We start from the raw sequence: 144,179 nt of genomic DNA, 5'->3' as shown, positions 1-144,179 counted from the left end.
TCGCTGTAACTTTCGATCTATTTCACGGATCTCTATAAAAATTTGGTAAAATATTCTAAAGAGGTAGTATTTTCAGATAAAGTAATAAATTTTTTTTCGATATTTTGAAAAATAATAAAAGATGTAATCCCTTAAAAGGCATAGCCACCATGCAAGTTTGAAAAAATCAAATTCATTTATCGGCTTAAAACTTTGCTTAAAGCCTCGAAAATAAGACCAAAAATAGAAAAAATAGAGGGATGAACTAAGTGCTTTCAGGGCAGCCTGACTGTCAGAGCAAAAATAGATTCTTTTACCGCAAATTCCCTGTTGAAGTGCGGATTGTACGCCACACAGAATCGCAAAGATTTCTGCTTGGAATACGGTACAGTATCTACCAAGCGAATGAGATTGGTTTAATCTCATTTCATGACAATAGACACCAGCATCGGCTCGGCTCTCCAACAAAGAACCGTCCGTATAACAAACTACGCATTCTTCAAGTTGTCGCTCCAGCCAGACAGCCATTCCTCACGAAGAGGAATTCTCACATTGAAAGTTTTAGAAGGAAAACTGCATGTGAGTGTAAGGTCACTGGGAGCAAGTGTATATTCATCCCAAGTAACCATTTGGGGCCACAGTCTTGTGTGGCTAGTTACACAATCTATTGGGTTACTGTTCCAGAACCCAGTAACCTTAAGAGGGTATGCACAAGAAAGTGCTTCTTGTTTCAGAAACACATGTAGTGGTTTTATGTTCAAGAGTGCCTCGAGAGCAGCAGTAGGTGTTGTCGAGAACGCACCAGTCATCGCCATCAAGACCATCCTCTGAAGATGGTTTAACTTTGATTGGATTGTCATGACTTCTCCCTTCTGCCACCAAACAAGGCACCCGTATGCCAGTATTGGTCTAACAATTGTTGTGTAGATCCACTGAATGTACTTGGGTTTGAGTCCCCAAGATTTGCCGAAAGCCCGTCTACATTGGCCAAAGGCCATGCAAGCTTTCTTGATCCTGAAATCGATGTGAGCTGTCCAATTAAGTTTTGAGTCGAGAATTACCCCAACGTACTTAACTTGATCTTCGACAATAATTTCAGAGTCAAAAAACTGCAATGGACGAGCTCCGGTTGTAATCCTTCGTTGCGTGAAAAGCACCATTGAGGTTTTATTTGGATTAACTGATAGTCCAACATGAAGACACCACCGCTCAACAACACATAAGGCTTGTTGCATAAAATCAAAAAGTGTGTTAATGCAAATACCGGTGATCATTATATGATAATCATCGGCGAAACCATACGTCGGAAACCCAAGCTCATTTAGTTTTCTCAACAAGCTATCGGCGACAAGGTTCCGTAGAAGTGGTGACAGCACACCACCTTGAGGACATCCGCAGACACTCAGTTTCCTCATCTCTACTTGTCTTAACGATGAGCACAGATGTCGGTTGCTAAGCATTGCGTGTATCCAGTTCGTGATATATGAAGGTACTCCATGATCTCGTGCTGCTTCCAAAATGGATTCGAAAGACACGTTGTCAAAAGCACCTTCAATATCGAGAAAAACTCCTAAACTTGATTGCTTTTGTGAAAAAGCTTTTTCAATGTTGTAGACAACATTGTGTAACAGGGTGGTAGTAGACTACCCCCGCTGATATGCATGTTGCATTGCATGCAGCGGGTGCTCGCCCAAGCTACCATCCCGAATGTAGTGGTCGATTAAACGTTCCACTGATTTGAGAAGGAAGGAGGTCAGACTGATCGGTCTAAAGCTCTTTGCCTCCTCATAAGTGACGCGGCCACCTTTGGGAATAAATTTGAGTTATTTCCCGCCACGCTAATGGAATGTATCCTGTTGCAAGACTGCAAGTAAGAACCTTTTTCAAAATATGCTTGAAGTGTTCATATCCTTTTTGTAGTAGAACTGGAATAATTCCGTCCTTTCCCGGAGACTTATACGGAGCAAAACTTTCAATCGCCCATTTGATCGATTCGGTTGTCATAATTCTACGAGCAAATGCCCAAGAATCAGAACTGCCTGAAAAGTCGTCAGTGATGGCTCCGTACAACCTGGAAAGTGTGTGTCAAAAAGACATTTGAGTACTACATCTTCGTCAGATGAGTATTCACCATTAGCAGTTCTAATGGAACTGACATGAAAGTCTTTCGATTTCGAAAATAACTTATTTAATCTACTAGTCTCGTTGAGACTTGAGACATTTGTGCAGAGGCTTTTCCAACCACTTCGCTCAGAGGATCGAAGGGCATTTCTGTATGCTTTGCGAGCCAACTTAAATGCCTCCGACCCGTCCCTGCGTCTGCGATTCCAAGCTCTCCTACATAACTTTTTGAGTCGAACAAGTTCGGTATTCCACCAAGGTGTTCCTCTAGAAGCACGCATAACTCGAAGCGGACAAGCCTCTTGGTATGCTGCTACTATGAGTGAGCTTGTTTTATCCACGACCTCATCCAAATCACTTGGAGATTCAATCGTCGGAAGATACCCATGAAACCTAGTCGCCAAGCCCAGTTCATAGATTTGGGATTACGATAGGTGACGATATCTAGCGAGACGTTTAAATGATCAAAGACGATGTACTTATGATCAAATAACGACGATTCGAGCTCGTTTGGAACAAGCCAGTTTGTCAACTCATGCGTAATACTGTCAGAGCAGAGAGTTACATCTAACACCTCTTCTCTGCCATCTCGTGCAAAATTTGGGCGGTTTCCTGCATTAAGAATGTGCAGATTTGTACTACTTAAGTATTCCATCATTTCGGTGCCTCTCAAATTGATATCAGAGCTGCCTCAAATTATGTGGTGGGAATTTGCATCACTGCCGATTATGAGAGGAAACCCATTTCTGCCACAGTATGATACAACCCTTTTGAAATCATCAGAAGGTGATGGTTCATTATGCGGCAAATATGCCGAACAATAGACGTATTTCTTGTTTATGTTGCCAACAATCATATTTACCATGACAGTACAAATATCACGAGTTGTGAGGTCCGATATAAGATAAGCGTCAATTGCACTATTCGCAAGTATACATGCACGAGGCATTTCACGTGGATTTGTCATGCCATTTTTGTTGAAAGCTACGAAGACGGGGTTAAGTAGCTTTCCAACATAGAAGTTTCCTTTATGGAAATACGGTTCTTGAACCAAAGCTATGAAAGCTTTCCCTTCCTGCACAAGGCGAGATAGATTCATAGTTGCTGTACGTTTATGCTGAAGATTAATTTGTGCTACTCTAACCATATTCGATTACAGCACTACACATTTCATCATCAGCACTTGTTGTACAGCAACTAGAAGATACCAAACACGTTGGCTTATAATTGCATATAGCGAACCCCGAAATGGGTATTAGGGACATGAACATCATTTGAATCCCACGATTTGCGAAGAAACGAACGTCCACTGTGTCAGAGATTCGCATAACACAGCAAGGGTAAACCCACGACACTCCGTGCGCGACTGGCATATTTTAGTCCTGCCAGCCATTCAGTCCTCGGCACGGAGTAACACCTTGACTTGAGGACTCCTGTTTACAGTCGCCTCCTACGACATGGGAACAGGAACCCAGTGGATCAATTCTTGGTTGACATACTTCAACCCGTCGGATGTCACACGGCCTCTTTGCTGGTTTTGTCCGGAGAAAGGTAATAGAGTTATCAAGCTCCTAGTGGACCACAGCCAGTTACTGGGGAGTTCGCCCGGCTCTTCCCAGGCTCCGTTCGCCATTGAGAATATTTTAAACCCCCTTAACAATTTTACCCATAGTACGGGTCGCATGAAACTATGGAATTGGGGTTCCCTGTTTGGTGTTACCACCGGAACAGGTGGTCCGGAGTGTAATTCTAAGCCGGTTGAAACAACCACTACCGTCACAACACGGCTTATCTAGGCTGTTCGGAGAAAGAAGCTGACATTGATGGACAGCTCCCATAGATGGCCGAACAGCCGAACCGGAAGTCGCCACATTAATACCACCATCTTGGTTTGACATCAATATTTGGCATCTACTCTTCAAACCGGTTCCAAAAATACATATAGTAAATGGGGCTTAGAGAATTCCGCTAAACCGGAGGTCGTCATATTAGTTTTCAAAATGGTCTCAAACCTAGTGTTAAGGGATATTCCTGCTAAACATTATTCTGCCAAAGTTTGCGACAAATTTATTGTAAATTAAATAAAGAAAATAGTATAAGTACAGCACATTCGTACTTTGAATACGCAACATGTTTTAAATAGTACTAATTTGTATTTTAAAACTTTAAGTACGTGCACAACGACACTAATATCCTTAAGTATCAAGTAATTTTACATACATTCAATTATCACTAGCAATCAAAATATTTATTTTCAATACGACCCTTGTAGTACGGTCCAATAATTAGGTTAAAAATTGGACGAACTTCGCTAACGCTGAAGGGAGATGATTCGTTACTTTTCGAATAAAATGGTCGCATTTACAAATTATCATAAATGAAATATCAATACCGCGAAACATCGGCCTAGTGAATATGGTTTATTGAACTCGATATTTTGCATCCGAGGTACGCCAAGAAGAATGAAGCATATTTGATTTAATTTGCATTTTTCCTGATACGAACACAACAAAGAAAATTATTGGAAAGTTTCGTTGCATTGAAAAAAATATCGAAAACAGTGCAGAGAATACTTAGCAATCTTGTATAAAGGCTAGATAATTTAGAAATGAAACACTTTCAAAAGCGTACATGTTTTAACCCTTTCTTTCAATCGAAAAGCTTTTTAAGAAAGAAACAAGTTGTGTTTCATGAAAGTTACTGGAACAAATCATTCATCGTAATTTCTTAAGAAATTCTCGCACTTTTCTGTCTGCCACTCATAACTCGGGGCACACTTGCTTCAGCCATGGACTTTGCTAGCGGTTTCCATAAATTTTTCAATCGATCGCTAATACAAACTAGAATATGGTAAGAACTTTGCCGAGAGCGATTGAATTGTAGAAGGCCCATAATTTGTTTGAAATACTTCTTTCGTCTAGCTTAGCATCAACACATCCATTGAGTTTCATCAGCAGTCGTACAACTTAAGGTATTACTTATCCGACCAGTGATGGGGCAACTATCGCTACTAATATAAATAATGATCTAGATTTGAAGTTACATGCAGCTTAGAGAATTCCTACAACATATCAAAAACTACCGCCAATAATTTACATGAAACTTTTGGTTTGTGCCTATTTGAGGCCTATGATTTTGATTGGGCCTGCGTTAAGCCAAGCCGGACTTTTTTTCTGGTATTTTTCATGTTGCATTTTTAGATAACTTACCATAAACACAGAAAGTTAATGTACACTTTTTTGTTTTCATTTACTATTTGTGTATCCCAAAAAAGATGTGGGCGTCGCTTGTGCTATGTTGGATGCGAAAGCGCTTTTAGAGCTTAACACAGACCATTTAAACTTACATTGATTCCATCTTACTTTTTAAATTTAACAGAAGCCGAGTATTGCACAAAACCCTTTAATTTGTGTTCAATCCTGATAGAAGAAATGTTCAGTGGACTAAACCTCTTTGAACAATAGAATTTTGGATTCCCGTCCATTTATTTTGAATGATGGTTGGAATTTGGCATATCTGCTTTCATACAAAACTTGAAATCATTCAACTCCAAACCTATTCCATGGAACATAGCACAAAGCTGGCACATTCAAAGATAAATTGTCGTCGATGCTTGTTAATTCACCACCGATAAGACTGTGCAAATTTCCACGATTGCCTTTTCCTAATATAATTTGCAGATTTTCCATTACAATGCCATCGTTGCCGCAAGAACGTACCCCCAATGAGCAGAACACCGTATTATCATAATTTCCAAGTTTCTCATGCTAAGTTAGAGCTCGGATTTGAATTTCACCGCTTCTGGCAGGATCCAGTTAAACTTCCTATACCCAACTTCATGGAACCCACAGCTGACGTTATAATAGAATTCATTGAACAGAATATATAAATTTTCCAATTTACAATGCAATTTACCCAGCTACTTCTATCAGCCAAACGAGTCCCTTTCCAGCGGGTTACAAATCCATAACTCACCCGAAGACTTCGTCGTCGACGAAGCGATAAACTATTCACGGATTTCTTCCCGTTTTGTGGAATCTTTAACCTGCTCCTGTCTAGCGCCTCCCGCCATCTATGCCACCCATGACATCTCAGCAAGTTTCGTCCTCTTGCACACGCATGCACTGCACATACATTATTCGATTTCACATTTTCCACAAATGTATTTGCAGGAAGAAAGGCATTATTCCGATCGAGATAACGGCGAAGGCGACGTCGACGATGGCTCTCTATAGAATAGGAGCGAAAATCTCACATCCTCTTCCCACACTCGCACAATAGAACCACAAATGGAAACGACAATAGGCCCCGGAGCGCGTGTGAAGCGGGAAGCACGGAAAAGCACCGTACACACCTCATTAAACTTTACGAAATTCGTTATAACTTCTGCACTTTGCAATAATGAATATTTTTAAATTTCCATTCCACTGCACTCTTGGCGACCGAAAACCGCCCAACGAAACTGCGGTCCAAAGTCGATGGTTCGAAGCAAGTTTGGCAGATGTGGGGCATGCTTGAACCAAGCGCTTCACTTGTTCACTGATTCTGCTGCTGATGAAATATGTAGCTCCGAGGGACACAGTTTATATCGGAATGACTGAATCAATTTTAGCCCGAGCACTCGAATTAAATATGATTTTTACGCTATTTAAGGCTCTATTCGTGCGATAATTTACTCTTTGTGACAACTCTTCTGTATTTTTTGTTTGTTGGTCATTTGGTGCATTTGAGTAATTTACTCTTGTATCGTTATTTCGGTAGCATTGTCTGAGGGCTCGAAAAATGGTAAAATTTTGAATGAAAAATTGGTTGGAAAAGATCTCCTAGAAAAAATCTCTTTTTAGAAAATATTCTACTAGGGGAGGCTTTCAGCGTAAAAAAAAACATTTCAGGGATTTTTTCAAAAATTTGGGTAAAGCGAATTGATCAAAACTTTTGAAGATTATGATGTATCATTTCAATAACATTCTGCAATTTTTCTATGCAAAAATATCGACAAGCAACTCGATGACGAAGCTTTTCGTAGAACGTCTCTGGAAAAAACGCGATTTGCGGTGTTAACTGCTATTCAAAAACTACTTTACCATTTATTTCAAACTTTGCATACACATTCAATGTATAAAAACCTGACCCCTACGTTGAGTTTTCGACATAAATTTGCAATTAAGAGTGTTTTAGCATTTCTTATAAAAGAAATGTATTGAATTTGCTCAAACTCTCAAGCTTTCAAGATATTTTCCAAGGCCTAGAGTCTCATATACCAATCGACTCTGCTCGACGATTTGAGAAAATGTCTGTGTGTATGTAACGGACATACTCTCATTTGTATTTCTCAGCGGCTGAACCGATCTTATCCAAACCAATCGCAAATGAAAGGCCTAACACCCACACAGAACGCTATTAATTTGTTTTTGATTCTGATGTATAGTTTCCAAGATATGGATGTTTAAATGTGTGAAAAAGCTGTTTTTGACGTAGTTTGAAATTATCTGTAGAAATTTATTGGCTGTAATATATTCTTTGTTTTGATATTGTGTGTTCACAGATTAATTCCACTATAAGTGGAATATTTTATTAATTTTCTTGCAAGAGATTATATTGAGATGTCTTCAGAAATTTAATTGCTCTTATTTTTGCGAACAACTTTGCTGAAGACACTAAGTATCTATCTTGTATGCTATAAAAGTTATATGTTATTTATTGTTCAATATAGTAATGATTCGTTTCAATATACCAGCCGAATTTTATTTCGATAAAATTGAAAAAGATGATATCAGGACATATTTTGTACTTCATTTTGTCTCTACCACCACTAGAAATAACTACCAAACAATTTCTAGTTGTCTGGATATACCAGATTCACATATCAGTGTGCAAATATTCATTTGCAAGTACCTTCTGGCAGCTAATTTTCTAACTAATGATCCTTTGAGCGATCTGGATTATGTTTTGGAAAACGAGAAGCGAAAAAAATGACTCCAATTACATAAGTGGAAACAAAATAAACTAGTCTACAAGTGCCTAACTGGGAAGAGTGTGTATCTCAATTAAGACAATCATCCATCAATAGTGATATGTCATAGTTGATAGTACACTTAGATTAAGGAAGGGGCATAACACAATAAAGCTAAATGTTGGTCACAGTGATCCGTCTCCAACAAAAAAAGTTCACAAAAAATTTTATCGAATACTATCTACTTCAGGATTATTTTTGAGTATATCTATTTTCTAATTCATCCAATTTTTGGTAGTTTATTAAAAAAATTAATTTAACGGTTTCTTGCAATATTTGGTGAACCTTCTCCCATTCGTTTGTTTGTTTGAGTAGTGTAGATTAACCAAGTATCCTAAATTAATAGGGACACTTAAGGGGGTGGACTGCTTTAGTAGACAAATACGAAGCTTGTTTTCGTTATTTTTGGATAGGGAATGAAAATTCTTCGCTATTTGAAAATGTATACATATTTGCACACACATTTGAAAGGCTAAATTGAAAATGTTCCAAAAATGGCCAAAACGCTTTATTCGTGTAGAATTTTCTCCATGCACAATTACGACACGTCATACAAATTTTGTCATCAATACACACATCAATACAATGTTAAGAGTGATTGCGACTTTTTTACACTTTCAGCAATAAACTCTCAATATTATCAACCAATCTTCGTAATATTTGAGAGATAAATACAAAATAAATAGAAGCAAATATTGTCTTCTCTGAATTGCTTCTACCATTTATAAGTTTCAAGACATTCAACCTCAAACTTTAAACTTCATTTTTCTCGAAATGTGCTAAATGGCGCTTTTCATAGCACAACAGTGACGATTTCTTAATTTGGATATTCGCAAGTAATCCTTCCGCACATCATTGCAACCTTCTGTGTCATTTTGTATCGTAAGAGGAGAGTTTCTAGCTTTCTATATCCTGTTAATTGGATTCATTAACTTATAAGTGACACACACTTCGCAGTAAAGCTAGTTTAGATTTTGATTTTTCAGGGCTCTGATCATCAACGATCTACCGGGGAAAACAAAAGATCATTGTTTCACTGTGAAAAAGTTAATCTAGGACAAACCAGAAAAAAATAGCAAAAACTTTGGTAGAATCTGATAAGCAAAGTTCTAATATCGTTATGATCATGTAATTTTCATATCGTACGTAACATCTCGTTTGATCTCAATTTGACGGATGCCTTTTATTACAGAACGGCGTTGATCACTTTGCATCTAGCTTAGGACAAACAAGTAAATTTCAAAGCTGTAAAAGTGGTATAAAGTTGTGAAGCTTCTGCCAAATATTATGGCTCGACAGAAGGGCACATAACTCGATTCGCCAGTTTCGGAAGGCCTTCAACTTGCAGCGTGAGAAAAAAATCCACCGAAACGTGCCCTGATGACAAGTTGACACTCGTGAGCAGCCAGCTGGCATGAAAAATATATCACAAACATGCAGGCAAGCGAACATTCATCATACTCCCACAATAAATTTTATCAAATACTTCCTGTGCATATAGAGCACTTACTAGTACCCATCCTGTGAAGCTGTCGGATTGTCCTAGAGGGTGAAAAACCAACGGATTGTGGCTGGTGATCGTCGTCGTTACTCTTTAGCCAAACATATGTGACGTTTGTGTTCATATGTATATACAGCATAGTATAGGGGAAAATCTATACATCGAAGCATGTGTCAGTGCAAGATGAGATTGCTGCATTAAAATTTCAAAACATGAAAAATGATGCAAATGTTTACAGTAGGTAGCCAACACTTTTCGCTAACACGATGGGAATGGCACACTGTGAATGTGATAGATATAGCATACTACCATTACACTTGTCTGAATATCAGCACTCGTTTTCTTGTGACCATCAATATTACTGCGAAATGTAGTCGTAGTTCATAAAAATATTCGAAAAATATTCAACAAAATTTGAAATAAACTCACGGTCATATGTTTAACTGATGCACTTAATGGTGCCATCGTATCTTTCTCATTTATCCAAACTAGTATTGAGCCACGAGGCTTGTTATTTTCAATGTAAATTATAAATGTCTACACTCAAATAATATTAAGTAAACAAGAATTGTCCGGAGTAATGAATCGATACATTTTGTATCAATGCCTCAATACTCCATATTATATTTTTGCCTCTTCTCATCTTCTCGTATTGCCATACAAAGAAAATTGTACATAATATTTTGATAATTAATATAGTCTAGTAACACTAGTCTCTCTTTATCTCGCTTTTTGTTAGAAGAAAAAATGAGGCATTTCCCATGGAAAAAGAACTTGTTGGCAGTAATGTTGATTGATTTTTATATGTAGATCTGATACACTCACTCTTGGTGTGTTTAATAAACAATATGGTCTTCATATTACTCTTTAGGTTTTTGAGTAGGGTTACTGTGCCCTGATTCATCTCAGCACCTCTATCCATCCCTTCCCAAATGAACATATTAGTTAAAGCAGTCTCTGCTATCTCTATTCAACGCATTAGCTCAAATGGTAGCATGAATAAGGGTTCGTTGTACTCCAATCCAATCAGTGTAAACCGAGTTGTCAGCGAAATAGTGTGACATCGTGACTAATGAGATGAATAAGGGCACGTCTACCCTATTAAATAAAGTCGGGTATCTGTATCACCGAATATTATAATTATAATTAGATATACCACAAATATTGCTCTGGTGAATATCGACTAAAATTTTAAATATGTCGATGAAAATAAAGAAATGTATCGAATCAAACGCTACATTCTCTTGGGAAAACCATGTTCTTTCCAGAACATGCAAATAATGTGGTGATCTTACGAGGCTTTTCTTTTGTCGGTTCTCGCGGTAGGGAGGGACAAGTCTGTCTTTACCAGGAGGCATGTAGGAGGACTTGAGTGATTCGTAGTTTTGCTGCCTAAGCTAGACCCAAATCAACAGAAGACAAAAATTAAACCCATAAGGTATTAAGCCTGCTCTAATGACCTTGCCACTTCTAGTTTTCCGATCTGTATACTTCATATCCTTGCTCTCACTTGAGTACTATGGCTCTAAATTTTGATAACCTTTCCTACCCAATCATGTCTAGCTAAATGAATGTCGTTAAAATGTAAAAAAAATCAGTATGAATTAATTCACTTTTTTCCTAATATCATATATTCAACGGGACTTATGGAAATTTGCATTGCGTTATTTGTATCTAAGACATTGTTTTAAATATAAAGACAAGCGGAGAGAAAAACATTGAATTTGACTGCGCGGTTCACTACGATATTTTGTTTGCTACCTTGGGCAACCAGTAGTTTTGTGTTAACATCAATTGACTTGTATTTTAAATGAATGCATGACAAATAACTTAGGTTTAGCTAAAATTTGGTTTAGTTGTGTTTAGTGTAAGTATAAATGTACAATTATTTCTCAGGTGCTAGTCTTGTACGCCTTTTCTGGACTAGTCTCATGGTGGAGATCAAAAGAATCAACAGGCAGCAAAATCAACTTGCCCTCACCCAAGCAAGTTGATCATTCCAATTGTAACACAATTCTACCAACCAATGAGCATGGATCATGACATCTTGAAAGCCACTGGCTCATCACCAACGCGTACTATCAACTGAACTACCTGGAATTATATAAGTATTTATAAAATAAGTAATTAACTGTCTCATTAGACCTTTTAAAACTCACGATCTGAGTCGGCATCTTCCTTACGCCAACTCCACCTTGATACAGCTCAGTTCCCCCAGCGGTGTATAACAGAGGGCCGATCGCCTCATAGAATCGGAATAGACGCCATCAAACTCAGCATTCACTTCCAAACTGACATTTGAGACGCTAACCGAGTTTTACTGGTGCGTATACTATCTGAAGCGAAAATATTGTATTAGTCCAGCAACAATTTTGACTTTTTTCGGAACACTGTTAAATCAATCGGGAATTGGCTTCACATACCATATGTCAAATATGAGCTTTTTCTGAAAACTCTAGTTCACTCACAACAGTTTTCGAGTTTGTATGGTGAAATATATGAAGAAACAATAAATTCATTAAAAAATGCCAGTGTCATCTTGTGTATCCCATAATCTGCAGATATATAGGGGTCATTCTACGTCAGATTTACATCCAAAATTTTGATTCTTTTCAAATTTTTTTCATGCACTCTTTAGCTAAAAATAATTGACACGTATTTTTTGTTTTGGCTGAATATAATATTTTTTTCAAGTTATTAGTTTTTTAACTTTTGAAGTTTAATAAATTGAACATTTTTCAATCACTGATAACTCGGAAACTGTATATTAAAATATATTAAATAAATAAAGATGCGTTTTCAAATAAGCTTACCGAAAAAAAATTATGAAAAATTATTTTTTCTTGTTATATAACTTATGAAATTTGCAATTCTTTGAAACAAATTGAATTTTTTTAAAGTTGGACCAAATTTTTTTACTTATTATGTTTTTAAATATTAAGAATCATGTTAAAAAGATTGTGTAAAAATTTGGGAGTGGATATCAAAATACTTTGCGAGATATTTCAATTATAAACTTAAAACAAGGCATGGGGTGGGCGTAGCGTATTGGTAAATCGATTGCCTTGTACGCAGCGCACCTGAGTTCGAGTCCCGACCCCGCACATAGGGTTAGAAATTTTTCATAAGAGATTTTTCTAACCCGAAGAGGCGAATGACCTTAAGGTTAAAACCTCTATAATCAAAATAAAAAAAAAATTAAAACAAGGCAATTTTACACTAAACACCCAGTAATAGGCCTGTTATAATTGAAATATCTCGTAATACTTTGAATTCCATTATGAAACCAGCTGTAACCCGGTGCGCTTCGCTACACCCATCAGGACTAAACGAAATATTTTAAAAATACTAAAAATAACAAATATTTTTGCTCGCGGATAGACAATGTTCTTAGTTTGACCACCTGGAGCACAATTAAATTAATTGCTCTGTTTTCTTACACACAATCGTTTGAAATCCCTTGATATCATTCGAATTCGAGGTAGCAGTACATCTGCTCCTTTATATTTTCTAGTTACAATTGTCGCTTAAATGAAATTTTTCAACCAAAGCACAGTTGTGGTGGGTCGATGTTGCGCAATAACTAATATAATAGGCACACAAAGTTTCAATTGCAACACATGCGGTGCACAGTGTTGCAAAACGACGTTTTCACGATTAAAATTCAATAACTCCTGAACCATTGGTTTTGGAGAATGGATTTTCTCGAAGAAGTTTCTGGATATAAATAGATGCATCTTTTGATATAATGAATTGAGTGATAAATCCCCTAAAAGTGAGATAGAAAATTTATTTCCCCAAATAATTTAGCTAGAAGCTTACTGTCTTCAGTAAAGTTCTAGAAAATATTATTGTGAAAATCTTTACTGAAGATTCTAAAGCTCTATATAGTAACAGTAGCGAGATATGTAGGTTGGCTTGGGATAGACCTCTTCAAAACAGTTTTTCGAATATAACTTTTTACGATTATTATTATTATTTAATTATTAATTAGTTAATTTAATTAATTTAACGATTACTTTTTATTATTAAAATTCTACGAAGTTGTTAAAAGCGATAAAATACACATTTTTTTATAACAACGATGAATCTGTTAAACAAAGTTATTGTCAATTTTCGAATATTTTTTATCAATTTACACCTTAAGCAACTTCCTAAATCGAAAAAATTCGTAGAAAGAACTTTATTCTTTCGATTAAATATAAAAATCTTCGTCTGACGGAGACTGCTGGGTAGGTATAAAACCAATACTCCTGAAAGCATGGTGGATCGACTGAATTAAATAATTCAACTCGATAATTCATAGATTTATATGCGTAACAGAATTACCATCGATTTTATTTTGGATGGAGTAGTGTATAAAATTGAAGTCAATTTAAGCAATCGATTAATTCTTCAAAAGATTGTATTATTTTACAAAATCATGTGGAAATGTGGTGCAAGTTATTGTTGCATCGATTAACATTTTCCCAACCCATATATCTAACTTTTTTGGCGAATTAACCTGCGAAGGTGACTATAAGAATCATTCAATAAAAGTATGCACATATAGTGAAAAGTTCTGTTTTCGAAATTTCCAATGATACGAAGACATAACGGAGTGTTGGTGGACGTGGGTAAAGTTAATTCATAGAAAATGGCACATTTAAAAAAAATAAATAGAGAGTGTTAGTATATTCATTCACTTTCCATATAATCACTGGACAATTGAACAATATTTCTTCAAATATCATAGCAGAATACTGAAAATTGAGACAGTGACAGAGAATCTCTGAGGGATCTCGTTAAAAACTTGCTTTGTGGTGTACATCATAAATCAAAATATATTGCACCAATCGTTTTCAAGGTTTGCACAGTCCTTCTACATATCCCCAAGTATTGATCGGAGCTTTTATTTTTTTCTTGATATTTGAATTTTTCATAGCATTCTGCAGCTAAAAATGCAATTTTCGCTAAAAAAAATTATGATGTTATAATATGAAAGAGAACTGTGCAAAATTTCAAACAATTTGGTTCAGAAGATTTAGAGTTATGCTGTACATCGCATTCATTCGAGGTGTCTCCTGAAGATTTTCAATATTTTGCGGTGAACATTAAGGAAAATATTGCTTAAATGTTGCATTATTGTCTGAATAGACTAACACTCTCGGTATCGCCATTTTTTTTAAACGCGATATTTTTTTTAAACAATAATCCTACCCCCTTAAGCAAAAACTGATTTCATCAGTAGGTGTCGACTAACGGATAAAATTTGACGACGATCGCGGACCACGCCACCAAATATTCGATTAGTTCCTTTTATGGGTCATCGTGAATTCGTCCTATATAACAGTGTTGCATTCTTTCAGCATTTTGCTTACATCCGAATTTTGATTGATATTGTAAGTAACGTTTTCCGCAAACGCAAGATTTAGTGGCTGTTTTAGGGCAGACCTGTTTTTCCATAGTCCAGCAATATTGATTGAACTTCAGATGAGGCGACCGCAAGTGCAACTTTCAATTTAATTTTTAATTTAATTTTCGACAAATTCATGCAATTCATCAGTATCATATTGTCATTCGCGTAATGGATCTCTATCAAATAAATTCTTGCCATTTCATGTATGTGCTGGTAAACATACATGCAACAAAATTTTAGAGTTTTGAAGTAATTGATAGATATAGCATCAGAAACCTTCCCTCTCCTTCAGATTCCGAAACCAACAATCATATCCACCGTCTTATGCCAAATCATATATAATATAAATATAGCTGAAAAAAATTCTTCGGTACACCCCCCTCTCCCTTTCCTCGGCTTAGGTACTTCTCACCCTCCCCATCGTGTACAAAAACCACCCCATGACCATCTCCTTAGTGGAAGGAATACTTATGCCAAAATTGAATTCATCGCCAATGATCACATTGAATGAATAGATAAGGATTACTTCAGAACCCTCTTCCACCCCTCCCCCCCTTTCTTGGTCCACTCCCATCATCCATTGGCTCAGTAGGAGAAATACATATGTCAAATACTAATAAATATTATGGAGATATAAATAATTCTTTGCCTAAAAAACAACCTCCCTCCCTAAGCTCAAACCATACCATGAATATCTTCTTGGGGGAAAGAATACGTATGCCAGATTTCATCAAGATCGGACTTGTAGTTTAGAAGTAGTTAGCGGACATACATACATACAAACATACATTGATATATATATATATATATATATATATATATATATATATATATATATATATATATATATATATATATATATATATATATATATATATATATATATATATATATATATATATATATATATATATATATATATATATATATATATATATATATATATATATATATATATATATATATATATATATATATATATATATATATATTAGAGTGACAGAAAAAAATGACCCCCATCGGCCCACCCCTGAGCCGATTCCTAGTCCCACCAGGAGTGCTTGCTCCAAATTTGAAGCAAATCGGACAAGTCTAACTACCGGACCAACGTGCTTGAAGTTTGTATGGGATTTTTCGACAATTTACATGGAGAAAACCCACTTGCTCACATTTTCGCCGCTAGGTGGCACTGTATACATCAGATTATCACCAAAAGTGAAACTTAAGAAGATAATTTTATTATCTACAACTTTGTTGAAGACTGCAAAGCGTTGAAAAGTTAGTGTTGGCGCCATCTATGCGGTCACAGATTGAACTAAAATTTTCTAACCAAAATATAACTCGTATTATGTACTGCAATTCTTCCGAACATATTATTCAGCTAAATCTAACCATTAATCCACAAAAATGTTTAGTGTGTTAGAACCTAGTACTAATACACTATCATGCACTGCTAGGCCCCATGCAAAACTGACTCAGAGATCACTTCGTTAAAAGTTTAATAACTTTTCCTATTAGAGTCGGATCGCTTTGCAGTCTTCAACAAAGTTGTAGATAATAAAATTATCTTCTTAAGTTTCACTTTTGGTGATAATCTGATGTATACAGTGCCACCTAGCGGCGAAAATGTGTGCAAGAGGGTTTTCTCCATGTAAAATGTCGAAAAATCCCATACAAACTTCAAGCACGTTGGTCCGGTAGCTAGACTTGTCCGATTTGCTTCAAATTTGGAGCAAGCACTCCTGGTGGGACTAGGAATCGACTCAGGGGTGGGCTGATTGAGTTTCCAAAAATTCGTTATATATATATATATATATATATATATATATATATATATATATATATATATATATATATATATATATATATATATATATATATATATATATATATATATATATATATATATATATATATATATATATATATATATATATAGGTTTTCACATAATCTTCTTAATATGCTTATGTTATCAAAAAAAAAAGGTTTTCAGGTCGACTTTAAAAAAAATTTGGTTCTAACACTTCCACCAAAAAATTCATATATTTGCAGACTACGAGTCATTCCACATCACATTTACAACTTCAATTTTTGTTCCCTCCAATTTCTTTTTGCTTTCTTTAGCCTAAAATTATTGACACGAATTTTGAGCTTTGGCTGAATTCAATATGATTTTCAAGTTATGAGTTTTGGAACTTTATAAAATATTTCATTAAATTTCATAAATTTAGTAAAATTGAACATTTTTCAATCCCCGATAACTTAGAAACTATGAGATTAACGAAAAAAAGCATTACATAATAAAAGTTGCGTTTTCGCATGATCTCACTGGATTTTTTTTGAAATATTTGTTTTTGTTATGTAATTACTAATTCTGCAAATTATATAAGCAAAATTTTATTTTAGGGCCGCGCTAATTTTTTTTTTTGTTTGGCTTTTTTCAAATAATTTATAATTATATCGAGAAGTTTATGTGAAAATTTCAGAATGGAACTCGAAGTATTTTACGAGATATTTCGATTATAACAGGCCTATCACTGGGCGTTTAGCGTAAAATTGTCCTTGTTTTAAGTTTATAATTGAAATATCTCGCAAAGTATTTTGATATCCACTCCCAAATTTTTACACAATCTTTTCAACATGATTCTTAATATTATAAAAAAATAAGTAAAAAAATTTGGTCCAACTTAAAAAAAATCAATTTGTTTCAAATAATTGCAAATTTCATAAGTTATATAACAAAAAATATTTTTTTGTGAAATTTTTTCGGTAAGCTCATTTAAAAACGCAACTTTTTTATTTAATATTGTTTTCTATATATCGAATCGTTTTCGAATTATCAGTGATTGAAAAATGTTCAATCTATTAAACTTGAAAAGTTCAAAAATAATAACCTGAAAAAAATATCATATTCAGCTAAAAAAAACGTGTCAATTATTTTTAGCTAAAGAATGCAAGAAATTTTTTTGGAAGGAATAAAAATTTTGGCTGTAAATCTGACGTGGAATGTCCATAGCTTAAGGTGTAAGGATCAACATTGCCGAAGACTGCAAATTGATCCGATTTTGCAGTAAAAAGATATTCTCATATAAAATTATGTGTTGCTTCTCTTTCTTGCACATGCTTAGAATAGGCAATTTCAAAAAAATCGGTTGGTCTTCAAAGTTAAATCACTTAGTCGGGAAACCTCCAATCAACCAACCTGTTCGTTATGAAATAAGCTAGGTGGCCAAAATTTTTGAGGTATGCACAGTTACTGTGGATTTTTTTATTTAATTCTAAGTTTTTTTTTCCGAGTTTCCATATATATTACTATAGAAACATAGAAACTGCAAACCACCCACAAGAGGTCTCATATGCAAAATATGAGCTATCGGAAAAAGCTCATATTTTGCATATGATTTGTGCATCCAATTACCATTCGAATTAGCAGTGTTCCGAAAAAGTCTAAATTGTTGCCGGTCTAATATTGTATGCATGTAAAAAATGCAAAAAAAATGATGAAAAAGACCTGGACAATTCCCATACCTTCATTTTTCACTCCATGAACAAGAGTAGACTTTTTCTTAGCGCCTATCCCATAAAATGTCCACGTGGTAATATGTGGCCCCACATGTTGCAAAAAAGTCAGTTAAGTTGAATTATCGAGTACGAATACAAAAAGATATGCAAAAGATTTCTTTCCGTGCAATTCCTTGCCATCCTACGCCGATGGAAAACATCACTACTGGGACCATGGCATGGTAATGATAAATTTAAGAGAGATTTTGATATCCTCACCCGAACCGTCTGTTTCAAAAATAGGCGCCTTCACATCACTGACAAACTGTCCTTCAAGCGGCTGCTTTCAGTTTGAATGTAACATAAAGAGTCACACTTCACAGAAGTGAAATTTCAAAGTGGGAAAGCCACAAGTTCCACCCTTCAGCTAGACATTTCACGTAAGGCATGCGGTTGTAGTACTGAGTCGCCTCTGCATGGTTACTGTCACTGAGAGCTTTCTTCCACTGGCACAAAAACAGCAAACAAAAATGCGAATTGTGGTACGAAAAATACGATTAAAGCCCACTGATGACGAGGGTGAAGCTTCCACTAACAAAGTTGAAAAGTGGACGACACATAAATCTCTCTCATTCAGGCATACTTTCGCTAGCTTTACCCATCAAACCGCGTTTTGGGGGTTATTTTTCAAATGGTGGGCCTTTGCAAAAGCCAAAGCAGAAATGCTTAAAAAGTAAATCCCCCAAACTAAATTTATCACATTTTCATTTTGTCCCCAGCTAGATGACAATACTTTCCAGATGATATTTTAAATTAGAGTGATTAAGAAGCGTACTTCTCTCCGCAATCAGTCTTCTTTAGATTGATTAATTACACATTTTAGTTCATTTAGAAAGGTTGATCCTGCTACCGGCTGTTTTCATAAACGTTCATAGTTCGAACTATATGTAACACACCCACATGCATAATTTGCAAAAGTTGCATCCCAGTTGTGTTGGGTACTCAATCGAAATCGAACATCACGAAAACATCCCTTTCCGCTACTAGGGTTCGCCACGGTTTCGAAAAGATCTGAAATCATATGGGATGCACCGCATCAGCACCGAAAATTTCGCGGTGCGGTAAGATGTTTTTCCCAGTTGCGATGCGGGATACAAGTCACGGTGTCTTTGTCGAACAACTTTATTAAAAAAAATCGGCATCTGTAAAACTTCGGGATATGAAAGAATGGACTTGTCCCTTTCATTTGAAAGTAAAATTAAAATGTTCTGTCGGGGGGTCTTGAACAACTTTTTATTTTTAAGTTTTTTGATTGAAAGCTTAAGATTTTTGATGAAATTAATGCGCATTTTAGCTACTAATTGGTACTATAGACGTTCAAAAAATACTAAAAATGAGAATCTGATGAACAATCTCATTGTCTACAACTTCGTAGAAAGTAAATCAGTGTAAAATGTAAGAAAAAGTTATTGAAATTTTATCAGTTTTGCCTTTCTCAATAGAAAGGTATTGCAATTGCTCTGAAAACCGACTTTTTAACGGAGGCCCGGAAGGCCGAGTGACATACCATTCGATTCAGTTCGTCGAGTTCGGCAAATGTCTGTGTGTGTATGTATGTGTGTGTGTATGTATGTGTGTGTATGTGCGTCTGTACGCGAACACAATCTCACTCACTTTTCTCAGAAATGGATGAACCGATTTTGACAAACTTAGTCCCAAATGAAAGGTGCAACGTTCCCATAGGCTGCTATTGAATTTCTAATGGATCCGACTTCCGGTTCCGGAATTACAGGGTGATGAGTACGATCACGCAGAAAATGTCGATTTTAAGAAATTCTGCAATGAATGTATAATGGTGAAAATTTTCCAAAATGTGACCACAACTGCTTCGATTTGTAGTACTAGGTCATTAACAGCCATTCAAAGTCTCTTTGGTCACATTGGCCACCATCATCGGTTCCGGAAGCCCCGGCGGAAGTATCCAAATTTAGACTAACAGTCACATCGGTTTCTTGGAGATGGCTAGACCAAATCAACCAAACTTAGTCTCAAATGAAAGATGGTGCGTTCCCGTAAATGGCTATTAAATTTTATCCCCAACCGACTTCCGGTTCCGGAGTTACGGGTTGTGGCGTGCGATCACATAGCAAATTGTGATTCAAACCGATACTCCGCTGGAAGCAAAAAAGGTAAAAATTTCGCTAAAATGTCTCTCAAATAATTTAACTTTGCAGTTCTAGGTCACCGACGGCCAAACAAACTTTCGTTGACTACATTGACCACCATAGACGGTTCCGGAAGTGCCCGGGAAAAGCAGCCATCTTTTATAACTAGCAAACTCATATCAGTTTCTCGGAAATGGTTAGGCCGATTTTCACAAACTTAGACCCAAATGATAGCTATATTATCCCCACAGATGTCTGTAAAATTTCGCACGGATCGCTTGTATGGTTCCGAAAATATAGACTGAACGGTCCGGTCACACATGAAATTCCCATATAAGCCGGAACTCAAATTTTTTTTCAAAGGACCGCATGAAATTTCAGAAATAGAATTCGTATTTTTGATGCCAAACATCTTTAAAATGCATGAAACGTCGAGATTTTATGTTATCACGATTTTTTTTTTTAATCTTTTGGGACTTTGCCGATTTTGCAGCTTTTTGCCTTTCTCAATAGAAAGGTATTGCAATTGCTCTGAAAACCGACTTTTAACGGATACCATTCGATTCAGTTCGTCGAGTTCGACAAATGTCTGTGTGTATGTATGTGTGTGTGTATGTATGTATGTGTGTATGTGCGTCTGTGTGTGTGTACGCGAACACAATCTTACTCACTTTTCTCAGAGATGGATGAACTGATTTTTACAAACTTAGTCCCAAATGAAAGGTGCAACGTTCCCATAGGCTGCTATTGAATTTCTAATGGATCCGATTTCCGGTTCCGGAATTACAGGGTGATGAGTACGATCACGCAGAAAATGTCGATTTTAAGAAATTCTGCAATGAATGTATAATGGTGAAAATTTTCCAAAATGTGACCACAACTGCTTCGATTTGTAGTACTAGGTCATTAACAGCCATTCAAAGTCTCTTTGGTCACATTGGCCACCATCATCGGTTCCGGAAGCCCCGGCGGAAGTATCCAAATTCAGACTAACAGTCACATCGGTTACTCGGAGATGGCTAGACCGAATCAACCAAACTTAGTCTCAAATGAAAGATGGTGCGTCCCCGTAAATGGCTATTAAATTTTATCCCCAACCGACTTCCGGTTCCGGAGTTACGGGTTGTGGCGTGCGATCACATAACAAATTGTGATTCAAACCGATACTCCGATGGAAGTAAAAAAGTTAAAAATGTCGCTAAAATGTCTCTAGAATAACTTAACTTTGCTGTTCTAGGTCACCGACGGCCAAACAAACTTTCGTTGACTACATTGACCACCATAGACGGTTCCGGAAGTGCCCGGGGAAAGCGGCCATCTTTCATAACTAGCAAACTCATATCAGTTTCTCGGAAATGGTTGGGCCGATTTTCATAAACTTAGTCCCAAATGATAGCTATATTATCCCCACAGATGTCGCACGGATCGCTTGTATGGTTCCGGAAATATAGACTAAACGGTCCGGTCACACATGAAATTCCCATATAAGCCGGAACTCAAATTATTTTTCGAAGGGGGGACCCTATGAAATTTCAGAAATTGAATTCGTATTTTTGATGCCAAACACCTTTAAAATGCATGAAACGTCGAGATTTTATGTTATCACGAGATTTTTTTTTAAATCGACTTTTTGGGACTTTGCCGATTTCGCACCTTTTTTCAATGTAATATCAGACTAACAAATATCTCACTATGATGAAATTCTGCAATGAATGTATAAAGATGATTTTTTTTCCAAAATGTGACCGCAACTGGTTGGAATTGTAGTACCAGGTCACTAATAGCCATTCAAAGTCTCTTTGGCCACATTGGCCACCATCATCGGTTCCGAAAGTCCCGGCGGGTGCATCCAAATTCAGAATAGCAGTCACATCGGTTTCTCGAAAATGGCTTTATTGATTCGACAAAACTTAATCTCAAATGAAAGGTGTTTTATCCCCGTAAATAGCTATTAAATTTCATCCCGATCCGATTTCCGGTTCCAAAGTTACGGGTTGTGATGTGCGGTCACAAAGCCGTTTCCGATTCAAATTGATACTCTGTTGAATCCAAAAAGGTAAAAATTTCGCTAAATGTCTGCCAAACAACTTAAATTTGTAGTTCTAAGTCGCTGACGGCTAACTAAAGTTTCGTTGACTACATTGACCACCATAGATGGTTCCGGAAGTGCCCCGGAAGTGGCCACCTATTAAAATTGACAAACTTACATCATCTTATTAGGGATTGTTGGACTGAATTTTACAAACTTAGTCCAAAACGATAGGTGTACTATCCCCATAGACGTCTGTAAAACTTTGTACGGATCGCTTATATGGTTCCGGAAATACAGAATGAACTGTCCCGTCACATACGAAATTCCAGTATAAGCCGGAATTAAACTTTTTTTTCAAAGGGGAGACCCCATAAAATTTCAGAAATCGAATTCGTAGTTTTGATGCCAAACATATTTAAAATGCATGAAACGTCGAGATTTTATGCAACCTCAAAAGAAAAAAAATTCGACTTTTGGCGCCTAACCGATTTTGTACCTTTTTTTATTTGTACCTTTTTGCCTTTCTCAATGGAAAGGTATTGCAATTGCTCTGAAAACCGACTTTTTAACGGAGGCCCGGAGGGCCGAGTGACATATACCATTCGATTCAGTTCGTCGAGCTCGGCAAATGTCTGTGTGTATGTATGTGTGTATGTATGTGTGTGTGTATGTGACCAAAAATGTCACTCATTTTTCTCAGAGATGGCTGAACCGATTTTGACAAACTTAGTCCCAAATGAAAGGTGCAACGTTCCCATAGGCTGCTATTGAATTTCTAATGGATCCGACTTCCGCTTCCGGAATTACAGGGTGATGAATACGATCACGCAGAAAATGTCGATTTTAATAAATTCTGCAATGTATAAAGGTGAAAAATTTTCCGAAATATGTCCACAACTGCTTCGATTTGTAGTATTAGGTCACTAACATCCATTCAAAGTCTATTTGGCCACATTGGCCACCATCATCGGTTCCGGAAGCCCCGGCGGAAGTATCTAAATTCAGAATAACAGTTACATCGGTTTCTCGGAGATGGCTAAACCGATTCGACTAACCTTCGACTTGGCCTCAAATGAAAGGTATTGCGTCCCCGTAAATGGCTATTTAATTTCATCCCGATCCGACTTCCGGTTCCGGAGTTACAGGTTGTGGCGTGCGATCACATAGCAAATTGTGATTCAAACCGATACTCCGATGAAAGCAAAAAAGGCAAAAATTTCGCTAAAATGTCTCTCAAACATCTTAAATTTGCTGTTCTAGGTCACCGACGGCCAACCAAACTTTCGTTGACTACATTGACCACCATAGATGGTTCCGGAAGTGCCCGGGAAAAGCGGCCATCTTTCAAAATTTACGAAGTCACATCAGTTTCCTGGAAATTGTTGGGCCGATTTTCACAAACTTAGTCCCAAATGATAGCTATAATATCCCCATAGATGTCTATAAAATTACGTTCTGATCGCTTATATGGGTCCGGATATATAGACTAAATCGTCCGGTCACATATGAAATTCCCATATAAGCCGGAACTTAAATTTTTTTTTCAGGGGGGGACCCCATGAAATTTCAGAAATCGAATTCGTATTTTTGATGCCAAACATCTTTAAAATGCATGAAACGTCGAGATTTTATGTTATCTCGAAAAAAAATTTTTTTATAAAAATCGACTTTTTGGGACTTTTTTTCAGTTCAATATTACCGTGGCTGTTTTTTCTTTTTCAAAATTTTAGAACTCGAATAATGATTTATTTTCTTGTATATAGTTGTCATGTGATGTATAATAATAAAATGTAATATATGCATTTAAAAGCTTTTAATGAATATAAACAACGCACACATTCTCGTGATTCATGATTGAGAAAGGCACAATTGCACCGCTAGGTGGATTAAAATAGGTTTTTAGATCTATGGATTAAGAAGTCGATCAACAAGGACTTATAAAAAATGTTGTGTTTAAATGAACAGTAAATTAATTTCAATGTTTACAAAGTCCCATTCTCAGCCAAAAAAATATATTTTCAGATTCCTCCGGTTCCTGGGTGACATTGACACTTTATGAACAAGGAGGTGTGGAAAAGTGTTGACCAAATTTATTCGATAATCTTATACCTGTTCAAGATGTTGATTAATGTAGTAACGGATTTTATCATGCCATTTTCATTTCTTTTCTCGCTCTATGCTGATCGATCTATGCTGAAGCTCTTTGAGTTTTGGATCCATGTTTATTTTTTGGGGTAGATTCATTTCATTAGAATTTATAGATGCAGAGTTTTGCTTGTCCTCAAACTTTATTACCAAATCGAACACACTTCACATGATCTTAGAAAAAAGAACAAAATCCAAGTTTCATAATTTCCTTTAAGAAGAAATTCCGGAGTCGTTACTCGTTGAACACGGATCACAACAGAAAACGAACAAGGAAATATCAGGCTGGACCATACATTCAGTAAATTCTCAGAGTAATATAAGTCTGTTTATTGAAGATTTCCCTCATAATATGGGATAAGAGCAAAGACCATATATCAAAAAGACAGAGTTGCCAGTTCAGTTCAGAATCTGGAGACATTAACAGCAACACGTCTTTCGGTTAAAGGTGATGCTTTCTATATCAACTTTGATATTGAGATCGCTATCTTCGTACAATAGCCAAAACCTTTATTTCTCATTTACTATTGCGATTTCCGTCAAATACACAGCGATTCCCAAAAGTTAATAAACTTGTACATAAATCTCATCGAATTATTTTTCTATCCTTCATGAAGCTGTCAATCAGGATTCGCAATCGAAATCCAATCAAATGACTGAATATCTAATGGAGTTTAATCAAATATAATGTTAAAAATTAGGCCAAATATCCTACAAGATGCTAACGAGCAAAAAGGTTGATTTAAGATTACATCAAGCATACTCCAGAATGAGTGAAGAAATAAAAAAGAAGAAACAAATATATCTGTGACAGAAAAAAACTGTTTCATTTTGCTGTATTACCCAGAATCTTTCAAAAGATTACTAATTTCGTTCAAATTTTATCTACTCTTCTCTATATCTCCTTGCTCCTAAAATATCATTGGTGCGTATAAAACGGCAAACCATTTTTTACAAATGAAAATGTTTTTGGAATAAAGCTTCTTAACCAATAGGCCCCGTTCGAATCTGGAAACTTTGATAAAAATTGAATAGCTTTCTCTAGCAATTTTAGATTTTAGCGATTTTCTACAAAGTTGTACACAATGAAACTGTGCATCAGATTCTCACTTTTGGTAATATTTGAATGTCTAAAGTACTACCTATGAGCAAAAATGTGAACCAGTTTCATTAAAAATCTTAAGTTTTCAAACAAAAAAACTTTATAATAAAAAGTTGTTCTGGAGCCCCCGACAGAATATTTTAATTTTACTTTCAAATGAAATGGAAAAGCCCATTCTATCACATACTGAAGTTATAGCGATGCTGATTTTTTTCGAATAAAATTGTTTTACCAAACACACCGTGAAGTATTTACAGAGCAGTGTTACCGCATTCATTCAATAAAATTGCAATATATACTTGATACGCACAGGATAGAAGGAAATCAAATAAGAATTGTAAAGCTAAGACTTGAAGTTACTCGATGAACCAAAAAAAATATGAAAACCAAAAAATCTCATATTTTACTATACAATTCGCTCACTTTTTTTCAAACACCAGGACGAAAAAATTTTTTATTCAGTTTTTTGTGGTTCATCGACGGGTTACACATAAGAAAAATCAAGTCAATTCGTTGATTAGTTTTTGGGTTATCGCGTTCGCCAATTTAAAAAACACGGTTTCGAGAAAAACGCTATTAAAGGGTGTCTCATATCAAATTGCATCACGGGGAAAACACTATAGAAAATAATCCATTTGATATTTTCTCTTGAAAAATTCGGTAGAAGTAGTTTAGAGTGTATTGTTTACACTGTATTTTTATCGCTGGCAGTTTTTCGAAAATTGTTGCCGATAGATTGAAATTTGCGTGTGTTATAGTAAATACGCTCGAGGAATGCATTGAAACCAAAGAATTTCAACGTGGCCACCATGATAGCAGCATACTATTCTAACGGTTCAATACTAACAATTAAGCGGAAAAAAAAGAAGTTGAATTTTTTACCCACTACACCAGACGTCCCCTTAATGTTTCGTGTTGTACTCTTTAGTACATAACAGCCGTCGTGACCGCCATGTACACGTTAAGTCCAAAAAAGCAAACATAACTTATGATTGCATGAAACAACTATAAACGGTTGCATGCAAAAGGTAGTCAAAGACAATAATCCAAAATGATAAGTGTTATCAGTTTTCGAATACATTAACTCAGATTTCAAATATTCCGTAACCCAGTTCTCTGGATTGGTGATTATTTTTGTAACTTGTCCATCATTTGACGCATCAAATGACGTCCTCTTGGCAGTCTACGAGGTATCCAGTGATAATTAGTGATATTTTAGGTTGGTTTTTGAGATTCCTCCCAGGATCAGAATTAATTCTCGAACTCTTTCATGTGCCACACAACATAATAAAAGTGATGAGGTTATATTTGTAGTTATATACGGACAACTGTGAACGTTTTACGACCAGTGTGGCCTATTTAGGAAACCGGTTCACAGACCGAACAAAATTTACAAAAAATCTTGAATCATGAATACAAGTCTACTCTAAGGATTGAAGTTTAAAAGTCATTACTTACATATCATCGTGTTGATGGTATTTATAGTGATACCTTACAAAAATATTACAAAAGTCTTTGGTCCTGGAAAACGAGTCCCAGAAAATTCGGAACAAATCCAAAATATCGGCATGTGTCCAGATGTCAACATGTATGATTATATTTCTCATAAACGTGACAAAAGCATTTAAAAATAAGCATCGTGCCAAGAATCACTTAATTTCGGAAAATCCGGAACTAGCCGCAAATTATCAAAATAATATTTGATAACAGCACTTTAAAATAATCAAATTGCTTTTATTTGATAAGGTGTAGGCAATAGGAGCATTAGAAAAGAATTTACAAGTCCAGAAAAAGTGTGAGTGGCTGAACAATTAGAAAAGAGTTCAGAATAAGAATATTTTCAATATAACACTATGTTAATTGTTTCTTTATTTCGTTTCAAAATTAAATTCATAGAAGCAAACAAACCTAATTATATAATTTATTTTTTATGGGACCACTAAAATTTGCTAATGAGAAAAGTTATTTTAAATTAGATTTTCAAAATTAGCTATGCGTTGTCAAAATTCAACAAGTACAACAAGTAAAGTATCATGAACTACAGTTCTGAGAGCATTATGCATGCTTCGATATTACGTACAATTCGCCAAAAAATGTACATTTTTAAACGGAAATGTAAGTTATATCGAAGTTTACCTGTATATTAAAATGTCATTTTTCACCGTTTACTGAAACTATCCCTGACAACACTGCTCTTGCGGAATTCAATCACATTAATTTAAAACTCCTGTTCACATCACATTATGGAAAAATGAGCAATGAAAAAATCAACTATGACTCTGAAATTTAAGTTAAAATGTATCATTCACTGCTAAATAACACATAACATTAACATGAGCGATACGAGTCAAGTACTCTTCTTACATATTGTATTAAGGATTATTTATTAACTACCTTTGAGTATAGACGCCGATAGAATCTCATATTTACATATAATTCGATCTGCACTGATGCCTAGAATTACGTTCATCCGATAACACATATCATTCTGTAATGTTGCTTGCGGACACAGCCTGCGATGGAGCTGGTAGATGGATGTGAGCAGACGATGCGACCTTGCGTAGACTAGAATTTGTGAGCCGATATATTTGCGTTTACGATACAACGGACTATAGGGCGAAGAAAGGCTGCCAATAGGCTGAAGCTAAGCACACACCGAGAGGTAAAATGCATCATACCGTCGCATCGCATCCCCCACGACTCATAAATATTTCATCCGATGCTGAAAGCGTATGCCACTGTTCTCGCCAATCTAACGCCTACTATAATGTTGAATGAGGATTGATCGAGGCAATCCTTTCACAAATAAACATTCTGCATAACAGCTTGATTAGGAACACGCATTTACACGCTCAATACATTCGAGGCGCCATCATCAGGCAATGGAAAGCAAAGCGACTGGCCCGGAGCTTTCTTGCGCTATTTCTCCGACCTAGATACATTCATCATGCGAAAGATAGAGGTTTAATATACGTAGGTACCGTGTGCGTGATACAATTGGCATCATCTTTTATTATTATTGGATATGGAGTGAAAAATGGGAGATATACACACCCGTAGCATCCACGATTATTTTTTATTACAGATCTTTTAAACTTAGGTTCATTCACTTCTATATTCGGCTTAGAAAAATCTCTTTAGAAAAACCTCTAACCCTATGTGCGGGGTTGGGAATCGCACCCAGGTGAGCTGCGTAGAAGGCAATCGATGTACCAATTACGCTATCTCCGCTCCTCATGATTGCTTTTTAATAGTGAAAACTTGCTTGCTGTACTACTGATGCGAGAAACATGTGCTGATGTGATTATTAATTATTGCACAAATATGTTTCAGCAAAATAAGTTTTAGGATAAATACTTTGTTATTACTTCCTACCAAAGGGAAATCAGATTATTTAGACTGGATAAAAAAATGTTTAACGGTTTAACAAGACTAGTCCAAATTTACTTTTTAGTATACAGGTTTCGTTTCTTGGACCAAAGTTATAGCTATAGGACCAAGAGTGCGTCATAGGTCCGAAAACAATAATGCGTCAAAAGATTCGAAATCATTCTTGTGTCACAATGTTTTAAAGAGATACTGCGTCATAATCTCCGGGATTTTATGACGCACCCTGATATTGGGATATTATGACGCAGAAAGTCGGAATTACATTACGCTCTCAAAAGGGGATGCGCCTTAACGTCTGGGACATTGTAACGCACAAGAGGTGCACCATAGAATCCGAAATGAGCTTGTGTTGTGAGTTATAAGGTTCCGGACGTTAAGACGTAGTGTTTCCTACGGATTTATGAACATCTTGGATACTGTGACGCACTAACATTGTTGGATATTATGACTCATAGGTACTGCGTCATAACGTCCCACACACTTCGAAAAAATGATACCGTAAACCGGGGTGACATTGATTACTTTTCGGAGTAATCATGACATATTTTTAGACGCAACATATTTTTTTCGAGTAAAATATTTTGAAACCATGTACTGATGTATGGAGAACAAGATTGGTTGGTTTTACCTAAAATTGTCCACTTACTGTTATTTTTCCAAAAATGATTTCAAGTTAAAGTCCGTTTTCGTATTCCGGGGTGACTTCGATAACCTACATATTCACCCACATTAAGTTATTGATGTTAATGTTTTTCATTCAAATGTTTGTTTAAACAAATTCTGGAAAGATACTGATTGTTGAATAGATGTTAATTGGTAATATATAAAGTATTTCAATGTACTGTAAAATTCGAGAAACCAAAATTCGTAAAATTTGGGTCCAACTAGAATAAAAGATTCTGAAAATCTGTAAAACTGCTCAAATTGTTTTATTTCAGTGCTTTATTAATGTACAAAAAGTTTCATCCATTTTAACACGTTGGAATATTGAAAAATAAAAAAAATATTGCGCATTTTAGCTTAAAAAAATTTGAAATAAATATTCTTAGTTTCACAAAACATTTTATTTAAAATAAACAAACTCTTAAAAGTAAATTTGGCACATCCCACTCTAAAGGAAAATAAATTGCTCAAATTGTTTTATTTCAGTGCTTTATTAATGTACAAAAAGTTTCATCCATTTTAACACGTTGGAATATTGAAAAATAAAAAAAATATTGTGCATTTTAGCTTTAAAAAATTTGAAATAAATATTCTTAGTTTCACAAAACATTTTATTTAAAATAAACAAACTCTTTAAAGTAAATTTGGCACATCCCACTCTAAAGGAAAATAAAAACTCGTTTGTAATTTATCACTCTTGCTCAAATCTGAGATTTATTTGTTTTATAAAAAATAGGCACTTTACGAATCTTCGTAAAAATAAGGTAAAGTCAAATTTCGGTTTTTTGTAGTTTTTGTACCCAAAAACCGAACAACATACTCAAAAAGTATAACAAATGAGTATTTTATAAGTTTAGAGTAAAAATCATTTCAAATTAAAATAATTCGACTATTCTGGTTTAATAAGCGATCTACGGAAAAACTTTCGAGTGATCAAAGTCACCCCGATGATCAAAGTCACCCCGATGATCAAAGTCACCCCGGTTTACGGTATTTACATGGGATGTAAACATCATTGCGACGTATTTTTATTCTGTCTAATTATAAAATTTTACATGTTTTATCAAATATTGTGTCTCTTTTAATGTAAAACTCGGCTGAAAAAGATAAAGAATTGCGAACGACGCACATTTTTACATGCGCTTGAATGTAAATTGAAATGAAGTGCGACCTTCATTCTATGTGCATCTTGCGAGATGTTAATACTTTTAAGTGTGCAGGTCTTAACATCCCAAAACAAAGAGCGTCGTAACTCCCGGGATATTAAATTGTGTTATAAGTTCCGAAAGCAAAAAAGGGTCATAACAGCCGAAGTCATTGTTGTGTAGCGGCGTCCGAAAGTAGTCCTGTGTCATAAAGACCGAGATATTGCGACGCACACTTATATTTGGATTTAATGCCACAGAGGTTTTGCGTCTATTTCTCCGACCTAGAGTCTATTCTGGGATAATATGACGCACTTATTGCACAGTGGTAAAAGTAGGGTTCGTCGCGGTGCGGATGTGGGCGGTAAATGGATTGTCCGCACCGCAACAGCAAAAAAATAAAAAAAACCGCACCGCTTATCGCAACCGCACTTTATTTACCGCACCGCACCGCGCGGTATTGCGGTAAATGCGGTAAAATTTTTATATTTTTAAAAATAGTGTTGTTCATTTGTATAACGATATATAATAAAATGTTATTCTTATTCACACGAAATTTAACTTTAAGAGACTCCTCAGAATGTAATGTTTATGAAAAAAATCATCTTTTGCATATTCCATTAATGAAATTCCAAACATTTTAAGGCAAACATTATACATTCATTATACGTTCTAAGTAATAGGAAAACTTTTATTTTAGAAACCCTTCAGCTAATTGAAAAAATGAAATAAAAATGTAATAAGAAATGAAGTTTTTTTTATTAAATTTTCATATTTTCAACGTATTTGACATATGAAAATGAAATGGATATTTTTCGCATTTACGTAGAAAAAACCAATTTTCATTCTTAAAAAAAATTAAACAAAAAAGAAATTAAGGTCGAAATACAGTACTTTTATATAGTAGCGCATATATCCCAATAGAGTGAAATAAAAACATATTGTATTTCATCAATAATAACGACGCCATATTTGACAAAAAAAAATTGCTCTATGCATTACATCCAATCAAACGTCTGGTCTCAACCGGTACAGAATTATTGAACATTAGAAAAACTGTAAAAAATGTATGATTTGTAGCATACAGCAGAAATGCTCTTAAAAGTAGGGGGTTTTATGGACAAAATATCCCAAAACTCAAACTTCCGTATTTTTCAAGAAATATATTCTCAGTATTCTCATACAAATACTACGAATATTTGAAAATGTTTCAAAATGTTTGGCATCTGAGCTAACTTTCACACTTGTCACAATATGAAGGGGGCTTTGAGAAAAATTGCAATACCCTAGACTATAAAAACACTAACTTCGAATAACTTTACCTCAAAAAAGCTACAAAATAGTCTTAACTGAAAAATATTAGGATTTAATTTGATAGAAAATTATCGTAGAAAAAAGTTATATAATATATACTTTTTGAGAAAGAGTCCAATAAAATTGACTGCAGAAACATTCACATCGAATTTACACAGCAATCGTAGAAGATAGAAATACGATGTTGATGAACGAATGATAGAATAATCAGCCTAATTTGGACCCCTCCTTATTTTGGACGCTTTTCATACATTTGTCTTTTTTACTGCCAATTACTCCAAATTCGTTTGGTTTGATGAAGATAAATATATTCTTTGGGTTGTGTTTAAGTCCCAGCATAATTAGTTCATCTCTAATTCCTTTAAATTAATCAAAATTCACAGTTGAAAAGTTGATATCGAAAACGATTCATAATTCCACGATTTCCAACAGGAATCGGGAGAAGTGATGAACTTTTAGATTGGATTTAAGATTACAAATTTATTGTTTTTAAATGATCTAATAATTTTGTTTCTATTTGGATCTTGCATATTTTATGTCCTTGAAATGGTTAGTTTGAAATAAATATAGTTGCGTTCTTCTCAAATGGTTAAAGTCCTAGTTTTAATCCACTTTTTAATGCAAACGTCAGACTTTATAAATTTTTTTTGCGGTGCGGTTGCGGTAAAACCGCGTGGTAAAAGCTCTTTCCCGCACCGCATCTGCGGCAATAAGTATCTCACCGCACCACAGATTTTGCGGTGCGGGTGGGGTAAATACCGCGCGGTTGCGGTAAGTACCGCAACCGCTAGGGTTCGAAAAACACGACTATACTCAATAGCTCGATAGAAGGCTAAATGTGGTTATCGAAAATACGTACTACTTACGTAAAAATGTCTGGGGAATCGATTGCAGGTATTTAAAAAGACTGTTAAGTACGCTATCACGCTTGTTTTGCCGCAATTCACTTCTTGTTTGTGTAAATTTTTATTACTGGCTACTCAAATTGGAAGAATGCTACCTTAGTTAATGTTTCTTATGCAACAAAGTGCAATGATTCTATAGTAGGATTGCCTGCATAAAATGTTTTAATCCGTTTTACCCCAAATATTGGGTTTTTAGTTTAACTTTACTCAACATCTCGGCGGCTGATCAAAAGTAGTGTTTTTTATGCAAAAAAGTCCAAGGAATCGATTGGAGACAATTAGAATGTACGTAGTACGAAACGTGTGCCCGTTTTACCCCAATTCTTCTTGAAACTCAAACAAACATGGCAATAGACATTTCGGTATTTTGGAAAGAGTTTGAATGCGGTTGATCAATATTACTTGTGGTAAAATGTCTAGAAAATCGATTGCAAATATACAGAATATCCGCACGAAATATGTGAATCCGTTTTATCATTATTCTTTCCATAATTCATGTTTGAAGTTAAAATAAATTTTACATTTCGGGAAGAAGCTAAATACGGCTGAACCGAAATAGTAATTTTTAAGCTAAAAAGTCCGAGGAATCAATTGAAGATAGTTAGAATGATCGTCTGAAAAGTGTTTTACCCCAATTATTCCCATAACTAAAGTTTAAAGGTAAGCATTGCTCTTCATTTCAGAAAAAGATGAGTGCGGCAGATTATAAGTAGTATTTATGTGTAAAATAATCCAGGAATTCGATTGAGGGGATTATTCTAGCTATCTACAATCTATTCTCTGAATTCTTTGATGTAAAACACACTACTTTTGATTAGCCGCGCTCAGCATGCTTCCGAAATGTAGAGTCAGATTTAACTGAAAACACGAAATATGGGAAGAATTTTGGTAAAACGTATTTACCCGTTTCTTATTCAACCACCTGCTAGCCATTTATTGGCTTTTCATTAATAACATTATACCTTATACTCGAATAACGGGAGGAATTAGTGTAAAACGGGTTCAAACGTTCCGTTCGGTCGCTCTAACTACATTCAAGCAATAGTCTTTTTATATAAGAAAATGTTTAAAGTTTGAACCGCAGCATCCTTTACGTTATAATTTGAAAAAAATGCAATAATTCTGGCTTATTGTAACATATTTCAAATCTAGTAAAAGTGGAATGTAGCTCAAAAAATTCTTTATCCAGTGATATTATTATCTCAGTTTTTAAGATTATGCGACTTAGTCCGGTCTGACTTAACACCGACCGGTTGTACGATAAATTGGGGTAACATGGGTATACACGTTTCGTGAGTTTATTAAAACTATCTTCAATCGATTTTGTGGACTTTTTCATGTAGGAATTACTAATACTTGTTTGGTGAACTTTATCAAGCCTATTCAAAATGAGTCGCGCTTTGGGTAGCACGTATCCAATGTGCATTATTTCGGATATTTTGACGCACAGATACTGCGTCAGAACCACGGTTGCCAAAAGTAAATTTGTATTGTTGTTTTAAAAAAAATTCTCATCTGTATTTACTTTCCGAAAAATCTGTATTGATATCTGAATCGAACCATCTAAAATTTCAATCTCGTTCATAAGATGTTTTCACGTTGACCTTTGTTATTGAACGCATAACTGCAATCAATCTTTTCATTTCTCGACTATTCCTCTGAAAGAAATTAGGAGCACCATCATGGAATTGATATTTTTTATAAACTAATACTTAGTTTTTCACCAAAAACTGTACGATGAAAGATTTATTAATTTAATGTAAAAACATTTCTCTAAAACACTTTTAAAAAATCGTAACTTTCCCCACTTTTCATATACAATCTGCTCTCATTTATACGTTCGCCCTACTTTTTTGGGATAACTTTTTTGTATTCAAGCAAACTGCACCAGATTTTCAGCGTTTGTTTTAAAGTTTAATATTCTATCGTCATTCTATGTTTCTCGATGTTTGGAAACCCTGGTTTAGGTGAAAGATGTGTCCCAAATTTATCCGGTCACCCTATTTTCTCAGAATAGCTTTTTTCATTCAAACATACTACACCAAATTTCCTGAGTTGATTGTATAGCCTAATCCACTATGTTTCGCAAAACTTGGGAATCCCAGAGCGGTTTGTTCGTTTGTTATGGCAGCTTAAGTGAGTGTGAGCTTAAGTATATTCGCTAAGCAAAATGTAGTTTTTTTTTTCAAAAAAATGCTTTATTTAATTATCCAGTAAAAATTAGCACTACATGTAGTAGTTAATCGACACCTCGCATCAGTTTTAAATACATTAAAAACCCGTTTTTATCAGCTCCTTTATCGACCAACCAGTATTATGAGACTATGTCTAGGGATTAAAGAAGATTATTTGTAGAGCTTCGGTTTATTAAAAAGAAATAAACAAATATGTTTCGCCATTGCCCACATTTTGTCAACCTAACATAAACAAAGGGGGCTGATAAAAACGGGTCTTCGCTGTTCAAGCTACAATCGCTCCGGCATTTGATTATTACCATTTTCTATATTGCTTGCTCTGAGCTAGTTTTAGAATGATTTGATTGCTTTCTTGAACTTTGCAACTACTTTTTATAGAGCAGAAATATTCAAAAACACCTTGAGCAGAAGAAAATTTTACAAAAACTTACAACTCAGGAAACGGATTTTGGCAGCCAACCGACGTGCTAAAACAACTACTCTTGCACGGAACCTGATTCCTCTCCGGAACTACGGAATTACTTCGAAGAGAGATTTTTTAATGTGCGCAGTATATACACCAATCCAATAACTTAGTAATTAGTTGTTCTTGGTTCACAACGTGGCAGAAATATTCAAAAGCTAGCTGTTGGTCAAGAATCAATGCTCTTCGCTTCGCTGCGCTGAAGTTTTTGCGAAACCGAACCAACCAGTCAAGTGCCGAGGTCAGTTCGTCGATTCCGGTGGAACAGGGCGTGCCGTTCGCTTGTGCCCCGACGACCCGCGACTCGTTGTGTCTTGTCGCGGTGTACTCAGTCTAGTCCCCGGTGGTGTTGACACCGACCGAGAGTTCTCCCGATACCGATTCTTCTTTGTTTTTCGCTATATTTCTCTCGGGCAAACCGATAGGGTGCTGCGGCAATTCCGGGTGGAGCATGGCGTCCGGTTCGCTGGCGCCTCGAAGACCCGCTGTCGCTGTCTAATCGACTAGTCCCCGGCGGTGGATCTAGCCTACTCTGCAGCTTGACCCCGTTTATGCAGCTTGACCCCGTTTATGCAGTTCTCGATCGCGTTTATTGTCTCTGTCACCGACACCTCCACTTCATCAAGTGTCTCACCTATCACTATTAGTGACACGTTGTCGGCGAAACCCACGATTTTCACTTTCCTTGGCATCCGCTGTATCAAGACCCCATCGTACATCCCGTTTCAAATAGTTGAACCGTGAATGGAGCCCTGATGAACAGCAGCGCTCTGCTCTGGAAGTAGCTCTGACATAGATAGTCGGGAACCCTCATTCTGTGCACCGCTGTGGCGATGGTTCCCCAACTAGCGCTGTAAAATGTATTCTTCACATCTACCGTGACCACAGCGCATTATCGATTTCCTCTTCAGTTCTGTTTAGATGCCTTCTTAGCACTCTCCACTAAAGCATCCACTGTTAATGCTTCTTTGCGGTATCCGAACTGCATCTTGGGCAGTTTGCGCTCGCCCTCCGTGCATTTCATCATCCTGTTAAGAATAATTCTTTACTAGATTTTCTGAGAGTACCCAGCAAACATATAGGCAAATATGAGGCCGGATTGCCCAGTGGCTTCACTGGCTTTGGCAGCAACACCAGCTTCTGTACCTTCATTTCGAGAAAGTTGCCTTCATCTAGACACTTCTGCAGCACCATCCTGAACATATCCGGGTATGTCATAATCGTAGTTTTTAGCACCAGGTTTGGTGTTACCTCCGGACCGGAGCCTTTCTTTGATTTCAGTAGCTTTGATGCTTCTGAGAGCTTATCGTTAGTCACTTGCTGATCATCCGTGTTTGCTCCTTCTTCTTCTTTCGCCAGTAAGCTGGACGCCATGTACTGCGTGGCTCCAGTTTTCGCGGCATTGTGGTGTCACAAACCTTGATGCCAATGATGGACTCCCTCCCATCTCTCCACAATGTGCTAACGGAGCCTTCATTACACAACCGTGCGTCTAACTTCGCTAGAGCTTCCTGTAGAACACACCCTCGTGTGTTGGTCATTCTACTACTCCACTCCACAGTCCAGTCACCACCAATGAATACCGGCTTTCGGCCGATCAACTGTTCGGTTAACTGCTCCAGCATTATGCTGTACTGTTCTACTGTCCTCCTTGGAGGTGCGTAACAACTGCACGCGATGGCACCGTTGATTTTGACGATCACGAATTCTTTTGTCGTGTTTTCTGCAGTTAACTCTGAGCCTCGCTTGATACATGAAATGGCTCGACATCTCATCCAGTTAGTTCCCAAAATTCCTCTTGCTTACCGTCATTCTCTGCGTACTTGAGTCATTTAGCCCCGAACTCTACTCGGATATTACACAGCGGTAAGTTATCGCAAGCCATTTAACGCTGGTTTCCGTAAGCCATTTACTTCACAACTTTGTTGCGATCTACTCGCGTATTTCCCGGTATTGAAACTACTCTATGTTCTTTTCGTGAGCCAATTAGCTCCCAGTTTTATCACGATACACGTGAGCCATTTACCACCCGCTTAGTCGCGACCTCCGCGGTGTAGTCCTCGGTGGTAGACCTTGCCTCAACAACGAGCCAACCGTAGGTACCAAGGTCTACCGCCAATGTTAACTACAAGGAAATATTCTCAGAAGATAACATTTACAAATGAAGCTTCGATAATTCCATTTAAAATATTAGGCACATTTTTGTCGAACATTTTCAATTTTTCAAACCTCAATAAAAATTACTACGCCATTGATGTATAAATATGTATGTCATCGCATTGAATTCAAATTTATAGGTTGAATAAAGGTTTACCACGCTTGCTTGCCGCGCTTCCACTTATTATCCTTGATTTTGCGATAAAACCTGCAACAGATATGTTAGTCCATGCGGAGTCGCCGCAATGCAATTCATTCGCCTTCAATTCATTGTTCGAAACCCGTGCGAATTGACGTTCGGCGTGGAATAATCCCGATTTTATCAGCACCCGATTTTATCAGCTTTTTGGCCCGATTTTATCAGCTTCATATGAAAATTGATAGCTAGTAGTTTGATGGGCTCTAGCAGACAAACCAAGCTGAATTCGAGTATATCCTTTCTTGAGCATACTTTTCTTATCTTAGAGATCCAAAAAATGCAAAAAAATTGGTTGATTTTGCACTGTCAGACCCCCTCAGGAAAGGTTATTAAGCTATATCTAGGGATTAAAGAAGAATATTTTAAGAGCTTCGGTTTCTTAAAAATAAAGAAAAATATATGTCCCGATTTTATCAATGTCCCCGTTTTATCAGCCTCAAATTCACCAAGGGACTGATGAAACAGGTCTTCACTGTATTTCATTTTTTATAAACAATTGTTTAAAAAGTATACAAATTTTCGGTTCGGCAAAAATAACGAACAATCTGGTCTAGCGACAATTTTATTGCTGATTAGTTCGCTAAAATTGGTTACCACGAGTAACTTTTTGAAAATTTGCGAACTAAACGCTTCAATTTTTTTCGCATAACCCATCTAGATTTGGTTTTGCAATGCCACATACTACCAAAAAATTGGATCTTCCATCGAAATTGCGTTATCACCTAATTTTGGTGGTCCCGTTTGAGAAATTTTGATTCTGCATGAGGTATTTTTCAGTAATAAAATCACAATTTTCCAACTCAATTTAATTTTTTTAGAAATATCATTTTCGCCATTTTTTCTAAACATGCCTGAAAGTATTTTCTTTGAAATGCAAGAGAAAGAAATTAATTTCGTTTGCCCCAATTTCAGACATAAATATTTTAGAAGGGCCTATTTTTTATTTGCTCATAACTTCGGTTCTAAAAGTGACATCTGAATTCTTTTATTATCGAAAAAATTGTCTCAACGAGCTTTAAACGTTTACAAGAAAAAAAATAAAATAAAAACCTTGAGAGATACAACTATGACGTCTTCAACAAAGTTACTCCTCTGCAATGTTGCTGAAGACTGCAATATTTTATCTCCTCACGATCAGAAAATAATTTTTGAATACCCTAACAATAAGAGCTACCCTACTACCACCTACATCACAAGATTGCCTATTCGATACTGATTAGGGACCATTTATAAATCACATAACGCATTTAGGGGGTACGACAAGTTGTGACATGTCGTGACATATGTGAGAGGGGGAGTAAGATCGTTACGTAACATGTTTTCACGAAACAAACAAAAAAATTCGAAGAATTTGTTACGTAATGGAGGAGGGGGGTAGAGAAATTTGTAAAAATTTGTTGCATGGGGGGGAGGGGGGAGTCAATTTTGGGCAATTTTCGCGTTACGTAATTCATGAATGGTCCCTTATTTGTCCTGAAGACATCGTAGCTCCAAATCATAAGGTTTAGCTATACACATTTTCCGAAATTGTGAATGCGGACCACTGTGCTCTGTAGGGCACTACTTTTTTCATTTAAACTGCCATAATAAACGAACAAACCCACTACGATTTCAGATTTCGAGAAACATCGTTGATTAAGCTTTCAATTATAGTCCGAAAATATGGTGCTATTTGTTCGAATAGAGAAAAAGTAATCCTGAAAAATAGGATCAACGTTCAAATGTGGCGCACACTGTACTAGGCTCCAACTCTGTGAAATTTGAAGTCGATTAGGCAAATACAGAAAAAATAAGGGGGTCTGAACAATGCGTAATATGTTACCCTTGCTTAATTACGCTCATTTTAAAGGCTATCAATAACATTATACGAAGAGGGCGGCATTGCACATGATATTGATTTTTCTAACTCGAAAAAGAGGCGAGAGATCCTATGGTTTAAATATTATTATTTTTAACTTTGCTAAATTGTGCCTATCGTCTATTCTGCATAACGTACATTATGTCAATAGTCTATTATGTCTAATGTATATTATACTTAACCTCATGCATCAAGTGACACAAGTATAAGATTGCTGCAGTGGAACACCCTCAAAAATAGATACTTATGATCGGAGTGTAAAACTACTACTTGCGGAATATTTAGGCACCGTACAGAGGTGGTTTGGTCGCTACTATTAATTAAATCTATGATGAGTAGTCGATATGAACAAAAATGAAAACAGCTACAACACCGAGAATAAGATTTCCAAACATTTAGAACTCAGAGTATCAAACTACATCGCGCATACGGCTCATGCTACATATAGCATGACACGATTCACTAACGAGCCACCATTGATCCCACATCGAAATAGCTATAATATAGTAGTTAGAGTCTATCATAGTCTGCATCCGAAGTGCATTACTTGGAATCAAAATCTGAAGGCGCAATGCGCAACCATGATTTTCTACCGGTATCTATTTATTTATAGCACCCCCTGATAATCCGTGTTCATCGGGTCGGCAAGGTCATCGATCAGTTTATTGAAATGTGATAACTAATTCAGGCGTTCTCGATTTGCCATGATTACCTGTCAACAAATATGTTTGCAGCATTATATCTAAGGTTGTGTACCAGTAGTACCGGTAGCAGAAATTTCGGGAACACGGACCGATTTTTGGAAACGAAATACTGGTACAAAATAGATATAAATACCTGTATTTCCGGTACAATACAACGCTTGCTATGAGGAAGGTATCTAACCCAACCTTTTGGCTTCAAGATAGCTGAAAAATCGTTCCCATTAGTTGTAATATAAAAATAATTTTGAATTTAAATCTCCTAGTTTTAAGAAATTTAAAATGTAAAACAAAAAAATGGGCACCGTCAAGTTATCGCAAACGTGCTTTATCAAATGAATGCTTCTAATAAAATAACAACCAAATATTTCAGCACAGGGCCTGTTTCAAAACATCGACCAACAAGGTGGCATTAGAAGATTAACGAACATAACTACTGTTGTCCCTAACTAAACATTTTAACTATTCGTTCAATAATAATGACAGCGAACTTTTCTTAAATCAGTATATTTAGAACTAGAATGAATAAAATAACAATTGATTTTTTTGCCACAAACGACCTTCGCAATGGTTCCCATTATTTGCAGTATGCCGACATAATTAGTTTGTGCTATTAAATATTAACCAATGAACGAACGAATACCGGCTTAATACCTTACCTCATTCCGAATAGGGCACGTAGGGATCTGACCTGAGCTTGTAATCAGTGTTGTTTATATGTGATTTGCATTGAAAAGTGTTTCGTCATCTGGATTCTCATAACACCAATTGTTGGAAACACCTAGGCAAACGGTAGCTGTCGAATAGTGGTGTCGACAAGTTAAATTATCAGTTAACCCAAGCAAAACTTCAATGGTTCTTTTCACGAAGAAGCGAATAACAACCGGGGTTCGTCCCTTGCAGTTCTTTGATTCTGAGCTACTGTGTGCAGATCAAGTCAAATACGTTGGAGTCATATTGGAGAGAATTCCTAATTTGGAAAAAGAAATAAATAACTCCGGCACTTTTGTCGATTTAGATAATTGAAACATCATAGGACACGAAATTTAACGATCTTTCGAATTGAAATTGTTGCAGAAAAATTTTGAACCATGAAAAAGTAGGAAATGTTTGTTTTTACTTCACTGGTTTGTCGGATTCGTTTCGCAATAGATCACCGTTGTGTCGTTTTTGGCTTAATATAACTTGGCATACGCTAAAGGTAAAAGCAAATACAAATTAAATACGCCAAGGTTCCATACAAAAAGGTATGTAATTTTTGGCTCACAAAACAATCAAATTACGCTACCCTATTCATCTGTTCCGTTTTGACAACGCTGACATGACACAAAAAAATTAAACTGGCAATGCTATCAGATCAAAGCATGCTGTAGATTGCCACAACACTAATGTTGTTTTGTTTTTGTCAAGAACCAGAACTTAACATTATAGATTTTCTCGGAAGACGATGAAAAGTGATTCGAATAAACTAGAAAAACTCTAGAAAAAGAACTCCATTTTGGATCGATTAGATTCGCGATTAGCTGTCAAAAAACGAATCCAATCGAACATTGCCTATCCTTATAACATTGAACGTGTTTCCATACAATGCCGGGCATAAGTTGCCAAAAATGCTGTTTTTCTCTCCGCAGTTCTCTTTCTAGAGTTTTTCTAGAATCACTGAACCCCGGGAAACGGTCCAGGATTCTGATTAGTTACTATATCAGTAACAGCTCAAAATCAAGAGCCAATTTCGAAACACAATCGCAATCGATTGTTATTCTTGTAGTCGAATCCATAGGAAAATAATACAGAATTCCGTATCGATTGCCGGATGGTTTTTTTCGGGTTTTTAGGTACGCTACAAATTCACCTGCTACTATACCGGAAATATCCGGTTAGTATCCTCTTGGATTAATTGGTATTTATTACAAATTAATCTTTCTAACAATTTAATCAGTGAACACTGCATGGTCGTTCAAGGCGAGGATTTGTGAAGTTTCTTTTGCCGGCGTCGGCGGTAAAACATGATGATGAATTATGTTCTATCAAAGACCATGCAGTAGACTTGGGTGCAACGCCCAACTCCTACATAGCAGAAGGCAAAAGACTCATATTTCCTTTCGATCATGCCCATATGAGCCTGCCTAGTCCTAGTTTTCCGTTCTAAGTTTATAACTGACTCGCTCTAGAATACCTATCCATCTTTCAATTTCGTTTTCTCTTAGTCTTAAATTTGCCGAAAGTAGCCAACAAAATCAATACAGTAAAACCTTGCGGCAATTGAAACATAGTAACATAACCTAACTTTTTTGTGTGATTGTTCTCGAAAATATGCATTGGGGTAGGTTGGCCGAATTTTGTGCGGAGCTGGTTGTCCGAGTTGTAAATTTAGCGTAGAGCAATGTGCACTTCGATATTCGTGAAATGCTAACCTTTTTCTGAGTGAAATTGGATATTATGCTAATATTTATGATTATAACCAAAAATATGTAACAGAAATAAGTAATAATAATAAATTAAGGGTGGGGGGTGCAAGAGTTTCAGCGTGAAAAAACACTGCATTTGCGATTTTTTAGAAATTTGGGTGAACCAAATTGATCAAAACTTTTGTACAATTTAATATGTCATTTCAATAACATTCTGTATTTTTTCTATGCAAAAATATCGACAAGCGACTCGGTGACGGAGCTTTTTGTAGAACGTCTCTGGAAAAAATACGATTTGCAGTGCTAACTGCTATTCAAAAACTACTGAAACGATATATTTCAAACTTTGCATACACATTATATGTAAAAGATACCTATCCTCTACGTTTAGTTTTCGAGACAATTTTTCAATGAAGGGAGGTTTTCACTCATAAAATGGCGGAATCATTCGTGAAAAATAGAAATTCCACCACTTTAAGAGTAAAAAGTAAATGTTTAAAAATATACATGAGAATTGAGTAATAAAAATATATTCAAATTACTGACAAATAGAAATAAGAGATAAAAATCATTAAAGGATGGCTATTTTTTATAAAAAAAACAAGTAATTCCAATATTGCCCCTTCAATCCTGAAATTTTTCCTCCTGAGGAGTTCCTGGCAGGATTTATAACAGATCAACCCTACCGCGAACAAAACTTGTCCATCAGCGTAGTTGTAAGCCTGCATGAAGATATCAAACATCTCCCCTAGGCAAGTGCACAAACTGATTTGAAGAAGCGTCAATATCGAAAACGCCGATCATCACAAATTTTGACCGATTCCCCATTAAAAGCAGCATTGGCGGAGGAGAAAAATAAAAGCAAACGTAAGCGTACGCTGGCGGAAGACAAAAAAGTAGCGGGAGCAATTAAAGCTGCCAAAACTAAGTCAAAAAAGTCAAAAAGAAAAAAAGTGGAGTTTTTTCATACCTCCATATTGCAAAATGATAATTCTTCACTAATAAGAGTTTTCCACTGGTACATTTAGCGTGTTTTACTTATTTTACCGAACTCGGCCAACCTACACCAGCCCTGGGTTGGTTGGTCGATTTCCCGATTCTTTGATTGTTAATAACATTTTTCCTGATTTTTTTTTACAAAAGAAAAATTCACCAATGTGAGCGAGGGTTGTATCTTCATGACAACACAAATCGTTTATCAAAAAGTCTAACCAGAATGCGTGCGGACATTCCGAAAGCAAAACTTGGCCAACTAGCTTCGGTCTCCCATAGGGGAACTGGGGGGAAGCCCGACACCCTGGGTAAGCCCGACACCCCACGACTTTTCCCAGATATCAAATTTTAAATCATACAATAATGACAGGATATTATTAGAACGATTATTTTTGGCATTTCGATACATATCGATGCCATATGGGTTCATAAAAGTCAACAAAATACACAAAACAAACGAAAGCAAAGTTGATGCGCTTTTGGATGTTATTTTTAGTTGATACATTTTAAGGTTTTAATAACACAAAAGCTTTGAAAATGACCAGTTTTTTTGTCACTCATTCTATTCTTCTCTCTATATCGTTATTTGTATGTATTGAAGATAAGTTTGAGTATTTCAATACTGTTAATTGAGCATTTAACAAAAATGGGCGCTGTTGGGGTAAGACCGACAGTTTTTGGGTGGGGTAAGACCGACACGGTGTTTAGACAATTGGGTTCGTTTTTGATTCGATACAAACGAATGGGTATATTTGTTGTGTTCAATTATACTATAATTACGTCATGTTGATAATTGAAATACACGGAAACTATGTTTTTTGCATTTATTTATCAGTATTGTCTCAAGCCGACCAAAAAAATTAAAAATTAATTGAACGTGATTCATAATAGTATTACAAAAAGAAACGAAAAGTATAATCTAATATGAGATTTTCACAACACGAACCGGATAGCTTACTACGAAGTGTGCGTCACTTCTAAGTGAATGAGTCCTAGTAACCGCGTATACAATCTGCTTGCAGCACAGCTCTTCCTCGTTAGAATGGCTATACAAGTGGCAATACAGCTCGAAAGAATTACTTGAGAAAACCCGTACCATAATATAAATCATGCGTTAAACATTATTTATTCATAACACCACGCATTCGAATGCTCTTCCTCTTGCTACGCGATGAAACTACAGAAAGTATGCGTTTGCATCACACATACTCATATACACATAATTGCACTTTATCACACATACACAATACATTTTTAATGGAAAAAATTGGACAAAAAGAAAGTTCAAAAGGGGGTCGCTCTTGCCCCTTTGGGGTGTCGGTCTTACCCGCAGCGTTTTTAAAATGACATTTTTCTCCATTTTTTGGCAACCAATAATTTTTAATGAATTCAATTTTTTGAAACGCTGAAAAAATTATATTTTGTTAAGAACCACCTGAACAAGGATTATGCACAGAATATACAATTTTAGGAAGTTTGTGGAATTTTAGAAAAATTATTGCGCTTAAGGTGTCGGACTTGCCCCGCGTTCCCCTACTACGCCGCCGATCATATTTAAACCCGCGCCGATTCCATATTCGACCCAACTTTGTATTGAGTGAATGAATTTTTGAATACTCTTTGTAAAACGATAATTTTATTGGATATAACACTTTTGTGTGATTCTTTCCATTACCGATCTTCAGGCGGGATATTTTAGTCCATATGGAAACAAAGGTGCTTTCGAACCGCACGGCAACTCCGTAAGCAGTTCAACTGTTGCCATGTACAAATTGAGCCAATTTATTCTGATTGTCACGGTGCCCACGGTGTATTTATTAGAACAATTTTATGCAAAAAAATTCAGCATCTCTGAAACTTCAGGATATGAAAGAATGGGCTTTCCCCTTTCATTTGAAACCAAAATCAAAATAATCCGTCGGGGGGCCCAGAGCAATTTTTTTTTTGAAGTTTTTTTTCGTAACAATATAGGTTTTACTACTGGAGCTAGTTCATATTTCTGTCCCCAGATGGTGCTTTATACATTCGAACAACACTAAAAGTGGGAATTTGATAGAAAATTTAATTGTCTACAAGTTTGTTGACCACTAAAAATTGATCTGAAATTATCCGGAAAAGTTGCTTAAGATTTTAACAAAGTTATATCTATGATAGTTTCACACGAGGCCTAGTGGTTTGGAAATATGTTTTCTCGCACTTATTACTTTACCATTAAAAGAATTGGGTTTAGTGACATGAAAATATTAGACGGGATTCGTTTCGTTGACAATTCTAATTGACCTTCTGAAAATTAGGGTGTTTGACAGAGTCAGAACACTATTTGTGCTTTTGGTTTGTAATCGTTCTGCTTTTGGTTTGTAATCTTTCCCGATAGTTTCGAAGGAAGGTATTGCTTGGTTACAAAGGTTTGTTTACATTTATGTTTTGGAAAGGACCATACGTCGTATAATTTAGGTTATGATCGCTTAAGTCAGCTATTATAATTCCGTTCAAGACGAAATGTTGGGACACACCGTTTCTAATTTAACGCAAACCACAGCAGTAACTGTCCAAATTAGTGGTTAGCGTGAAACGATGTATTCAAATTTCTCCGCAAAGCATACTGTGGCAGTTGGATTTTACGGTCATTTTCTATCAATTATGCGAGATATCGTTACTAAATTGATCCTAGATTATGCGAAATGTATTACTTTTGAAAATGAAATATGATTTGAGTACAACAAAAACCTTATATACATAGAAGTCCTCGAATATATCCCCAAAAAATTATCTTGATCCAAAGACTCAAAGTTTTTTGTTCACTGTTTTTCACATTGAGTTAATTTTGAAAACGGATAATCAGCGTTTTTAACCAAGCGTTGCAATGAAATCCGCGAAATATTGCGATGGTGCGTTAAAAGTTTCATTGAGATTGTTCGAATATAAAGGTTGAAATTCAGGACAAGTGAATTTTATAAGAAGATGCCAACAGAGTAGGATATTCATGTAAGAATAGTTATCAGTCATCCCTGAGAACAATCGAGAAAATGAAAAAAGAAGACATACATCATTGCAAAAGCTGTTTCTGCGAGAGGAATCACTTACCATCATGAACAAGAATATTAATATCATACTAGTTTTGTCAACACTTATCTAAGACTTTTCATCTTAAAAATATTAATGGTGCCCTGTATCAGGGAATTATAATTTTCTGCTAAAAGATGAGACTTTCCAAACTCTCAAATTCCGCTGAATTCAGTGTTGAACTAAACACAACTATTTGGCGAATAAAAAAAGTGCTTGTGAATTGACAAACCACTAGGTCTTCTGTGAAACTAACTTAGATTTAGAATTCGTTAAAATATTAAACAACTTTTCCGAATAATTTCAAATCGGTTTTTAGTTGGTAACAAAGTTGTAGACAATTAAATAATCTATCAGATTCTCTCTTTTAGTGTTGTTCGAATGTCTAAAGCACCATCTAGGGGCAGAACTATGAACTAGTTCCATTGTAAAATCTATGTTTCACGAAAACAAATTTCAAAAAAAAAAGTTGCTCTAGACCCCCCGATGGATTATTTTGATTTTGGTTTCAAATGAAAGGGGAAAACCCAATCTTTCATATCCTGAAGTTTCAGAGATGCTGAATTTTTTTGCATAAAGTTGTTAAAAAAAGACACCGTGTGCCTGTTTCGACGTTCAATCCTACAAAAAGTTAAATCCTTACAAAGTTTCTTTATTTTTCTACAAGTAGTGCAAATATGCGGGAAATGTATATCTTGAATAGGTTTCTTGAGCGCGACCCGCATTCGTCTAAAACGTCTATTCACTTTACTGTAGAAATAAACCGCTTCTCCCATTTCTAAAATGCGATCAAAGTTAAGACAGGATCCAACGGGCTCTGAAAGTCATCACACAAAATTAGGCAATGATAGCAGGTAAAATAAGAACAACGAACTAAATTACTTGATGGTTTCACGCATTTTATGAAGACGATTTCCAAACATAGCAACATCCGATATTCGGTGGCACAAGTGCCACGCAAAACAAATCATTTATCATACTCATCGATTGGAATATGCATGTGCTAGGATGTGGACAGTTTTCCAACCCCCAGCACACCCGACTGAACTCGGAAAATGCAGAACGTTCAGCGACTGTTGTGCGGAATGACCTCAAATCAAATTCGCTCATCAAAGTTTCACCCGCAAATAAAAACCATTACGTGCATGCATGAACTACCACGTAAAATTAATTAGCACCATTTGTTCAACTGAAAAATGCAAATGCAATGTTTTCCTTTCAGCCTGGCAACTTTTCCCACATCCCGATACACGAGACGAATCCTTGCGGCATGCAACTGTTGTGAGGATACGGCAGAATATACCTTAAATGTGCACACATACTTTACATGCACACATTCAGATGCTACTGGACGGACATGGCATGGACTCGTCAATGCCAAACCCTTCAGCGATGGACGGTCATCAGCGTAGTTCAACCAAAACTCGCACGAATGCGTCTGACAGCTTGCATCGACGTCCGTGGAAAACATTCGATAAATAAATATGTTCAACGGAACAGAGAGTAAAGCTATATTTGATTACGAAATTTATAACAAATCATGAAATTATAATATTCCTGCGGTTGTATCTCTCGTCAGTCGCATGTGTTACAGTAGAGCGTGAGCAAACTGCATATATGCGTGTGGGATGTGTATTCGAGATGCTGTGTTTATGTATATCTGCAGGATTGCTTGTGCCACATTGAAGCATAAAAAATGAGACATGTTAAAATTTCATTTTCATTTTCCTCCTACAGTTGTATGGAATGGGTATTCGGCGAACGTGCATGCTGAGTCTAATTAGCAACTTGCCATAAGTAGTTAACTTTGCACAGCTCTTGATAAAATGTATCCAAATGTATTGCAATGATGGTTTATCAACGTATAATTATAACCTAAATAATTACCATTTGAAGTTTCACGGAGTACTTACCCACGCATTTGAAGCTGCAGTTGCTCTTGCTGTGTTTTGTAAAACATGAAATGTTACTTGGGAAGCTATCCTAATGTGCTTAATTGGTGTTGTTATAACATTCGCACATAGAGCTAAAAAAATTTCTAACTCACAAAAAAGAGGTAAATGACCCCAAGGTTAAAACCTTCTATAGTCAAAAAAACTAGAAAGGGCAGCCCTATGGGGTTGCACGAGCTGTAGACGTAGGACTATACTACTTAATGTAAAATATTTATTTTCTTAGTACATTTATAGTAATAATAAATCAAATATATTTCTTTCGTATGGTTTAATCACAACTAATCAACATCGAATATAACTTATTGAACCAAACCTTCTTGGTTATCAGGTCATTTCATTTGTAGTAGGTGATCGAATCCGATTAAACTTATTTAAGAAGATCTGAAGAAAGAAGACAGAAAACTGTGACCGAACTAATATCTGGAACTAAATCTTTATAGCGTAAGATTGGCTTGTAAAAACTTTTCGATTGTGTGTGGCAAAAAACCCGGACCAGTGAAGAAAAATCAAATTTTAGACAATATAATCACATTTCATGTATAGACCAAGTATTCTAGTTATATTTTGCCATTATTGTAACTTTCCTAAAGTACGCATACAAATCTCACTGCATTCGCTATCATATATCGAAACTATAAATATACAAGAATCGAAAACAATTTTATATACGGACAAGATGCGTTTTTGCAACGGTTTTTCAACTGGCAGTGTATTCATTCATAAATAGGCTTTGTAGTATGTACCTATTGGTAGAATCAAAATACTATAGGCTGAGTGAAAATGAATCACGTGAAGGGGAAATTAATCAATGAATTGATCGAACGTAAATATTAAACTTTCGGAGCACAACACAAAAGATAGCATAGTGTTTGAACGGCAAGCACAGTCGCATTCACTGGGTAGCGTACCTCCACAGGCAGTGTAACGGACTTCTAACTCAGCTGCACTGGCTGTGAAAACACACAACACAGTGATCTGCTTCGTCTGACGCTCAACAGGCAACTGAGCTGCTCTGGCGAAATCCGTCCGTTTAAATAGTCGATGATGACGTCATTCATAGAAGCGCAGCGCGCTAGGTACACAAATGTGTCGTGCTGGACTAGGGAAGCGCTATCCTATGTGTGTAAATGCGCGATATTTTGACTAGGTTGCTCATTATTTAAATTTTTAATGCCATGATATCAAAAATCTTTGGGTTTATCTATCGGAATCTATTCTTAGAAGTATTTCGGGGCGACATGCGCAAAAAATTTGAAAATTTATCGTGAGATGGCTGAATAATATGCATTTAAAATTGGACCACTTTTCGTTACATACCATTTTTGTAGAATTTGCAACGTGCACCCCTATATCGAAAACAAAGACGTAGTCCTACGTCAAAATTGTTATGAAATTTGCGTTTCGACTTCGTCTCATCAGAATCCAACACTAACATAGTGACAGGACTAAGTTGGCGCTGGATTGACGATAGCTCCAAAAACGAGAACACTATTTGTATTTCTGAGCAAATCCCTAGCCATGCGTAATGTCCCGCAAGAAAAGGAGTTCTGATTAAGCTGATGAGAATTAATGAAATCGAAAATTGGTTTGGCTTAGCAAACCAATTCAATATGCTATATTTCTCCTTAGTGGACAACAATTGTGGGAAAAACCTTTTTTTTCATTCCGGATAAAATTGTTTTAAACCATTTTTGCGCCTGAACAGCACAAAATGGAATATAACGCATGACTAGGGGTTTGTTCAGAGATACAAATAATGTTTTCGTTTTTTGGAACTAGCGTCAATCCGGCGCTAACTTAGTTCTGTCACTAAGTTAGTGCCGTACTCTGATGAGACGAAGTCGAAACGCAAATTTCACAACTAATTTAGTTATTGGTTTTGTGCTCTTTACGCGCAAAGATGGTGTTAAACAACCATTTTTACCAAAAATTTTCTCTACTAAGGAGAAATATAGCATAGTAAAAAAACCTTTCTAATATCTATCCGGATAATCGAATCGAATAAATCCTTTCTAGCAAATTCATTTATTATATATTTGAACAGTAGAAGATGCATCGAGAGGATCTTCTTTTGGTTAGGAATCAAAATATGTTGGCTCCAATGACACGTTCCCCGTGTATACCCGGGGATTTGTGCATTGCCATCTCTTTTCATCATTTCCCCGATTGGAAGGAATGGAGAAGGAGGAGGAAGGAAGTAGAATTGAAGGGGTGGGAAAAATTACAGCACAAAAACAAAGAGTTGGTAAGTTGATCTTACAAGTAATTCAAATCGCCTGCGTGAAAGCCTGAAGCTCTTTACCACATTGGATAAGTAACTTTAGCATGTCTCTAAGTTTCAGCAGAACAAACACGGTGTCGTCTATGTAAGGACTGCCGAAAACATGAAATCACAATTGTGATACTGCTGAGCAGTTGCATATCAGATGATATGACATTTCGCAGTTGGACCACATGAAAATGACCCAGCACGTTGAATAGTTGCTATGTGATAATTAAGTTTGCAATTGCTTCTTAAAGCCCTGGTCAGCATGCCGCAGTGGAGTTTCGAAAAACGTAAGAGATTTTTAGAAATCACACCGGGCCTTTGTTACGCATCGCTTCACTTCGTAGTAGTGGGGTCACATTGTACTCACCAGAGGGTCGTTTCACGGTTATCTCCTGGAGAAATTCACACTGGGAGGACTTAATTTTTTTCGACGGAAACAAATAACTAAGGAAATCACTTCAAACAAAATGGATGACACAGCTTACATACATATTGATCATACACCAATTTATTTAAATTAACTTTCTCCTTCTTGGTACACCGAAAAGTTCAGCGTTGCGGCCGTGATGTTCGTTGTTCGACTTACTGCAGGTTGCATGCCTGGCGGGTTTTGATGGTGGTGTAGGAACAGACAGACGATGGCGACAGGGGACCCCAGATGAAGCAGCCTATTTGTAGCGCAGCCCTGCGTTTTACACTGGTGCCGGGGAGTGATACCAAGGGCACTTTTTTCAAACACAAGGGTCTAAGCCAAGTCGAGTGAGATGTTTAGCTTCTGCGGTCACTACCACCAAAACCCTAGCGGTATTTAGTGAATAGCGTCTTCAATAGCGTGTTCTTAAACTTCGCCAAACAGACCTTTTGTTGCTCTCGCGACGAATGTATATATATATATATATATATATATATATATATATATATATATATATATATATATATATATATATATATATATATATATATATATATATATATATATATATATATATATATATATATATATATATATATATATATATATATATATATATATATATATATATATATATATATATATATATATATATATATATATATATATATATATATATATATATATATATATATATAATATTTTTAGTAACATGCATGCTATCAAAAATATTTAAAGTGCGGTACATGTTTCCTTGACTTTTTTTTAAATATTGGAGAATGATAACACACAATACAATTATAAAATAAATAAACAAGGAAAATTTAAAAAAACAAATATGAGAAAACAAATAAATACATACATTTATAAATAAACAAAAAATCAATAGATAAATAAATATGTTATGTTATGAAAATCTAGAGCCATAGTACTCAAGTGAGAGCAAGGATACAGTATATAGATCGGAAAACTAGAAGCGGCAGAGTCATTAGAACAGGCTTAATACCTTACGGGATTAACTTTTGTCTTCTGTTGATGGAGGTCGAGCTTAGGCAGCATAACTACGAATCACTAAAGTCCACCAACATGTCTCTCGGTAAAGACAGACTTGTCCCTCTTTACCGTGAGAACCGACAAAACAAAAGCCACGTAAGATCACCACTGAAAACCTGTCGACGATTAACATCAATCAATGTTGGTGGACTTGAGTGATTCGTAGTTATGCTGCCTAAGCTCGACACCCCAACAGAAGACAAAAGTTAAGCCCGTAAGGTATTAAGCCTGTTCTAATGACCCGGCCACTTCTAGTTTTCCGATCTGTATACATCACATACTTGCTCTCACTTTAGTACTATGGCTCTAAATTTTCATAACTTTCCCTACCCACTAATCTCTAGCTAATTGAATACTCAAGCAACACTTGCAACATGTAATGGCCGCAGTTTGTTGCATAACCATTCACTTTTGCTGGTGCGCTTTTTGGGTTGCTGAATCAGTTAAATAATGCTTCTTTTCAACAAATTATGTTGCAGAAACTGTTAGTCAACCAACGGTGTTGCTCGGGTATTGTTAAAATCTAAAAAAAGAAAAATGTGACTACATAGTCGAAATAACAATGGAAATATATATATATATATATATATATATATATATATATATATATATATATATATATATATATATATATATATATATATATATATATATATATATATATATATATATATATATATAAGAGATAAATGAATAAATAAATAACAAACAAATAAAGAATGTCGACATGAAATAAGCGGTGGGCAAACGTATCCCCGCTGTAACCCAACGCAGCCTATAGTTACTATATTCATAGTTAGGCGGAGACACTGAGAGGAGCCAATTGAGCATGTCAAATGTCGGAGGCAATCGAGCATGACGCCACAAAACGTTTTCTTTTTTGATCTTTATGGAGAAGATATTGTGATTATGGTGAAAAATATTTCACGCTTTCCCTGTGTTATAGAGCATATGTAAACGAAAATAACTAATACTTTTTTTATGTGACACCGAGAAATATTCGAACAAGCATAAAACCACATCACTTAATCGAATTCGTTTTTCTAGACGTATGTCGTACATGTCTTTTACGGTGTTAACTTTTCTGCTAGAACTTGAACATTTGCATGGGGTGCCAGCATATTCTTTCTGAAATAAGAGTTGCCAGTTTTCCGACCTTTGTGTCCGCCTAGCTATGAATATAGTAACCCTGTCGTCAGGATGTTTACTATCCGATCTGCCGTAGCTGATTATTTATATAGTGATGGAAATTAGGATAATTCAGGATGTTGGTAAATATTTTTGATGTTAATATTGTTTTTTTTGTTTTATTCTTACCGTTTACCGTTGGATTTCGCACGGTTTTTAAAGATCTGAGAGTAGGCTGATACCATAGCTGCGTGTTTTTCGCGTTTTTATTTCGTTTTTGTACGAAATGTGATTAAAGTATTGTTGATGGTCTTAATTTTTTTCTGGCCAAACATGCCGTTGCAGAGCGGAGACCTGGATAACCGGGTTTCAACTGCACAGCTGGCTAAACACCTATAGTTTTGCCCTTCAAATCCTCCAACTCATAGGACGACGCCCCGATTTTTACCTTGAAACTGCATGGGAGAAATTGACGACCGTACTTGGCATTGTAATTCTGGGCCGCACTTGACAATTTCATATTTTTCCGATACACGGCCGTCTACAAATAATTTTGAAAACCTTCGGTGGCGAAAATTATAGCGATGTTGAGAAGCATTGTGAGCTCTCATCAAATTTTTGCGAACAAGGCCGTAGATTCGCTCGAATATTTATGATCGTCATTCTTCCACCTCTTCTGAACATAGCATTACATCGAGACGGGTGAGTGGATGATCGGTGCCAGTTTCATACCCGTGGTAATAAAGTATGGTGTGAATCCAGTCGATGAGTGAACAGTGGTATTTAAAACCATTTCTATCTCCGAAATCCGAGTATCCCAAAGGTGTATGTCCGAATAGCAGCATTGATAGCTATGGGTTGACTCTTTCGACCGGGTTTGCCGGTGGGCAACTTTGAAACAGATCCAACCATCCTTAAATTCTTTGGAAACGAAACTGCTTCCGTTGTCAGTGGTAATATTTTGAAGGAATTTAAAAAAACGTAACATGTTCAACAAAAATATGCCTAATATTTTAAATGGAATTTTCAAAGTTTCACTTGCAAAAGTTATCTTGCGAGAATATTTCCTTGTAGTGAAAATTAGCGACAGAACTCGATGCCTATCGGTTGGCTCATTGTGAAAGCTAGGTTTACAGCCGAGTAGATCGCATCGAAGCGGGGAGCTTAATGGCTCCTGGTATCGTGACAAAATTGGGAGCTTATTGGTTCACGAAACTGACGTCGGTACCAAGAGAAATTCTGCCACATTCTGTAGTCCTTGACTGACGGCGACCATGAACTGGAGAGTGTGTGAGACGTATCCCCATAGCGACCATCAGGCGATTCGCTACCGCATCGGTCAATGGAACCTTGCTGCAACACGGAAAAGGACGACCGGCAAGCTAAAGTAGAAGACGATATTCTTTAACAAAAACCTCTTTGTTGAACCACTTCGGCGAACAGCGGAATCAAGTACCTTGATGCGGCTGATCTAACAAGAAGGATTGTGACGGCTTGTGACGTTACAATGCCACGAAAACTGGAGCAATGTAGTAGACGGCGTGCAGCTTACTGGTTAAATGAGTAGCTCAGTACGCTACACGCTGCTTGTCTTAGATCCAGAAGGCGGGTTCAGAGAGCAAAATCGGAGAGTGAGAGAGAAGCGCAAGCGACGCTTCGAGAAGCTAGGAACGCTTTGAAATGGGAGATCAAGCTTAGCAAGCCAGTTTGCCATAAGTAGCTGTGCTGAGAAGTACACGCCAATTCCTAGGGGACGCGTACTGAGTCTTCATGACGAAGATGAGGGCCCGTCGACACCAGCTGAAATATGCCCGAGTAAGCTAAAGACAACTCGCTTCCAGCTACATTAGATTCGGGTAATTTGTAACATGTAGAGCAAACAGGATCGGCCACAAAAGATAACCTGAATAGTGGTAGAAACTTTGCTACCCTAACAAAAAAAGCTAAAGATAATCGTTGAGGGTCTCTTCCCGAAGCACGATCCAACTATCTGATCACCGACACCGTACGGCGAAAAAGAAGGAGCAAACGCAGCCGAATTGCAAGCGACTAACGACGAGCTCAAAAAAGCGTGCACGCGACTAAAATCAAAGGAAGCCTCCGGTTCGGATAGAATACCAAACGTAACGCTGAAAGCTGCGATCCTGGCATATCCGGACATGTTCAGGATGCTACTACAGAAGTGTTTAGATAATGGCAATTTCCCCGAAATGTTGAAGGTACAGAAGCCTCGTATAGGCCAATGCCGCACCGCTGCACAGAAGAATTTCGCCTGACCCTGAAGAGCTACTTCCACAGTAGAGTTCTGCTGTACGAGACGAACGAAGGGCAGAAGTCAATGTGAGTTGCAACGAGCATTCCTCAGAGCTCCATTCTCGTCCCAATGCTTTGGAACGGGATGTACGATTGCGTCTTAACACTTCGGCTGCCCGGGAAAGTGAAAATCGTGCGTTTCGCGGACGACGTGTCACTAACGGTGATGAGTGAGACACTTGGAAAGTGGAGCTGTCGGTGACGGAGACAATAGACGCGATCGAGAGCTGGATGGACGGGGTCAAGCTACAAATAGCTCACTACAAGACGGATGTGTTGTTGGTCAGCAACTGCAGAGCGATTCAAACAGCATTCGATGCATTTTTTTAGGTTTAAAAATGAGGATATTTTGGCATCAATAGTTCTAGACGAGGTTCTACTGTCATAAAGGCCCGTAACTATAGCTTTCAAATGTCCATCAAATAAGCATTAGAGCGTCAAAGTTGTCTCAATCAGTTTGATTGAATGCGGAAATTATTATGGAGCTCGTACCACACTTCTAAATGGATAAGAATGCAGGATAGTGTAGCACACTCAGATTGAAAAATGATCATGCGGAATGAATTAATGGAAGGAATGCAAACAAGCGAACTTGGTTACGCTTTTCATCGATTCAGATTTCTTTGCAAGTCGCAAATAGGTTACTATGGAAAATGTTCGTCTGTACACACGTTCCTGCATCGAAACCATAGATTACTATCAGGTTTGATTTGGTGATAATTGATATTTTTGATGAAAAATGGCTTCACTGGTCAACAGAGTTATGATGTAGATCATGACCGTCTTACAGCGGAAACGGCGTTATGAACATCGAGCAACGGTTTCGGGAGAGCAATCACCGCCAGGGAACTCTTCGCAGAAATAAACTAGATCCACCGCCGAGAACTAGTCGAGTAGAATGCAACAGAGCACTGAGTATGGGTCATCGAAACGCTAGCGAACCGGATGCCATGGCCCTCCAGAATCGCCAGACTGATCACGGCACCCCACCGGTTATTCCGATAGAAATATAGCAAAAACCAATAAGAATCGGTATTGGGAAAACTTTTTTCGCCAAGGAACTCTCCGTGTGCGTAAGCTTGATTCAGCGATGGGGAATTTACTGAATAGAACGTGGCGAGACGCCACCAGTCGAGCCGGGGCTACAACAAACCGGACGCCCTACTCCACCGGAATTTCCGAACTGACCTACTGCACCTGGCTGGTTAGCTCGCTTTCCAACTTCTCTCGCCGGGGAACTCTTCGTCGGAGTAGGGTAGATCCATCGTCGGAGACTAGACCGAGTAGTTCGCGAACAAGTCGGAATCTCAACGAGGAAGTGGTACTAAATGGCACAAGAGAACCGAAGGGCTCAGTAAATTAGACAGTCTGAAGTTTGTCGCCCAGATTTTGTTTGTAGGGAAAGAACACTAATTCTCGTCCCACAGCTAGCTTTCATACTACCATACAGAAACTGCCACGTTGTGTGGATGGTCGAAAACTGTTAGTGTGCCGAGGATGGGTGCTGTAACTCTACTGAAAAAACTAACGACTAAGTAGTTGGATAGGAACCTCTTCCCGAAGAAATGCCGTAAGGTAATGCCGGGGATGAATCAGGTTCCGTGCAAGAGTAGTTGTATTAGCGGGTCGGGTGGCTACCACCAGCCCTAAACTGCGCTTTTTACGGCGCGCAGGAAGTTAGATGTCAGTCGCAACAGCACCATGTTGTTGTCAACCGGTTATGAAATAGTTATTGAAACAAAAATTGGTTATTGGGTAAGCGACAATTTGTTGTAATATAGGGTAGACGAGCCCTTATCGATCTCACGAGCCAAGATATCACCCTATTTCGTTGATAGCCCGACTTACAGTGATTAGATTGCGGTTAAATAGGTATGAACATTTTAGCTTTTTAAAAACTCTGCCCTGGAAAATGTTAAATATTCACGTTTGGGCGCTGAGAAAAGTCGAGTGCAATGCGCCTTATTTCATCCTACCATTTGAACTAATGTGCTGAATAGCGATTGCAGAGACTTACCTAACTAATGTGTTCAAAAGGGTGAGAGGAATAGAAGTGCTGAATGTGAATGAATTAGGGTACAGTAAACCTACAAGTGTATCCCACGGATAAAATGTTCGGGAAAATCGTCGTTTTTGTATTGTACTGTAACCTAAGGCATCAAGAACCAAAATGACGGATATAATTTGCAATATGGTGTGTTTTTTGTTAAATAACAGGATGACAAATTGTGAAAATGCATTGAAACAAATCTATGATTCTCATTTATGCGGTTCGTGCAACGATACAATTATTGCAAGTGTAATAACAATAAAACATTTATAATGGATGTAGCAAATTGGAATCCTTATATTAATATATGAGAAAGGCAAAATTACTCCACTAGGTGGATTAAAGGAGATGTTTGCCGCAATTCTTGCTTATTGTAACATGTTCCAAATCTGACAAAAGTCGAATGTACATGCAGAGTTTCATTTATGTATCGATAGCATACTTTTCTATCTGCCTCTCGTTTCTTCTGCTTTAAATTTTATGCTCTGGACATAGGGGAACTGGGAGTAAAATGAACAGGGGGTGGGGTAAAATGAATAGGTAGCCAAATCAAGTCAGAACAAAATGGTTCAATCGGAATGGCTGTTTGAAAATAAAATGTATTGGGGGTAAAATGAACAGGTTGTAATAGGGGCAATATGAACTATCTTACAACTCTAAGTACCAAGCCTCAAAATTAGTCGGAACGCTACCCTTTAAGTTGCTAAATCTTCACTGTTTTATCAGATCCTAAAAGTTTAATCGCCCATGGATAACCCTAAGTTTGTAAATGTTTTTCGATGCCACAGGATTGTAAATTGGGTAATATTATGGAATGGAAATTGAATTTTTCCGAAACAAGTTTTGTTGGGCCTACAAAATGCCCTGTGTGTATTCAATGCTCATGATCCACTGGGAAATCAGCATTGCTCGGAAACGCTAAGCATTGCATACATACATGATATTCACTAGAAGGTGCTCATGTTACCACCACAGCGGTTCATTTTACCCAAACGCTATAAAGTTCTCACATTTTTGGACATGTTTAGAAATCAAGAATAATGTTAAAAAAATGTGTAGTATTTTCACCAAATATGCCTAACAAGAAACATATAAGGTGTTTGTACTATCTCAATCACTTATTAGTTAGAAAATAATGACTTTGCTTAACGTGCTCATTTTACCACCAGTTCTAAAAGTATATGCTAGAAAATTCATAGAAATCACAGCAGAAGAAAAGAGACGGGAATAGAAAGTATGCTAACAATGCATATTTTTATATCTCAGTGTAGCTAAAACAATTTTTTATCCGGTACAATCATTATCAAACAGCAGAGATGCCAGATTTGCAGACAAGTCTGCAAATGGGCAGACTTTTAATTTAAGCTGCAGATTTTTTCGATGACGCAGATATTTGCAGATTTTTTAGTTTGGTTGCAGATATTTGTAGATCTCTTAGTTTGGTTGCAGATATTTTCAGATTTTTGAATATAAAGGCTTTTGGGTACAATGTCAGGAAAGCATGTTTTGTTTTTCCCAGTCTTTTAAAATTATTATTGCAGACATTTGAAGAAAGTACCTGGCATCTCTGCTGATATTTGGCGACTACGCCGATCTGACTTAACTTACTTATAAATCTCGAGCTAATGGTCCACATTGGATATGAGCTCATCTAACCTATAAAAAAAATGTTTCGAGGTTGGAACAACGTGAATACCGACACTGTACGAACGTATCATTAGGCAAAGATAGAATAATGCTTAGCAATATATTTCGTTTCAAACTAAATCACATGATTTTTTTTTCAATTTGTGAATATTTTTATTGTTTCCACTTTTAAACTAATACAAAAAGATCATAATTTATTATTTTGGTTAGGAAAAATAAGTATCCTATATGTATGTTTTATGTATACTGTTCGTAACCGATTACAGAAAAGCCAATGAATTCAGATTGTTCACTTATTCTACAATGACAAAGTTACTCGACTAAGAAAAGACTTACTTTCTAAAGTGCAGAATTCATTTCTTTTCCAAACATCTCAACTTTTCCTTTCTTATTGTTGGTATATAATTACAAGATCCTGTGAGCAGAGGCGCTTAAAATGCGAAAGCTTTCGATTGAAATTGTTAAACATATTTCTAACAGATGGCGCATCGATCAGTAGAGAGTTATTCGAAACGAACTATTGATTTGCTGGTTTTTCATGTGGGATCCATAGGTAAAAGATTATTTTTGCAAGGAGTGCAAGTAGAAAACGGTTGATATGACTTATATTATTTTATTTTGTAAAATATATCATATAACAATGGAATAGCTGATAACCGAATAAAATGATAAATACATAAATTATATGCTAACGTCTGTTTTAATCATTGTAAAGGACTTGGCTCTCTGTTTGAAAACGAATCTTAAATCTTTTCTTAGAATCTTCATCAATTGTTTTTTAAGATTGGCATTTGAATCGTTAAAACTGAAATCGGCAAGCATGCATATTTGCATGTGCATATATAGTATTGGTGTCCGTAGTAGCAAAGCAGGTCAAGAGTCAGGGTTTTCTATGTGAACAAAAGTATTCATTGTTCGTATCTACCCTTCACAAAACATGGACACCTATTCTACACATATATCCATGAATATGACGTGCCGTACAACGTTAAATAAAATAACATGGTTAATCACAAGATACAATTTTTACAACAGCAACAATATGCAGTAAATTGGAAATAGTTTTAAACATATTTTCTGCTAAAAATGTACATTACCTAACCAATCAAACCCTTTGATTTTGCTTCCTACGAATCATCACATCTGCACTTTTCACTTTAATGTTCTGGTCAATCATTTTCCTGAGTTACCGTAAATTTTTCCTAGCAGTCAAAAATGCCAACACGTTTACAATAAGAAAATATGTAGTTCCGTGATGTTATGCACACGTTATAATGTTGCTTGGTTTTGGAAAATGTGATGTCAGTGACAATCGCTTTTACATCGCCTAATGCGGGAGGATAACTGTGGTCTGTGAGTGCTTTTCGGACGTGGATATTTCTGTAACTCAGATCGTTGCAATCTGAGGTTATCCAACAATGCTAGCAGATTATTCGATTGAAATCCTAGTGAACAGCAGTCCTCGTTTGTGTAACCAGGCGCTGAAAATAAATGAAGTCAGTCAATAATGTAAGCATAGACATGGACAAATACATACCCGATCCCGGCTCCCAGCAGCAGTGATAATACATTGGTTAGAACAAGTGAATAGAGAACTTCGCGTGAAAACAGTGAGTTTTTGCCTACTCGAGCCAGTCTCATTGAATAACCTTGCTGTCCTCTGCGATTTCCTTGTTTCGAATGTTCAAATTTCCAGGTGCTGTGGAATCGAAAATCGATTAGTTTAGAAAATGCAATGTTTCTAATGGCTACAGTCACTTACGTTGGAGGCAATTGGTCCGGCCGACTGCTCCATTCCCAAATCCAGTCATTATCCTTCTGAGCAGTAGTTTTGCCCTCCTGAAACAACGGAAACAGGAGAGAGTTATTATTATTGGTCAATTACTCTAGCAAAATATAGTATCGAACATAAAAAATACACCTATGTTTTGCGTTGATACTGTTTTATCTTTTTTTTTAAACACAGTATAATAAAGTTTCGCTCATAGTGGCTACCATGAGTATTTTTAACGGGTGAAATAATTTATCTGTTTTTAACATATGTTTGAGTTGTGGTTAAAGAAGAAATAGCAGAATTGACTTAAAACCTTAATAATCGAATGATATTTATTGATTATTTGCAGTGTTTCAAATAAACCACACATTTCACACCAAGGAGTCTGTTTCCAAAGGAGCGGTGGAAACCAATCATTGTTATGCACGTTTCTGGGAGTGAGTAAAAAAATCAAAGCAATCCAAGTGGGTTTTGACTCTTAGGTTTTCACTCCTGGTTTTGGCTCCTCCTGTCCACTCCGGTTTGTGATTCTTGTTCTGTCGCCGCTTATAGACCGAATTTAATTTCAAACTTTGCTAACAGGTCTTCAAGATTTGTATGTAATTTCTCAATTATCCCAGCAGTAGGTACAGGGTGCGCCAGCTGGATGTATCCTTTTACCACATTGAACAACTTCGCAATTTTTAGCCGTTTTCACAAGTAAACAAGTTTTTTTTAGGATATTTTATGCCATTTAAACCAGGTTTATTATACAACGTAGATTATATAACCACCCCCATTTGATGCACAAAAAGCAGCTCTTTTGCGGGCATTTTGCATGACATTGGACAGCATATCGGGCTTAATCGCAGCAACTTCATCTCGTATAATCGCTTTGTGTTCGTTTGCTAGAATACACTTTACTTTTCAAGTAACCCCACAGAAAAATATCTGGCACCGTTAAATCCGGAGAATGAGGAGGCCATTCCAAATCATCATTTTTTGAGACAACGCGTCCTGGGAATTTTCTCTGCAAGAACTTGATTGCGGTGTGGCATTGTGCCCCGTCATCTTGAAAATATAAGTTTTTCAGACCTTTTTTCTGCATTTGTGGACAGACAAAGTGCGCCAAAATCCAACGGTAGCGCCCGTTGTCGATGGTCTCTCTTTGAAAAAATAAGGACCGACGCTTGTTTTGGAGCACACTCCGGCCAAAACAGTTACTTTCTGGTCGTGCGGTTTGATGTATAACGTGTGGGTTCTGTGTCCCCCAAATTCGAAAATTTTGTTTATTTAATCCGCCGGAAAGGGTGAAGTGAGCCTGCCATATTTTTTTACGATAAACACGCATAGTTTTCACTATTGAACGATCGTTTTCAATGTAAAGCGCTACTATTTCAGCGCGTTCTTTTGATATAAATCGACTTATAGCTAAAATGGCACTCCTTCGAGGTCTATCGAAAAGAAGCTTTCGCCATGAACTGTACCAAGGATCTGTTTTGCTTTTGTGCTTGATAAAATGAAAATTGAAAATCGTAATTGTGCTCGGGCTTTTAAACTGTATGCTGCAATTATAATCTAGTAACCTGTTTTCACTCATTGGCGGTTTTCACTCCTCAGGAGCCAAAAAACCATGAGTGATGAAATCATGGATTTTATTGATTTGTCAAACTATGGTTTTTTCAACGCATGCTGATTGGAGTGATTTTTGAAACACTGATTATTTGTGATTAGTATGTACTTAGTTGCGTCGACATTTAGTTTGATTACTACTGTACAACGGGCTGGCATAGAATCAACCAGAGTGACAACTCGATCAATTAGTATTTTAGCCCATTCTTGCCCGTTCCCTTCCATGAGATCATTCGGATTCTTGGCCGTAGTACTTGATTGGATTAGGGTCTGGTGATTGTGACGGCCACTCTAAAACTGACACTTTTTGGTTCGAAAACCATGACTTGACGAGCACTTTTTTAAGTTTTTGGGTCCCCCTTCCCTGTCAGCATACGAAGATCCTAGCAGATCTTCACTACTGCCACTCCCGCTCAAAACTAAACAGAGACAGGCTCCAATCCGTCACCTGTCGAAGTGAACGAACTGACAGCGGTTGGGGATAGAACCCGACTCAGTCCCGAGTTCAAGCAAAAACGGCATAAACTTTTTTCAATCAGCAGTAGCAAAATCCCGAAATGTGTCTAATTTTGTGCTTAAGGGACCACTTCAATGAAAAAAAATATACTGACAGCGAAAGTATACTAGGAACACTGTTGGTTTTGACAAGACACGCGGAGCAAAAAATCTAGGGTTACATTAGAAAATGTCCTTTTGTATTCACCCATATGCATAACCTGTCCAGTGAAAATTAAAATAGTGTTCTTACTATGATGCAAACTTCATATTTGACATTTGCTATTATCCAACGTCACATGGAGGTGCCACACATATATTATGTAGTATTTGCTGGAGACTAAAACTGATTCAGTTGCGAACCTAACTAGTTTCAAAGCAATCGTCTTCAAAATTGAACCAAAAATCGGATTACTAGATTATTAGGATTACTAGTAATCTGATGTAAACCAGGGATAATTTATATCATTCAACCAGTTTATTAAAATGTTTGTTATAATAGAAAATCGACGTGTTCCAATGTATAGCCCAATGGCGATGCATTCCAATGTACATAGTCCAATGAACGGCGATTGATACGATTCGGATGCAATATTATTTCAATCATGCTTTCATCATCATGTTGTAGCCAAGAACATATTTCATCTGTTTTACATTCTTTGTCTTGCAATACAAAATGATTTTGACGGTATATTCTAGATCTCATGTTCTATTCGATTTTATTCCGATATTTATGTATTATTTTACTAAGCACGCAATGTTAGGTTGTATACCTATATTCGGTACAACAACTAAAGACTGACCAATTTTTGATTTTACACAGTGTGTAAAGCGCTATGTGTAACAAAGACGGCTATATTTTTGCTCATGCACTGAAGTTCACCATAAACGGTTCGCAACATCTTCCGCTCGAACATGTTGGTCCTTTTCTCAGCTTAGAGATTTGTTTATGCTGTCAGTTGCGCCCTAAAAATCCGTTTTACTTACAGAGTTGTCTCTAGTTTTCTCAATTATCAATTGATTTCTACCAAACCACCTGCAAGCGATAATTGATTACTGATTTATACAAATATTTGACCCAATTCGAGGGTCATTTCAACCATATTCATGTAAATTCAATAATATCGCATCAACATATCGTGTATATAATCCCTCTAGATTCATGTGGCTAGTTGCATCAAAAATCGTGTATAGAAACCCAAATGAATTTCACTTGGAACCGTTTTTGGCAGTTTCGTGAGAATTCGAGATTATGTGGCCAACTCTGAAGAACCTTGCAGAGGACTTTCATTCATTCGATCGAAATCTATGAAAACAGAAACTTCTTTTCGCATGGAACATTGGAACCAATATTGATTTCATTTACGTTCATTGAGCCCTGCCTAACGACTAATGATTTCAATAGAATGGCTTTCTTCCTCATCCCCCAGCAGTCGCACGATTATCTTTACGTAGGTGACCACCTGAGTTTTTATAACGATTTTACCTGAATTTCAGAACACTCTGCACTCAGTGCACTACGCGACATCCGGAGGGTTGTCTGCACACAAATATTTTTTTTTTTCAGTATATGCACTATACATACCTAAGTGATACATTCTGACGTTTCTTTCGCAAACCATACGACCTAGGAGCGTAATCGTAATCGTAATCGTATGCCACATTCACCATGTTTATAGAATGTTTTCACTGATTTTTTTCGATGTTCATCGCGACGACCCACGCCAAAAATGTAAAATGTATACATTGTCCTCCATACTAAACATTTTCTGAGTTTTTCATAAGTGTACTTCATCTAGTTTCTTACGATCCGCTATCCCGAAAAGATATAAAAGATACCTATTACTCATGACTGTTGTTTTGGTAACATTTATAACTGTTACGGCCAATTTCTTCACTTGGATGAAAACCGGTTTTCGGCTAATTGGTCACCAGGAACCCGAAAACTGGTTTGCAGCGAAAACCGGTTTTCATACAGTGAAGAAATTAGTCGTTAGTGCTCGTGTTGTCTACTCAACATTGCGCTTTGATTGGATTTGAAAAATCAACTAAAGCATTTCTTTATTTTTCACCACATCGATTTCCTAAAATTGATATAAACCCTTTTCAATTTGCTTGCTAGATATAGGTCTTGACGTCAATGGAAGTCATGTCATTTTTATCAACAAACAAGCGAATCTACAGCTAGCTGGCCATGGGATTTGATTTTATGCAAGCTGTTTTCACACTGTAAGAAACGATCGAAAGCGAATGGTCAATTATGCTGGCATGTATACATTAATTTATTTCATAAAAATGAGGTAAATGCTTGCCTACATTGTTTCTTCCGGAATAAAATCCACTCTCGATGATTTATCTCACATACACACTTGACTATATTGTCATATATGTCATTCGAAAGATTGAATATTCAATTGTGACCACATTTAGCTTATTATCACATAGTGACTAAAAATCTTCGCGTATGCCATAGTGTTGCCGAAGTGCATGTAAACAAACATGCGTTTACCAAAAACTTCCGGACAGGTAATTCCGGTTTCCGTGCTATTTTTCAAGGAACGGTAGATTTTAAAAGTTCCCTCTACTTACTACGAAGGGATCAAGGTATGTTGAGTGTTTTAGATTATGCGGTTATGTAGATAAATTGCCCAGAAAGCTGCAGTGTCAGAGAGCGCCATAGTCAATCGATCTGAACTGCACTTACAATTTTTCGGACAGGAAATCTTCATAACGAATAAGTATTTTTATTCAACGACTATTTTTAAATGTTTGTTACACTTTGTTTTAGGTATTGAGGAAATTTGGACGCAATTTAGATTGTCACAAACGAGTAAAACATAAAATAATTCAGGTACAGAATCACCACAGTTTATATTGAAGTGGTCCGTTAAAGCCGAATTTACACCTATCCGATCCGTTTCAGTGCCGGTTCAGTTCCGTGCACGAACGCCAATATTCTTTCATACACTTAAAATGCAAGCATTCACACTTGTCCGAGACGGTGCCGTGCCGGACAAGTGTGAACGCTTGCATTTGATTTGTATGAAAGAATATTGCGTCCGTGCACGGAACTGAACCGGCACTGAAATGGATTGGATAGGTGTAAATTCGGCTTTATAGTGGTGTAACTCCTAAATTAGTGAGCGAAACGTTGTTTCTAAAACTGAAAGCATTCAATTCTGCTTGAAACTTTAGTCGGTTTGGAAATTTTATTAGCTTTTTTGATCATCACCTGAAAATTTTCCTATTGGATTTTGACATACAATATTTCTAACGTTTCAATATTGGGGTTACAGTATGTTGTATTACAGTAGTCCTTCAGTATCAATGTAGAATACCTTTTAGAGCTATTTACACCTATCCGGTCCGTTTCAGTACCATATGCGGAGTTAATATTCTTTCATACAATCCAAATACGAGCATTCAGGCTTCAGGGAAAAAAATGCTGGCGTCCGTGCACGGTACTGAACCGTCACTAAATCGGATCGGATAGGTGTAAATTTGGCTTTAATCTACTTTTGCTGGCGGTTCAGGGGGTGAAGCGTTGATTTCATAAGCCAATCGTCGTACGTTCGAGTCCCCGTAGGAAGGATTCGTAGAGATCAGTTGGATCATAGCACCAGCCCCCTGCGATTGTCGTCCTGTACATAATGAATTAAAATATCGCACCAAGCCTTTGCTTTCGATGCATTTGAACTTTCAATATAGGTGAATAAAAGATTCAGGCCGCTTGGTTAGTTTATGCAATTGATCGTTCTTCCCACATCCATTTTCTTTCTGTATTAAGTTTATCGTGTGCTTTATACCTTGGTGTGCGAGTTTATACTTTGCGTACACAAACGAGTGTGTGCTAAAGCGATGGGTTCGAGTCATGCATGTGATGTAGGGTAATGGTATATAAATTTGGGGGTAATGACTAGGTAGCCTAATCAAGTCAACATTTGTTAAATTCAGAACAAGCTTCACAGAAACCTGACCTGTCAAGTATTCAAATGATATTGAAATGATTTCCATTTGATAAAAAGCTGTCTAATATGAAAGAAATATGATAAAAACAAAAATCATTCATGTCATATGAGGTCGTTTGGGATGACATTTTAATTTGATTCTGAAAATGGCGCAGCATCCTGGTAATTGAACATATTGCAGATGTTATTTGTAGGACTAATTTGAGCATTTCGAGACACATTAATATCATATTCATTTTTAAATTTTCATTTTTTTTCAAATTATTGTGCGAAGGCCGAACTTAGAAATTTATTTATTTTTATTTCGATTATAGAGGTTTTAACCTTAAGGTCATTCGACTCTTTGGGTTAGAAAAATCTCTCATAACAAATTTATAACCCTATGTGCGGGGTCGGGACTCGAACCCAGGTGCGCTGCGTACAAGGCAATTGATTTACCAACTACGCTGCGCCCACTTTCCTTAGAAATTTAGAAATTATTTTCTATTTTATCAAAAGACAATTAAATGATATTTGCAATGCCGTATGGATTGTCAAAATAGGTTAAAAATTATCGGAGTTAAGAAAAAAGGAAATTTTGACGAATTTTAAAACTTGTATAAAAATAAACTATAATATACAGTGGAGACCCGATTTTATCAGCCCCCGATTTCATTTGCCCCCGATTTCATCTGCCCCCGAATTTATCAGCTTTTTGACCCGATTTTATCAGCTTCATATGAAAATTGATAGTTGGTAGCTTGATAGGCTCTGGCAGACAAACCAAGTTGAATTCGAGTATATCCTTTCTTGGGCATATATTTCTTATCTTAGCGATCCGAAAAAAATCAAAAATTCATTATTTTTTTGTTTTACACTGCCAGACCCCTTAAGAGGAACAAATCAGAAAACGTTGCGAGGCTATACTGCCGTGATACGCATCACAGTCCCACCTGCATAGGAAACCCATAGCAAATGGGACTGTCATGTGGATCACGGCAGTATATCTAAGGATCAAAGAAGAACACTTTAAGAGCTTCGGTTTATTAAAAGGACAGAAAAATATGTGTCCCTATTTTATCAATTTCCTTGTTTTATCAGCTTAAAATTCGTCAAGAAACTGATTAAAACGGGTCTTCACTGTATTATTATAGAGAAAACATGAATATTTTCTTAAAACAAAATTTAAAATGAAACTATGCAGTTCATTTATAAATTTGATAAACATTAGTCATTTTAGAGCAATTTTAAGTATCGTTTCCGTATAGAAAAGTCACGAAACCGTTGAAGAGTAAAAATTCAACAACAGCCTTCGAGGGCAACAACTTAGGCAAAGTGATATTAATACTATATTTCACATAACTTTGCATGATGGTTGATCCTTCCTTAATTTTCAACGAAGCATCTATAACTGGTATCACAGGCATTTTCATGAGGTAAGCCATGTTCTGTTTATTTTATGTACGTCAACAGGCATTTTAAAGACAGTGATGTTGTACCAGATTCTGAAAATAATACCAGTCAGTCAAGCCATAGACATAATCAGTAGCTATTTTAACAAAAAGAACAATTCGTCGCTGTTGTGCTATCTTATGACAAACGCCATTTTGGGGTAAACTGAGTTAGATACGCCACATTATTTGTTTGAAAAATCTCTACAAACTGGCGTTTTCAGAATTTTGAAATTTTACTTGGTTACTTAGATATAGCGAGAAACATGATGAGAAATTGTGAGTTTTTTGCTTCAAATCACTGTATCTAGGGATTTGCTCAAGTTATATTGAAGTTTTAGATGTTTTTTGTGTGAAAATTTCTGAGGAATACAATGGCATAAACAATTTCAAAAGAAAATTACGCGAGCTGTGAGAAAAACACAGTTTTAGTTTTAAACTGGAAATAAAGCATATTTGGCAACACTGTAATCAAAAATAACAATTTTATCTAGATTCCCTGACTCATTTCCTTCAAAATGCATTTCACCGATTGCTTATAGACCATATGAACGCAAAGATATGAATAAAAGTTAAAAATTGATGATTTTTTTCTATGGAAAATTTTCCATGCATGATTATGACACGTCATACAAATTTTGTCATCAATACACGCCTATGACACGTGTAAGTGCGACTTTTGTTTACATTCATAGTAAAAACTCGCAACATAGAGTAAACCGATCTTCGTAATATTTGAGAGATTAATGCAGAATAGATAGAAGCATCAATTGTCTTCTTTGGATTGTATATACCATTTATAAGTTTCAAGATATTCAATCTCAAACTTTAAAAATCGTTTTTCTCGAAATGTGCTAAATGGCGCTTGTCATAAGATAGCACAACAGCGACGAATTAAAATCAATGCACTCTACCAATGTTAGCTGATCTAAATTCTGGACAATCATCCACATCGAGACTAGCTAGCCACGCTAAAATCAATTACTGAATATACGTTTAACCGCATTCCATCATGGAACATACTATAAACAACGAATGACAACATCATACACATCATGCTGGATGTTACTGATCGACAGTGAAGTCAGTAGCGATCCGTACAGCCTGCTACAATTTTCTGATGCGGTATTTATTTAGGGTAACTGTTCCTTGATACATTTAGCACTATTAATACTACCCAATAAAACACAATAGTAGGAGGAAGCGTCTGCTATCTCTGAATACGAAATCATCTCCTCTACGAAAGTATAAATATTTGAGACATGTCTCTAGCTACAATTAAAATGAAAATTTTGCGGGTGTCTTGTCGGACTAGGATTACATCGTTGATGTGAATTGATGGGTGATATATTTATAATTCTACTTGGTCATAACAATAGAATATTAGGAAATATGTTACTTAAAATTTATAATTTCAATACTGTTGTCTCGCATAAATGTGTACCACATGCCAGCCTGGGACGAAACTCGCGAATAGATGTTTTCGTTTTCTTTTTTCTTGTTCGTTTTATTTTTTGTCTCGCGCAGCATCTAATTATGTCTTACATATACTGCCGTGATCCGCATAACAGTCCCATTTGCTATGGGTTTCCTATGCAGGTGGGACTGTTATGCATATCACAGCAGTATATTAAATGAACTGGCTTCATTTGACAGTTCCCCTTCGTTGCATTCGACATTAAGTTTCCTCGCATGCGCGCATTCCGGCCAGGATGACAACCATATTATCAAACTTTTGTCATCCTCAAAAACCATTTCCAATATGATTCAATAAATGGTAACATAGTTGTAAATGTACACTTTTTTCCTACAAAAAATGATCGTTGGTCGAAACCGAAAACAACCGCCAAGGTCAACATGCATACCACCGCAGATTCCCAAAATAACTCACCCTATTGAGATAGTTAATGTAAACTCCTTTGAGTTCCTCCTCCGTTGTGGCAAGCTCTGTGTTAGGACTGTTAGGTGGTGACTTAGGGCTGCCACGAGGTGAGTCCCGCCGTGAACTGGTCAGCGAGGTTACTCGACTCGATTCTTTCGATTCCCGTTGGGCCTCCCGCAGCAGTCTTAAGTACTCTTCCACTGAGGTGAACGGCAAAGGCGTGGTTCGGTCGGGACTTTTAGGGCATGTGTTAGTGTTTGACGATAGCTCAATCCAAGACTCTGCAAAGGAATAGTAGAGTAGAAAATTTATTAGAATTTACAATGCACACAGTTTTCTGTAATTATTCATAAAATTCTGTTTGCTTATATTCCGCATCTTAAAGGTCGTGGTGATACCAGTAGACAACGCCTAAGCTGCATACCTAACTGGCAGGGTTTCCTGACTGGCATCATCTAACATGTGTTAGGGCGATGCAACACAGCTCTACAGATAGGTGTGTTTTACTATAGTCAATAGAAGTAATTGGTTTGCTCATGAAATCAAGATATATTTCATTTCATTGGGAAAAACGTCACCTCAAACATCATCTTCAAAAAGGCGAATAAAATAAATGCTTTTGGGTCAGGGTAGGATCTTTTATCTTACGAACGTTTTTGCAGATTGCAGAAAAATCTTCTTAGAGCTGTGCTGTGGAGATATTGAATGTTAAAGCACCCTAACAGGAACAAACACTCTAATAGCAACTAATATGCCGGCGATTGCAAGTCTCGACACGATTCAGAAGACTTCAGTTATTTAATTTGCATACCGGACCACAGTGGGACGAGCCCGGACTTAAGTCCATATATGAAGGTTATACGATATTCTCACTAGTATTTTTCTCGTATCAGCTGAGCCATCAGAGACATTTTCGCAAGATTTTAGGTGACTTGAATGCAAAATGAATTTTTGACAGCTTTTTGAAGGGCATAACTCAAGTGTTTTTTTTTTCATTATTTGACCATAGGAACTACATACGGTTATTCTCGTTTTTCAAAGAAACGGTTGATTTTAGGAATTGCATTACTTCACCAAAATTATCCGCGTGATAAAATTACATCGTAAAATCGCCAAAAATAAGTCACTAATTGGTTTAGTTAGTGTTTAGATAACTGTTTGTCATGAATTTTTATTGAATTGGAACTTCTAAAGCGATAACAACAACGACGCCCGTGAATGCCCGCGATCACACTATGCTCATTCGAAAGCTTTGAATTTTCTCTTTAAAATGACCCTATGCTAGTTTTGCGAAAACTTGCGATAAGCAGTCAAAATTTGAAAAAACTGTGAATGGAGACGCATGGTTATTACTGATATTCAATTTGAATATTCACTTTATGACTAGAATAATGACACTAATTTATGCACAACTTTCAAATAGCATTTAGAGCATGATCTACAAGGGTTTTACTAGTGATCAAGAGTAAGGAGCCGAATGGGAAGTATGGTTTTTAAGTGGTAAAGGAATTAAGAATGTTTAAAATTCAGTAAATATTTTCAACCATATGAAATGTGTCATAAAATGTTTCATGAACTATTTTTGCTAACTTACGCAATAACTGTCAAATTGAGTGAACACAGTTGAGTTCTAGTCATTTGGTGAAACTATTTTTTCCGAGTTTGCATAGCGCTGATATAGCTTAAGGGTATGCGATATTATCCTAATAAAATAAGACCATTTTTAAATGAACCATATACGCGAAAAAAGGATTTTGGATTTATTTTAATTTAAGGTATGAAATAAGCTATCTAAGCAACTTAAAACACACCTGCGAAAACAAAATCGTTAACCATCTTGTCGATTAGTGAATGTAAATCAATATTCCACTAAGACGCTCAAAATGTTTGTTTTGAAAATGAAAAAAATGTAGTTTTCATACCAAGTAACCCACTAATGAATTAAACGTTCCAAAATAAGTCGATCACATCTTATTTGATCCTTAAAAATAATATAGTCATTTCTAAAGCCACATAATGAGAATCAATTCGTTTCAATACGGAAAATAAATTCCAAAATTACAATTGAAAGAAATCTTTATTGAAGACAAAATATTTACTTTTGAGCCACTCTAATAAGTTGTAAAGTTAATTTCTATTTTCTATAACCAATATAGAAATTCAGCGCACAAAAATGTCTTTAAAAAATTTTTGAACCTTCACAACAAAATAATTATTTTTGAGCCACCCTAATGTATAATGAAATTTTTTTTTTGCAAATGTTAATATCAAAAACGATTTAGCACAATAAAACTAATATACACAAATTTTAAGAACGATTTAGAAAAAAAAAATTTTTTTTGAGACGCCCTAATGAATAGTAAATGTTCATTTTTGAAATGTTTTAATATCGAAAACGAATTCAGCGTACCAAAATTACATAAAAACGTCCTATATGAACCGATACGGAAAAGTTTGGACTTTAGTCCACCTTTTGTTCTAAGTCATGCCACTGTGCGGACGTGTCTCACTGTTAACCGGTCGTGAATTAGCTTATTGCGGTAAGACGATCACTATATTTTTGAGAATGACTTCCAACTTAACGGACTAGCATTTGCGTCAATTAAACATAATAAAATTACTAAATCGTATTATCGATTCCGCATTAACCCCAGTTTTCTAGATGCGGTTTTTCGGACATGGTTAATCTTATAACATTAAATGCATACATTTCCTATTTAAAAATCCCTAACTTTATTTTCAACGACTTTGGAGAATGTTCTTCATTACACATCAAATGCCCTTAATTTTAGTCTCAAACCCTGGCCTATTTGATTTTTTTTAATAAATCATCATCTGGGATCGCGATATCGTCGTATCAACATTTGGACAGGCACCAACGGCTTTACTGCCTTCCGAAAGACACGCGACCAAAGATTTTTCAGAAAATCTCAACGGGTTCAACTCAAACCCACTGGGATTAGGAATCGCCAGCATACCACTCAACCATCGGAGCTGTCATTAACTTATCGGAAGTACGTGAGGACAGAACGCGTGGTCAATATGCATGACGTTGACAACAACCTGCAGTTGAACAAAATAGTGCTTCCTTCCTCGGTTACACTATTGAACGTTGTCAGTTATATATTTTCGTATAAGATGAAACTGTACCTCGAGTTCCGCAAGTAAAAACCTCCAAATAATGTTCCAGATCGCGGACCTTAGATAAAATCAATAGCCATTTTGTTGAACAGAAGAATATTCCAATTAAGTCTCGCTGCGTGCGTGCGTGTTTGTGTGTCAAATAATGTCAAAAAAATTTCTCAGTGATGGCTTAACCGATTTGCACAAACTTTGTTTCAAACGAAAAGTATAATACTCCTAAAGGCCACAAGTCACTCTTGTCGATTGGAGTTCTGGTTCCGGAGCTACGAGTTAATAATTCTCATATAAACTGATATCAAGATGATTCAAAACTTATTAAAATGGATGCAAAATTGCTTGCATTTGCAGTTCTAGATCACCAATAACTAACTAAAGTCACTTTGATCGCATTGGCCACCTGGAACTGAAAAATGTTCAAAGGGGGAGCAAAGGAAATTTCAGAATTCGAAATTGTATTTTTGATACCAAATGTCTTTGAAATACAAAGAACGTCGAGATTTGAAGTTATATCGAATAAAAATTGTAAGACCAAAATCGACTTTTTTGGAAATATTTTGCATCTTACTTCCATTCTCATATAAAGAAAGGATATGCAATCACTCTGAAAACCGACAGCCGATTTTTTTGACTGGGATAGGTTTCCTGGAATTTGAATAGTTGTGTAGCTGTGGAAAATTTAAATTTAAACAGAGGCACAGTTTGTTAATCGATTACACCTCCCCCTTTACTCCTTCCTCTCCAACTCCACCACCCACGATCGTACTCCCCTCATATCCCTTCTCCCTTTCACGCTCAGCACCTGGATTCATCACGCATACCAAAATGGAGGGTAGATGGTGGAGTTACATTCCCTCAGTCACAAAAGAGATGGTCGGGTTCGGGTTTCTTGTATAAAATGCTGTCTCTTCAGATTCGCAAACTGACTGAATTACACTAAGGTTTTTTTGACACGGGGGATACGTGCCGTGTAAAAAAACCGTGTAAAAAAACCGCGTTAATTGCGAAATCCGTGTAAAAAAAACCGTGCTAATTCCGAAAACCGTGTAAAAAACCGTGTTAATTCCGAAAACCGTGTAAAAAAAACCGCGTTAATTCCGGAATCCGTGTAAAAAAAACCGCATTAATTGCGAAATCCGTGTAAAAAAACCGTGCTAATTCCGAAAACCGTGTAAAAAAAACCGTGTTAATTCCGAAAACCGTGTAAAAAAAACCGCGGTAATTCCGGAATCCGTGCAAAAAAACGCGTTAATTTCAAAAACCGTGTAAAAAATATACTGCGTTACATTGAATGCAAAAGACTTTGAACGATTTTTGAATTTTGTTTGCACGGATTTCGCAATTACATACCACGGTTTCTACATTCATTCTGAGTCTTTTTAAATATGTACAAAAAACTTAGAAGATTTTTGAACAATGTAGACGAATCTTGAAGATTGAAGTCGGCATTTCAAGGATATGGGTGTTTTCAGAACCCTAGACGCCAAATGTCGATGCCTGACATCATTTTGAAAACTAAGATGGTACCTTTCGGTTAAGTGAAATTCTCTAAAACCCAATCAATATGGGTATTGTCGGAACGGGCTTGATGAGTGTATAATAGAGATTAATGCCCGAAGATATTTTGTAATACATGATGACTACTTCCGGCATAGGAAAATTTTATATAGCTCAGACAATATGGAATGTTTTGGAACCGGATGACGAAGCAGTTTCCAGATGTCTACATCTGAAGCCATTTTTAGATCCTAGATTTCAACTTACAGAAAATACATATACACTAGGTTTTTTTACACGGGTGATACATACCGTATAAAATGTGCAAATCACCGCGATAATTGCGGACTCCGTGTAAAAAATAAGTGTTAATGCAACTACAAAATGTGCAATAAACACGGTTTTGGCGGAAACAATCTATATTCTTTTGAAAGTAAAAAACTTAGAAAATTACAGAATGAGGGATAACAACTGGTCTTGGAAATTCCTTTTGAAAATCAAGATGGCGACTTCAGGTTCAGCGGAATTCTCAATAATTCAGTGAATATTAGTGCTTTCGGAACGGGATTGGCACGTAGATGCCAGAGATCGAAGTCAGATGGCATTTTGAAACCAAAGATGACGATTTCCGATTTTGAAATTAATCAAATGAATCAAATAAATCAAATAAATCAAATAAATCAAATGAATCCAATGAATCAAGTGGATCGAATGAATTTAATGAATCCAGTGAATACAATGAATCAAACAAATGAAATGGATAAAATGAATATAATGATTGGAATGAATGAATTGAATAAAATTAATAAAACAAAAAATTAATTCATTGAATAAGATGAAAAGAAAGGAATCAAATAAACAAAGCGAATAGAATTGGTAAAATGTAGGACAAAATGAATTAAATAAAATTAAGCGATGTTAAAAAGTTATAAATTTATAGAAAAACATAAATTGTGTCAAATAAATAATTTCGATGAAATCAATAAAACTGAAAAATAGTCAGATTATTAAAATGAAGAAACTGAATAACATGTTTGAACTGGAATAAAAACCAATAGAATGCATAGAATGAAAACAGTGAATAAAATAAGTTAAATGAATGACATAAATAAAATGCACGAAAAAAATAAACTGATCGTTCCAAAAATACCCATGTTGATGGGGTTTTAGAGAATTCCATTGAACCGGAAGTCGCCATCTTGGTTTTCAAAATGGCCTTAAACATCGATATCTGAAGTCCACTCATCAATCCCGTTCCAAAAATACCCATGTTGGTTTTCAAAATAGCCTTAAACATCTATATCTGACGTCCACTCATCAATCCCGTTCAAAAAACACCCATGTTGATGGGGTTTTAGAGAATTCCATTGAACCGGAAGTCGCCATCTTGGTTTTCAAAATGGCCTTAAACATCGATATCTGACGTCCACTCATCAATCCCGTTCCAAAAACACCCATGTTGATGGGGTTTTAGAGAATTCCATTGAACCGGAAGTCGCCATCTTGGTTTTCAAAATGGCCTTAAACATCGATATCTGACGTCCACTCATCAATCCCGTTCCAAAAATACCCATGTTGATGGGGTTTAGAGAATTTCATTGAACCGGAAGTCACCATCTTGGTTTTCAAAATGGCCTCAGACTACTCAGTCTACTCGTTAATACTGTTCCAAAAGCAACCAAATTGTTGACGTGCTAGAAGGAACCCTTTTCCACTTTTTCAAAAATCTTTAGTCTTTGAATAAAAGCAAAATCCGCGCAAAAAAAAACTTGATTAAAAATCGTCTAAGTCATTTGCCTTCAATAGGACTGCGAATAACCGTGTTGAAATCTGTGCAAAAAAAACTTGATCAAAAATCGTCTAAGTCTTTTGCCTTTAAAAGGACTTAGAATATTTTTGCGAAAAACCGTGTTAATTGCGAAAACTGTGCAAAAAAAACCGTGCTAATTGCGAAAACCGTGTAAAAAAAGCCGTGTAAAAAAAACCGTGCAAAAAAACCGTGTAAAAAAAACCTTAGTGTATTTTATGTTTTAAAAGAATATTCATAAGAGAGCATTCAACAATACGTGTCTCACATCTAAAATCTCTGCGATTTATTTTTAATGAGAATTAGTAATAAATCAAGTCAACAGAAATTTATCGGAAAATATTGGTTCAACTTTCTGTTTTAAAATATCAATTTCGACAGGTACTTTAAAACCGATACGTAGGCCGCGGTCAGAGGAAATGCGTAAAACTCAGCTAACGCGTACAGCAAATAGTGTCTAAAGCAATGCGAGTAGACATCTACGGGAACCAATAAAAACCAATCTATTGATCCGTTCCTGATTGGTCGTTTTGACAGTCGCGAGAATTCGAACAGTGGGTGTTGCGAGTGCACTTAATGGTAGTACTTTTTACTACATATTGAATAATAATTGTCCATTAACCCTACAACGGTTTCGTGACTTTTCTCTAAGTAAACGGTTTTGTGGGATACATTCGTACCCCAGAACTAAAATAGCTCTAATATGCCTAATTTTTATTAAATTTATAATTAAATTGAATAGTTTTATTCTAAAACATACAATTTTACACAAGTTTTTCGCTTACTATGTATCGATGTTTTGCTTTTAAAAAAGATATAATAAAGTCTTCGGAATTATGTAAACATGACAAAACATTAACGTAAACGGTTTTGTGGGCTACATTTGTACCTCAAACAAACTTTAAGCGGGCACTGTTAAGTTGATCAAATGCAACAAATAGGTTGTACCTGCTTTAATGGAAATTTTATAATAATCACATTAATTTATGACAGATTGCTTGTAGTTAAAATAAACTGTAACCATTGACTAAAAAGGGCGTTGTAGCCCGGAGACGATTTCACAATTCCCATATATTGAAATCACAAATTTGGTGATACGGCTGTGGCAAATTACCATAGCTAATTTAATACACCTTGCAGGAATGGTTTTATATTTCTTAGAAAAGAAATGTATAGAAATCGCTTTTGATACAAAATTAGAAATTTTGGTTACGTACGACGGGCAAGGTTGTTTGAAACTGTCACCATTAAGTTTTTTGTTTCCCCATGAGTTAGCGACCGATTTATTCTACATTCCGGTTAATATATCGACAATTTGTAAGTTTCTCATAACATTACAAATTCGACGTGCAATAATATCAAATAAAAATGCGAATTCTACTCGCCAGTGATTCGTTTTGCCATAGGCAGATATAATTCAACGCGTATTGTGCTACTTCAGATTCGAATGATTCTACTATTCTAAGATGAGCCTAGGGTGCCTAAAATTAAAAATCTTCGAGATCATTGGTGGATTTTCCATATTAGCAAGTTGGGTTCGGATCGGGTTTATCAAATTAAAAATTTTCGGGTTCGGGTCGGGTTTTCAAATTTTAAAATTCTCGGGGTCGGGTCGGGTTCGGGTTTTACAAAATTTTCATTCTCGGGTATGGGTCGGATCCGGGTGTTCTAATTTTAAAATTTTCTGGCTCGGGTCGGATGTGGGGTTTTCAAATTTTATAATTTCGGGCTCGGGTCGGGTTCGGGTTTTTAAATTTTCAAGCTCTCGGGTTCGGGTTCGAAAAAATTGAAACCAGACCATCTCTAATTCATAACTCTCTTCCCTATCACACTTCCTTATTCGGAAGGCTTTACTGTACAGAGTAGACTATTATGGTGATGGTAAGTTGATGTTTTAGGTATTTTAGTCATTTTTCTAATAAAGTACTCGATTTTGCGGCCATGTAATGTAATTGTGATTTGTAATTTGTTATGGCTCCATGCGTTAGTTTGATTGAGCCGAGAGTCTTTTTATATTTACAATGTGTGAACAATAAAAAAGAGTGCATACCGAGCCTAATCACATTTAATCACCAAAAGACCGATGAAATGTTGAAATATTCGATGTTTGTTATTGTAGAAAATTGTAAAAATCAAAGTGTTTATATTATAATATTCTGTAAGAGAAAATTAGTTATTGGGATCATTCGTATATTTGATTAGTACGATCTCCAGTTTAGTATGTAAAAATTAATGATATATTTGTTTAAAAATTTTCTCCTGATTTAAATATAAATTATCCGACAATTCCAGGTTTGTAGAGGTCTAGGTAATCAGTTTTTTTCAGAATCACCTTGGATTTACACGGTCACCTGCCGTGAGTCAATGCAGCCGACAGCACTTCTACTCAACGTCGAATAAATTTGTTAGATAACTCAATACCAGTTTCTGAACAAAATGGGTTATCTTGTTATAATGGCATTTAATAAGCAAGGGACTGGAAGGTGAAATATATTTTTCAATATTATGAGCCGTAGTACTCAAGGGAGAGCAAGGAGTTGAAGGAAAAAAGTTTAGAAAAGCGTGGAATAGGGTCCTATGAGCAAACTTACAGTTTCCCGGCGACTTTAACCTTTTGTCTTCTACCGCAAGGGTCAGGATATTTTGGCATTTGAAATTCGAATCATCTAAGTCTGTGGCATGTCCGGACGAGCGTAAAGTAACTTTATACTTCATGCTGTCAGAACCGACTGGGTTATCTTCATTCGGCATTATATCATTCCGACTTGTCTCTGTCGAAATGAAACGTTTCCTTATTTGCTCTCAGCTAATTTAGTAATCCTGTGCATGAATTTGAATAATTTAATATGAAACGCATTGAATGTAATCAAAATATGATTAACCGCATCCTTATTATCTTCGTCTATGCTTTTGTCGCCAGTTTTTATCAAACCGATGTCGGTTGCCTACCCGATCAAAGGCACATAACAAAAAGATTTCAAAACTATATCGCGCGTTGTTACATATTATGATTTTCTGTTATTTCAACTACTAACGAGACCAGGGTTATAGCACAGGTTATTACGAAAATTGCATTCTTTTATAATTTTGTTAATGAATTATTTCTGCGTTGAAATTATAACAAACTAAGAGAAATCAGCAAAACAAAAGATTGTTTACAAATCTTATTAGCCCTATTCAAAAGTTGATATGGAATTACACTCTGGAATTATCAATATCTGCACAAGGGGGTGGGCGTAGCGTAGTTGGTAAATCGATTGCCTTGTACGCAGCGAATCTGGGTTCAAGTCCCGACCCCGCACATAGGGTTAGAAATTTTTCTAACCCGAAGAGGCGAATGACCTTAAGGTTAAAACCTCTATAATCGAAATAAAAAAAATATCTGCACAAGTTAGATTGCACCATGGATGGAGGACGTTTTCGACAATCTAGACGACGATAGGTTTCTACCAGTTTACCCACCAAATTTGCGCGTGTGAAATAAAAAGCTACAAGCTATTTGTAGGTTTCTAGCAAGATACCTAGCTTGTAAACTCTGAACCGCGTAGAAACACAGTAATTATTCAGCGTAGTGGAATTCATCAAATTTGTACAAATATTACAACTGTGCACAAGAAATTGCAAAAATGAGTGCAAGTGCACTCGTAGTAAAAAGTATTCAATGGGTCGCCTCTGCACTCACTGGATTCCCTGTAGGGGAATTATGGTTAAAACCGACACCTTAAGCTTAACAATTTTTCTAAGTTGCCACAAAACCAATAAAATTATAGTTTTTATGCAGAATTCTTCTTCAGAAAATTCTTAACAAGACTTAATTTTTGTCAGCGCTTCAAAAAATTAATTTCATTGAAAATTATTGGTTGTAAAACTTGGAAAATAAAGTGACTTTTTGTAGGCACTGCGGGTAAAACCGACACCCTATAGGGGTAAGATCGACACCCCCTTTAATTTATTTTCTCTTTACTTTATTAAAATCTTTATCTTTATTAAAAATGAGATATATGCGTGAATAATAAAGTGTGAGTATGTATGATGCAAATATGTGCTTTTTATTGCTTCATCATGTAGTGAGGGGAAGAAAGTTCGAAAGCGTAGTACTATAAATAAGAGTATTTTATGCTATAGGATTATTTATTGATGAGTATTTCCAAATAATCCTTGCGCCGCACATCGTTGCAACCTTCAGTGTCATATTATTTCGTAAGAGAAGATTTACAAGCGTTCTACGTTCTGCTAATTGGATTCATTCACTTATAAGTGACACACACTTCTTAGTAAAACTATCTTTTTCAGATTTGATTTTTCGGACTCTGATCATCAACGATCTATTGGGGTATACATACGATCATTGTCTCATTGTGATAAAATTCGTCTATGACAAACCAAGAGAACACTAGAAATTCGGTTTCATGAGCTTTTTGCAGAAATAGCAACAGCTTCGATAGAATCAGATAAGCAAAAATTCTAATTTTTGAGTTTTAAAGAGACTTACAAGAAATAAACACAATAAAAGTATTTCTGTGCATTTTTGTTGATACTATAGTGTTCTAATAGGCTAATTGAAGTGTCACAAAGATCCCCAGTATTTTGAAATGAATCGCAAGTATACACAACCATCTTAACAGCGTGTCGGTTTTACCCTAACCATAGGGTGTCGGTTTTACCCCAACAGCGCACATTTTTTTATAAAAGCGATTAAAAATATTGAATTTCTCAAACTCATCTTCAATGTACCTAGTTGATCATAGGACAGGCCGATAATAATAGGTACTGAAAAATATGGTGAATTGAAAAGCTTTTGTTCGGTTAAAACCTTAAAATCTACCAACGAAATTTAACATCCAGACGAGTATGAACGCTGCTGTCGTATGTTTTGTTTATTTTTATGACATTCGGCGTACTAACGTAAATCCAATTTTTCATCAAATGCTCTAAATAAACGTACTAATAATAATGTATCATTATGAAATGAATAAAAATTTGATTTCTAGGAAATGTTGTGGGGTGTCGGTTTTACCCACAGTGTCGGTTTTTCCCACAATTCCCCTAACTATCGCTATTCTATACTACTACGCGAAACGCGTGAAATGGAAGCGAAAATGAAAGTTCGTAATGAGCAAGAGGTTCGCCAATTCTCACAAAGAAAAAGCTTTCCCAATACTCGTGTCCATGTGCATTGTTTGTTGATTAGCTATTTTTATTTGCTATGACTATCATCATCATCGACACTGATTATCAACATCAATACGGTAGGATAGCTGTTGTTCCGAGTTGCAATCAATGTTTACAATCTTTGAACGGAATTACCTCAGCATGCGAACGAGTGCCCGATGCGAGCGTTCGCGAAAAAATAATAGATTTAACGAAATATGTGTACATAAATACATCGAGCCGGAGAATATTAAATGCAAAAGCTGGGAATTCACACCCCAACCAGCCACAGTAACGCGCAAAAAGTTAACTACGCTCTGGTGGTCGGTATAAACAAATAGGATAATAATAAAATTTCCATCACTTCTAAGGCCAAGTTCATTTGTAAACACGGAAACCTCTCGAAGGATTCTTGAATGAGTAACCGAGTAATCAAGAAAAGAATTTACGTTCTACGATTTGTCTTTCTAAATTAATGTCTCAACTTCCGCGAATATCTAGTGTGATAACTAAGAAAACAGGTAAACTATAAATATCGTAAAATCAACCATGCTCTAGTGGTGATTGTTCCGTCTGCTGCCCATCGTCAATTGGTGTGTCGGGGAATACCCCACTAATTTGTCTGCCAAACGATCATGGTGGATAAAAATAGTTGCAAAGCCGCAGTTTCACATCGATGGCATGGATGTTCAGGTCAGGTTCGGTCAATGGATGTTTCAAGTATAACTAATATCAACATTGGCAATGAAATCCACAACGTAGATACGAATGGCGCTGAAATAAAAACTGTTGGGCGACTGAGGTGGAAAATTATATAGGGATTCACTGTTTGATATGGTTCAACGACATATTTGCTTTGTGATCATTGACTTGTCTGGTTAAGTTTAGAGGATATAAATTAGTCACGGGAATGGATAGGGTTCTAAGGGTAAAATGCACAGGAGGGAGGTAGAAGTGAAATGCCCGTGCAAAGTTTGATATGAAATTGCAAATTAAACTTGAAGCTGTGATGTTGCAGGTAACGATTACGACTATTTGTGACTGTCTGGTACAACGGCGGATCCAGGGGGAGGGTCCTGTAGGTCCGGACCCCTTTCGAAAATTTTCATCTTGTTGAGTAATTTTAACCCATTCATGCCCATGTTGTTTGTGGACAACAACGTTTTTAAACACCTATAACTTTTGATTAAGGCAAGATTTGCTCACAAAAACAAGTAAGGCTAATAAATGTGACTATTGGCTTACATTTGAGTATTAACGGGTACAAGGATCAGCTCTAGAACTGAAGTTATTGCAATTAGTCTGATTGAACTCCGATGGAGCAGTGCTGCCAGGGACCGTTTACGTTGACGACGGAAAATGAATTTTTCATATAACTTGGTTATGTTGCAATATTAGTGAAAACTGATAAAACTTATCAATTTAGACTATTTTTGGCTACGTTTTCCACGCAGTTGGACTATTGTAAATATTCTAGGAGAATTGTACTGAGCATTAGAAGGTAAAAATTGAGCACCTTCTAGCACTGCAAGGAAAGCACCTACCTTTATGAAAAAAGGTTTTTGGAGTTTCTTGACCCCACCGTTTCAAAAATAGTTTTGAAACCCTACATGCACTAGAAAAAAGTTGGGCATGAAAGGGTTAAATTAGTTTTAATTTTATATTAGTTTCAAATTCAAAATCTTTTCAAACCCATTTTAACCACAAATACCGTTTTTTATTAAATGAAGTGTTTAGGTATTACGTATTGTACATTCTTCATTTTAAAATCGAAATTTCGAACCCATTCGGAATTTTTTTTTTTCCGAATGGGTTCCTGGTCTGGTAAGATTGTCGTTTTGGTCCATTCAACAGTTAAAAGATAAATTCGAGAGCAGAAAAGTTGATATTTTATATCATACTATTTCTGCTATCACAGGGAGCAAATTGAATATTCATTGAAATATTTTGTAGATAACATAATTCTACCTGAACAGCTTTCACAAAGTTGGCAACCGATTGTGGTTCATGTGTGTAGATGATAGATGTGGGTCAACCGTTCGTGATACATTCTCTTCAGCATCTTAAGCACAAGGTTTTCTATGGTGTGCCTTCTAGTTGTAGTACTTTCACGGAATCTGTCATTCGTAGGTGCATAGCGTGGTTTTTCGATGTTTATTTCGTTATACAGTGAAGACACTAGGTCTAGGAAGGACATTTTCTCTAGAATCAAGGAAATACAACAGCACTTAGGTTGCGCATATAAACACGTATGATGACATTTACCCGTTTGACTCAGTTTTCAATTTAAGACAAACAAATATAAGTACAATATAAGCCCAGTATCACATCAAAACTAGGTCAATAAAGTCGTTTCACTTTGCAAGCCGAAGTAATTGATACCCTTACCGATGCGACAGAATTGTTTTTGGAAGGTTAGCTCATTTCTTAAAAGAGAAGCGGGGGATACATTTGGTGAAGAAGGGTATTTTACCCCGTTTTTTTTTAAGAACGAAAAGCTAATTTTTTTTAAACGGTTTTGTACAGGACAAAGAAGTTTTTTATCGTTATATTATTGTTTGATGGACGTTTCTCGTTTGCCAATTCAAAAATCAAAAAGATAAAGATACCAACACCTGCAAAAACTATTACAGGTACCTTAAATGTTGAGTATAAACTAGCCGCAGCGGAGCTCTTCTACTTTCTGAACGATTTGATTTGGGATACGATTCACCTCCAATAGAGTCAGCTTCATCACTAGTTTTTTGCTTTCTAAGCTCAACGTAATCCCTTTAACTGACTGCATAGTACATACTACAGTAGTACAAATTTAATATCCTATTCGCATTCGAAAGAATGTGAACTGGGTGAATGCAACAGTACAGGTAGCTTCTTTGTACCGCTATTCATTCTCAAGGCCGATTTTTATCTTTCGTATTTTTGTTCGATCTACTTTGCAAGTTCAAACCTACGTCAGGTAGCAAGCACTTATATTCAATTTCACTAATACTTTTGCAATACCAACGACAGTTTTAAGGCGATCCAAAGAAAATCTGTTTTTGCGGGTAAAATGTTTGGTATTTGTGACGCTTGCGATATCTGTTTGTTTCCAAATCCTCAACCCAAACTCATAACGCATCCAAAACACAAAACGATAATCAAAATAGATTGTACAAATAGGGTACTCTTTCCAATTGTAGCTCTTAATATGTGGTAAAACTTTTTCAATGAGGTGTTTCTCATAATGGCAAAGGATTTGTTGCATCGAAAATCTTGATATCTTGAAATAACGAATGAACAGAAACTACTCGGTCTTGAGAAAATAGATATACACAAATATAGTTGTCATCAGTATTACTTTTATTAGAATGTATATGAATTATAGAATGGACCATATAAAGCCAGTTGTTTTGAAAATACACACCAAAGTACTCATAGGTCCGCTATTGACAAACATACCCTCGGATGCTCATTCAAGCATGTGGAAGTGGAACTACACACGATCGTTGCCATGGCAGATAAACAAGGTTGGCATACTTTTAGTTGTAAAGGCTGACGCTTTCGTTAAGCGTGTGTAAGAATAAACCACTTGGAAGTATGCATGGGAAACAAATGTGCTCAACTTTGCTACGATTTATCCATATAAAACCATTATTGAACTCTGAAGAAGAATATCAGTCGATTTATTAGATATTAACGATTCACACTAAGCAAAAAAGTTGATAGAAAAACTAACAAAGTTAGTTGAATGGCCCTGTTGAAAAAGTAGCCATAGTTATGAATTATGAATATCAGTGAATTGGATTGAAGAGTAGGACAAATTCAAACATTACCAGGAGTTTGGGGTTCTTACAAAACTGTTTCGAAGAAATATTTGAAAAAGTTGGATGAGACCTCCATATTTTTAAACCAAAGTTCATATAAAATTTAAGAAAAATCTCTCGAGGAAAATGCATATCTTTGACCATCGATTTTTCATAACGAACTGGACTGGGGAGCAGAATAAATCTAAACGCTACCAGAGGTTTGGCATTCCTATTAAACAATACTGAAGGAATTAAAAAAATAGAATGGAGATTTACAATTTAAAACCAGTTTGCATGAATTTTAAATAAAAATCTTTCAGGTGAACAAGTACATTTCTGTGATGATCGAATTTTCTTAACCAACTATAACTTGGGAATAGTTCAATGTAAAAATGTTGTGTTACGTCACACGGACAAAAGTACCACCAACTTTGCAATCAATTTGACCCTGCTATCTTAAAATCGAAAGGACTAAAGGTCGAAAGAAACAAAGGGCGAAATGGACAAAAGCTCGAAAGGAACAAAACGTCGAAAGGGATAAATTGTCCAAAGGGACAAAATGTCGAAAAGATACAATATTGAAAGTAGAGGTGTGCACCACGCCGCCGCCGTCGCGCCGCGCCGCGATTGCATGTAAAAATAGTAAGCACATCGGCGTGACGCCGGCGAGCCGCCGATTTTTACCTGAAATCGGCGGCGCGGCGCACACCTCAAATTGAAAGGCATTAAACGTAAGCGACAATAAGACTTTTTCACGCGGTTTCTTATTCCATCGCAGTTTTTCATAACATAGATTTTTGATTGGAAGCATAACTGAAGGCAAACAACCAAGACAATCAATTACAGTTTTCTACTGTCTATTGTTGTTCAATTGCAATTGATTTATAGCCATGTGTTATTTTTAGCTTAGTTCTTTATTGTCTTGTGTTTAAATGGAGTAGACTATTTACTTTTATTCTTGCTACTATTGACTGTGTGTTGTTCTGTTTTCGTAGTAATTTGGGCCCTTTGAATTAGATCTGCGATATTTGGATATTTGCTTTATTTAGAAGATGCTTACGTGCTGAGCTCACGCCTACACGCGAGTCTAAGTCTATTGATGACACGATGAGGATTGGGTACTATCAGCGATTCTAGGCGTGAAAATACTACCGTAAAAATTAACAGTCGATCGAAGATCAGTTCCAATACGACTTTAATCTGATTGTATCGATGACCACTGGTTAGGCACTAAAGATTCACCGTGTCTGCAATTTTTAATCGAATTTTACATCAATTTTTCCGGCTATTATTAGAAACGATGAATAATTTTAACTGAATTTGTTTGTTTCAAACGAGGTGTTCCTGTGTTAATATTGACTGCTCCTACAGCTATCCTTAACAGCTGGCCAGGGAGAAAAACTTGTTGGAACCTCCCCAGCGACTGTGATGACGAATAGCCGAATGTTTTACACCCACAAAAATATTCCGTAAGACACCGCAGTACCAGCTTCACTTTGATTAACCTGTTAGCTATGACAGAGAGCAGTTCGGCTTATCCTCCACAGCGAGAGTGGCCGGTGCTTTTGGATTTTTTATTGATAGCTGGGGAAGTGAAATTCCACACCAATATAAATCGACAAAACGGTACACAAACGCGAAAAATTTGTAGCTTAACTAGAAAAACTTACCAAAATAAAGCTGTAAACGATAAATGGGAGTCAATTTTGGTAATTGATACCACGACGAGTTATTAAAAGAATGAAAAAGTTTATACTTGTCATATTTAAACTTAGGTAGGTATAGTGCTTCTATGAAAGCCAATCCCAGATTAGTAAAAATCTCCGGGTGAAAACCTCACCAATCTACGTATAATTCTCTTGGAGAGGTTTACTTTAAACAAATAACTTTTGTTTTGCAAACACATTGAAGTAGTACTTCAGTAAAACTTAGGAATGCTGAACACCAGAGTTAGAAATAATCGAAGCTCTATTTTGGAGGCTAAAAATGAACCTGATGCGACTCACGGTGAATAGAAAAAAATATTCATTCAAATATCCATGTTATTCATTCAGTTGAATATCGAACAATATATTTATTTCACTAATTATCAAGGAAAATGTTTTCAAATGCCGGTAAAGCATATGAAACAACAATCACCAGCGCTTACATTGTGTCAGGGCCTACTTTGTTGTGTTTGATTCGTTGCTGCATGGTCGTTTCGTGTAATAATCGAAGACGAATGAAAATCTGCATGGATGAATGGGCGGTTTGTTCGTTTGACGTTTTCAGCTACGTCACTGAATATTGAAAATGAATGTGGATGAATATGATCAATTTTCATTCAATGAATTTGAATATTTTTAACTCTGCTGAACACATTTACATTTATTTACTCTGAGCCATTAGAAGCAAAATAACATCAAAATAGAAAAAAACAACCCGTGAATTATCAAACGATTATTGTTTAACATTCTTTTAAATATCTTAATAGATATGTAAACCAGCAAAGTAATGTAATCTATATAATTTAGTTATATAATTTACGTTTAGAATTAAACCATGTTATTTCCAAGGGGAAAGCTGGAATGTTGTGACTAACTGCAATGAGTGGAAGATCGACTGAAAACTGGAGATAAGAGATGTATGGGTGAGGTATGGGACATAATAGGAGTGTCGTGACGGTACTTGGACTGGTGATTCAAGGTTATTAATATGCAAAGTAATCACAAATCCACCAACCAGATCGTAGCTCCTAACAATTGTCTCCTTTGTGTCAATATTTGTGAGTGATATACGCAGAAATTTTCAAAATTTATCGAGAAAAACCTAACCACTTTTCGTCACAAATTTATACTTTTCCCCCAAAAATGTTGATCTTTCACAGTTGTACATTATAAGATTTCAAAAAAAGAACTCGAATGGTTCAAAAAACTAATGCATACTTAACATATGTATAAATTAGAATATATCTCAAAATGAATTTTATCGTTTAAATGTTGCTTTTTATTGGGCACTTTTTAAAAATAGTCAATATATTCAACATATTTTTATAGTAAAGAAAAGTTAACAGTCGAAATGTTTATTTAAATCAAAAACTGTAAAGCTAATTTAAATTTTCGTTATTGAGCGCGAACTCACTATAGTTACGATAGAGTATAAAAACATTCTACCAAATGTTTGTGTTTCACTGCCCAAGCCACGCGCTACCAGTGAACGGAAAGAAGAACAATGCAAAGTTTTTTTGGCTCCATTTTCCTTTCGCCGTCTTTCAAAGCAGGATAGTGAAAATGCTACAAACTAATCGAGATCTGAGAGTGGCGAATAGCACACAAATATCAAAATAATTCCGATGAGTATTCCTGAGAAAATTCCTTTCTAGCGAGCTAAGCAGTATTTTAATCCACTCTCTCACAGAATGTTGAAATGGTTCAATGTAAAATAACCCTGAACGTCTTCGCATTACTAACTTGCGTGATCCTACACAAAGCATTGGATCTTTGTTTTATCGTCTGCTTTCCCGGAAGCGAAAACATTGCCAAACCCACCCTCAAAGATGCGCTTGAAGGGAACTCGTGCTTAATGGGTCACTCGTCTTCTCATAAATCGTTTGTTTTGTTTTCTGCGGTCGATGATGAATGTGGTTTTTCTTTTCGTTAGTACAATAATTTCGATGTGATGCAGTCTTGCAACCTAGATTTCCACCGAATCTGCTAATTGAAAGTGTTCTTTTTTCATCGCTCATTTCAGACAACAGCTGCGTACGGGGTGTTGTTTCAGCTTTGTGCTTCGAATACGAACAGAATGTCAATAAGCGGCCACGGTGGCTGGCCAGTGGCCCTGCTACTCCTACCTAGACGTAGAATACGATGACTTTTGCTGCCGATTCGCAACAACAAATAATGTAAATGTTTGCACTGGTCTTCATTTCGCCGTCAAGTGTCAAGCCTATTGAAAATGTTTGCCTAAAGATTTCTTGTTTGTATCGAATGAGTTTTGAACCTGGCTTGCGGATGGGTAGAGGAACTTCTCACACCTATATACATAGATAAGCGCAACTTTACGTGCAACAGACTAGCAAATAGCCAGTATATGTGTATCAGGGTCATCTTGCTCAAAAACACATAAATGTATTGTTTACGGCAGTTGGTGCATTTTTCCGCAACTGAACAGAAAGAGGATCACTCTGGTTCGCTCAGCTTACTGAAATTATCTTCTTCGCTCCAATGAGTGGAACGGCTATGTTTTTGTAATCAGTTTGACGTTAACTGGGGTGAATGGGTTTATACGTTTATACGAGTCCATGGGTTATCATTGGCGTGATTTCACTTGGTTCTTATAGATTTACATGTTCACAGTTGAAGGCTATAATAAGACTATGAGCTATAATAACTTATGACTATACATAACGCATGCAAGAGTATTAATTTTTACTAGCGCACTGCACTGCACTGGAAGAATCCGCTATTGGCGGCTGCGATGGTTTGAAAAGTGCTTATTGAATGGGGGTGTTGAATGGTTAAAAAGCTATAATCAATTATTTTCGAAAATTTGTTTTTAATTTGTCGATATATCCGCACATATACTATATTGATTGATACATTTACTGCCCATATATGCATAAGAGTCCCATATTGAAAAACAGCAAGCCAAGAAAAACGCTGTTCAAGATTTACATTTTCGTTGAGCGTTATGGATGGGACAACCACGTTTTTGTATTTTTTTCTATATTTTCTAAACAAACCTGATAATCTTATTCGTGCACTGTGATTCCATGGTGATACAGAAAACAACCCAATAGATAACTGATTTTTGTTAAAAATCCATATGGGACTCTTGTGCTTTTATGGGCTGTTATGCATAAGCCAGTTATTCAAGGTAACTATGTTTTCACAGGGCACGGCCTCATCAATGGAGCTTATCTGTAATATATTGCATTACGAAGTATTGATTTTTCGAATGATTGGGATTAGATCGAATACAACTTCTGTTTGAAGTTACTATTGTCATTGAGAGTGGAATTCAAACATTTTAAAACACGATTCGACGTATGCAAAATAAGGGTTTTAGTTTAATTATTTAAGAACTGTATTTTTCGCCGCATCTTTTATCACAACGGATGTTTTTGCCTTTCTCGCATAAGAAAGGCTTTGAAATTTCTACAAAACCCGATTTTCTTGTCGATGCCTGGAGGGTTAAATCTCATATAGCATTCGACTCAGATCGTCGAGATCAACAAATGCGCATTTTGGAAAAATATTTGACTTTACTTTGCAATATAGATGCCTGAAGATAAAAATAATGAAAAAAGGCATGTTGGGTGCATTTTTTGAGCTGTTCATATCTTTGCTGAGTTTTGAATGAAAAATACAGTTCTAATATATCATTTAAAAGCTACGTCAGCTTTGTCGTTATATTACTGAAAGTGCATATATATTGTATTGATATGGAGTAATATGAAAATTAACCATTTAAAAAATGTCCATAAATTAGATCTGGGAAAAATTCTCCCAAAATCCCTCTAAACTCTCGATTAGGTATGCAAGCATAATGTATCTTCTAATATATACCAAAGATATCAGTAGCCTGAAGGAGATGGGCATAGCGTAGTTGGTAAATCTATTTCCTTGTACGCAGCTCACCTGTGTTCGATTCCCAAACCCGCACATAGCGTAAGAAATTCTTCCAAAAGAGATTTCTCTAACCCCCAAAAAGAGGCGAATGACCCAAAGATTGAAAGCTCTTCAATCCAAAATATGCCGATCCTGTTAATAATGCGAATGCTCAGCAAACAATACCTGCCATGATTTAGCCAATGAACAACACAAATATGATAAATGGTAGAAAAACAATTAGACAAATTATCCATCTACCAGAGCAAACGAGAAACCCATAATACCCCCATGCTTATGGTCTAGATTCACCCCCACTATATTGTATTTTGATAGTGATTGTGATGGGATCAACCCATGAAAAAGCCATCACCATGGTCCTGTAGATCCCGTGTAAAAACAAATTTTGATGTATTTATGGGTTATTGAGACCATTTTATGGCGTTTTGATGATTGTCAAATTTGAAACAGACCATATTCATGGCCTTTTTAAGGGGTTGTATGATGTTTGGACCAGTGAGAATTTGTTCGGGTGTGCTTTTCTTTTATAGTGTGTTACGATCCAATTATGTTACCAATGTAATAACTATAAATTATGTAGCAAATCATCCAAAACTAATGTTAATAAATGAGAAAGGCAAAATTACACCACTAGGAGAATTAAAACGGGTTTTTTATCAATCGTATGCCTTTTGTATTTTTAATAACGATTGCAAATTCAAATGGGAATCGGATTTGATCGACCCACATTCGTTAGAAAAGTCAAGCCCTGCAGAATAAGACTGAAGAACCTACTTTAATTTCTTGTTACGCTGATATTCCGACAAGACATGTTGCATGCAAATCATTGTTGTCCAGTAAATATATGCATTTCACAAATTGTTTATCCCAAGCGCATTTAATGTAGAGTAATCTCGGAAAAAGTACTTGAAAATCTATTTTAATGATGAATGAATACAAGAATTTATTAATTCTTCGCTGATTACAGTAGATATAAATTAATAGATACCATACACACTGTTTTAGAACGCCGTTTTCGATGCTCAAAATTAATAGCGTCTAAACCTTTGTTTGCGTTTGTTCGGAGTAGTAATTACGCATCCACAGGAATGCACGGTTCAGCGATTAATTCACCTATAGGTGAAATACAAAGGCCGAAACCACCGGTCGAAACGTCTGGACATTATAAAAAAGTAGTGTTCGATATTATTTATTGACTTTAAAGCCGAATATACCCCTCCATAATAACTTAGATAGAGACTTAATATCTTCAGTAAAGTGTAGCTTTAGTAACCTTGGTTATTGGAAATTGCTGCATACATTGTATAAGGCTTTAATAGTTCTCAAGTGATGGACCATTTTATAAGGAAGACCCACTAAAATTAGTCTTTTTTTGCTAACTTTATTCGCTACTTTTTTGCATTCTTTGTATGTCCTACAAAGTTGTTTATTGTATTCACGGTTACTTATACTTTAACCAACCCGATATAGACCAAAAATGAGCACATACTGAAAGTACCAGTTTTGTACTTTAGTACATCTTACAGTAGAATTGTTTTATTCAAATGGTTCCAAAATGGGGCATTTTTTAATGGCAATTAAAAAGATAAGATAACAATGGAAGGCTGGAACTTGGCGTTGTGTTTCTCTTAACAGCATCCGTATAAGGGGTCATGCATAAATGACGTAGCATTTTGGGGTGTAGGGGAGTATACCGAATTTGTAACGAAGTGTGACGAGGGAGAGGGCAGGGTCATAAGTTGTGCGGCGTCGCATTAAATTTATTTTTTTTTTACGGGCATCAAAACCTATTAATTAGAGGAAACAATTTAATATTTCTATATTACCAAGAGAATATAATTTAAATTCACATAAGTTTCTTTTCACGCGGTTTTTCATGTGGTAAATTTTACGATTTGCGGAATTGCAGGCTCGCAAAAACGAAAGATTTTTTATGCACATTTAACTTGCTACATCAGTTAGCTAATGTTGGTAACTAGTAGACTTAGTTTGGTAGCTGAATTAAACTTTCTCTTCGGATTCAACCAAACAAAATTTAGTCATTTAGATGAACGTATGCTTCCTAGAATCCTTGGCAGCTGCAGGATTGTGAACTTCTATTCATGCTCCATGACATATAAAATTCAAAACAAAACTATCGACACTATATTTGTCATGAATGTCATATGGGCTTATTTTGTATGCAATTTGCTATTATAATGAAAATGTTGATAAAAGTCGTCAAATATTTTGTTAGGACATATATTTAAAAGAATTAAAGAACATATGTAATTTTTTTTTTCATCCTCCGGCTGCGTTGGTCATGGGGGGCTAGAGAAATGCTACGTTATTTACAAGGGGGAGGTTAGAATTTTGTGACCAAATGCTACGAGAAAGAGGGAGAAGTCGAAAGTCGTCGAAAAAAGCTACGTCATTTGTGTACGGCCCCTAATTGAATGCGCAACTAGCAGTACAACCAATAGTAATTTTACCTCCTTAGTTACATTGCGTTGTTTGAGGATGAAGAATTTCTTTTTTTTTTTTTTCAATTTGTTTATTTGATAAGGCACGTATGCGTTAGCTTAAAGGTGCCATTTTTTCATTGTTTTACATTTTGAATTTCTTAAAACTAGGGGGATACACATTTCAATATTATTTTGTTTTATATAATAAAACTAAAAAAAAAAACTACAGCTAACTTATACATATAAAAGAGGGTATAATATAATATTCGTAAGATTTGGGGGACGGGTCATTTGTGTGTTCTTTGTATAGTAATTCACTTTATGATTTTTAGAAGGGAGATTGTAGAAAAAATAATTATTAACTAAGCGGAACATTTTACAAGCTTATTAACTAGAGATAACTAGAAAGAGTGGTTCAAGATTAAGGGGAATTAATTAGGACTATTTTAAAGTAGTGGTACTGTTGCGCATTTCTTAACGAGATTAAATATTGTTCAACTAAAACTAGATGATAGGGGGGCACATAAATTTTGGGAAGATATTCAAGGGGAGAAGGGGGTGAAGTCATACATCTGTGTATCAGAGACATGGGAGGGTGGGTGGACAAGGCTGAAGGGGGGGGGGGGGGGTGAGATATAAACTTTCAGTTTCCGGCATCAGGAATTAACGGCCAGGATTACAGATTCGAATGGATTGATCAACTAACACTAGAAGATAGGGGGGCACATAAGTTTTGGGAAGATATTCAAGGGGAGAAGGGGGTGAAGACATACATCTGTGTATCAGAGACATGGGAGAGAGGGTGGACAAGACTGAACGGGGGGGGGGATATAAACTTCAGTTTCCGGCATCAGGAATCAACGGCCAGGATTACAGATTCGAACGGATGTATCAAGTATTGGGACGCCGGGCGGTTTTCCTCGAGCCGGCAGGGGTTCCTCCAGACGATTTCGTAGTACGGCTCAGATACGGATCGGGAACACACCGCGCTGCGCGTGTGATGTTGTACTGTAGATCTCGTGTTGTTGGTTCATTCGACAGATGTTTTGTCTCGTCTTGGAGTCGTATCAAACCATCGTTGGGGTACGGTAGGCGGAAGAGGGCACTTCTGGGAATGATAAGAGAAAAGATAGGGGCATTTAAATTTGGATATTGATGGTTTTGAGGAACGTGTATATAAGGGACATGTAGAGAATATCGCGGCTTGCTAGTACATCTCGAACCGGGACATTGGGTGATCTTCCTCGGGCCCGAAGGGAATCGAATAGTTGAGATCTGGCAGAACAGTACTCGGCGCATGCCCAGACAACATGTTCGATTTCGTGATAACCGTTGCCACAAGCGCAGATACCGCTATCCACGAGCCCAATACGCCGGAGATGTGCGTCCAGCGTGTAGTGATTGGACATGAGCCGAGACATCACGCGAATGAAATCCCGACCCACATCCATCCCTCTGAACCAAGGTTTCGTCGATACCTTAGGGATTATCGAATGTAGCCACCTTCCCAGTTCACCATTGCTCCATGATGTTTGCCAACTTTCGAGGGTTCTCTGATGAGTAATACTGAAAAATTCGCTGAAGCTAATTGGTCTTTCATATATATCACCTTGCAAAGCGCCCGCCTTAGCTAAAGAGTCCGCTTCTTCATTACCTGGAATGGAGCAATGCGAGGGAACCCAAACTAAGGTAATCTTGTACGATCTTGCAGACAAAGCACGCAGGCGCTCCCAGATTTTCCCCAGAAAATATGGAATGTGCTTTCTAGGTTTCATTGAACGGAGAGCCTCGATTGAGCTGAGGCTATCCGAGACAATAAAGTAATGATCGGTGGGCAAAGTATCAATGATCCCAAGGGTATACTGAATAGCAGCAAGTTCTGCGACGTAAACTGAAGCAGGATCATTGAGTTTGAATGAGGCGGTGAGGTTTTGATTGAATATACCGAAGCCAGTGGAGCCGTCGAGGCTTGACCCGTCGGTGTAAAACATCTTGTTGCAGTCGACTTCTCGAAATTTACTATGAAAGATGCTTGGGATCACTTGCGGACGTATGTGATCCGGGATTCCACGAATCTCGTCTTTCATGGATGTGTCGAAGAATACAGTTGAATCAGAAGCATGAAAGAGATTGACACGGTTGGGATAGTATGAAGAAGGATTGATATTTTGTGCCATGTAATCGAAGTACAAGGACATAAATCGGGTTTGAGAATTGAGCTCGATAAGCCTATCGAAATTTGCAATTACTAACGGGTTCAAGATATCGCATCGGATGAGCAATCGATAGGAGAGTTCCCAAAATCGATTTTTCAGCGGAAGGACGCCCGCCAGCACTTCTAAACTCATCGTATGTGTCGAGTGCATACAACCCAAAGCAATACGCAAACAACAATATTGGATTCGCTCTAGTTTGATGAAATGTATGTTCGCAGCGGAGCGGAAACAGAAACTCCCGTACTCCATCATCGACAATATTGTTGTTTGGTACAGCCTGATCAGGTCTCCTGGGTGGGCACCCCACCATGTTCCGGTTATTGTACGGAGAAAGTTGATCCTTTGCTGGCACTTCTGTTTCAGATACCTAATGTGACATCCCCAGGTTCCTTTAGAGTCGAACCAGACCCCGAGATATTTGAAAGTTGAAACCTGAGCAATAGTTTGACCCATTAATTGAAGCTGTAGTTGCGCTGGTTCACGCTTCCTTGAAAATACGACTAGCTCAGTTTTCTCCGTGGAGAACTCGATACCTAGCTGGAGGGCCCAAGCAGACAAATTGTCCAAGGTATCTTGCATTGGTCCTTGCAGATCGACGGCTTTGGGACCTGTAATAGAGACCACACCGTCATCTGCAAGCTGCCTTAGCGTGCAGGAATTGACAAGACATTCGTCAATGTCATTCACGTAAAAGTTATAGAGAAGGGGGCTTAGACATGAGCCCTGGGGAAGACCCATGTAGCTAATTCGTGATGTCGATAAATCACCATGCGAAAAATGCATATGTTTTTCAGACAACAGGTTTAGCAAAAAGTTGTTTAGAGTCGGTGAAAGACCATGCTGGTGCAGCTTCTCAGAAAGAATTTTGATAGAAACTGAATCAAAAGCCCCCTTTATATCTAGGAAAACTGATGCCATCTGCTCTTTGCTAGCATAAGCCATTTGAATTTCTGTTGAGAGCAACGCAAGACAATCGTTCGTCCCTTTGCCTTTGCGGAAACCAAATTGTGTATCTGACAGTAAGCCATTTGCTTCAACCCAATTATCGAGGCGAAACAAGATCATTTTCTCGAACAACTTTCGGATACAGGACAGCATCGCAATCGGTCGATACGAGTTGTGGTCGGAGGCTGGTTTTCCTGGTTTTTGAATGGCGATGACCTTCACTTGCCTCCAGTCATGAGGGACAATATTACCCTCAAGAAACTTATTAAATAAATTCAATAAGCGTCTCTTGGCAGAGTCTGGCAGATTCTTTAACAAGTTAAATTTGATTCTGTCTGGCCCTGGGGCTTTATTGTTACATGATAAGAGAGCAAGTGAGAACTCCACCATCGAAAACGGTGTTTCGTTCGCGTTATTGTGAGGGGACGCGGCGCGGTAGATCTTCTGTGCCGGGGCGGAATCCGGGCAAACCTTCTTGGCAAAATCGAATATCCAACGGTTTGAATATTCCACGCTCTCATTGGTACTGTTTCGGTTTCGTAAGCGCCGGGCCGTACTCCAAAGAGTGCTCATCGATGTTTCTCTCGTTAGTCCGTCGACGAACCGGCGCCAGTAGCTACGTTTTTTGGCTTTTATCAAACTCTTCATGCGCGTTTCCGCCATCGCGTACTGTCGGTAGCTAGCTGGCAGCCCGTCGTCCCGGAAGGTCTTATACGCAGCGGCCTTCTCCGCGTACACGTCTGAGCACTCTTTGTCCCACCATGGATTGGGAGGACGCCCGCGTGAATTCGCGTCTGGTACGCGTTTAGTCTGAGCTTGAATCGCGGTATCGAGAATCAAGCCAGCCAGGAACCCGTACTCTTCCTCCGGAGGAAGCTCTTGTGTCGATTCTACTTTTTCGGATATCGCGGACGCGTAGCTCTTCCAATCAATATTTCGTGTGAGGTCATACGAAACATTGATTGTATTCGGTGGCCCTGAACCGTTAGCAATATTAATTACGATTGGCAGATGGTCGCTGCCGTGGGGATCAGAGACTACCTTCCACATGCAATCTAACCGCAGCGATGTCGAGCAGAGGGACAGATCTAAGGCGCTCGGTCGCGCTGGAGGGACAGGAATCCGTGTCATTTCACCCGTATTCAAAATAGTCATATTGAAGTTGTCGCAAAGCTCATGGAGTAGGGTAGATCGATTATCGTCATGAAGGCAACCCCATGCCGTGCCGTGGGAGTTAAAGTCACCTAAAACTAGCCTCGGTGCGGGGAGGAGTTCCGCAATATCGCAAAGCCGTCGGTGGCTAACTGAGGCTCTAGGGGGGATGTAGGTGGAAGCAATGCAAAGTTCTTTGCCTTTAATTCTGGTTTGGCAAGCGACAACTTCAATGCCTGGTGTCGAGGGGAGGTCGATCCGATTGAAAGAATAGCACTTTTTGATCCCCAAAAGTACTCCTCCGTAAGAGTCTTCTCGATCCAAGCGAATAATATTAAAATCGTGGAAGTGTAGGGTTATTTCTGAAGTGAGCCATGTCTCGCATAGGGCAAATGCATCGCATTTCAAATTATTTAGTAAGATTTTAAACGAATCGATTTTCGGGATAATGCTTCTGCAATTCCACTGTAGAACAGTGATTAAATCCTTGACCTCGTTCGATGAATTAGCCATCGAAGGATACAATCGCTGAAAGGAGGGGCCATTTCGCAGTGAACTGCATTAAGAATGTTTTTACTGCGGGGAGAAAGCTTATCAAGATACTTTTAAGGGGGTCAGAAATGTTTAACGCTGTAAGAATACGGTCCACAATGTCAGAGAAATTTATTAAGCCAGCACTGTTTTCTTTCTCTGGCTGTGATATGAGAACACTTGGGGTTTTTGATGTTCCTGGAAGTGCTGGGAACTCCTTTTCTGAGCTCAGGTTACTGAGACCGGGAGCGACTTGCTTCGGTTTTGCACCAGTACTTCCTTGAGTAGTTATTTTAGGGGGACCATGAAGAGACACCTTCTGGCCTTTACGACGAAGCTTGGAAGAGGAAATGTTCTTCCTTTTTCTACTACTTCTAGGCACAGCAGAAGATGTTCCCTCCTGGGGTTCATCACAGTCGCCTTCGTCAGTAGACAAGTTGGTAAAGATGTTTGTAGAGACAGGTGGCGTAGCTATCTTAAGCATTTCTGCAAAAGATCGCTTAGAGCGTCCCTGAAGGGAACGCTTAAGATTTTCCTCGCGCTGTTTGTACGCGGGACATGAAGGGAGATCATGTGGGTTTCCCCCACAGTAGAGGCACTTTTCGACATCTCTACCACAGGAATCATCCGCATGATTCCCACCGCATTTCCCACAGCGGGCTTTATTGCTACAATGGGAGGCTGTGTGTCCCAATTGTTTGCAATTAGTACAGTTCATGACCCGCGGCACAAAGAGGCGAACAGGTAGACGAACCTTGTCAAAAAGGAGGTAATTAGGCAGGGCAGAGCCGGCGAAGGTCACCCGATAAGAGTCTGAGTTGACGTATGTTTTCTTCCCGTCAGCTGCGACTGATGCTGAATGCGAACGTTTGCATTCCAGTATCTTCACTGGCTTAAGCATGGGGTCTTTGAAACAGCCAGTCCCATATTTTAGCAGGTCCTCGCAATTCAGACTCGAATCGGAAACGACCCCACTGACTTCAACCCTGCTAGCTGGAATATACACCCTGTACTCCCTCGTAAAGGGCTCGTATCCAGCAATATCGTTTGCCTGAGTTGAACTGTTAACCACCACCCGAAGCTTATCAGGCCGAATTTTCGATATTTCTGTCACGGCCGAATACCGGTCTGTCAGAACGCGAGAAATCTGCAACAGATTCAAACACTTTTTTTCTTTGGTCCGGAAGAAGATCACAAATGGCCCGGTGGCCGAGCTCGGATATACTTTGAGCCGGGGAGCCGATTTTATTTCGACGTCCATCTCACCTTGAGATGAACCGCCGTCAGGGGAAGTCATTTTTGCACGGGCCTATTGCCCAGTGCACGTTATTAAGACAACCAAGAAGGGGAAACGAAAACTAATACTTAGCTTGTGTATGTAACGGTATCCAGACGGCTTACTAGAAGAACACTGTTTCACTTCACTGACCGGCTAACGGTACTCAGAAACAGAAACACAAAAGAAGGGAAAAAATACTGAAACCTCAACTAGGCGCAGAGTGTGTAAATAACCTTGAACGCAGATTAACACTATTTGTCGCTATAGAGTGTACGGACCGATGACAAAAGACTTCTATCTCGACTGAGTGCTCGATAACGAATGGATGAAGAATTTCTTGTCCAAGAAGGAGGAATAATAGAGTAGGGCAGATGTACCGTACATTCACCATTCGAACTCCCTTGTCCAGACCAGGGTTGTTAACGTTGAATTCAACTTTACCGCCGATGACGATGAATTTAGCGCCATTATCGGCGTTGATTTTCACGTTAATTTCATCGTCATCGTCAACGCACTTCGTTGAATTCAACATTAGCGTTATCGGAAATTTTTGCGTTTAATTCTGTTGAAAGTATTTTTTTTTTCGCCAGAGAATATTTTTTAAATTGTATATTTTTTCACATGGGGTATAAATTTATACAGTAAAGACTCGTTTTTATCAGCCCCTTGGTGAATTTTAGGCTGATAAAACGGGGACATAGATAAAATCAGGACATATATTTTTTCTTTCTTTTTAAGAAACCGAAGATCTTAAAATATTCTTCCTTAGTCCCTAGATATAACCTTATAACCTCATAACCTCCTTAGTATTTAGCTTAATAAGGGGGTCTGACAGGGCAAAGTAAAAAAATAATTGTTTGCATATTTCGGATCTCTAAGATAAGAAAAATATGCTCAAGAAAGGATTTACTCGAATTCAACTTGGTTCGTCTGCTAGAGCCCATAAACTACCAACTATCAATTTTCATATGAAGATGATGAAATCCGAGATAGATAAAATCGGAGGCTGATAAAATCGGCTCTTCACTGTGTTTCTATAGGAAGGTATATTTTTAATTTTGTTTAAAGTACAGATGCTGTTGGAACATTCTTAACGTAGGCATAGAATTAATGAAACAAACCCAAATCGCGCGATCTTGGTCGCCAATAGATTTCTCTTTTGTGCAAGTCTTAGCGATTATCGTTTATCCGTAAATTGAGGTTATAAATTAAATATGGGTGAATTGAATACTATGTTTTATTCTATATTTCTTATGTTTTTAACGACATTCAATTAGCAAGGGACTAGAAAGTGAAGTATATTTTTCAATATTAAAAGCCATTGTATTCAAGGGAGAGCAAGGAGTTGAAGGAAAAACGTTTAGAAAAGTGTCCTTGCTCTCCATTGAGTACCATGGCTCTTAATATTGAAAAATGTACTCCACTTTCCAGTCCCTTGCCAATTGAACATCGTTAAAAACATAAAAAAAGGAAAATTTACTCACTCTTAGTCGTTAATAAAAAAGGGAAAAAAATCTTTATTTCGAAACATAAAAACGTTATTCATGGTAAATTTCCCATAATTCAAAAATTCTCACGAAGAGCCTATCTTGGGAAGAGCTGTCAATATGAAGCATCATTTGAATTCCAAAGTTTTGTTCATTTCTAATATAGTTAATTATTAAATTTATTAAATATTTGCCACTACCAAAACTCAAAAATCTGTTTAAATGCGACGAAGTTGCTGCTTCAGGAGTGTACACAAGCTAGATTGATTGCTATTTCAACACCTTTGTATCGTTCTGTGACTATGGCAGACCACATATGTAATGCTTTTTCTTTTCAATTTAATCAGACAGAAGTGACGCTCTGGTGCTGCTATTTTCAGGCAGCAAAACGAATGGCTTAGAGGAGTTTAGGTCTACTTGATAAAATTATTTCGTATTGCAAGCCTCACCCATATTCATTTCGTTACTGATATGGCGTCTTTAATTGGACTTCTTTAGAAATATTTTAGTTGTACTCATGTTTGTATCCTTTTGGTAGGCTGATAGTCCAAGGAAAATCAAATTGCAGCCTTAATATTTTATATCTAACATAAATGTGGCCCGGTGTGTCAGTGCGTTAAGGCGGTTCACTTTTTCGACTTCAATATCAGTAGAGAAATGTTCAAATAAAAATAGGTTTAAGTTGGCGTAGCATTTTAGTCAGTACGAAACATTATTTATTCAAAGACAATATGTAAACATATATAAAAATACATCTACTAGATAGCATAAGCACCATTCTATACCTGCTCAAAACAGAAATCAACGCAAAATTTTCGTTAACGTTAACGTTATATTCATCGAAGTGCGTTGACGATGAACGATGAAACTAACGCAAAAATCAACGCCGTTGAATTCAACGTAAAATTATCGATTCAACGATATCGCGTTGAAACGATAACGTTGAATCCATCGCATTAACGCAATCGCAACCCTGGTCCAGACCTGCAAAGAATTCTTCGTACTTCATGATGAGCTCGACTATGTATAACTGCGTAAATATTGCAACATCTATTATATATACTATCGTATGTCAATAGATGCCAATCTTCATTGATGAATGGGTGAACATTACTAGTTTAGAAATCTATCGTTGGAGTATAAAACTTTTTGATACATGAAATGCGTACAAAATACGGGACCATAATAGTCTTTTTTTAATTGATTGGTTCATACTATCATCAGAATTTATTGGGTTTCTTACTCTTAATTCTATCCATGAAAAAAATTATAACACGTCCTTCCCCGAACGACGCAAAATATCCTAATTTAGTTCAAATGCAGTTTAACGTGTAATCACAGACTAACAGACATAACACTTAAAAACAAAGCTTCGCCCGCTTTAACGGTCATTTTAAATATATTTGTAGTTGGGACTGTGGCCACATTTGAAATTATGGCGTCACTGTCATATGAACAAGCATACGGGGGATAGACCACTAGTGAAAAATTGCTCCCAAACCTGAAGGGTAACCTACCAGTAAATGAGTGTTTGGGACCGTGAATAAAAGGTAGAGCTACTGTTCTGGGAAAATTGTCGGATCGATGTTTTTTTGAGGGAATTCCCTTATAGTGTTATGTCTGTTAGTCTGTGGTGTTTTGGTCATATTTTGTAAATTTGGTGAAATATTGCTGCAATACGCAAAACTGCCCGAAATTTTGATAAATCGGAAGATACTGGGCAATTACGAAACAGCAACTAAAAAATCAGATATTGCCAAAAATGAAACGAACATTCAATGAATGCTGGGAGAGGAGTTGCAGACTACTGTGTAAAACTTTCTGAATCTCACGGAAAGCTGTTTTAAGCAATACACATCATAAACTGAATCTTTTTCTTAATTTGGCTAACGAATTAATTTTTGGCCACGGAATATAGGTGTAAAATTAAACTTATCCTCAAATATACTCGACTTGTCATGCTTTCTTGAATGAATTATAATTAACTATAATTTTACTTGTTGATTGAATCTTACAGTTTCATTCAATGAAAAACCAATGCATTTCTATTTAAGTTTATCCTAATGTAATTGAAAAATATATGACGTTTAAAATCGTATGTATAAAAGTGTACAATTACACGCTTTTTAATGCTTCATTTATGTGCAATGATTTCAACTAAATTTTCAATCAAATTTTCGATTTAACCAATTTATGTTTACTGTCGTACCTATTGGTTTACGTGTCGTAATTTAGTTCTGCAGCTAAAAAATATCTAATATTCTAGAAGTATACATCACACAAACTACCACAATACCGCTGAGTTTGATGCTTTATACTTCGGACTGAACTAGTTGACATAAGAAATGCATGTGCCAAGAGATCATTTGTCTTCCAGATTGATTAATCCACTATTTTCTTTTGAAGTTTTCATGGCGCCAGCAGTACGGACAGCTAGTATGATTGTATGCGCATATCTTCATCACGGGGCTCCTAAAACCCGGGTTTTCTAGCCTAAGCGCAGACTACTGAGTGTCTTCTTCTAATAGCTGATGAAACCCTTGAATCGTTTAAAAAAATGTGTTTTCTTGAAGCCTAATGTGGGTGATATTTACATCTTGAGTGCATTTTTTTCGAGAAATAGAAATGAAAGACGATTTTGTCGAATGGAAATAAATCAACAAGCTCAACAATTCGTCGATCAAATTACTACATGTTTCAAATAAATAAAGAACGTCAAGAGTCCCAGCATTTTGTCCGGGAATATAAACAAGAACTCTGTTATTTACTAAAAACAATTCTGTTCGCCATGATGAGTAGTATTTTCTATACATTTAGTAACAGTCCTCAGTCATCGCGCCATTCGGAGCATTTTAACCAACAAACCAACTTTACGTACAGCTTTAGTTTATTCATGACATACTAAAATCGATTGGCGTCAATCAATAATCTGATCAATGAATCGCAAAATACATTTCGTTATCGCATTTCTTATCAACCAACTAAAGGCGTAGTTTTCGACAAGCCGTGTCTCAAACTCTCACGTCAGAACTTTGAAACCAGTGCACAGGGGCTATAATCTCTATTTCCTCAATCCAAACGAAGCAGGCTCGCTAATTCAGTCCAATTCGAATCAGCAAAATGTTCTCTTGCTGGTGCACAACGACGCATATTTAGGTTGCCAAAAATAGAACACGATGTCAACGACATAAAGCACAAACCGCGGCTGCCCAGCTAGTCGTGTTTCCATTTGCTTGATGAGTTGGCGTTCGCGTCGTATCCGTTTGTTGTTCCCCATATCACCCTCTGTAAAATTTTATATATTTTTGTACTCATTGCCACCATTGCAGCAGGCCAATATGACTATTTCATACAGCAAAGGCTGCCTTTGTAGTCTACATCAGAGTAAACTATCGCTGTTTTATCGATTCGACGACTCTGATCAATATTCATGGTTTGTTGATATTAATGTTTGAGGCCGGTTAACACTTTTTTGTTGATGCAACTGTTTTCATATTGTTGCTAACATTGCGCTTCCTCAGAATTTATATCAAAGAGCGCCAACTATGAAACCAACTTCAGCATGTATATTTCTAAACACTTGCAGGTTCACACTTTTCAATGACAATGATCCATGTTTGAAAATAAACACATAAGAATACAATATATTTGCACAACACATATTTAAAACATGATTCAAACAAACCTGCACTATTTTGACCATCGAATCTCACGTTTCTTTCATTCGAGAACCTGTTTGTCAATTTAGTTGCTAACTGGTACCTTGAGACTACCGGTCGAATATGCGGTTTGCGAAAATAATCCAAACCCGCCATGTTTTGGAATTTGTTCGCGAAAATACGACGCAATACGCGGCTTCTGATATGGCACAAGCGAATGAAAGGAGACAATGCGCGATAGTAAAATGGAAATTTATCTAAAATGTGTTGATGTAGATGTGGCAATCCGGCATACCTACGCCATTCACAAGTGATTGTGAGTCATCGGAAAAATAAGAAATCACTAAAAACTGTGCTTTGTTCGCAGATTGCCTGATCAATTTACTCCTCTGCACTTACCTCCCAGTAAATCCTCGCTCGTTCTAGGTGTCGACGACATTTTGTTTGTTTCACTCGGCAATTTGATGGACTTGAACATTCTTCCGTTCTTTGTCTGGAATGTAAAGCTTCTCCCGGCTCGGTATCAGGAACGAATCCTTTGAGCGCTGGTGCACAAAAGTAAGGAAAAATCAATTCTCCCGCTATGTTATATTTGTAAACAAAGAATCCAAAGGTGTACGTGTCGGCCGTGCCGACTAACCAGTTTTCTCTCTGGGGTACGAATTTCAACAGAAGAGAAACACTGAATAAACAATTCACATACACAGGTGCAGCAGCTTTTCAACGCGCAATAATTTGAAAATAAACGCACACTTTCACGCACAACTGTTTACGTCGATCCAGTTTCTTTTTCATATACTTAGACGCGATTTTTATTTTATCGCAATATTTCCTCACTGCACAGGTTAACGAAACCTTTTGTGTACATTAAATGTATACAGTTTTTCGAGAAACCTTGTGGTAGATGTTTTAGCCTGACGTGGACTCTCACTGAATAAGATGCAATAAAATGGCGCTTGCTATAGTATATTTAAGGAAATAGCAATGAATTTTGGATCAGAATAACAGCTAAATTAGATACAGATTAATTCGTTCGAACTTTTAATACGACCCGCGTCCTCACAGTTCAAATGACGATTTGCAAATGCAAATTTATTCACCGTGCTGCTTTCGATCAACAGCTGCTCACGACACACTGCACATTGGTAAACAAGCAGAAGAAAAACTTACAGTCTGCTCCAGTCACTCCCAGGAATCTAGTTTGCTGATAGGGTTTGGAGCGGTTGGAATATTACACGAACAATAACAACACCGAAAAAATTCTGGTTCACTTCACACACCTTCACTTGTCGTTAGGCACTGTTGGGATGCGCATCACACAAATACACTTTCCACGGTAACGGACCTCAATTTATGCTGTTTACAACCTAAGGTAGCGACTCGCGAAAACACGACTTCACTATATGCCGTTCAGCTTTGTTTTGATGCTTGCTTTTCGTTTGCTCAGTTCTTTGTTTTGACTACGGTTCTTGCGTACGTGACTATCATGAGTTTTCGGTATGTCCACTGTAGCACGAGAAGCGAAAGAAAGATACCTAGCGCAAGCATGTAACAGGCATTTTTGCGATCATGGTGCCACCATTTAGAAAATAATGCAACTAAAATACGACAAACTTTTTACGTTCGTTGTGAAGCTTTGACTAAGCTCACTAATGTCATAAAAGATAATGTAGCATATAGAAGTAGAGAAGCGCTGTTAACATTACCGGCGGCATCTATCTCATGCTGTTCATTATTCTTATATTCAAATTACTTCAAGCTCGCTTAACACAACTCTGACATTAGAAAGCTCTGTTTATAAGGAAAGTAGTTATGGAAAGTAAAATGTTTTTTGTAGTTTTGTATAGTTTCTAAAGACGACAAAAAATACATGGAAATATTGCACTGGACCAAAAGTATGAGCATTTCTGGAAAACAACAAACAAATTAAAAATGTTTAGATTAGTGTAGACTCAATCCCTAATTTGGAGACTTGACTCCTATTTGAAAACATGTTTAAAAGAGCATGTAGGGTAATGAGCCTATTCTTGCCCTGTTTCTATTTTCACCCTACCCGTTTTAAGGTTTTGGTTCAAGCAGCCCCTGCCATATTTGCTGGACGCATCGGCTTAAATGGGTCATTAAGCCATATGCTGTTTTGGATTTTTTTTTTCCTATGCAGCTGACGTTAGAGATACGAAATCGAACTTTTTTCACTATTTTGTACGCAAAATTAGAAATAAAAATGGTTTTAAAAAATTGCATTATCACGACCACACCTTCCATTGAACTACCTTGATCCCTATCCTTTTGCTGGAATTACTGTCAAAAATGCTAACCCACGTGGTTAAATTCAAATTAAAAATTATTCTGAAGTTTTAAGGGATGAACATATGTATTGCTATATTCAGAAAAATGAGCTCTATCGGTTTATGTAATAAAAAAAACATAGCATAAAAAACCTGTTTTAATACACCTAGCGGTGCAATTGTGCCTTTCTCGTTTCTTTAAACTATGACTCCATGATCCATTATGTTCAATATAATTGTAGAAATGTCTATTAAATTCTTAAAACACTTTGCACCTACACACGCTCGCCAGCCACGGACCTGAAGTCCTCGTTACTTCCCTAGCCACGCTCCTGTAAAATCCATTAATCCTATGGCAGTCGAAAGAAAATTAGACTGACGATTTTCAGAGTGATTGCCCTTTCTATATGAGAAAGGCAAATATTTGCCAAAATACAAAAAAATCAATCTTTGTCATTTTTTTTCGAGATTTCATCAAATTTCGACGCTTTATGCATTCTAAAGACATCTGGCATCAAAAATATAAATTCGATTTTTAAATTTTTCTATTCAGTTCCTACTTCTATGGTGCGCACCAAAAAATATGAAGTTATCGTTGATGTAATTGTAAGCATGACAGAATTTAACAAACCGTATTTCACGAAATGACAAAATATAACCGTGCTCCGTTTAATTTTACATGAAACATATACATTACATGCGCAATGACATAAAATTACACTTACTGCCATTCAGACCAAGCGCTATATGTGGAGTAAACTTAAGTGATTTACGAAATTCAACGTCATGAAAAGTTAAAATCAAAGTTTAAGTAAGTCATTTTGGATGCTCGTATATGTCAGGTTCAGGAGACATAAATTTACACGATTTTTTCTAGATGTGTGGCCAATGTCAAAGTGACTTTAGGGTGTCATTATAGTGGTATCAGTTTATATGTGTGGCCGCACTCTAAACCCTCAAAAAGGCAAGCTATAATTGTGACTTCAAGAAGCGTCACTCCTAAGACCCAACGAAATCGTAAGCCTCTTTTTTGTTGTTTTATCAGTGAGAGAATCGAAGCCCCGAAAACATTCGATAACTTGTATTTCAAATTGTATTACAAATTACGATTCATTGAAACTAGAGAAACAGTAACTAGCCGGGCCTTTGAGATCCCTTGCCTTTTGGAGGGTTTAAGTCGTAACTCCGGAAACGGATTCTGATTGACATAAATTCAATAGCAGCCGAAAAAGTTTTCGACATAACATAATCCAGTCATTTCATGCATTTTGGAGATTTTTGGCATCGAAGGTAGGAATTCGATTTCTGAAATTTCATGTGGTCCCCTCAAGAAAAAAAAAGTTCCTGCTTATGTGGGAATTTCATATGTGACCGGAAAGTTTAGTCTATATTTCCGGAACTCTATGGCGATTATATACCTTTCAATTGGAACTAAGTTTCTGAAGATCGTCCCAACCATCCCCGATAAACTGATGTGAGTTTGTTATTTTTTTTTTTATATATATATATATATATATATATATATATATATATATATATATATATATATATATATATATATATATATATATATATATATATATATATATATATATATATATATATATATATATATATATATATATATATATATATATATATATATATATATATATATATATATATATATATATATATATATATATATATATATGTGTATATATGTTAATTTTAGCGCAATTTTTACCTTTTTGCCTTCATCAAGCTATCATTTTGAATCAGCATTTTCTTTGTGATCGCATATCACAACCCGGAACACCAGAACCGTAAGTCGGATCAGAATTAAATTTAATAGCAGTTTACGGGATAGTAACAGCTTTCAGTAGTTTGAATACTTCCGCCTGGGCCGCCGGATCCGGCGATGGTGGCCAATGTGACCAAAGAGACTTTGAATGACTGTTAGTGACCTAGAACTATAAATCCAAGCAATTGTGGTCGCATTTTTGAAAAAATCACCTTTATACATTCATCGCAGTATCCGTTGAAATCGGGATTTTCTGCGTGATCGTACTCATCATCCTGTAATTCCGGAACTAGGAGTCAAACCCACACAAAATTCAATAGCAGTCGATAAAAACGTTGCACCTTTCATTTAAGACTAAGTTTGTGATAATCGGTTCAGAAAATGCCGAGAAACTGATCTGGACAAATTATAACAAGATTTACTATGTAACCGTGCTCTTCAACTCGTATCTCCGGAACCAAATGTCGGATCAAAATAAAATTCAATAGCAGCCGATGGGAACGTTTTACCTTTCATTTGCGTTTGTTTGTGAAAATCTGTTCAGCCATCTCCAAGAAACCGATATGGATATTTTGTTGACATGTCTGCACATACACACACATACATACACACATAGACATTTTCCGATCTCGACTAACTGAGTCGAATGGTATATGACACTCGGCCCTCGGTTAGAAAGTCGGTTTTTGGAGCAATTGCATAACCTTTCTATATGAAAAAAGGCAAAACGAATTTTATTCTTCATTTAATGACCCAAATGGTAGTGCGTTAATTACGGCACTCGATTCGAGCCTCAAACCATTTTTGTAATTGTATCGGTTCTTAAGAACAAATACGATAAACCAAGACGCTGAAATAATCAAATTAATAATTAATGAAATAGTGTGGCACCCTGCCTAATAGAGTCTACATATGCACTTTACCCTATTCAATGTTATGAATTATAGATTGTGGTATTGATTAAATTCTTGTGATCAGAAATTGCTATTTTTGTTAATAAATATTAAGCATCTCACATCTGACATTTTATACGAATTCCACAAAAATCCGATCAATTATTTGAAAGCGGTCTGTTGTTATGGTTGAGGAATATGTGGATGCATGGTTGCTACTTATACTGTAGAAAACCATTACCATTACTTACGATAAAGCGTTCATTTACTACAAATAATTTTTGTAATTTTCTGTCAACAATTACTTCAATTGTTAGGTATAGTATGAATTTTATTATGTTCAGTGGTGTGTATAAATCATGGCGAAGGGCATCAAATCTCAACGAATTTGAAGGGATCAACTCATAGTATCTATTTCAGCAAACTTTAGTAAAAATATAGTTCAACAGTGTAGTGGGTGATTTTATCAATTCTATAATAGTTTGGAAATTTAGAAAATAAATCTTCTTCAGTTCTTCTAAGTCTTTTTTTCAAATCGGTAATAATTTGGTTACAGAACTTCAATTTCTTTTTTTTGCATGAAGGAAATTTATGTTTAGGTAAAACTGCGCAACTTTCTAGCATATTCGATTATTTTTTTCTAAACCGCCTTTGAGTTACGATGATGGAATCAAGTCTCCCCGGGGACCAAGTCTCTTCAGTCTCCGCAAACTTAGTATTTATATAAAGCAAATAATTACCCCACGGTGAAAGTTACAGCGCCATTCTCCAGATAATGTATTATGCGAATGTGGGCGGATTTTCACACCTATTCGTCATCAAATAACGGTTTTGGGAACTAAGTTTGAAATTTCATCCCACTGATTCTGATGAATATATATATCGATCAAATTAAGGTTCTAGTGGTTATATCTGAATATATCTGCTCAAGTGTCCGGCGAATACTTTGCTACACCTAGTCAACGGTATATGCTATCAAACACTATACGCGCCGCCTACTAGTGGTCAATGAGTAGCGGTCTATGAATAGTTGTAACTCAAATTGTAGAATTCTGATCTTAATGAAATTTTGAGAAAATTTTCCTCAGCGCATGTAATTTCAAAATATCTAATTTACAAAAAAAAACGATTTTTTCATCCTGATAAAACCCTTAAGGGAATAAAAACAAAACATAAAAACCGGTTTAACCACTCAAACTTTTCTAAACGTATTCTGCAAAAGTACAGGAACTGAATTAACCTATTGATAATGCCTGTTCTGCGTTATTATTTGAGTAATTGGGGTTGTTCTTATCACCAACTATAGCTTGAAGCTTCGGGAAAAAGTATTTTCTAGTCTAATTTTGGGTCGCTGAACACGAAAGCAATATTCATTTTTTTGTTCTAAGAAGCTTTTAGAATCTAAGATGACTGATGATATGTTTACGTTAATTTTAAGCCTAATATCACTAACATCGGATGGAAAATGTTGATGCTTTGGCGCATTGAGCGAAATTCAAATTTTGTAATTCTAGCAGACCCTGCCCTGGTGCGGCGACTCAGAGGGTGTAGCACTCGTCTCATAAGCCAGTCGTCAAATATTCGAGCCCCTATTGAGAAAGAGTCTCAGTGGGATCGTAGCACTAGCCACGTAATGTTCTGTAAATTAAGAATCGCCTGCGAAGTCTGTTGAGGCAGAAGACTCCTCTAAGGGATTGTACTGTCAAGGCTTTGTAATAGCAAGACGTTCAAGAAATGTGTATTTTCACAGTTCAATAAATAGCTACCACTTAATGGAATTAAAAAGAAATCTTCTTTCTATTATATATTAATATACCTTAGTGCTGTTAACACAATCACGAATTCAGCTTAGAATCCGAAAGAAGCTTAGAAGTTTACAAGCAGTAAAAGCATTTTCAGCCAACCGATTTCTGAAACGATGGTCAAATATGTAATCACCACAGATAAAACAAAACTTTTCCAATGAATATTTGCACATTTTAAAAAGAGCACTTAGTTGTACAATGAAAAAATCCGAAACAATTCAAATGCCGCAGTAAAAAAACGCTATACAGGGTGGCAACATGTAATGATACAATCATTAGACAGCCCCTTGTTGCAACACCACGAGAAATCTGAGTGTATTTTTTTGTAAAAGTTAAATTCCATTAGGGTCCAGCAGTTAATGAAATGCGATATCAGGGTTTTTGGGACGGGGACATGGTAGGTGACTACTGCTGGATACAAGCTCCAGAAACTGTACCCAACACAAACGATAATTATAAAGGAAGCTATAACTATCAAGTGTATAAGATCATTTCAGCTGAATATATGATTGTGCAAAAAATACAAAGTTACAATTTTCACTCAGTGCTGCATACTTTCTACATTTTCATCCTATTTTTGTGACCATTGGCTTAAAGTTTATGTAAAAGGAGGGCACACCTTTTGAACTGTGAGTTGTTTGTTTTGATCGGATCCTTTTTGAATGAGATATTGACAAATAACTAAAAATGTGCCCAAAAACATCTTTTTCAAAGGAATGCTTCTTTAAATAATAGACTTTGTTTTCGCATTTCAGCGACCCAAAATTGACTTAGAAAATACCTCTCTTCTTAGCTTATCGCGATTAGATTGTGAAAATATGTAAAAATAATTTTCCTGTTATAAAATATTAGAGCAAAAGGTAGGTAGGTAAGCAAAAAACGTATTTAAAAAAAAATCGAATTTCTTTGAAAGAGGCCATTGAGTATAAATTTAGTGTTCAGCGACCCAAGATTAATCTAGAGAACACATTTTCTCGCTACTTCATCTTTCTGTAAACTAGTGTAATCATATTCAAGACCAAAAAAGTTATGTGAAAAACAGAACAATTTTCACTCGGTGCTTAATAATATCAACAGTTTTTATTGGATTTTCGTAATCTTTGGCTTAAAATTCACATGAGAAGTTTGTTTGTCACATAAGATTTTAAAAGATTTTTTTGCTGAATTATTTTTTATGAAAAATCAACTAAAAATGAGTAATTTTGCAAAAAAATGCTTTTTTGTCTCTGGCTGCTCTTAACCCTAAATATATGATATTTAATCCGAGCATGTTATACATTTTTGGAATAGGCACCAATCAACACGTTTCAAATGGTGAGTCGTATGCGTTAATCGAAAGATTTGTTCCTGAGATATTGATCAATAACTGCAAAAAGTGCTCAAAAACGCGTTTTAAAAATAATCTCAGAAACGATTTTTTGAAAAAGAAAATGGATATGATTTTCGTGTTCAGCGACCCAAAATTGACTTAGGAAACATTTATTTTTTTAACTTCATGCAATCACCCCAAAATTTGTAAACTAGTGTAATGGATTAATCAAATTGTGGGAAAAACACACGGGAGTGGATTTACAAAACCTGTAACTTTTATGCATCAACGGTTAACGAACAGATAATGCTATGATGGATGGTTTACAACACCTTCCATTCTTAAACATTACGAACGCATTCTCCTTCTCTTACACAATCTAAATTTCGTAGCTGTAGAGTAATCTAGCTCTAATGAGTCTGACTTCTTGAGGTGGCGTATTGTGTTCGCCCGACATATTTTCGGAGCCCAGTGTTGATATCGTTCCCTGCCAGAATAAAAGAGCTAAAATATGGTACGATATTCTGTTGCTAAACTTAACCTCCTAAGTCGATGCTTAGTGTACTGAAAAAATACAGGGATAGTGCTACGATTCTACCGGTAACTAAGAATACCAGTGCCTTACCCTGTTAAGCGCAAAAATATGTTTCTAAATTTCTATGCTTGGGACCTTTTATAACGTAAAGCAAAAATTTCCCAAAATTAACTCCCCTCTACCATGTAGCAAATTTCTTTATCCCCCCCCCCCTCCTCGCCTAGTACGTAACACATTCCTTAAAAGAAAATTTCTTCAGTAAAAATAGATTACGTAACGTTCTGGCTTACTTCTGCTCCCCCATATGTCACAAGATGTCACATTTTTGAAGACAGCTGAATCTAATTCTTTGGTTTTTGGAAAGGAGCGATAACGTATTTCATTTTTTGCCATATTCAAAACAAAAATCATTATAATGGTAAACCCGTGATTGAAGCAACAAATATAAGTAAAAAAATAACAGGTGTTCTGGAAAGCTTGAGGCTCCTATTTTATGGAATGATTTTTGTCTTGGTGAAAACGCAGATATTTTCAAGATGCTAATCAGTTCTGTGCGAAATTAGCGTACGGGGCTATTCGGACCCTCTATTCCATCAACCACCTTTCAGCGGCTTGCGGCTACGCACACGGTTACACACGCCACAGCAAAGAAAAAATATGATGCGCCAATTGACAGCTGTGACTAACCAGATTAAGTTTTTAAACCACAATTTATTTATTTTGTTGCTCAACCTTCTTTAGGCGTTGGGGTCAATATGACCCAAAATGAACTTTCGAAATGCGATAACTTTTTAGGTTTTGCACCTAGAAGTTTGAAATTCTTGCATTTTACTCTTTCATAGAGAGCAACAATTTTCAATCGAGGGCAGTACAAAAACAGTTACGGATAAGGTGTTAGCGGGACATATTGACCCCGACTTCGAACTCAATTTTAAGACACATTTTCAATCAAATCTATATGAACTTGTACCCAAATTGTTAGTTAGAGTTTAGATTTGCAGTTTATGGATCGTTTTAGGCCAGATTGGCCAGCGGGAATCGATGCCGAATGGGGTCATATTTGGCATGCACAGATGTATGCAGAACCGTCATCATAAATCACACGTTTATTGAGAAAATACTAATAATAAACGCAACCGAAAACATAAATAAGACAACCGAACTGAGCACCATATTTTTTCCTAGTTTTTTTAATACCAAAATAAATTTTTCGAAAATGTTCCAATACCATAAAAAGTTTAGAGATATTTATTTGTTTCCGATTACTATTTGGGTTCTCAGAAATAAATTGATGTTTGTAGTGTTACATTAGATGCGATAGCGATTTTTAGGTAGATACCTCCAAATGACACTTGATCTTCTTTGGCTTAACACAGGCCATTTGGGATTGAGATGAACAACATGTTTTATTTTAGGGACTTCAGCTGTCTGTTAGTTCAGTTATGAACAACAATTAATTTCTGGAACTTATAAAAACTTGAAGTATTTTGGACAAACGAAGTATTGGGCTACCGATATTACGCTTCGACGGCACCTTGTTTCGGCTACTCGTTGCAGTACATGAAATGGAAAATTATCTCTCACATCAGAAAGTCCGCTTAGGCAATCTTTGATGGCAAAAGAATATACAGAAAAAGAATCATTGAACTGAATACTATGGAACAAAATTATTACTAAAGCAGCCATATTTGCATATTCGTCGAATAAATAGTAATTTTATTATCAGTCTTCATTTCATGAGCTGTTCTACAAGGCAATTCTTCGTGGGCAAGTGTAATATGTATGTATGAAACCATTCATCAAAGAGTATGTGTATTTTCTATACTTGAATACAAATGAGTTTCCCCATGATAACCGTTCGTTTATTTTTTTTTTTGTTAAAAATTTCTTCAAATTTATCCTGCAAGATAAAACGTTGATCGAGTTTGGTCAGCTTACAGCGCATTTCTACGAGATCAAAACAAGTTCAAACTTTCATGCTCTTACCATTGTCTTCGAGAAATGAGTTTCTTTATATTTAAATATAAAAATATAAGACTAACGTTTATTGCACCAATTGTCCATTATGCCTAACGTTGATTATGCCTAACGTACGTATGTCTATCGACCGTGTCCCAAACATGTTTACGCGTATTGGGGTACAAACAATAATTTTGTATTTGTAAAAAAATCACTGGAATTCAACGACAATTATACAATAAAGTATTACACCTCATTTAAGTATTGGTCAAGTATTCAAGACACATATGCATTAAACAATTAATACCAAGATTTACCAGAGAATGGTATGCTCGGGTCATTGACAAGGTATTTCCTCCAGGTCATGTATGGCAGAGATTTGACGGCAGTATATCCATAGTTGTTTCAATGATTTCAGTCGCTGTTTTGGGAATGTGAGACTTATTATGAGAATGTGATCGACTCCAAATGAAACGATGCAATAAAGCTTCTTATAACAGTTCCCGTAATTAGATTTCACATTCATCTAGTAGTTCACAAGGTGGGTACGGGCATAGCGTAGCTGGTAAATCGATTGCCTTGTAGGCAGCTCACCTGGGTTCGATTCCCAACACCGCACATAGGGTTAGAGATTTGTCCCTGTGAGATTGTTCTAACCCGATCGAAATGAAAAAATAGTTGACGAGGTCTGGTTTTTATGAAATGTCCGATGTACGTTTGTAATGTCGCCCTACTACGATGTTTATACGCGTACTTTTTGTTCACCTGACTTTAAAAAGCTTTCTTGGTTTTGTAACTACGCAAATCCCGGGAAAACATTGATTCAGATCAAGAAACTGTAGTGCTGAGTTGCCTGCTTGTTTACTTCTTCTTCCAAAGGAATACATCTGTTTGCAGAATAGCATCCGTCACAGGGTGTCGCTTCTTGTTTTACAAAATCTGAAAATAATGGACACTATGGTCCAAATATGAGAAACATGTTGCACAATGTTCGATCTTCAATACGCAGCATATTATTTAATTCATCGAATTTAAATTTTGAAGTTGGCGGGAATAGCGCCATTGAATAACCGATTACCTTATACGTAACTCCCCTAGGCTCGATTCGCAACACCCGCATATAGAGTTAGAAATTCGTTTGATACAAAAAATGAGGTCAATGACTCTAAAAATAAAATCTCTATAACCAAACTAAAAAAATTTATATGATCATAATGCCCAACCGGTGCGATATACCTTAATAATTAAATTCCCGGTTAAGTTTATTTTTGGTAATATTCAATGCAATATGCACGAGAAAAAATGTCAACCTAACCAAAATGACAATATGAATAGTAGTATGAAATAATAATTTACTTGGATGTAGCAAACTATACTAGGCAAACGTTAGATAGGTAGTGTAATGGCAACGCAAGATATTATAAAATGTATTTTGAACATAAGAATTGTAATTTGCATAGATCAGAAAGTCACAATTGCACGCTATATGAATTAGAACAAGGTTTTTCAAATTTTTTATGTGCACATAGCAAGCCTTAGATAGCTCGAAAGAACCAGTTAACACAACGGTTTACTCGAATTTAACGTATACAAAACGTCCTTTTAGAGTTGCAATTTTTGAATACATTCCAGCTTTATTCCATTATTCGAGTTTCAAAATCTTTGACTCTGGTATCCTTGGGGCAAACAGATTGATTATGCAACTTTGTAGACCAACCAATCTTTCAATCATAACTCTCCGAGCTCTCGATCGAAGCAGTTCGTTTTCTGGTGCTGTGCATAAAGTGAACAAGAATAAATTGTCAGTGAAGGTCAACCATTGTTCGAGGCAGTCTTTGTTCGCCGGTGCCCAGGCTGGTGAAGTGAATACCAGAATAGCCGGAATCGCCGCTATATAAGCTAAGTATTTTTTTTTTCTTTCATTTCCCTTTCCCCGCTCGGTCTCTACTTCTGCCCTTTCCCCTGAATATAAGTTTCATCTCTCGTTTACACCACGTGTTATCCTCGTGCCTAAATGGCCGAGGGCGAAGTAACATTGGATGGGAATGATATTCCCATGGATATACCGGATAAACCCAAAATTACTCCCTCCCCTGATTCCCCCAGTCCTCCCCGTATTAAAACATACCCAGCCAGTTCGACTGGACCCTGGGTGGTGTATTTCCGGCCCAACACGAAATCGCCCAATATTCTAGAAATCTCACGGGAGCTGACTGCCAACTACCCGTCCGTGGCTCAGATAACACGTGTTCGAGCTAATAAGATACGCGTTATAGTAAATGACCTCGACCAGGCAAACCAGATTGCTCGCAGCGAGCGTTTTACGAGGCAATTCAAAGTGTATGTGCCTTGTAGAGTTGTGGAGATCGATGGGGTCGTCGCCGAACCGGGTCTAAAGTGCGAAGACCTGTTGAAGTACGGGGTTGGCTGCTTTAAGGACCCTTCACTTCAAAAGGTGAAAATTCTGGAATGCAAGCAATTGTATTCCGCAAAAACTGAAGATGATAAGACAACTTATTCTCCGTCAGACTCGATTCGGGTGACTTTCTCCGGATCTGCTCTTCCCAACTATGTCCTCCTGGATAAGGTTCGCCTACCTGTTCGCCTATTTGTACCGCGGGTAATGAACTGCAGCAATTGCAAGCAACTGGGCCACACAGCCACTTATTGTGGCAATAAAAAACGGTGCGGCAAATGCGAGGGAGAGCATGAGGATGACACTTGCGGTGGAGAAACTGAGAAGTGTATTTACTGCGGGGGCCCTCCGCATGCTCTTAAGTCATGCCCGGCGTACAAGCAGCGCGGGGATAAAATTAAGCGCTCCCTTAAGGATCGCTCGAGGCACTCTTATGCAGAAATGCTAAAGAGTGCTTCGCCATCTGTCCCTTCCGAAAATTCCTTTGCTCTTTTGGCTGGCGTTGAGCAAGAATCTGACGACCCACAAGAGGGAACATCATTGGTTAACCCAGGGGAATCCAGGAAGAGGAGAAATCTAGCCTCCCCTACATTGCCTCGTAAGGGTGCCAAGGTGTCGTCCACTCAGAATGCGCCAACCGCAATCAATAAATCCAACGGAAGTGATGCACAAAAGCCGAAGCAATTTGCTCCAGGACTTGGAAATATTAATTCTAACAAGGAGTACCCACCACTTCCAGGGACACCAAAAACCCCAAGTGTCCCCTTTTTTCAAACAGATACTCAGTCCAGTAGCGGACTAATGAAATTTTCTGACATAGTGGACTTAATTTTCACAGCTTTCAATGTTACTGATCCTCTTAAAAGCCTTCTGATACGTTTTCTCCCTATAGTGCAAACATTTTTGAAGCAGTTGACTACTAAATGGCCCCTCCTTGCAGCGATCGTATCCTTCGATGGCTAAGTCATCGAACGAGGTCACCGATTCGATCACTGTTCTACAGTGGAACAGCAGAAGTATCCTCCCGAAAATCGATTCCTTTAAATTTTTACTAAATAGTTTAAAATGTGATGCTTTCGCATTATGTGAAACTTGGTTAACTTCCGATATAAATCTCAACTTCCACGACTTTAATATAATCCGTCTGGATCGAGAAAACCCCTATGGAGGAGTACTTTTGGGGATCAAAAAGTGCTATTCTTTCAACCGAATTAACCTCCCTTCAACACCAGGCATTGAAATTGTCGCTTGTCAAGTTCTAATCAAAGGTAAAGACCTTTGCATTGCTTCCATCTACATTCCTCCTAGAGCCTCGGTAGGGCACCGAACGCTTTGTAATATCACGGAATCCTTACCGGCACCGCGGCTAGTTCTGGGAGACTTTAACTCGCACGGTACGGTATGGGGTTGTCTTCATGATGATAATAGATCAACATTAATCCAAGATCTTTGCGACAATTTCAACATGACCATCTTAAACACGGGAGAAATGACGCGAATTCCTACACCACCAGCACGCGCGAGCGCGTTGGATTTATCTCTATGCTCGACTTCGCTACAGTTAGATTGCATGTGGAAGGTGATCCCTGATCCCCACGGTAGCGACCATTTGCCTATCGTGATTTCAATTGCTAACGGTTCAAGACCATCGGAAACAATCAATGTATCGTATGACCTCACACGGAACATTGATTGGAAGAGTTACGCGACCGCGATATCCGTTAAAATCGAATCCACTCAAGAACTTCCTCCGGAGGAAGAGTACAGGTTTTTGGCTGGCTTGATTCTCGACAGTGCGAATCAAGCTCAGACTAAACCAGTACCCAGCGCGAATACCCATGGACGGTCTCCCACCCTGTGGTGGGATAAAGAGTGCTCAGAGCTGTACGCGGAAAAGTCCACTGCATATAAGGCCTTCCGGGAAGACGGGTTACCCGCTAGCTATCAACAGTACGCGTCGTTAGAAAGGCGAATGAAGAGTCTAATGAAAGCCAAAAAACGCAGTTATTGGCGCCGGTTCGTCGATGGGTTAACGAGAGAAACAGCGATGAGCACTCTTTGGGGTACGGCTCGACGTATGCGTAACCGTAATAGTACCAACGAGAACGTGGAATATTCAAACCGTTGGATATTCGCTTTCGCCAAGAAGATCTGTCCGGACTCTGTCCCGGTACAGAAAACGTGCCGCGCCGCGTCTCCTCACGATACCGCGAACGAAACATCGTTTTCGATGGTGGAGTTCTCACTTGCTCTCTTATCGTGCAACAATAACGCCCCAGGGTTAGACAGAATCAAATTCAACTTGCTGAAGAATCTGCCTGACACTGCAAAAAGGCGCTTGTTGAATTTATTTAACAAGTTTCTTGAGGGTAACATTGTCCCTTATGAATGGAGGCAAGTGAAGGTCATCGCCATCCAAAAACCAGGAAAACCAGCCTCCGATCACAACTCGTATCGGCCGATTGCAATGCTGTCCTGTATTCGGAAGTTATTCGAGAAAATGATCTTGTTTCGCCTCGACAATTGGGTTGAAGCAAATGGCTTACTGTCAGATACACAATTTGGCTTCCGCAAAGGTAAAGGGACGAACGATTGCCTTGCGTTGCTTTCTACAGAAATCCAAATGGCCTATGCTAACAAAGAGCAGATGGCATCAGTCTTCTTGGATATTAAGGGGGCTTTTGACTCAGTTTCGATAAACATTCTGTCAGAGAAGCTGCACCAGCATGGTCTTTCACCAATTTTAAATAACTTTTTGCTAAACCTGTTGTCTGAAAAGCACATGCACTTTTCGCATGGCGATTTAACAACATCGCGATTTAGCTACATGGGTCTTCCCCAGGGCTCATGTCTAAGTCCCCTGCTCTACAATTTTTACGTGAATGACATTGACGATTGTCTTGCCAATTCATGCACGCTAAGGCAACTTGCAGACGACGGGGTGGTCTCTGTTACAGGGCCCAAAGCTGCCGACTTGCAAGGACCATTACAAAATACCTTGGACAATTTGTCTGCTTGGGCTCTTCAGCTGGGTGTTGAGTTCTCCACGGAGAAAACTGAGTTGGTTGTTTTTTCTAGGAAGCGTGAGCCGGCGCAACTCCAGCTTCTATTAATAGGTGCAACGATCAACCAGGTTTTCACATTTAAATATCTCGGGGTCTGGTTCGACTCTAAAGGTACCTGGGGATGTCACATTAGGTATCTGAAACAGAAATGCCAACAAAGGATCAATTTTCTCCGAACAATAACTGGAACATGGTGGGGTGCTCACCCAGGAGACCTGATCAGGTTATACCAAACAACGATATTGTCGGTGATGGAGTACGGGTGTTTCTGTTTCCGCTCCGCTGCGAACATACACTTCATCAAACTGGAGAGAATCCAGTATCGTTGCTTGCGCATTGCCTTGGGTTGCATACACTCGACCCATACGATGAGTCTCGAAGTGCTGGCGGGCGTTCTTCCGCTAAAAAATCGATTTTGGGAACTCTCATATCGATTGCTCATCCGATGCGACATTCTGAACCCGTTGGTGATTGAAAACTTCGAGAGGCTCGTCGAGCTTAATTCTCAAACCCGATTTATGGCCTTGTACTTCGACTACATGGCACAGAGCGTTAATCCTTCTTCATATACTCCCAGCCGTGTTCGTTTCCTAGATACTTCTGATTCTACTGTATTCTTCGACACATCCATGAAGGAAGAGATTCGTGGAATCCCGGACCATATACGCCCGCAAGTGATCCCCAATATATTTTATAATAAATTCCGAGAAGTCGACTGTGACAAAATGTTCTACACTGACGGATCAAATCTCGATGGGTCCACTGGCTTCGGTATCTTCAACAATACTATCACCGCTTCATTCAAGCTCAATGATCCCGCTTCAGTTTACGTCGCAGAGCTAGCTGCAATTCAGTACACCCTTGGGATCATCGACACTCTGCCCACAGATCACTACTTCATCATTTCGGACAGCCTCAGCTCCATCGAGGCTCTTCGTGCGATGAAGCCCAAAAAGCAATTCCCATATTTCCTGGGGAAGATACGGGAGTCCTTGTGTACGTTATCTGAAAAATCCTATCAAATTACCTTTGTTTGGGTCCCCTCTCATTGCTCTATCCCGGGCAATGAAAAGGCCGACTCATTAGCAAAGGTGGGCGCATTAAATGGTGACATATATGAAAGACCAATCTGCTTCAACGAATTTTTTAGTATTTGTCGTCAGAGGACACTCAACAGTTGGCAAACCTCGTGGAGCAATGGTGAACTTGGACGATGGCTACATTCCATTATCCCAAAGGTATCAACGAAGCCTTGGTTCAGGGGGATGGATGTGGGTCGGGATTTTATTCGTGTAATGTCCCGACTTATGTCCAACCACTACACCTTGGATGCGCATCTGCGGCGTATTGGGCTTGCGGAGAGTAGTCTGTGCGCTTGTGACGAGGGCTATCACGACATCGAGCACGTTGTCTGGGTATGCGCCGGGTACTTGGACGCCAGGTCTCAGTTAAAGGATTCCCTTCGGGCCCGAGGTAGACCACCCAATGTCCCAGTCCGAGATATACTGGCAAATCGTGATTTCCCCTATATGTCCCTTATTTATACTTTCATAAAAACGACAAATATCCCAATTTAGCCCCTCTCTTTTTATTTCTCGTTTTAGAAGCTTTCTCTTGCCTTGTGGGACCGATCAGCTCCAGACTGCAACTATGTAACCGCCGTCGCACTTACCACTACGGAAACTGAAGCGAGAGCGACTCAAGGTCCGATGACTTTTGAAGGATTCCCCGCGGGTCCGAAGAATACCATCCGCCAATCCGACCTACTAGACTGAGGCGGTAATCTTTCGCTGATCTCCCGTTTGAGCGAAAGTTGCAAGTTTTGCTCTTCTCTCCCGGTCACCATCTACGCTTTCTCTCCCCTGTCCTTGATGCAACTGCTTCTACAGCCCCCCTCTGAATATCTTGACCAAGCATAAGTCTCCGCTAAAAAAGTTCAAATTTGTATTCTGTATTCCTAGTTTTAAGATAGTTGTAATTTTACCTCTTTGTTAAAACTATTGTCCCCCATCTTGTAAATAGAATTGTATCCCTAGTCTTAAAACACCTGCGAATTTTCTCATAAATATTTGTTCCCCCTTTTGTGTACCAAACTATATTGTTAGTTTTAAGATAACTGTAAATATTTCCTAAAAATTATTACTATTGAATTCCTTGTTTTAAATTTTTTTTTTCATAAAAAAAAATCTTTCGGCCCCTCTCTTGTATATAGAATCTTATTTCTAGTCTTAAGATAGCTGTAAAATTTTTCTTTTTTAAAAAAATATTTCAACATTGTAACCTCCTAGTTTTAAAATATACAAAATGTAAAAACAAAAGAATTTGGCACCGCCAAGCTAACGCATTTGTGCCTATCAAATAAACGAAATGAATAAAAAAAAAAAATCTTTCAATGTCAAGCTTCTCAACATTCCCAAAAAGCTGTTACGGTAGCATGAACTGGCTCTTGTATATAGTTCATATTCATAACCACATTCGTTTTTGACAAGGAACCGAGATAATACATTGTAGCACCCGTCAATGTTGTGCATTGAAAATGCGATCAAAATGAGAAAGCTTTGCCATCATTCCGAGAGATAAAAATGCCATTTTCCAAAAACGCTTCTCAATAAACTGAAACAGCATCACATCCCATGTCTTTTTCGTTATCTTTGGCTCACATAAAGCGCGTTTAAAATCTCGCATTCCGCACTCTCGATTTCCTGCACGGCACCAAACTTGCTCTTCCCCTTGTCCGTAATCGTTTCGTTCACAGGGTTTCCAAGATCATCAAATGCCGCCGGATTCCAAGCTTATTTTATTCCCTAGAAGGTACGTCGCTCTCCTTCTGTACGCTCTCATGTTTGGCGTGAACACACATGCGGTTATCCCAGTTTCTCCAAAAAAAACGCTTCTACTTCTGCACATTTGACTCCCCCAGCATCCGACATACCTACCTATTGGCGGCTGCTGCTGTTGCTGGCGGTCACCCAAACGCGCACCTCATGATCATCATCATCGGCCGGACGACCGTCATCACATTTTCTTATGCCTCTTCTCGCTAACAAGCTGCCGAAGAGCCAAGACGAAAAGTTAGCGATCCGAAGGAACAGATTTGAAGGAACCCAAGCAACGCAGGCAGCCGGCAGTGGATGATCATCGCCTCCAACTTGCAAGCCGGTTCCGCGCGTGCCTGTATGTGTGTGGTCCCGTCTGTTAAAATATTTTAAATTGAATATTAGTGTTGTGTGAAGTGAAGAATGAGAATCGGACAAATAATAATAAAAGGCACAACATAAAAAACTGGAAAGAAAACACGCTAAATGATACACCGCACCGTAGGTTTCTCTCTTCACACTACACTACCGCAGCCGCTGAGTTTCCGCCACCGCACCGACCTCACCCACCTTTTAACGACCGTGGGGCAAACGTTCGCCGTCGTTGTTTTGAAGTTGCTTCTGCTGGTGCTGTTTACTGCTGCTCTCGCTTGGTCACCCTTCGCCTACCACCCAGTCTGCGGAAACTCATCGAAGAAAACATGAGCATGGATCGTTGAAAACACGGTGGGTTAGATATGCACAATAATGTTCAATAATCGATAGATGTTGCTAGTTGTTCCATCACATCAAAAAAGCTTATTGTTACTAGAAGGCGCAAAGCGTTATTGTCTCCATGTTCATCGACACATGTGGTCTCCCATATTACTTCGCCATATGTGTAATCGTGTACCCGGTCCACTAAAAACTACTACTAATGGGCCTACCATAAGCAAGATCGGGAAAATAAATCATCAGTGTTAACAGTAGCATGCAACCTCCAGTAGTTATAATCTCTTTTATGACATCACACTGTTGTTTTGTAATTTTTTCGACACCAGAGCAAGATATGCACTTTGCAGTGCACAGTGTATTTAGTGTCGACGAAACGATAGTGTTAACCGATGAAGTGTCAAGTTCTTACCCTAATCCAATAAAACCCCATCAGATATTAACAAATAGCGCGAGAATTACCGTGTGAAAATACGTGATAATTTGAGAAACCGTGCAAACATTGTTTTATAAATTGGTCGGCGTTAAGTCAGACCAGACTAAATGACATTGTATTGATTTCGAGAAAAACGAGTTTAAAGTTTGAATCGAAGAATCCTTTACATTATAATTCGAAATAAATTTTTGCTATAATTTTTGCATATTGTGTTATATTGTAATTATTGCAAAAGTGGAATATAGGTGGAGAAATTCTTTATCCAACTTAGTCCGGTTTGACTTAACTGCAACTTAGTCCGGTTTGACTTAACACCGACCAATTATCATACAACCATGGCAGTCAATCAATAGAATTGGACATTTTCAATGCATATGGGGCTCCGCCAATGTAAAAATGTCAAAATCAAAATAGCGTGTTTTTTGGTGTTAACCATTTTAAAATGGGGATGAACACATCAAAGTGCTTTATTACCTTCACTTGTAAACGGAACCCTATCATATTCCATATTCCATCATATCGTAAATCGTTTCCAAGGTATAAACAGCTTTGACTTATATTCCGGATGACTAACTCATTCAAAAACATACATTAATCGAAAGCGTTGTATGTAGCCCTTGTTCACTCGTTACTCGAGTATTCGGCATTCGTTTGATCGGCTTTAATGATCATCATTGCAACTTGATTGGTCTTCAACCACTCAGTGATCGGCACGAAACCTTAAAAGCCATATTCAGAAACGACTTTATATACATTGTCAAAGCCTTCTTGGCCAACTCAATTTTATCAACGTTTTCGTTTTTACCTGGTGCTACACCGGTGTAGCGCAAAAAAGGAATGGACTGACTACTCAAGTTTGAATGAGTTTAGCCCCGACTACCGGTGTAGTGCACTGGATAAAACGAAAATGCAATAACATTAGACGCAATAACAATAGACGCAGGATGTTCCGGGCCTACTCTTTTCTCATCATACCCACCGTTTGAACAAATTATGTGTGCAACGAACCAGTGGTAAGCGTGTGAAAAATTTTCAACCAATGTTGTACGTCCTTTGATATTAACTTGTCCCGTGTTTCCCTTAATCGTCTACGCAGAGTTATTTTTAAAACTTGACTAGTATTTTTTTATAGAAATACATTTCGTAAAGTTTATTGTTGAGTCTATTCTCATACGGACCACTCAAATTAGGTGAAATTACAGTTTTGATGGAAAATGCAATTTTTGGGTAGTACTTGGCATTGCAAAATCAAATCCAGGTGAGTCTCGAAAAAAATTGGCCACAATATTGGCATTTGAAGGTATTCTTTAAAAAAAATTACTACGGGTGACCTATTTGACCAATGAAATAACCAGTATTGAAATTATCGTAAGACACAGATTGTTTGTGTTTGTTCCGTTCCGAAATACTACTATTTTATATATTTTTTGAGCAACAAAATGAAATGAAAAGTTTTCCGTAACCTGTTTTTTGGTCGAAAAAAACACATAAACGGTTTTGTGGGGTACATTTGTACCCCAGAGCTATTTGCAACCTTTGTTATTCCGTTACAGTTTATTATAGCTGCAAGCAATCTTTATCATGAATCAATTTGATTATGAAGCTTACATTAAAACAGGTGCAACCTATTTATTTCACTTGACCAATTGTCTGGGGTACAATAATTTACCCCCACAAAACCGTTTACGTTAGTGTTTTGTCATGTGCACATAATTCGGAAAATTTATTATATCTGTTTTTAAAAGCTAAATATCGATACATAGCAAGCGAGAAACTTGTAACCATGCTTTAGGGGGATTTTATAGACAAACTTTTCTGAAGACTATAGCTCGAAAATCGTTCTTTCGTGATCAAAGCAATTTCGATCACGTTTTTGCCTATTTGGAAGCACTGTGCATCGCGATGAGTTTAGTGTACACCATCAAAACATACGCATGTTATCAATTAAAGAGAACTGTTCCTCAGTTTACATAGCTTACAGTGGCGACGAGGTGAAAATATTTTAGAAAAAATTTAAGTGAAAGCGATTGCAAAAAAAAAATTAAAGTGTTTTTCGCTGCTGATAGCGGGCGGCTGAAAGGGAGATTCGAGTGTGTATCTTCGTCGCGAGCTTTTGACTCTCGTAGCGCTCCCTTCGCGTCGGTTAATTTTAATCATTTACGGCACAGTTTACTGCCTTTTGGTTATCGAAAGTGTGAATAACGGTGCAATTTAACGATAATACAAAGTGAAGTGGCTTATAAAAGCATTTTTCGACTGACGCGAGGTTTGTGAAAATCTAATTTCGGCAAATGAAAAAAATCTTTTCCTTGCATTACGGGCCGTCGATTCCCGATGCAAGGATAGTAAAAGTGTACAGAAAACATCTAGAAACACAGTGTACTTTCTAAAAATAGTGAAAAATGATTTTTCAGAAAATAAAATTCGATCCGAAAAGTGAAAAAATACGGCGATAAGAAAATTTGACATATTCAAATAATTGGTGTTTCACCAGCGACTAGCGACTACCAGGTGTCGCCCCAAAATTCTTCACCTGAAAAATAGGTGGCAAACCAGCCGATCGGTGCTCAGTTAATTTCGTTCGCGTCCCTTGTCACCTATTTTTTATCGGTTTATGTTTCATCGGCGGTGCTATCTTTGAATATGAGCCGCCTTGGATATTCAACTGTTTTATTGCTTTCTTATTTTATTGCAAATGAGTAGAGGTTTTGATTCTTTTATATTCGGGATTGCAGATATTTTGTCGCATGTAAATTTTGGGCGTTCGTTGATGTGATGGCACTGAAAAAAAACACGTATCCGCCGGTCGGCTAACTTTTCTTTGGACTGAGCAAACTAATTTCTATGTTTGGGGTTTGTTTTACCAACGGGGGAACTGATCCACAGAACATTCAATGTGCTTAGGGAAAACACATGGCCTTATTTGAGTGGAATGATGACTTCAATCATGTATAATGTTTGAGAATTGATAATTCGCGAGAGGGATCGGGGACCGGTTGGTAATTACCTTCAGTTATGTCCGCACGAAGAATAAGTGTTTTTCTGTCATGTTCATTGGTTAGCGTTCAATTCTATCTCATGCCCCCACGCGAGTCGGAGTCTATTGATGACATTTGGTCCTTGGACAGGCGACGACTGAGTGCTGTTGGCCTTCTGCCGGTGGTGGCAGAGTGAGGGGGTGCGAGCGGATCTGACCGGAAAGACAATACCGTAAAGACGAATTGTTGTTCTGGGGTTGGCTCCAATCGGACTTTGATTTGACTGGTGTCGATGATCGAGGGTCGATGCGTACTGAAGGTTCGCTGCATCTGTTTTGGTGATCTTGCAAGTCTAATTTCAAGTTCCAATATTGGTAACAGGCCCGTGCATCGGGTTAACGATTTCCCTTCAATGTTCGATATAGTTATTCGTATACGTGTTCACAAACAATCCAATAAGGAAAATAGGAAATACTTTCGTTGATTTATAACATCTCGAACTATCATAACTCTTTGTCTGTATAACGTGTTATCACTCGGTAGTTTGCAACCCAAAAATATATCGTAGAGACGGAATAGCAAAATTAGTCCAAATAATGTCGCAATAAATAGTGATCTGGCCCATTACGCAGATAAGATTAGCTTTTCTAGGCAATACTCCCACGGTCGGCTGTGTGGAATTGGAAGCGAATCCTAAACCCTATTCCCTTCCAAACCACTAACTCCGCGACACCTATGGAAGAGTCTGATGAACCTTCTGTATAAGATTCCGCATTTTATTCAAACGATCGCCGGGTGAAATCAGCACCGACACGATAGAAACCACGAACAAATTCGTCGCGTGATTGAATATTATTAAAAAATATAAGCAGTGCTCCTTAAAGACGGCTATCCGGAGTTCAAGGTGCTCATTTTGCTAATCGTATTAATACAACAAATGATAAATTTCCCAAATTCCCGGCAGCCGGCTGCCCAGAGCAATTATTACATGATAACGCTACTGACACATGTACTAACAACTCTACCCTTCCCGTGATACATGTGGAGATGCAGAGGATTCCTCGGTCTCTAGTAGCAACATGTATCGGACTAACATTCCTTCCTTTCCCAGAAGATCTACATTCGGACGTAGCCGGCGTCGGTATTGATCAGCATGCAGGGATCAGAATAGATTGTACAATGTGGCTCATCATGTTATTCCCAAGCATGTTGTTCCAATGAACATTTTGCAACCTAATTTGGTTCTGGTCAATAACGGAGTAGCAACTACGGGCGATCTCTTATGCTTATGCTTATGCTTCTGCTTATGCTTATTTGGAAGCACTGTGCATCGCGATGTCCAAAAACCCCACGTTAAAGCGGGGCTACATATTATTTCGAGGGTTGACGTCTCTTGGTACAAAAACAAAATTTGAGGTTTTATATTTACACATCTGAGACACAACAAACGGATGCCAAATCCTTTCAAACGTCGTGAAACCTCCCTTTTGAAAGCATTTGTCCATCGATGCTCTCAGATATGATTAAGGGTTGACTCAGAGACTAATCGCGACCACCAACTCTCACAAAAACTCTCAAAATGGGGACGGCACTTTGTTTACTAGATCTATTGAAGTAGTAGAGAGAGAACGGTTCCTTCAGTTTTGCCAATCTTGACGAACTAATCTTATGCGAGAAGTGAACTTTAGAACGTACCATGTCTGGTAGTTGAATATATTATTCCTAGTAGGTGGTCTGAGATGATAATGTCTCAGATCATAAAAGCTCATAAAACACGCGTTCAGTATATATACAGGTTAGTATACAGGTTATAACGGAAACTATGAATGCATCAGTGCCCATGAGTTTCATTGCAAAATACAATCCGAAATTCTGCAAAAAGGCACTGCTAGTTTTGCTGCAAGCTCGATATGCACTAGATAGAAACGATGCGGAATTACTCGATCTTTATATGTTAGTCATCGTGCTGGAAAATTGGACTATAAATGGAAGAAAAGCGATGTTTTCGTCATTTAGATGGATGACAAATACTTTCTACCATGATATATCGAGAAAAAAACAAAACGGGACAAATATTCACGCAACAATAATCGCGCCCAGTGGCTCCAACCACCGGCACCACAAACAAAGAAGCAAACGCAGAAGAGGATTTCTCGCTTTCATCATATAGCTATTTTTCCCGCTTTCATCATATAACAATTTAATAAAGCAAATGAATATAATCAAATTACAATTACTATTTTTATTGTTCTTCTATAAATAACGGAATTTTTCGCACTTCGATAAAAAATATTTAAAATAACTAAAAGGCCTTTGCATAGAAAACAATACAACAACTATTTTTATTAATAGTCGGACAAAATCCGTGGACAAATTGAATTAAGAGTAAAAACAAAAAGATTTATAGAGATGAAGAATCCCATATGAAATGCACAATACCATAAACCACGTAGACTCATGGGGCGAGGGGTTTTTAGCAAAACTCTACGTTTGTCTACGATGGGGGAGATTTTTTTTTCAAAAGTCCACGTAAGCTTCTAATTTTTGTTCTTCTCGTGTTACTAATTATAAATAGGATTTGAAAGGAGTTCTGTTCAACATAATAGTCGATTCAGTTAGATGTATTTATGTGGACACTTTGTAACTAGTACACGAGGTTCGAGATGTGCTGGCAAGTCGCGATGTGCTCTATATGTCCCTTATATACACCTTCATAAAAACCATCAATATAAAAATTTAACTGCCCCTTCTTATTTCCTATCATTCTCAGAAACGCTCTCTTCCATCTGTACCATACACCCACGAAGGTTTTAAGGGACTCCAAGGCGACACAAAAATCTCTGTCGAATGAGCCAACAAATACGGGACCTACAGTACGAACATCACACGCGCAACTCGAACTCTTTCCGATCTGCATCTGAGCCGTTTGGAAGAACCCCTGCCGACTAAATGACCCCCCCCCCCCAAATCTTACGAAAATTATATTACCCTTTTGTGTATATGTATAGCTATAAATTATCCTTAGTTTAATTTTTTTTAAAAATCAATATGTAATCCCCTAGTTTTAAGTAATTTGAAATGTAAAACAAACCAAGATTGGCACCTTTAAGCTAACGCAAATCTGCCTTATCAAATAAACAAATTGAATAAAAAAAACTAGTACACTATTAAGGTACGTACTCTTTAGAGGGCCACTCTATCCAGAGATCCCGTCATTTGTTGCACATATGCGCATATTTAGATACATGTTTAATGTCATGAAAAAATTGTAGGACAAAAACAAAATGGCCGTTGTAAATACATACGTCCTCTCAAAATTCTCCACAGAAGATGTTGACGGTGAAAATTCTGCAGCCGCGAATAAATACCATTATGAAATGGTTATTAGTTAGCAGATATGCATGAACCATTAAAATTTCAAAAATTATCATAGCTAAGCATTAAAACCACCGTATTAACAAGAATAGCCAGATTTTTAACTATAGGAGAACATGGGGAGACTTGACCAGGTTTTCAGTTAAACCTACGTGAATGTCTAAAAACCTTTTCAATCCTTTGAAACCCATTTAAACGTAATGCGCAGCAGTATTGCGCATATTCATGATTTTTTGTAGAATTTTTGGTTTACTTTTTCCAAAGTTATAAAAGTTTTTCCCCCCCATGGTGGGGAGACTTGACCAAGAGAATTTTGTAAAATCAATACTATAAATTAACACATAAAACATGCTTTCTTCATATTTTTACATATTGTCGAGATTCTTAAGTACCATTACAAAATATAAAAGGTTTGCATTTCATAAATTTCGATTTTTTATGATTTCATAAGGAATAGGATGTTTTATGAGTAATTAAAAAGTAATTGTTAGTCGAATAGATATGTCTATACAAATTTTGATAAAATCATTTAACATCATTTAATACAAATTTATTAAATACGGAACATTTTCTATAAAGAAAGTATTTCTCATTCAAAACTTTCAAAATTACAAGTATAAAAATATTTTTGAAAAATTTAGGAACCTAATAGAACACGTCATAGCTAATAATAGAATTTTGCGTTTTGTCAAGTCTCCCCATGTTCCCCTAAGTGGTTTGGATTTTATTTCAATTTTTTATTTGTTAATTTGGGTGGTTCAAGCAGTAGTTTAGTTGAACTTAAACAAAGTGTTTACTCGAGTTAATTTTTCTTGTAATCGTTTCAATATATTAAAACACCCGTTAAAGTTTATGTGTGACCCGGCGCAACTCTGTGTAAACCGGTTCTACTATATAAGCTTTTGTACTTTCCAATAACACTCTCAAGTATATAATATGACTGTTAATTACATAAGAAACATATAATTTTTTGAAAGATTTGGATAACGTCATCCCATTAATCGAATAAAGTATTTCTCATTCAAAACTTTCAAAATTACAAGTATAAACATATTTTTGAAAAATTTAGAAACCTAATAGAACACGTCATAGCTAATAATAGAATTTTGCGTTTGGTCAAGTCTCCCCATGTTCCCCTAAGTGGTTTGGATTTCATTTCAATTTTTTATTTGTTAATTTCGGTGGTTCAAGCAGTAGTTTAGTTGAACTTAAACAAAGTGTTTACTCGAGTTAATTTTTCTTGTGATCATTTTAATATATTTCAATATATTAAAACACCCGTTAAAGTTTATGTGTGACCCGGCGCAACTCTGTGCAAACCGGCTCTACTATATAAGCTTTTGTACTTTCCGATAACACTCTCAAGTATATAATATGACTGTTAATTACATAAGAAACATATATTTTTTTGAAAGATTTGGATAACGTCATCCCATTAATCGAATAAGGTTATTTAGAGTATCTAAATATTTTAGGAATATTGAAATCTGTTCACGATAATTTGAATGTGTGTGCATATTTAGGTTAATATTTCTGTCTAGATAATACTAAACATCGACAGCATAATTTCAAATTGTTTCTTATGTTTTATTAATTTTGAATGCTAAAAAAATGCTTTCTAGTTTAGAAAATCTACACATTTTATGCAGGTCGCATTTTGGCCAAACTTAAATTAGTTACAGTAATACATCTATTAGGTATTCCGCCATACAAAAATTTGAAAGCGCACGCACACGAGGCGACAGGACACACGCCACAAAAATATTCTCCATGGATTTTGTTCTACCCTGACCCGACGTGCGAAGACGATCTTTTTCTCTCCCGATATTGATGTTATTTTGCTGGAAAAAATCCGCTTGCTAAACAATTTCAAGCAAATACCGATGATAGTGTTGTGCCGATGCGGCATAGATTTCTGCCGATGAGGTACTGTTTTGTGCCGAAAGTAATGGAGCTCAAACATGACATGAACTATGTTATCGTTTGTCTCAGCTATATAAAACAACATTAACCACAACCGTTGTGCCGAATATTAAAATTGTACGTGCCGTCCGTGCATTTTGCATATTTGTTTGTGTGCATCTAAACAACATGTAAAATATGTTTTCTAAAAACACCTTGTCTATAGCCAGGATATTACGATACTACCCAGACACTGTTTATTCCAAAAAAATGAAAATCGTCAAGAAAGTCCCAGGTTCTACCTATTCCAACAACAAAAGCGTTGGAATAGGTAGAACAAAATCTATAGTGAATATTTTTTGTGGCGCGTGTTCTCTCGTCTCGTGTGCGAACAGCTTTAGACCTGTATTATAATACACATTACACGGTCCAGGTGATAATATAGTTGAATTAATTCGAAAATCTTTCCCAAAGTTATAAGAAATTTATAATATTCGAAACACGAGTTTTGTATTTCGGCGAAAAATATTTTGATTTTTGATTCCCTTGAACCAGTTGTAGACAAAAAAGCAATGAGAAATGTTTGTTGTTAGATGTTTGTTCTTGTCCAAATTATTGAAAAAAAATTGAATAAATCTCACGTTTAACTATCATTTGAACAGAACACTAGAGTGTGCTTCTTGCCAATTTCACATTTTTCACAAATAACAAAAAAAGAAAAGTCTACGTGGTCTTTTGGAGGGGGCTTTGTCGATAGTCTACTTAAGTCTACGAGAGATGAGGAGAGGTCAAAAAGTGTGAACGGGCTACGCGCTTTTTGAATGATCTCTAAAAAAGCAAGCTTATTTGTTTTTATGTTTTTTTTTCTTACTTTAAGCCCACCGTGCCAACGAGCTGTCGTGTTGCGCCCTTGTTTCACATGTTGGAAAGGCTTCCCTTTATCGTCGAGCGAGGATCGAGAGCTCCTAACAGAATGCATGAGAATTTTGCTCAGACGATCGGTAAGTCAAAGACTGTCTGCTATGCAACAACAGAATACTGCATGGTCCGTCGGTTCGACGGACGATGCTTCGTTCGGTCACATGCGATCATTGGAGACCGTGTCGATTTTGGGATTGTATAAGATTCGAATATCCAACGACGAACCTCGGGGACAGGAAGCTAATGAAAAACATGTCCCTATGAAGCCAAAGCTACCAAAGCAAGGTGAAACCATACCCAACATTCGAACAGATAGTCACAGATTGTATGTGATTAGTTTGAGGACGCACCTGTTGACCAGACATTTAAATAAGAGAATTGTGTTTTGTTACCTTTCACATTATATGAAAAAGTTAAATTATTGATATCAAATAATTGATCTATCGTGTGCAGTATTAAAATTGAATATTTTGATTATTCGTAGACGCCTATTCTCTCGCGACACATCACAATCATTTAAACCTGGCACACGTTCTCGTAAAAATGTGATAAACGAAAAACATCCATCTAACTGACACACCAGAATGTCCATAAAGTCAATCGTTTATTCATACATTGCATGTTCACAAATTTTTGAAAGTCCAACGATCTCCCGTTTTAGAAGTGCCAGCAAAATTGTTTCTCACGTCATCCCACACCAAACGATACCGTACCCCGCGGTCATCCTTAACCGTTTTCGTTCATCGCACCCTCGCTGACTGGCGGTAGTGATTTTCGGTACCGTATTCAATCGGGGGACAATTTGAATAAAATTATCGTAAACGTTATAGGTTTTATTAGTAATCGTTTAGCTAAATCGAGAGCTTCTAAATCGGCTGACAAAGGAGAGAACGGCGAAGGCACAAAATAAAAAATGAAAACAGGGACTAAACCTGCGTCAGCAGCAGTAACACATTTTTATCTCACGCCGAGTGAAGAGGTTCGGATAAGCTGAAATTTATAACGATCTTTTTAACCTTCTGGAATAAGACAAGCACACACTTACTAAAGAGGTGAAAAGCATCATCACTCCTTCTTCGGTTTATTGTGTTACTGCACATCTTTTGATGTTTCTTCAGAGGAAATCAGAACGACCGGATTGATCCTACATCGACAACATAGTGTATATGTTTCCACTGTATTGTGATCCAGCGTGTGAACTTTGGTTGACTTACTTGAGTATAGGATGTACCTAACTCAAATGACCGTCTCTCGTGATCTTCGGAAAATTTAGTGTGCATCGTTCGATACAAATTGGGGGTAACTATTTAAATTTAATTAAAAAGTTCTGCAAAATGATAACCAAATCTCAGTACTCACGTGTTCAGTACTAGTTTTGACACCCTTTTAAGAACTCCTTAAATAATTCTACACATACTGTAAATATTCCAAGAGCGTATTTAATATCGAAAGCTAAAAATTGAGTAGCTTCGAGTAGGATCAGTTTCGAATTATCCATGCATTATTTTCAGGCGCCCTGTAAACCTATCCACACATAACAAATGTCCAGCCCGAGCTTCAGAGTAGTGTATGCCCCACTGAAAGGTAGTTGGAATACGACAACCAGGTGCACTACTAAATTGACAGCTAGTTCACATTGAGATTTTGAAATTACCGATACAGTTATACCTTTAATTGGGATATGCTGGCAAGGTTGTGCTAGTGTTTGAACAGGCACTCGTTCAAATGTATACACACCCATTACACACTTAGTTTTTCGAACATGATGATGTTCGTCACCAGCATAATTATTGTTGAAACAATTAATGTTGGAAATAATTGACTGCAAAATATATATTGAAGTTATTAAATATAAACCCTTTAAATGTTTTCTGTGTAAATAAAAAACAAAACCGATAAATCAGGGATTTTTGACTTACTACAACATTATCTTCATTTGGTGATCAAAAAATCTAATGAAACGGGCAACGCCGGGTATCTCAGTTAGTGTTTAAGAGTTGGATCTTTTAAACACTAGCTGGGATACTTTCTTTATACAGAGAATCTACTCGTAAATCTTTTTCAAACGATCCTACTTAGAGTTTCAATACGTCACCACTTTGTCATTACGTTCAGCTCAATATACATATGGGTAAACGGAAACGTTTTTAGTATTATTTAGAAAAGAAACCAAAATCGCAAATGATGTGAAACGAAAATTGGATATGTGGGTATGTGAGCTTCAAGAAACTTAATTACATCCTAGGATGACCATGATCATACGTAGAACTTTTTTATGTCGTAACGACATTTAGTTAGTAAGGGACTGAGGAAGATGTGAAATATTTTTCGATATTAACAGTCATAGTACTCCAAGAAGATTTGTTGGATGAGTTGAAGGAAGAAAATTTAGAAAAGCGTCGGAACCGACAGCAAAAGTCACTAAGTCACTTTACGCTTGTATAGACATGCCGCAGACTCAGGTGATTCGCATCTAAAAATGCCAAAATATTCTGACTCCTGCGGTAGAAGAAAATGGGTTAAGTTGTCGGGAAACCCTAAGTTTGCTCGTATGACTCTATTTCACGATTTTCTAAACTTTCATCCTTCAATTCTTGACACGTGTGAGTTCGAATTTTGTTTACATTTCTATCAAAAACTCTTATCATAGCCAACCGATCTTTGTAATAATGGAGAGATTAATACAGAATAAATAGAAGCATTAATTGTTTTCTCTGAATTGTTTCGACCATTCACCAGTTTCAACATGTTGAATTTTAAACTTTAAAAAATGACAGTGGCGAACTGCCCTGCAGTAATGCACTCCCGTATCCGGATGTTTTAGTTCACCATGCACCATACATCATACACCTGTATACAAGAAGCTAAAACTCAAGGATATAGTACTAATTCTAAACCAGTGTGGAAAAGAGCTATATGCTCTTTCAATTGGATTTATTATTGAGTGAAGAATCCAAGATGTTTACACTGACAGAATATATTCGTAAATCGCTGCGAATTAGTTTCGTATAAACAATGTTCATAAAATATACGAATTTTTCGTGCATAGTTCTACTGAAACAGTTATATTTTTATTACGAATTTTTCTTGAAAACAAAGAAACGACTTTTATTGGCTTATTATAAACGGCTTCATTAGGCAAACGAATTGTTCACTGCTATATACCAAAGTCTAAATAATATTTACGAGCACGTCAAAAGAGCTTCAATAGAGGTAGTATATGAAGTCCTTGTTACTCTACTTCCGATAACTGTTGATCATCATGACGATCTCGGTCTGACTATTTAGTAACCGTATCCGTGTCCACCAGTTTCAGGAAGATTTTCTGAACCTCTTTCGATTCCAGTTAATCCAGAATCCGGAGCAGTACGGATTCAGTTGAGCCATCGCGAATTGCTCATTGGTTTTGTATGAATAAGTTTGAGTTTTTCTCTGCCGGAGCAATTTCAAAATAATATGCTATTAAATACGAAAACTTCTCTTAGATAAACGGAATGAATTCGTGCCACCAATGAAATCGTTCGTAATATACGCAAACATTTATGCAAATAAAAGAATCATTTCATTTCATTCACGAAAAATAATGTCGTTATCAACGACAACAATTGTGCAATGTACACTAGATAAGGAAAAATTACGAAAATTTTCGTTCATCATGCGGCCATTTCTTCATTCAACAATAAAATCGATTTTGCCAGATCGGGTTTTCAAATAATGGCTTTAAATTCGTACCTATCCATGAAAATTACTTTCGTATTTAATCTGATTGTGCGTACGTCACGAGCGTGGAAAGCAACGAAAGTAATACCAATTACAAAAAAATGCTAGAAGTGCCAATTTGAACAATTTGCGACCAATTATAATTTTATCGGCATTGTCTAAAACAATTGAAAAGGTTATAAAAGCACAAATTCAGGCTTTTATATCTGACTTCAATCTCCTGCATCCTGTTCGATCAGGTTTCAGAGAAAATCACAATACAACCTCTGCTCTTTTAAAAGTACACGACGATATTTCCAAATTAATGGATAAAAAGGGTTTAGCGTTTCTATTGTTAATAGATTTTTCCAAGGCTTTTGATAGAGTATCGCATTCGAAATTGTTGAAAAACTGTCAACCAATTTTCAATTTCCTAATACTGCAACATCATTGATTAAATCATATATTTCATGTCGTTCGCAAGTTGTCTTCGTCAACGAAATGTATTCTCAGCCAGTAAATATTACGTCAGGCGTACCTCAGGGCTCTATTCTGGGCCCGCTATTGTTTTCATTTTTTATTAATGATCTTCCATCCACTTTAAAATTTTGTAAAATACACATGTTCGCCGATGATGTTCAACTTTATTTATGATCTACTGAATTATCCATTTCCGAAATCGCGGATTTGATAAATGCTGACTTATCGCGTATATATGCATGGTCTGAACGTAATCTTCTTCCTATTAACACGTCCAAATCGAAAGTCATGATTATAACAAGTTCCCATCGTCCCAATATTTTACCAAATATTATGCTGGGTACTGATTAAATTGATTATGTTAGACATATTATGAATCTTGACGTCAAGTTCCAAGATGATTTCGGATGGAATGGTCATGTCAATATCCAGTGTAATAAAGTATATAATGGCCTACGACATCTTAGTTTAACTTCAGGCATGTTATCGATCGCAACCAAACAAAAAATTTCAAATCGCTACTTTACCCACACTTTCTATATGGAGCAGAACTTCTCCTAAATACCTCAACTAGAACTCTAAATAGACTGAAAGTCGCCCTGAATTGCTGTATGAGATGGGTCTTCAATCTATCAAGTGTGACCCACCTCCAGAGTGAACTGATCGGTTGTCCTTTCGCCGAATCTATCAAAATGCGAGCATGTATAACCCTATTTAAAATAATTAGCACTAACCCTCTTATCTTTTAGATAAAAGTCAATTTTCTAACAACAGTCGCACAAGAAATTTAACTATACCACGATATCGCACTTCCGATTATGGAAACACCTTGTTTATTCGAGCTGTTGTTCACTGGAATCAGCTACCTGTCGGTATAAAAAGCATTCGCACTTTCAATATTTTCCGTAGAGAATATATGGACTGGTTTAATAGAGGGAATTAGAATGTATATCCTAATATTATAAGTCACACAGTACTATCAAACTGAATTTGAACCTATTGTGGAAATTAAAAAGGATTCATGCTTACTTCACAAGTATATAATACAAATAAATAAATAAATAAAATAAAAATAAAAATCGGTGATCCCAAAATATCGAATGAAAATAACAGGAGGGTAATAAATACGAAAACTTTTCTAAGATAAACGAAATGAATTCGTGCGGGGCTAACGAAATCTTTCGAAATATGCGTAAACGTTTATTAAAGTAAACCAAACTTTTCGTTTCATTCACGAAAAGTAATGTCGTTATTAACGATAACATTCGTGCAGTGTACCCTAAATAAGTAAAATTTACGAAAGCTTTTGTTCACCAAGCGGCCATTTTTGTTCATGAAATGAACGAAACCTACCTATCGCACGAAAATACTTCGTTGCAGAAAACGACGAATGAACTCGTGCATTGCATGATCAATTTCATTATATTTACGAATTTATATTATCAGTGTACTGTTGTGTAATATGATTGTTTTGTGCTATTATTTTCATTTTGCTATTTTCACGACTCACACCCTTCTTAAAATGAAAACAGTACTGTCTGTTACATTATCCTAACCATTTCACAGACCCATACTACATATCATTCTTTTTTTCTTCCCGCCAGAAAATGATGAGAAGTCATGGCAAGGTACAAATCTCCGAATAATTCCACTTGAACCAATATATTCTGATTCCTGATTATTGCTAATATTTTCATTTCCCTTCTCTCACTACCTATTCCCTTCCCATCAGAAAACTGATGAGACGACATGGCAAGGCACAGGTTTCCGAATAACATGAGGAAGATACCAATCGAACATACAAATCTTTATTTCTGATCCCAATACCTAACTCATATTAGTTTTATCTACATATGGATCTACATAATACAAAGCAATCACTTGTTGCTTATCTAGCTCTTGACACCAACACTTAAAAAAATTTTGGTTGACTTTTTGCATCAGGAAAACTTGATAATAATATGCTATTAAATACGAAAACTTCTCTTAGATGAACGGAATGAATTTGTGCCACCAATGAAATCGTCCGTAATATACGCAAACATTTATGAAAATAAAGGATTCATTTAATTTCATTCACGAAAAATAATGTCGTTATCAATGACAACAATTGTGCAATTTACCGTAAACCGGGGTGACTTTGATCATCGGGGTGACTTTTATCACTCGAAACTTTTTTCGTAGATCACTTATTAAACCAGAATAGTCTACCGAATCATTTTAATTTGAAATGATTTTTACTCTAATCTTAAAAAATACTGATTTACAAAAACTACAAAACACCGAAATTTGACTTTACCTTATTTTTGAAGCTTCGTAAAGTGTCTATTTTTTATCAAACAAATAAATCTCAGATTTGAGCAAGAGTAATAAATTACAAACGAGTTTCAAGACTTTCTTTATTTTAAATGCATTTTTTGTGAAACTAGTTGGGAATTATTTCAAATTATTTAAAGCCAAAATTCGCAACATGTTTTTAGTATACAATATTCCAACGTGTTAAAATGGATGGAACTTTTTGTACATTGATAAAGCACTGAAATAAAACCATTTTAGCAGTTGTAAAGGTTTTTAGAATCTTTTATTCTAATTGGACACAAATTATACGAATTTTGGTTGCTCGACTTTTACAGTACATTGAAATACTTTGTAAAATACCAATTAACATCTATTTAACAATGAACTCAATGTTATGAGCCCCAAGGATTATGAACCAATTAGAAACTAACCATAAGATGACTACCTAAGGACGTTGACCTTTAGACATAGAATCTCATATTCATGCAATTTGGTTTGATGATGGGTCATGAGGCCGAAGGCCGTTAAGTCGAAGGTCATTCTACCGAAGAACAATAGGCCGAATGCACATTAGGCCGAATGGACATTAGAGCGAATGTACAGTAGGTTGATTACATATTATGGCGAATGCGCATTAAGCCCAAGGCCAAGAAGCCAAATGTTTAACAGTGTTGGAGAAATCGAAGAAGTCGAAGTGTATCCTGCCGAGCTTTCGGACCCAAGGAACCAAAAGTGCGTATATGGGAGTTTCATAAGCTTCCCGTTTTAAGAAATTTTGCGATACGTTTTGTGTACTAATAGCGGCTTAAGCAGCTTTCAAGTTCCATTAAAGCTTAAGCAGCTTGAAAGTTCGCTAAGAACTTTATGTGAACTTTAAAGTGTGCTTTTTAAGTATTATCCGAACTTCTGGTTGCTTGAGGAGATTCTCGGTTATTATTTGCTTTGTTTGCTTCTCAATTATTTGCTTACATCCTTCTTTTTATCATGGTCTGTTCTTTTGAATTATAGGAGGACCGGGGCTAGTTGTCGGTGTTTTCAGTTTTCAATTTTTACCGCTTTGATGTAGCTAGATCTTGCACAAAAGAACACGCGGCATGAAAGAGCAGACTGTTGGCAACATCTCTAATTTTTTTTTTCAAAGTGTTTGATTCATTGTCTAATTTTTAGAGACAAAAATAGGTGACGAAAAACCTGCCAACTTACCCCGGCCCGGGGTAAGTTGGTGGTATGTAAGTGTACGCCAATAACTAAGCAATCAAATAGAGATGCAATTACTTCAAGGATTCTTTTGAAACGTGTTGAATGTCTTTTCGAGAAAACTGTATATTAATCGACATTTGCTGTTATGTTTCAGTCTCAATACCCCAGCATTTTGGCTTTGACGTGTACTCCCTATTTAAAATAAAATTTTCGAAATTCTTCATGCAATTGGTCAGAATAAATGTCTCCTACATTGGCGAGATACACAAGAAAAAGATTTTCCTACTTTGGAGTGAATTCCTGAAATAAAATTTTTTGATGACTTTTTTTGAACTGTAAATAATACCGCCAACTTGCCCCGCGTGCAGCACCGCCAACTTACCCCAACCGCATATTTTATTAAAAACTTTTCACAAAATAACTTTTGTTTGTGGATAGATGTAATATCTATATGGATACTGAAAGCTCTTTTCACGCGCTATCGAAAAATATAATCATTCGGGAAATAAGATTGAAAATCACCCTAAATAACGCAAAGTAATTAAAATTTAGAAAATTTACTTGGTATGCTTGAAAACACAATATCACCCACAACTTCCACCAAACAAATCGTTTTGCAACAAAAACACATTGGATGACAGGTTTCACATAACTTGAGGTACACAAGAAGATGCAGCACTGTCTAATAGAAACAGAGTAAAAGGATTTCCGCCAACTTACCTCAACCGCCAACTAGCCCCGGGCTCCCCTATATAATGTATACATTCTAATGTCCATTCAGCTGAAAGTCCTTCGGCCTGGTGACCTTCGACCTAGTGCCAGGACACCATTTGGTTTATAGGAACCAACATGAGGAGTAGTGATCAGATGTGAAGATCGCGGAGCGGGGATTTCTGCAAAAATTTTGGTGCATCGACATTCGTTTGCTAAGCTAAGCGAGAGTGGATTGAAAATTGGCCTTCAAAAACCCAAACGAAGCGATTTGATTGTACTGTTAGGCAATGTTCCAGTTTACCGTTGAACGATGTATTTCAGACTACGAAGCTGATACTCATCTAGCAACACCCATTCAAAACTATTATGACCCCACGAATTTTACTCAAGGTGAAGCCCAAGAGAGTATACATCCTCACAAAGCTAAAGAACTTCCCGTTTCCAGCACAGAATATACTACCGGAGGGTAAGAGGATTACGCACAAAGCTCG

General features: G+C 37.0%; 1 protein-coding gene across 4 annotated transcripts; it reads right to left on the bottom strand.

The window, feature by feature from the left end:
- Nucleotides 1-60,731: 60,731 nt before the first annotated feature.
- On the bottom strand, nt 60,732-107,537 carry LOC131677838 (BCL2/adenovirus E1B 19 kDa protein-interacting protein 3). Of its 4 annotated transcripts, none has more exons than XM_058957901.1 (6): nt 107,276-107,537; nt 106,505-106,650; nt 71,409-71,680; nt 62,002-62,078; nt 61,777-61,938; nt 60,732-61,720 (listed from the first exon to the last, which is right to left on the bottom strand). In XM_058957901.1, exons 2-6 carry the CDS (start codon nt 106,581-106,583, stop codon nt 61,669-61,671), a joined length of 642 nt encoding a protein of 213 aa, XP_058813884.1. In that variant the 5' UTR covers nt 106,584-106,650; nt 107,276-107,537; the 3' UTR covers nt 60,732-61,668. The 4 variants fall into 4 exon arrangements, with proteins under 4 accessions (XP_058813884.1, XP_058813885.1, XP_058813883.1 ...); XM_058957902.1 differs by having other exon boundaries at nt 107,386-107,533; XM_058957900.1 differs by having other exon boundaries at nt 106,505-107,537.
- Between the last annotated feature and the right edge of the window lie 36,642 nt (nt 107,538-144,179).

This window comes from Topomyia yanbarensis, chromosome 1, assembly GCF_030247195.1.
Source record: "Topomyia yanbarensis strain Yona2022 chromosome 1, ASM3024719v1, whole genome shotgun sequence".
In the NCBI taxonomy this organism is placed as follows: Eukaryota; Metazoa; Arthropoda; class Insecta; order Diptera; family Culicidae; genus Topomyia; species Topomyia yanbarensis.
This window is presented reverse-complemented; position numbering and strand designations above follow the sequence as displayed.

What these genes read in the sequence shown, in the direction of transcription:
- LOC131677838 (XM_058957899.1), bottom strand. Translation starts at nt 106,261, where the DNA reads ATGGCGGGTTTGGATTATTTTCGCAAACCGCATATTCGACCGGTAGTC. An exon ending in CCGGACCAATTGCCTCCAAC is followed by an intron (nt 61,939 to 62,001) that starts GTAAGTGACTGT and finishes TCGATTCCACAG; the next exon opens with CACCTGGAAATTTGAACATT. An exon ending in CTGCTGGGAGCCGGGATCGG is followed by an intron (nt 61,721 to 61,776) that starts GTATGTATTTGT and finishes ATTTATTTTCAG; the next exon opens with CGCCTGGTTACACAAACGAG.